At 31.0% G+C, this 129083-nt stretch overlaps 18 protein-coding genes, 1 non-coding gene and 2 pseudogenes across 22 annotated transcripts; 10 read left to right on the top strand and 11 right to left on the bottom strand.

Annotated features, from left to right (window-relative positions):
- Positions 1 to 8312: 8312 nt before the first annotated feature.
- Positions 8313 to 16094, bottom strand: LOC125829891 (cytochrome P450 CYP749A22-like). 3 transcript variants are annotated; one of them, XM_049509111.1, is made up of 6 exons: positions 12767 to 13076; positions 12167 to 12390; positions 11845 to 12077; positions 11388 to 11763; positions 10707 to 11135; positions 8313 to 8336 (listed from the first exon to the last, which is right to left on the bottom strand). In XM_049509111.1, exons 1-5 carry the CDS (start codon positions 13050 to 13052, stop codon positions 10707 to 10709), a joined length of 1548 nt encoding a protein of 515 aa, XP_049365068.1. In that variant the 5' UTR covers positions 13053 to 13076; the 3' UTR covers positions 8313 to 8336. The 3 variants fall into 3 exon arrangements, with proteins under 3 accessions (XP_049365068.1, XP_049365069.1, XP_049365067.1); XM_049509112.1 differs by lacking the exons at positions 8313 to 8336; positions 12767 to 13076 and adding an exon at positions 15898 to 16094 and having other exon boundaries at positions 10645 to 11135; XM_049509110.1 differs by lacking the exon at positions 8313 to 8336 and having other exon boundaries at positions 10645 to 11135.
- On the bottom strand, positions 8337 to 10380 carry LOC125829671 (cytochrome P450 CYP749A22-like; annotated as a pseudogene).
- Positions 13702 to 14201, bottom strand: LOC125829893 (uncharacterized). Its single transcript, XM_049509113.1, has 3 exons — positions 14061 to 14201; positions 13915 to 13983; positions 13702 to 13842 (listed from the first exon to the last, which is right to left on the bottom strand). Exons 1-3 carry the CDS (start codon positions 14199 to 14201, stop codon positions 13702 to 13704), a joined length of 351 nt encoding a protein of 116 aa, XP_049365070.1.
- Positions 15987 to 18017, bottom strand: LOC125829670 (uncharacterized). Its single transcript, XM_049508860.1, has 4 exons — positions 17019 to 18017; positions 16482 to 16601; positions 16234 to 16374; positions 15987 to 16078 (listed from the first exon to the last, which is right to left on the bottom strand). Exons 1-4 carry the CDS (start codon positions 18015 to 18017, stop codon positions 16019 to 16021), a joined length of 1320 nt encoding a protein of 439 aa, XP_049364817.1. The 3' UTR covers positions 15987 to 16018.
- A 1387-nt stretch (positions 18018 to 19404) lies between these two features.
- On the top strand, positions 19405 to 21136 carry LOC125829669 (uncharacterized). The gene is made up of 5 exons (XM_049508859.1): positions 19405 to 19699; positions 19919 to 19969; positions 20439 to 20596; positions 20772 to 20912; positions 20990 to 21136. The coding sequence occupies exons 1-5, from the start codon at positions 19405 to 19407 to the stop codon at positions 21128 to 21130; spliced, it is 786 nt and encodes a 261-aa protein (XP_049364816.1). The 3' UTR covers positions 21131 to 21136.
- A 682-nt stretch (positions 21137 to 21818) lies between these two features.
- On the top strand, positions 21819 to 23795 carry LOC125829727 (cytochrome P450 CYP749A22-like). Its single transcript, XM_049508917.1, has 5 exons — positions 21819 to 22112; positions 22193 to 22416; positions 22501 to 22733; positions 22814 to 23177; positions 23254 to 23795. Exons 1-5 carry the CDS (start codon positions 21845 to 21847, stop codon positions 23680 to 23682), a joined length of 1518 nt encoding a protein of 505 aa, XP_049364874.1. The 5' UTR covers positions 21819 to 21844; the 3' UTR covers positions 23683 to 23795.
- A 3114-nt stretch (positions 23796 to 26909) lies between these two features.
- On the bottom strand, positions 26910 to 32425 carry LOC125829746 (uncharacterized). The gene is made up of 5 exons (XM_049508937.1): positions 32358 to 32425; positions 29948 to 31186; positions 28267 to 28389; positions 27955 to 28095; positions 26910 to 27216 (listed from the first exon to the last, which is right to left on the bottom strand). The coding sequence occupies exons 2-5, from the start codon at positions 31175 to 31177 to the stop codon at positions 27076 to 27078; spliced, it is 1635 nt and encodes a 544-aa protein (XP_049364894.1). The 5' UTR covers positions 31178 to 31186; positions 32358 to 32425; the 3' UTR covers positions 26910 to 27075.
- A 5786-nt stretch (positions 32426 to 38211) lies between these two features.
- Positions 38212 to 41669, bottom strand: LOC125829747 (ACT domain-containing protein ACR4). Of its 2 annotated transcripts, none has more exons than XM_049508939.1 (8): positions 41421 to 41669; positions 40369 to 40444; positions 40225 to 40270; positions 40019 to 40133; positions 39839 to 39906; positions 39136 to 39729; positions 38913 to 39017; positions 38212 to 38786 (listed from the first exon to the last, which is right to left on the bottom strand). In XM_049508939.1, exons 1-8 carry the CDS (start codon positions 41422 to 41424, stop codon positions 38445 to 38447), a joined length of 1350 nt encoding a protein of 449 aa, XP_049364896.1. In that variant the 5' UTR covers positions 41425 to 41669; the 3' UTR covers positions 38212 to 38444. The 2 variants fall into 2 exon arrangements, with proteins under 2 accessions (XP_049364896.1, XP_049364895.1); XM_049508938.1 differs by lacking the exon at positions 41421 to 41669 and adding an exon at positions 40619 to 40643.
- A 14175-nt stretch (positions 41670 to 55844) lies between these two features.
- On the bottom strand, positions 55845 to 56834 carry LOC125829739 (cytosolic sulfotransferase 12-like). Its single transcript, XM_049508929.1, has one exon. It carries the CDS (start codon positions 56832 to 56834, stop codon positions 55845 to 55847), a length of 990 nt encoding a protein of 329 aa, XP_049364886.1.
- Positions 56835 to 60415: 3581 nt separating this feature from the next.
- LOC125829732 (cytosolic sulfotransferase 12-like) lies at positions 60416 to 61462 on the bottom strand. The gene has a single exon (XM_049508923.1). It carries the CDS (start codon positions 61460 to 61462, stop codon positions 60464 to 60466), a length of 999 nt encoding a protein of 332 aa, XP_049364880.1. The 3' UTR covers positions 60416 to 60463.
- Positions 61463 to 63704: 2242 nt separating this feature from the next.
- LOC125829668 (cytosolic sulfotransferase 11-like) lies at positions 63705 to 64712 on the bottom strand. Its single transcript, XM_049508858.1, has 2 exons — positions 64544 to 64712; positions 63705 to 64108 (listed from the first exon to the last, which is right to left on the bottom strand). The coding sequence occupies exons 1-2, from the start codon at positions 64710 to 64712 to the stop codon at positions 63705 to 63707; spliced, it is 573 nt and encodes a 190-aa protein (XP_049364815.1).
- Positions 64713 to 70774: 6062 nt separating this feature from the next.
- Positions 70775 to 71788, top strand: LOC125829787 (cytosolic sulfotransferase 12-like). The gene has a single exon (XM_049508985.1). The coding sequence runs from the start codon at positions 70775 to 70777 to the stop codon at positions 71786 to 71788; it is 1014 nt and encodes a 337-aa protein (XP_049364942.1).
- A 280-nt stretch (positions 71789 to 72068) lies between these two features.
- On the bottom strand, positions 72069 to 74812 carry LOC125829799 (suppressor of disruption of TFIIS-like). Its single transcript, XM_049508994.1, has 8 exons — positions 74751 to 74812; positions 74345 to 74410; positions 74157 to 74254; positions 74024 to 74061; positions 73547 to 73634; positions 72917 to 73198; positions 72492 to 72557; positions 72069 to 72218 (listed from the first exon to the last, which is right to left on the bottom strand). The coding sequence occupies exons 1-8, from the start codon at positions 74797 to 74799 to the stop codon at positions 72069 to 72071; spliced, it is 837 nt and encodes a 278-aa protein (XP_049364951.1). The 5' UTR covers positions 74800 to 74812.
- A 2278-nt stretch (positions 74813 to 77090) lies between these two features.
- TRNAV-UAC (transfer RNA valine (anticodon UAC)) lies at positions 77091 to 77163 on the top strand. Its single transcript has one exon. It is a non-coding gene; the product is annotated as a tRNA-Val (tRNA).
- A 3466-nt stretch (positions 77164 to 80629) lies between these two features.
- Positions 80630 to 81628, top strand: LOC125829667 (cytosolic sulfotransferase 12-like). The gene has a single exon (XM_049508857.1). It carries the CDS (start codon positions 80630 to 80632, stop codon positions 81626 to 81628), a length of 999 nt encoding a protein of 332 aa, XP_049364814.1.
- Positions 81629 to 86660: 5032 nt separating this feature from the next.
- Positions 86661 to 87668, top strand: LOC125829666 (cytosolic sulfotransferase 5-like). Its single transcript, XM_049508856.1, has 2 exons — positions 86661 to 86831; positions 87264 to 87668. Exons 1-2 carry the CDS (start codon positions 86661 to 86663, stop codon positions 87666 to 87668), a joined length of 576 nt encoding a protein of 191 aa, XP_049364813.1.
- A 4611-nt stretch (positions 87669 to 92279) lies between these two features.
- LOC125829806 (uncharacterized) lies at positions 92280 to 93060 on the bottom strand (annotated as a pseudogene).
- Positions 93061 to 100017: 6957 nt separating this feature from the next.
- LOC125829665 (probable uridine nucleosidase 1) lies at positions 100018 to 103006 on the top strand. The gene is made up of 7 exons (XM_049508854.1): positions 100018 to 100185; positions 100318 to 100377; positions 100683 to 100865; positions 100952 to 101080; positions 101371 to 101459; positions 101558 to 101674; positions 102883 to 103006. Exons 1-7 carry the CDS (start codon positions 100018 to 100020, stop codon positions 103004 to 103006), a joined length of 870 nt encoding a protein of 289 aa, XP_049364811.1.
- A 1268-nt stretch (positions 103007 to 104274) lies between these two features.
- Positions 104275 to 105370, top strand: LOC125829664 (cytosolic sulfotransferase 5-like; the record flags this gene model as incomplete). Its single annotated transcript, XM_049508853.1, has 2 exons — positions 104275 to 104418; positions 104849 to 105370. Coding segments are annotated over 2 exons (534 nt in total), but the record flags the coding sequence as incomplete, so codon positions are not given.
- Positions 105371 to 106356: 986 nt separating this feature from the next.
- Positions 106357 to 107358, top strand: LOC125829809 (cytosolic sulfotransferase 12-like). Its single transcript, XM_049509003.1, has one exon. It carries the CDS (start codon positions 106363 to 106365, stop codon positions 107356 to 107358), a length of 996 nt encoding a protein of 331 aa, XP_049364960.1. The 5' UTR covers positions 106357 to 106362.
- A 2753-nt stretch (positions 107359 to 110111) lies between these two features.
- On the top strand, positions 110112 to 111315 carry LOC125829789 (cytosolic sulfotransferase 12-like). Its single transcript, XM_049508987.1, has one exon. It carries the CDS (start codon positions 110112 to 110114, stop codon positions 111117 to 111119), a length of 1008 nt encoding a protein of 335 aa, XP_049364944.1. The 3' UTR covers positions 111120 to 111315.
- Positions 111316 to 129083: the final 17768 nt, after the last annotated feature.

Below are 129083 nucleotides of genomic sequence, written 5' to 3'. Positions count from 1 at the left end.
ATTCTGTTCTTTTTCAATTGTGGAATTACGTTGAATATGTTGTTGTTGTTGTTGTCGTAAGTAGAGTGATGGAATTTGGAAGAGGTGAATTGAAGGTAAGAGGTACAGCAGTAATGGAGAAGATGAAATCAATAGAAGATATTTTGAAGATGTTGATGGAATCCCCAGTAGGATTTATCATTTCAATTGGGTTGATTGTGATTTTGTTGTCCTTAATTTGTCGTTGCTGCTGCAGAGGAAATAATAATAGGAGAAATGTGGAGATGATGGGTCGTAGGAAATATTATTGAAGTCAGTGATCGTATGAAAAATTTAACATCTTATATATACTAGAGTTCATTTATAATCTTTCAACAAAGGCGATTCAATTGTTCCACTGGCTCCCCCCCTGATTAGAGGAGTGTACTAATGAGTATTGTGTTGGCTGCACCACCATGCCCACAGTCTGTAATTCCTTTCTTTTTGAATTTGAAGTTAGGAGGGTATTACACGAGTTTGTAAATCGAAATGAAAATCGAACGTTTCCTAGTTAAAAAGTGTGGAATTTCGTTTGAATTATCATTTGTCAGGACTCTTTCGCATAAGTTGCTTGATTTGGATATAAGGCATTTATTCTGTTATTATTTTTGTATTCTCTGTAACGGATAATAACCACATAGTAGTAGAGATTGATACAATTCAATTCAATATTTTGTTCGTTCAAATTTGATTGTGTCGTGTCGGATTAACCATTGATATTACCCAAATAGTAGTATGCAATTCATCTCATTAATTCCCACATCTTTTAATGCCTCAATTTTCCAATCGACAACAGGGGAACCGTAATAGACATTCAATAACATTAAATATATATTTATTAAATTCACCCGAAATATTTAGTGAAAAATGAAGGTATTCATATATGTCACGACAAGTGATTATTAATCTTATAAAAGTGTAAGTTTCGTCACGTAATTTGATTGTGTATTGCAGTACGCTTGAGTATTATTTTTTTTATAATTTGAAGTGTTTTGGTTTGATCATAGATTTTTGAAATATGATTACATTGTATTTTACATTGAAAAAATTTAATTTTTATGAGTAGAAATTGAAATTTGAAAATCAAAAGTGTTTTAAGATTCTTCATTATTAAGTTACCTTATTTTGTCTTTTTTCTTTTGGGTCAATTACTTTTTGGTGACAAATGACAATGTAGCAATAGCTATTTTGAATTTCTAAAAATATGACTTACTACAATCACGCTCACAATAATCTTGGGTAAATTTAATAATTTTATGAAATCTTTATGCTAAATTTTTATTTTTATACAGGTGATCTTGGTAAAGTTATTTTCTTATCAAATGTTTCATTTTCACTCTTTTTTTTTCCTTCCCATATATATATGTTTAACCTAGCTAGTCGAGTAGTAGTACATTTAGAATTTATTTGGATTGATTTATTTCAATTATGTTAATTTGAAAATATTTTTAGTACAGTATTATTTGAATAAATTAAAAAATTACTTATATAAGTACTTAATTTTAAGCTAAAATAATAAAAGTCAAAATCCAAAATCATAAATTTAAATTTCTAACCTATAAACAGAAAAACCCAATATCTAATTCAAACATATGCTTACACTTATAGTCAATTACTCTCTCGGTTCCTAATTACTTGTTCACTTTTTCTTTTTTAATTGTACCTAATTACTTGTCTATTTTGACAAATCAAGAAAAAACATTCTTTTACCTATTATACCCTCAATTCATTATTTTGAAAAAAATAGAAATTCTTGAAAATCTTAAGTTTTTAATTCATCATTTCACAAATTAATAAGGGTAAAATGGTAAACTCACTATGTCAATCATTATTTTCTTAATAGGTATATCAATTTAAAAGTGGACAAGTAATTAGGGACAAAAAAAATAGTCTTTAACTAAATAATTGTTTATTTAAAGTCTTATAAAAGTGAAAATATTACTATTATCTTTTGTACTAAAAAGAAAACTTGGGTGGAAGATGTGTCCCACATGCCATGAGACTAAAAGAAATGTAGAAGGTAAATTACTAGGAAAAAGAGACACAAAATTTTATTTTATAGGGAGATATCATTCTTTTTTACAAATATATCTTTTTCTTTCTATCAAGAGATCTAAATAGAAAAAAAATGGTTATGGAGGAAATAATGAGCTTTGTGATGGACAAATTGAAGGAAGCCATACTCATATTGATGAATTTTGGTGGTCAAGTGCTACAAAAAATGATGAATTTTATTGGCCAATTGCTAATGAAACCCGTAAACTTGGTCGGACAAGGGCTATTGTTCCTCAAAAATTTTGGCTGGCAAATACTATTGTCGCTGCTAAAAGTTTTCAGTCAAGTGCCACTTGCCCTCAAGAATTTCGGTTGGCAAGTATTATTGTCACTACAAAATGTTTTCGGACAAATGTCACTTGCCCTAAGAAATTTTGGTTGGCAAGTACTATTGTCACTGCAAAATGTTTTTGGACAAGTGTCACTTGCCCTTAAGAATTTTGGTTGGCAAGTACTATTATTGCTACAAAAAGTTTTGGGGCAAGTGACACTTACCCTGAGAAATTTTGGTTGGCAAGGAGTACTATTGTCACTGCAAAATATTTTCGGACTAGTGTCACTTGCCTTTAGGAGATTTGGTTGGCAAGTGCTACTAGTGCTTGAGAATTTTGGTGGGCAAGCGCTAGCAGCGCTTGACAATTTTACTTGGCAAGTGAAGAGTTTATATGTACAACTTATGAATTGGTTCGACGAGTTGTTTCCACCAGAGACAAGAATTGAGAAGATCAATCACTGGTTTTACGTAGCTTTACCCTATGTCATAATCGCGGTATTTCTAGGTATCTTCATATATTGTTGCTACTACCATGGCGGATTACTGCGCAATATAATGTATGATCTCAAAATAACGTTAGTTAGACTTTTTAACTACGTAAACAATCTCTATACAAGTTGGAGATCAAGCAAAATGATGAAAGCTCCAGGCAGAAATACTAGAATTCCAAGAGCTAGTTTTGAGATTGATCCTAAAAGATATTTCCGTAATCTTCGTGCTAATCCTGGTGATATGCTTGTCTAGCTAATTAGTAGTACTTAATTAGCATTTTTATTTGATGCTAATTAAATGGTCTATCTATGAGTATGAATTAACTATATAAATATTGTCTATGAATACGCCTCTACAAGAATGTAGTTTTTTTTTACAACTTTCATGTAATATGTTAAATCATAATATTATATTTGTCGTCGTTGTCCTTAATTTGTCGTTGCTGCTGCAGAGGAAATAATAATAGGAGAAATGTGGAGATGATGAAGGCTCAATGTCGTAGGAAATATTATTGAAGTTTGTAACGAAGTTAGAAATTCAAAAAGATAAATATGTCAAACGAATTCAAGATCTAAACTTGATCGTAACTTTTAATATGTTTTGAGCTTGAAAATATTGGGTTTGGATGACCTAGCCATACTAATGTGTTGGCTTCATCACCATGCCCATTGCCTGTAATTCCATCTATCAAACTTGATCGTAACTTTTATTTAACTATATTAATAATATTAATCATGTTTCAAATAATAAATGAAACAGGAAGGAGTATTATCTTTCGTACGAAAAAAGTAAAAATAAATGAAAAAGTGAACATGATTTGAGGAAAGATGTATGAGAAAATGACCAAAATGATCCTTAATAGATAGTGATTATTTTGATCTTTAATATATTTCACTTTAATTTGAAATGTTCTTTAATTTAAGATAAAAAATGTTCATTTTGATCTTTTATCTTAAATCTAACAAATTTATATATAAAAAAATTAATCATAATGAGTAAGGCTCCCTTCAATTTCTCCATCACAAAGCTTATTATTTCCTCCATAACCATTTCTATTTTTCTATCTTGAAAGAAAGAAATAGATTTTATTAATTAGTAAGAACGTATATATGATCTCTCTATAAAATATAAAATTGTGTGTCTATTTTTCCTAGTATTTTACATTCTACATTTCTTTTAAGTTAAGAAATCTTAATTTATAATTTATAATTTATACTTTATAATTTATACTTAATTTATAAAAGTACTTATAAACACTTAATTTTAAACTAAGATGATAAAAGTCAAAATTATAAATTAAGATTTCTTAACTTAAAAGAAATGTAGAATGTAAATTACTAAGAAAAATAGACACAATTTTATTTTATAGAGAGAGATCATACTTTCTTACAAATATTATTTTTTTTTTCTATCAAGAGATCTAGATGAAAAAAAATGGTTATGAAGGAAATAATGAGCTTTGTGATGGAGACAACTGCTTTTAATATAATGATCAACTAATATGGAAGGAGTACATGCGAAGATTATCATAAATTATCTCTATATAATTTTTAAAACTGAATAAATAAAATTGATTTCTTTTTTAAATACAAGTGAACAAGTAAAATTAAACCTGGAGAGTATAAATTAAATTACTATTACCAAATTGTGTATGATATGAATGTATTGATGAGTAATTCTTCCACGCTTAGTTGACTATTGACATTCCCCAAGTGTACAATTAATTAAATAGAAAAAAACTAAAATTTGCTAAATATTGAACATTAAGAAAAAACTCATCTATGTTATTTATTAATTTTTTTGTTTATTTATGTTATTTTTGTTTGAGAAAAGGTTCATACATGTCATTAATTGTTACATATGATCAATTATAATTCGGACACATCATTAATTAAATTATTCTTTTAAAAGGAAAAGGTTCAAATAAGCCATTGACGCCTTTTCTCAAACGAAAATAACTTAGATGAACCAAACTTTTAATAGATGACATAAATAAATCTTTCCCAAAGTTTGATGACATATTTAAGCCTTCTCCCTTAATTAAATTGCATATTTCCAACGTTAGATTGTTTAGTTGTCCAATGTTAAACTAGTAATCGAAATGGATCAATTTTTTTCCTATTTAAGAAGAGTCACTCTTCCACATCAACACAAAAATTAGTCAAGATGGAAAAAAACAGTGATAAAATAATATCAAAGAAAGAAGAAAAAAATACTAATAATGATGAAGAAAATAGCAAAGCTAAGGAAGTTGCTACTGAAAATGAAAGTGCTTCAATTTTTCATACTGTTGAGGAGTTTTTGGATGAAGTCTACTCAATGAATTTACTTAGTGAAATGATGAAAATAGTTGATGATAAAGACTTGTCAATGTTTGATTATGATGCAAGGGCCACTTCAAAGAAGAAGAAGATGAAAAAGATTATCAAGAAATAAATTTCTTAGTATTATTTTCTAAGTTTTATGCATTATGTCTTCAATCTTGAATTATGGTTGCCGTCTCTTTTTGTTGTGTACTTGTGTTTTAATTAAATTGTATTTTTATTACTTTCTATGTCTTATTTTGTCTGGCATTGTTTCACTTGGTATGTTGTTTAAGAAAAAAAAAAAACTACTATTGAAAAATTTGGGATCTAAAACAATTTGTACATATTTGTTTGGTTCATTAGGAGTAAAAGAGAAATTTAAAATTAAATTATTTTTAATTATAATAAAGTAACATTATTTTTGAGATGCATTAAAAAGGAAAAGATCTCGCATAAAAGTTAAGTTCAAAATCGATTTTTTTTACAGTACCAATATTTTTCCAACAGAAAAGAGAATTTTTTTTAATTACAAAAAATCAATATTAATAATTCTTTTGTGGTTGCTTATAATGTAAAAGTTAATAAGACAATCGAAAAGCTTTTTTTTTTTTTTTTATCAATCTCCAACTTAAGACATCTTAAAAGGCAAAATTTAGTACCAAGGAGGTTCGATATTCGATTCAATATTTTAAAGATTCGATTTTGATAATTCAATAATACGATAATTGGTAATCGGAAATATATATCAAATACACACCTTAAAAGAATTTGGTATAGTCAATCAAATTTCAATACAATATTTCAATAATTACAATTCAAGGGAAAAAATATTTTAACAAGATAGGTTCTTATTCAACTTTTTGACATGTTAATGTTTAGAGAAATGATATTAGATATACACTCTTAGTTCTAATTATACTATATACTTACTCAAAAAAAGGTACTAAATCTTGAAAAAGTTAATGAAGAAAAATTGAATTTAAATTTAAATTCTTAAAATAAGTGTGGTCGGGTAATTTAGGACAAAATAAGTATATGAATAATTTTATTTTTACTAATCTTTGACTATAATCATATATCATATATAAAAGAGAACCTTAGGCCCGCCTACGTGACACCATCACAAACCAGAATTCCCTTTTAATTTATTTATTTAAAAAATTAGCCTTCCCTTTCATGAAAATCATATAAGAAAAGACCATCCGATCTGTCTCTTTTTTCATCTGTCGTGAGACTCATCAATAGGTAGACTGTTGATATTCCCCAAATAGTACAATTAATTGAATTACATAATTCCAAAGTATTTTTGCCTTCAAAATTATTGAGTTCTCCAATGTAAAACTGACAATTAAAATGTACATAATTTTTCCTATATAAGGAGAGTCACTCTTTATCTATTAAAACAAAAAATAAATTAAAAAAATGGAGAAAAAAAATAGTTGTAAACATAATTTGGAGGAGATGATATAGAAAATAGTGAAGTTGAGGAAATTGAAAGTGCTTCAAGTTATGTTGTTGTTATCTCATTGAATGGTGTGTGTGAAAAAATGAAAAAGTTTGATCAACATGATTTTTCAATTTTAGAATATGATGCAAGGGCTAATTCTAACAAAAAGAAGAAGATGATGAAAAAACTTGGCAAGAAATGAAATTATTTCTCTTTTTCTTATATTGATGCATGTTGTTTAGTTACTAGCTTGTGTATTAATTAAATTATGACTCTTTTGTTAGTTCTTCTGTCTTAATTTATCTGATGTACAGTTTGATTTGACGTTGAGTTTAAGAAGAAGATTATGTATAGTCACAGATGTTTGTGTGATTATAAATTATTACTGAGTTTTATTTGCTTGAACAAATTTAAGTACAATTGTGCTTTATATACATCTTAAATCTTTCCGGTTTGAAAACATGAACATCTTCTCCCCATATTTTACGATCATGATGAACCGCTAATGGTGATATATAGAAATGCATTTTAGGTGGTAAAGTTAGCTTTCCTAGCTGAACTTTCCTTTTGATGAATGGTACTGGAGGGTACAATCTTAGAGATCCGTCAAGAATCATGTTTATCTACTATATCAGGTACGTAGCAGTCCATACCAGTAGAGAAAATACAAACTAAGTAAAACAAGAAAAGTGTGTGATAGTCTTTTAAATTTACCATATAGTTTCTTCCAAGAAAATATATGAGGTAGAATTCTTGGAAATATGTCATGTGATAAGTGATCCATGGCGTCGTTTGGAGTCTTTTCTCATTTCCTCAATCTCTTTGAAGTTTCCATGTAGGAACTTGTAAGGAGGACCTTGTATACCTTGAGATTTCATCATAAATTGTACATGAAATGGAGTCCAACATAGCTTCTTAACGATCCTAACAAGGATCACTAACAAAGAAATGAAAAGAAAACTCGCGAGAATGATTATCATCATCATCATCATATGATTTCTAATGTACTTGACTAAGGTTGAGAATATTAGCTCAAATATTGGCTTCACTAATAGCATTTCAAAACACCATTCTTGTTTTTGCTCTTGACAAAGACCTCGATGAATAGACGGTGAGGACCATGAAAGTTTAGGTAATCGACAACGACTACAATGGATAATTTCATGCCAAAATGAGAAGTTTCAATCTGTGTACATTTTTTCCTCTTAGAATAACTAATGGCAATGGGAGGAAGACATCATTTTAATATCATCTTGATTTGATATCCTTTGTCTTTATTTTATCTGTCTTTTATTACAAGGATTATAATAAAAGCCAAGATAATATGGAATCAATAATGTTACAATTGTATAATATTGGGTGCTTATGCAAGTGTGGTCCTAGCTCTTATAATAGAAATCAATAATGGCATCATTGTATATCATTTGGTGCTTATGCAAGTAAATTTAACTATATGTCAATGAAGATATACATTGTGTCTGAACTTAATAACCTTTTTAGCATGGTTTTAACAGTTATAATTTCTTAAAATTAATTGATCACTCTACTAAACGTAGTTTCTTTTTTGATACTTTGATTTATGTGAATGCTCAGAATTATAATCCCAATCACGCATAGGGGTAAAGTTTTCGTACACACTATTAAGTAATTGAAATTAAGAAGAAAAATAAGAACTCGTGAATTCAGAGGCTTTGTTTTTCATAACTTCTTATTTATTGTACATCATTTAGAGGCATTGATATACCTAAATGGATTCAAGGACAACTTTAACTCCATCTTTGGGAGTCAAAAGGAAATTATCAGATGGATAATGCACATAATTAGGTGACAGAGTGAACTTATAACGCTGCAAAATCATCGACAAGGCAATCTTTGCTTCGTTGGTTGTGAAATTTTGACCAACACAAGTACGAGGTCCCAATCCGAAGGGAAAAAATGCTGCTGCATTGTTGTTAGTTGCTTTAGCTACCCCTTCTGCAAACCTCTCTGGTTTGAAGACGTGAACGTCTTCACCCCATATTCGAGGATCATGATGCAGTGCCAGTATTGACATGAAAATTGTCATGTTAGCTGGAAGAGTCATGCTCCCTAGTCTAACTTCTCTTTTAGCCTTCCTTGTCAAAGTAATAGCTGGAGGATACAATCTCATACATTCATTAAGTATCATGTTCATCTGCAACAAACGACAAAAGAATCCGTTGAAGATATAATAAAGTAAAGTGTGATAATCTCTCTGACAATTTAAAACTTTTAGACTATGTTGCTCGGACTCTCCAAATATATATTGCTGTACCTCTGTCAGATTCTCCAAAAATGCTCTACTTTTGGAGTATCCAACATGCACTCATCGACATGTTTTGAAGAGTCTGAGCAACATAGTTTTCGATGAGGGTGTTGCTTACTGTTTTTAGTCTTGCAATTGCATCAGAAGTTGTTTTTTCGAGGCCACAGAATGCAACAACTTCCTTTCTGGCTTTTTCTTGCCATTCGGGGTGAAGTGCTAAGAGAAAAACAGACCAGCCAAGTAAGCTTGTCGTTGTAAGATGACCAGCACCATACAATGCTTTGATCTCGTCGATCATTTGATCTAACGTGATACTCTTGTTCGTATCTGGTTCGTGCAAAAGCTTCAGAAGTTGCCCCAGGTAATCAGTCCCAAAATTTTCAAACATTCCATCTTTGCTCTTTTCTCTTTTCCTTATAAGCTCAAGAATGGAGTTCTTGATCCCTCTTTCAAGTTTCTCTGCTTCAATTTCATCATCTGTTCTTATTAGAATACTGCAAAATTGAAGAAATGAATAATTAAGAACGAGGCATAAACATCCTAACAAAATTCCATTAAATAGTATGCAGACTACCTGATTCCAGGAAATCTGACAGTGTAAACATTTTTTACAGTAATTGCAGTCAATTTTGCCACCATCTCGAAAATATGTTTGCCTTCCATGTAGCTGCTTCCAAATGCTGTCCTAGAAATTACTTCAGTTGTTAACAGTCTAAAATCCTTAAGCATATTGAACTCTTTTCCTTCGTGTTCTCTCCATCTTTCTAGCATCTTTTGAACACTTTCACTCATTTCTGGCACCATACGCTGTACATAATTTCATCCGTTCATTCCAAGATCAGTACGTTAACGTTTTAAAGACAAAATAGTGATATTGTTAAGCTCTTAAGTCTTACTTTCAGGCTTTCTGCATGGAAAGTGTGGTTGGCAAGTTTTCTTACTTTTCCCCATTTTTCACCTTCATTTGTTACAAGTGATTCCCCTAGTAGTTTTTTCGCATAGCCTTCCATGTCCATTTTCGGATAAGTGTCTTCTTTGTTGGACAATATTTCTTAGATCAGCTCTGGTTCAGTTACAAATAAGTATGGTTTTGAGCCATGCCAAGTGATGAAATTCCTCCCTGTCACCAAACAAACCAAACACAATGAACAATTAAACGATCAGTTTAAGTTCTATACAATAATGATGACGTAACTACACAAATGATTTTGTGCATACCATACATCCTTGTCCATGTGTAAACATGAGGTTGAATTCTTGGAAAAATGTCATGAGAAATATCCACCATAGGTTTATCCATAGTTTGGCATCTCATTAGGGATATATCTTTGGTATTTCCATGAGGAAAGCTATAAGAAGGACCTTTAATGCCCGGAGAGCTCATTTTATTTTGTGTTTGAAGTGGCATTAACCATACTAAGTAAACGAATTTTACGAGTGTCCATAGGAGATAGACGCAAAGGGTAGTGAAGAAGAAGACTAAGATAATTTTCCCTGTATCCATCTTTAGGTAGTTAGGTTTTGAGTTGCTGATGGCCATGTGTGGAAGACATCGTTTTAATATCATCTTGATTTGATATCTATTATCTTTTATTATAATAATATGGACTCAATAATGGTATATTATATTAGGTGCTTATGCAAGTGTGGTCCTAGCTATTATAATATGAAATCAATAATGCTATAATTGTATAGTATTTGGTGCTTTTGAGTATATTTAAAAGGTGAGGTTTTATCTTCAGTACAAGTGATCGAGATTAAGAAGAAAAATAAGAACTCGTGAATTCAGAAGCTTTATTTATTGTACATCATTTAGAGACATTGATATACCTAAATGGATTCAAGGACAACTTTAACTCCATCTTTGGGAGTCAAAAGGAAAATATCAGATGGATAATGCACATAATTAGGTGACAGAGTGAACTTATAACGCTGCAAAATCATCGATAAAGTAATCTTTGCTTCGTTGGTTGTGAAGTTCAGACCAACACAAGTACGAGGTCCCGATCCAAAGGGAAAGAATGCTGCTGCATTGTTGTTAGTTGCTTTAGCTACCCCTTCTGCAAACCTCTCTGGTTTGAAGACGTGAACGTCTTCACCCCATATTCGAGGATCATGATGCAGTGCCAGAATTGGCATGAAAATTGTCATGTTAGCTGGAAGAGTCATGCTCCCTAGTCTAACTTCGCGTTCAACTTTCCTTGTCACTGTAATAACTGGAGGATACAATCTCATACATTCATTAATTATCATATTCATCTGCAAGAAACGACAAAAAGAAACTGTTGGAGATATAATTAAGTAAATAAAAGTGTGATCTCACTAAGCAGGCAGAGGCCTTGTGTTCAAGTTTCACCACCATTCATTGTTAAAAAGAACTTCCACGTGCATGGCTCATGAAGAAGGAGCAGGCCGACACTTGAAGGGGCATGTTTAAGATATAATTAAGTAGATAAAAATGTACTCTCTCTAACAACGTAAGCACAATTCAAGTCTGAGAGTGTTGCTTACTGTTCTTAGTCTTGCAATTGCATCAGAAGTTGGATTTTCAAGGCCACAGAATGCAACAACTTCCTTTCTGGCTTTTTCTTGCCATTCGGGATGAAGTGCTAAGAGAAAAACAGACCAGCCAAGTAAGCTTGTCGTTGTAAGATGACCAGCACCATACAATGTCCTGACCTCGTCGATCATTTGATCTATTGTGATACTCTTGTTCGTGTCGGATTCATTCAAAAGCTTCATAAGTTGTCCTAGGTAATCATTCCCAAACTTTTCATACATTTCATCTTTGCCCTTTTCTCTTTTACTTACTAGCTCAAGAATGGAGTTCTTGATCCCTCTTTCAAGTTTCTCTGCTTCAATTTCATCATCTGTTCTTATAAGCCAACTGCAAAATCGGAGAAAACAAATAATTAAAAACGAGGCATAAACGTCCTAACGAAATTCCATTAAATAGTATGCAGACTACCTGATTCCAGGAAATCTGACAGTGTAAACATTCTTTACAGTAATTGCAGTCAATTTTGCCACCATCTCGAAAATATGTTTGCCTTCCATGTAGCTACTTCCAAATGCTGTCCTGGAAATTACTTCAGTTGTTAACAGCCCAAAATCCTTGAACACATCAAACTCTTTTCCTTCGTGTTCTTTCCATCTTTCTAGCATTTTCTGTACACTTTCACTCATTTCTGGTACCATACGCTGTGCATATTCCATCCGTTCATACTAAGATCAGTAATTTAAAATTTTAAAGACGAAATTACTGATATCGTAGTATTCCAAGTACTTACTTTCAGGCTTTCTGCATGGAAAGTGTGGTTGGCCAGTTTTCTTACTTTTACCCATTTTTCACCTTCATTTGTTATAAGTGCTTCCCCTAGTAGTTTCTTCGCATAGCCTTCCATATCCATTTTCGGATAAGTGTCTTCTTTGTTGGATAATATTTCTTTGATCAGCTCTGGTTCAGTGACAAATAAGTATGGTTTTGAGCCATGCCAAGTGAGGAAATTCCTCCCTGTCACCAAACAAACCAAACACAACGAGCAATGAAACGATCAATTTAAGTTCTATACACTGATGATGGCGTAATTACACAATCAGGTCACTTATAAGATAATTACAAACAATTACAAAGTCAGGATTATCACTAATATATAGAAATCAAGGGGATTCAACTATGTAATATAACAAAAAAACAACTTTAACCTGATATATACAACGTAATTCTTCAACAAAGGGAGTTCAGACCCCTTTGCACCCCTCTAGCTCCATTGTTAACTACATATAAAACTAGTACTTACCTGCTATCATAGATTAAGCTACACAGACAATACAAGAAATATTTACACGGACCTATATAACTTAAACCCATAAACGATTGATTTTCTTACCGTACATCCTTGTCCATGTGTGAACATGAGGTTGAATTCTTGAAAAAATGTCATGAGAAATATCCACCATAGGTTTGTCCATAGTTTGGCTTCTCATTAGTGAGATATCTTTGGTATTTCCATGAGGAAAACTATAAGAAGGGCCTTTAATTCCCTGAGAGCTCATTTTAATTTGTGTTTGAAGTGGCATCCACCATACTAAGTAAACGAATTTTACGAGTGTCCATAGGAGATAGAAGCAAAGGGTAGTGAAAAAGAAGAGTAAGATGAGTTTCCCTATATCCATCTTTAGGTAGTTTAAGTTATGATATGAGAAATGAGTGAAATGCATCATCTCTATTTAACTTTGAGATTAATTTAAACAAAGTTTTTTTGACAATGATGTGTAGGGAATATATATGATGGATATAAAGACAGATACATGTAGATTATAGTTTTGTCATTATCATATATAGTTTAGGTTTATTTGCTTTTAATAAAGAGTTAGGCTTACCAAACATGACATTTAGTTTAATTTTAGTTATACAAGTGACCTCCTTAGTTGTGTCATTAATGGAGAGGCAATTTTAAGACAGAAACTAAGAGGCATTTTTGAACCTTTTCCGTTTAGAGTTGTCTATATGTTTGCTAGAATTCAACAGGTTGAGAACAACAGTGAATGAATGAGTGTAGTTTTGAACCTTTTCCGTTTAGAGTTGCCTCCATATTTGCAAAATTCATTCAAAAACATTTTCGAAGACCAAAGCTGAGAGGTAAAAAGCCATCAAGAACTCATTTTATATAAGATTGGAACATCCTGAGAGCCACCTGAACCCTGAGAAAAGAAAATTACAACTAAACTTGGAAATAAAAACCTTTTCTGCATTTGAGTGCAGCTGTTCACATTTTCCTAAAAATATAATTATTTTCCTGAGAATAGACTACATTTATCACTGTCATAAAGTTGGTAAGTATTTTTCCTTCATTCGAGAAATAAGCTTAAGTTTCTCCTCAGCTTCAACTTGCTGTCGTATATTAGTTCCTGAAGATCTATCTCGGTGAAATTTCAGCAATGCAATTTTGTAAGCAACCCGAATCTGAAACAAGATTTTATTCTAAGTAACACTTAACAAAGATGGAAGATATTTACAGACTGAGCGTAAACAAACCTCATGACTAGTGCCATTACCAACAGTGATTCCCAATCCGTGCAACACTGAAGCCATATTCTGTAATTCCTAAAAAAGATTCATCTGTTAAAAGGCTGCAAAAGAACTGTGAAATAGACAACAGTCACGAGGCCAAATTATCATACCTTCTTTTGAGTTTCTCTCATTTCCTCCACGCGCTGCTTTTGTCTCTTCTCCATTTCTGATAAACGCATACTTTCAGCCTTCTTTCTTTTCAGCAAACGCAACTTCTTCTCTTCTTCTTCCTGAATAGATAAAAAGCACATCAGATAACAGTACATCTTCATACATACACAAATCTTACTCTCTTTTCGCTAATTTAACATAATCTTAATCTACAGCAATTGGTCAGCCAAAGTTACCATCACCTTGAGCAGTAATCTACCGTGGAGGTTGCAACAACATATGTAGAGAGCTACAGACATCGCGAAAGTCATGAGATACGGTAAAGCTACATGAAACCAGTGATTAATCCTTTCGAACCAATTCACAAGTTCCCTACATAAATTCTTCACTTGCAAACTAAAATTGTCAAGCCCCTGTATCAGTTGCCAACTGAAATCTAACAGCTTCGATAGCAGTTCCCCACCAAAATTTACTAACTTCGATAGCAGTTCCCCACCAAAATCATCTAGGTTTAGTATCAACTGCCAACCAAAACTTACCAGCTTCGGTAGCAATTTCACACCATAATCTACCAGGTTCAATAACAGTTGCCCGCCAAAATTTACCAGGTTCAATAGCAGTTTCCCAGCAATATCTACTAGATTCAGTATCAGTTGTCCAACAAAATTTATCGAATTCAGTAGCAGTTGCAAATTCATCATCAGTAACACTTGTCCACAACAATTTACCAGTTTAAGTAGTGTATGATATGAATGCATTGAGGAGTAACTGTTCTTCCATATTTAATTGACTAATTGTATAATTCATTTTATTGCTGAATTAATTCCCATGTCTTTTTGCCTTCAAAAATTTTCAGTTTTTCAATGTAGAATTGGGAAGCCAAACATCAACATATTTACAACTGGTATTAAATACAAACATATACCATAAGTCTGTTATTTCATTTTTTCATAGAAGTTGAAAAACCAAATTGAATTATTGGATTTCCAAAAGTTAAACTAAAACCTGAACTATTTTATGTTTTACTAATAATCTCTTTATGTTATTCTGATTGATGTTCAGTGGAAGTTTTAGTAATGTTATTTGTATTAATGTCCCTGAATCGACACATAAAAAGTTTCGAGGCAACGTAATAGTCATCGATGATAATGAAAGCAATGAGAGCTGTGTAGATCAAGGAGATCTTTGAATACAAAAAGGAAGTAGAGGAAGAATTGGCGTCTAGGCAAAAAGCATTGGCGATTCAGGTCTGTCATGTGTACTTCTTCCTAATAATTTTTGTACAAATGTGGTTTTTTTCTGTTTTGTTTTCTGTTTTCATTAGTCTGTAACCTGTTGTGAATGTCTTTTGATAAAATGTTCTCTACTTTTGATTCATTGAGTCGAGACTCGAGAGTCTATCAGAAATAATCTCTCTACCTTCACAAGGTAGGAGTACGTACACACTACTTGAATTTCCCCAGGGGAATCTATATGATGGATATAAAGACAGATGCATGTAGGTAACAGTTTTGTCATTATCATATACAGTTAAGATTTTTATTAGCTTTTAATAAAGAGTTAGGTTTACCAAACATGACATTTAATTAAATTTTAGTTGTACAAGTGACCTTTTTTTTAAATTACTAAAATTTAATTAAATACCATATAGTTGTGTAGTTAATGGAGAGGCAGTTTTAAGACTGAAACTAAAATTAGGGGCATATGTGATCAAATAGATGGAACAAGGACATTTTTGAACCATTTCTAATACACTAAGTGCATTTTTGAACCTTTTCCGTTTAGATTTGTCTTTATGCTTACATCAACAAAAACACGATGAAATGACAACTAAACCTGGAAATAAAACCCTCCTCTGCATTTGAGTGCAGCTGTTCACATTGAAATGTCTATACACAAAATTTCCATCCTAAAATATAATCATTTTCCTGTCATAAAGTTGGTAAGTATTTGTCCTTCATTCGAGAAATAAGCTTAAATTTCTCCTCAGCTTCAACTTGCTGTCGTATATCACATCCTGAAGATCTATCCGGGTGAAATTTCAGCAATGCTTTTCTGTATGCAACATGCACCTGAAACAAGAATTTATTCTAAGTAACACTTAACAAAGATGGAAGATATTTAGAGACTGATGTAAACAATTATTTATTTAGAGACGGAGTGTAAGCAAACCTCATGAATAGTGCCACCACCAACAGTGATTCCCAATCCACGCAGCAGTGAAGCCATATCATGGCATGTCATTTCAAGCATACTGAGTTCCTTTCCAACTTTGTCTCGTATCCTCTCCTTCAATTTCATATTCTCAACGTCCTAAAAAGATACATCAGCTGGTTTAAACAGTAGGAAAAATTCAAATAACACAGCATGGAATAGAGACACAAAGAAATATGAGAACTGAAGAGGCCAAGTTGTCATACCTTCTTTTTAGTTTCTCTCATTTCCTCCAAACGCTGCTTCTTTCTCTTCTCGAGTTCTAATAAACGATCACTTTCAGCCTTTTCTCTTTTTTGCAACTTCACCTTCTTTGCTTCTTCTTCCTGAGTATGTAAAAAGCACATTAGATAACAATACATCTTCGTACATACACAAATTGGCAAATATAGCTTTTCCTCTGTGGTTGTACTTTTTTATCAGAAATTCTAGAACTTCAATCTTAATCTACAGCAATTGTCCAACCAAAAACAAACCAAAACTCGTAACGTAACGCTCCCCTTATATTTTCACATTTAAGAAAGACACATGACATGAAAACAACATATTAATTACTACATGCAGCACATGATGTTTACTTCTATATCCATTACATTATAGCTATTAGCTAATGAGAGGAGAATTTTTCAAGTCCGTATAAGTAAACTACCAGTCCATTCCCTAACCAATGGTAGACTCTAACCCACTCCGACACAGTAAAAACATCTACTATATAAATAATTTTACTACAAAGTTACCATCACCTTGAGCAGTAATCTTCTTTGGCAGTAGCAATAATATACGAAGAGAGATATAAACAACGCGATAGTTATAAGATAGGGTAAAGCTACGTGAAACCAGTGATTGATCCTTTCAAACCAATTCACAAGTGCTTGCCCACAAAAATCCTCCAGTATCACTAATGCTTGCCTGCTGAATCTTTTCAGCGTAACTAGCACTTGCCAACCAAAATTCTTAACCGTCAGTAGCACTTGCCAAGTGAAAATTTTGAGCCACAATAACACTAGTCCACCAAAATTTACCAGTTTCATTAGCAGTTCCCCACCAAAATTTACCAGTTCCCGGCCTAAATTTACCAGGTTCAGTATCAGTTGCCAACAAATATTTAACAGCTTTGATAGCAATTGCTCACCAAAATTTACCACCTTCGGTATCAGTTCCCACCCAAAATCAACTAGATTCATCAGCAATCGCCCCGCAAAATTGACCAAATTCAGTAGCAATTCCCAACAAAAGTTTACCAGGTTCAGTATCAATCGCCCACCAAAGTTTACCAGGTTCAGTATCAATCGCCCACCAAAATTTACCAGTTTCGGTAGCCATTCCCCACCAAAATTCACCAGGTTCAGTAGCAGTTCCCCGCCAAAATCTACCAGGTACAATACCTGTTTTCCAGCAAAATTTACCAGTTTTGGTAACTGTTCCGCAACAAAATTTAATAGTTGCCCAGCAAGATCTACCAGGTTCAGTACCAGTTTTCCAGCAACATCTACCAGGTTCAGTATCAGTTGCCCAATAAAATTTAATACCTTCGGTAGCAATTCCGCCCCAAAATTTAGCAGTTCTCCACCAAAATTTACCAGGTTCAGTATCAACCCCAAAACAAAATTTAGTAGTTCTCCACCAAAATTTACCAGGTTCAGTATCAACCCCCAAACAAAATTTATCGAATTCAGTAGCAGTTGCCCAACAAAATTTATCACTTGTCCACAACCATTTATTACAAAATTTACCGATTTCATACTAACTACGTCAGGATCAAAAACTCGACTAGTGTGGAATTTAGCCAAACAAGACAGTGGACAATGACAAGAGTAAGTTGATGATAACAAAAATAAAGCTAATAAAGAACATAAAAATTTAAATGGTTCGATCTGTGTGTATGATATGAATGCATAATTTTTCCGCGTTTAGTTGACTATTCATGTTCCCCAATTCCCACGTCTAATTTGGCCTTCAAAATTGTTCACTTTTTCAATGTAGAATTTGAAAGTGAAAGGGACTGTCAATAAAGGCCGTGGCCATAATTATAAAAAGACTAATTTAACCTTTTTTTTCTTTCAAAATAAAACCAAAATCTTTATTACTACAATTTCTTAAACGTCTAAAAATATCTGTGAACATCCATTATTTAATGGACTTTATAATATGGGACCATTACAATCTAACTTCATCTTTTTTTAATTCTTCCTAGTTCATTCTTTTTTTATTCCTCTTTTTTCATCTTTTTCTGTAGTGATTTCTCTTTTCTTTTCCATTACGTGTAAAGCTAATTCTATTATACAAATTCTAATTCTATAAGATATTTTTCGATATAGTTTATCAATTATTTTCTAATTTTGAACTTGTAAAATAACATTTATTTATTTCTATTATATACAAATCATCCAATTCTAAAATAAAGCACATAAAAAAAATATTTGTTCATATCTAACTTCATAACACAAAATTTGTTGGAGATAGTTTTCTTTATTTTAATTTCTTGATAGTATATTTAATACACTATCATCAATATTAAAAAAATATATTATTTGATTATTTTTTCTTCACTAATATTCTCATTTGAATATCATATTTTTAAAAATAAAAAAAATAATTTTTATATGATATACTTTAAAGATTATTGTTTTCAGACAATAACAGATTTTTTTTTAAAATAAAGTTTATGCTTTTATGTGAAAAATATAGAAAGATAAATTTGGAAGTCAAAGGGACTGTCAACATTTTTACAAATATATATTTCAATTATTAAATATAATAATATATAAATAAGTCATCTATTTCATTATTTTTTTTGTTAATACAATTCTTTTTTCATAGAAATTGAATTATAGGATTTCCAAAAGTAAAACTAAAACCTGAATTATTTTATGTTTTACTAATAATCTCTTATTAACTAGCAGAGGAGAGTGTTGTCTACACTTACCAAGACCATCATCTACATTAATCTCTCACTAATTAACTTCAAATATTGATCAACAAATAAATGAGAAAATAGATTGTAAAACTCATTTTTGTGATTTTTTTAATCCGTCCTAGGAGCTCCCACCTTTTTGCTTCTGACTCGAACTCACAACCTTTAGGTTGGAATTGAGGGTGCTTACCGTCCGAGCTGATACCGGAACAAAGATGTTGAGGAGGTGCAATGATGGTGAAGGAGCTGATCATGTTATTCTGATTGATGTTGAGTTGAGTGAAAGTATTATTTTTATTGATGTCCCTGAATCGACACCTAAGAAGTTTCGAGGTGACATAATCTTCATCGATGATGATGATGATGATGATGAAAGCAATGATAATTGTATTACTACTCAAAGAGAAAGGATCAAAGAGACGTCTGAATACAAAAAGGCATTAGCGGAAGAATTGGCGTCTAGGCAAAAAGCGTTGGCGATTCAGGTGTACTTTGTACTGTTAAATTTTGGTTTCCTGTTATGTTTTCGGTGTTCATTAGACTGTAACCTGTTGATAATTTGACTGTTGATGTTCTCTACTTTTGATTTATTGAGCCGAGAGTCTATTAGAAACAATCTCTCTACCTTCACAAGGTAGGGGTGCGTACACACTACTTTCCCCAAACTCCACTTGTGAGATTACATTGGATATGTTGTTGTTGTTTTCTACTTTGTTTGCCTCGTTGTAGCTTATACGCTCCAGGGGTATCGGAATTATTGCAGCCAGCTGGATGTAGAGAGTAAGAGTGTGTAAGAGATAGTTAGATCCCTTTCTTTAAGGTCAATGAAACCTTCTCTCCCTTTCATGCTCATAAATTAGAAAATCAATTTATATATATGAATGACCCTAATCTGGTTATTTATTTATTATTTGTATTTGATGCCGAGAGATCTGTTTGAGCCAACGTTTAGGACCAACAGTAGCTCCTTCAATACTCTGCAATAATGGGAATGTCCTTCTACCTTCCTCGTCTTAAATATCATACTTAGTTCGCATGGCTCAAGGCTCGAATCTGTAACTTAAGCCCCAAAAGTCATGAGGGGAGGATTGCCTAAGCACTAGTCCATTCCCGCTCTTCATGCCCAGGCCGAACTGGAGCATGGACCAGGAGCCCAAACGGGAATGAACCTGACTCTAATACCATGTAAATATATGACACATGGGCCTAATTACAGAGGAAAAGCTAAAATTAGCCAAAAGAAAGTAAGATTTACTGTTATCTGATGTGCTTTTACCTATTCAGGCAGAAGAAGCCAAGAAGTTGAAGCTGATGTTGAGAAGAAAGAAGGCTGAAAGTATGCATTTATTAGAAATTGAGAAGAGACAAATGCAGCGCGTGGAGGAAATGAGAGAAACTCAAAAGAAGGTAGAACAATTTGGCCTCTTCTGTCATCTATTTCGCGGCTTTTTGCAGCCTCTTTATCTTATATTTTTCTTTGTGTATCTCTTCCATGCCACTTATACTACCTCTGTGTTATTCTGTGTTTATACCATATTTGGATTTTTCCTACTATTTTAAACAATCTGATGAATCTCTTTAGGATGTGGAGAATACGAATTTGAAGGAACAGATACGATTTGAAGTTTGGAAGGAACTCAGTAAGCTTGAAATGACATGCCATGATATGGCTTCGGTGTTGTGTGGATTGGGAATCACTGTTGGTGATGGTACTAGTCATGAGGTTTGTTTACGCTGATCAGTCTCTAAATATCTTCCATCTTTGTTTAAGTGTTACTTAAGAGTAAGATCTTGTTTCAGGTTCGCGTTGCTTACAAAAAAGCATTGCTGAAATTTCACCCAGATAGAACTTCACGATCTGATATACGACAGCAAGTTGAAGCTGAGGAGACATTTAAGCTTATTTCTCGAATGAAGGACAAATACTTACCAACTTTATGACAATGACATTAGTTGATAGAAAATCTAATTACCCCTATCTCGTGAGGTAGATAGATTGTTTCCGATATAATGAATATGAATCTAATCCAATATAAGTGTATCTTCATAAGAGACATATTTCAAAAGTTAAATTTGCTTGCATAAGCACCAAATATTATACAAATGTAGCATTATTGATTTCATAGTATAATAGCTGGGACCAGTACACTTGCATAAGCAGCCATTATTATATACCAATTATTGATTCCATATAATCATGGCATTTATTATAATCCTTATAATAGAAGACATACATAATAAAGATAAAGGAATGACCATCAGCAATACATAAGATATGAAAAATTGATAATATTTTAAGAGAAAAACAGTACACAGATTGAGACTTGTCACTTGCAATTTCTTTTTTATAAGATGGAATTATTGTACATCATTTTAGCTTGATATGATCCATTGTAGACGTTGCCCGACACCCAAACTTTCATGGGCCACACCGTCTATTCATTGAGGTCTTTGTGAAGAGTAAAAACAAGAATGGTGGTTTGAGAATGCTATCAATGAAGCCAAAACCAATATCTGTATTTGTTTGTCTTTTAATTCAAGCTAATATTCTCAACCTTAGTCCGTACACTAGAAAAAGGCGAAAAACCATAACCCTGAACTCTCAAGTCCATTCAATATCTTGATTCAAAAAAGAAAACCGCGAACATCATTCATATGATGATGATGATAATCATTCTCGCAAGTTTTCTTTTCATTTCTTTGTTAGTTATCCTCGTTAAGAAGCTATTGTGGACTCCATTTCATGTACAATTTATGATGAGATCTCAAGGTATACAAGGTCCTTCTTACAAGTTCCTACATGGAAACTTCAAAGAGATTTTTGAAATTAAAAAAGAGTCCATAAACAAAGCCATGGATCACTCGTCACATGACATATTTCCAAGAGTTCTACCTCATATATTTTCTTGGAAGAAACTATATGGTAAATTTAAATGATTATAACACATTTTCTTGTTTTATTTAGTTTGTATTTTCTCTGTTTCTCATGTCACTTAACTATAGGGCCAAATTTTCTCTACTGGTATGGACTGCAACCTGAACTAGTAGTGACTGAACCAGAACTTCTCAAAGAAATACTGAGCAATAGAAACAACAATTATCCCAAAATGGATCTTGAAGGTTTTCCCAAGAAGCTTTTTGGAGACGGGGTTTCGTCATCTAAAGGCGAAAAATGGGTAAAAATGAGGAAACTAGCCAACCATGTTTTTCATGGAGAAAGCCTAAAAGTAAGAATTTTGTGCAGTTTTTTGGTAAGGAAGTTCCTCTGCTTCCTCTAGTGCTAATTTTTTCGATAATGTTTGTGATTGTAGAGTATGATTCCGATGATGATTATGAGTTGTGAGACAATGCTCGAACGTTGGAAGATTTATGAAGATAAAGAAATTGAAGTGTTTGAAGAGTTTAGGCTATTAACATCAGAAATCATTTCCAGGACTGCTTTTGGAAGTAGTTACTCAGAAGGAAAGAACATATTTCAGATGCTAATGAAGTTAGCTTCACTAGTTTCCGGAAATGCTAACAAAGTTAGATTTCCAGGCATCAGGTAAGTCCCTTCCTCCACGAGTTCAGCTTATCAACGACGTTTGATCAGTTAAGCCAACATACTTGTTACATCTCGTGTAGTCAAATTTGGAAAAGCTATGATGAAATAGAGTCAGAGAAACTCGAGCAGGGCATACATGACTGCATTACTCGAATAATAAAGAAAAGAGAAGAGGAAAAGATTGGTGAAGACCATAACTTTGGAAGTGATTTCCTTGGAAAACTCCTAGAGGCTTATCAAGATAACAGAATATCGATAGACGATATCATTGATGAGTGCAAGACATTTTATTTTGCTGGTCACGAGACGACAAGTATTTTGCTTGGATGGACAATCTTCTTGCTAGCTACAAACAAGAAGTGGCAAGAAAGAGCAAGAAAAGAAGTTGTTGAATCATTTGGCCACAAAGTTCCTAATGCAGATGGCCTATCAAGACTGAAAATTGTAAGCAATTGTTTATTATCGGTTTCAATACTTCTATTCAATTACGTCAGTTTTCAACATTCTTTGATCAATGTAGATGAACATGATTCTTGATGAATCTCTAAGATTGTACCCTCCAGTGCCATTCATAAAAAGGAAAGTTGACAAGAAAGTTGAGCTAGGAAAGCTAACTTTACCACCTGAAATGCATTTCTATATATCAGCATTAGCAGTTCAACATGATTGTAAAATATGGGGAGAAGACTTTCATGTTTTCAAACCAGACAGATTTGCTGAAGGAGTAGTGAAAGCTTCAAACAACAATCCAGTAGCATACTTGCCATTTGGCAATGGACCTCGAACTTGTTTAGGCTTGAACTTTGCAATGACAGAAGCAAAAATTACTCTTTCGATGATCCTACAACGTTATATGTTTACGATTTCACCAACTTATGTTCACTCTCCTGCTCATCTTTTTATGCTTCGTCCACAGCATGGAGTTAAAGTCATTCTCCACAAGATTTAAGATGTATATAAAGATGGAGTGGGATTGAGTTTAAACTGAAGTATAATTGTACTTATATTTGTCCAAGCAAATAAAACTATGCATTTATGTGAAATGTCTATTGAGTTCAACAATCTTTTATGAGCAAAAGAATCTTTTACAATAAAAATCCATTGAATATGAACTATTTAAAGATTAAAATTCAGCTACTCCATCCATTTCAATGGAAGTGTCACCTTGGTAAAAATCACGACGAATAGAAACTTGACCTTAAAATCAACTAAAGTCACATAACCAGTGACCAATGATTTTTAAAAAAAAAAATTGAAAAAATTACAGCCTTGGTTGAGCAATTCCTGAAAGCCATCTCAACAATGGAAGAACAAAATTACATTAACGAAAAACATAAAGAAATGAGCAAAACTAAACCTGGATATAAAAAACCTTTCTGCATTTTAGTCCAGTTTTCCATATGATGGGAAAAGTTCAAGCATTGAAGGCCTATACACAAAATTTCCATCCTAAAATATAATATCTTCCCTGAGAAAAAACTACATTTATGTCCTTTGTCATTTTCATAAAGTTGGTAAGTCTTTATCCTTCATTCGAGAAATGAGCTTAAATTTCTCCTCAGCTTCAACTTGCTGTTGTAAATCAGATCGTGAAGCTCTATCCGGGTGAAATTTCAGCAAGGCTTTTCTGTAAGCAACGCGCACCTGAAACAAGAATTTATTGTAAGTAATGTCTCTTGTGTTATATCCCTCAACTGTTACTAACATTTCACGAATAGTAATAGAAGAAAGAGACGGTCATACGGAGAAGATAGTAAGACAACTCCCAAAATCCTAGGTAAAAACAAGAAATGAGAAAAGTGGCTGCATGTCCTGACAACTAGCTTTCCTAAATAAGTGGGATGTTGAAATATGAGCGTGGATGTGAGAGCCGAGTCTCAACACAGGTTAACAACAGCCAGCACAATATAAGACGAGACAATATTGGGAGAGAGAAAAAAATGGGAACATAATCAAAAAGCGAACCAAAACACTAAAAAGGAATAATAGCTTGAAATGACATGCCATGATATGGCTTCGGTGTTGTTTGGATTGGGAATCACTGTTGGTGATGGTACTAGTCTTGAGGTTTGTTTACGCTCAGTCTCTAAACATCTTTCATCTTTGGTAAGTGTTACTTAAGAGTAAGATCTTGTTTCAGGTTCGCGTTGCTTACAAAAAAGCGTTGTTGAAATTTCATCCAGATAGATCTTCACAATCTGATATACGACAGCAAGTTGAAGCTGAGGAGACATTTAAGCTTATTTCTCAAATGAAGGATAAATACTTACCAACTTTATGAAAATGACATTAGGAGATAGAAAATCTAGTTACCCCTATCTTGTGAAGGTAGACATACTGATTTTGATATAATGAATCTGAATCTAATCCAATATAAGTGTATCTTCATAAGAGACATATTTTAAATGTTAAATTTACTTGCATAAACACCAAATATTATACAAATGTACCATTATTGATATCATAGTATAATAGCTAGGACCACACTTACAATAGTCGCCGCTAATACTATGTTTTACTGGCAACATTAGTCGCCGCTAACACTTATAATAGTCGCCACTAATACTGTGTTTTAGTGGCAACATTAGTGAGAGCTAATACTTATAATAGTCACCACTAATATTATGTTTTAGTGGCAACATTAATCGCCGCTAACACTTATAATAGTCGTCACTAATACTATGTTTTATTGGCAACAATAGTCGCCGCTAACACTTCTAATAGTCGCCACTAATACTATGTTTTAGTGGCAAATGTAGTCGCCGCTAGTACTTATTATAGTCGCCACTAATAATAGTTTTGGCAACATTAGTCGCTGCTAATACCTGTTACAGTCGCCACTAATACTATGTTTTAGTCGCAACATTAGTCGCCGCTAATACCTAAAATAGTCGCCACTAATACTAGTTTTAGTGGCAACAGTAGTCGCCGCTAAAACCTAAAACAGTCGCCACTAATAATATGTTTTAGTGGGAACATTAGTCGCCGCTAATACCTTAATTAGTCGCCAGTAATACTACGTTTTAGTGGCAACAGTAGTCGCCGCTAAAACGTAAAAGAGTCCCACTAATAATATTTTTTAGTGGCAACATTAGTCGCCGCTAATACCTAAAGCAGTCGCCACTATTACTATGTTTTAGTGGCAACAGTAATCGCCGCTAATACATAAAACAGTCGCCACTAATAATATGTTTTAGTTGCAACATTAGTCACCACTAATAATATGTTTTAGTGGCAACAATAGTCGCCACTAATACTATGTTTTAGTGGCAACATTAGTCATTGCTCATACCTATCAAGACTGAAAATTGTTAGCATTTGTTTATTATCAATTTCAATACTTTTATTTTATTACATAACACTTTTCAACATTTTTTGATCAATGTAGATGAACATGATTCTTGAATCTCTAAGATTGTACCCTTTGGTACCATTCATGAAAAGGAAAGTTGAGCTAGGAAAAGCTAAGTTTACCACCTGAAATGCATTTCTATATATCACCATTAGCAGTTCAACATGATCGTAAAATATGGGGAGAAGACGTTCATTTTTTCAAACTAGATAGATTTGTTGAAGGAGTTGTTAAAGCTACAAACAACAATCCAGTAGCATACTTGCCATTTGGTTATGGACCTCGAACTTGTTTAGCCTTGAACTTTGCAATGACGGAAGCAAAAATTACCGATGATTCTACAACGTTATATGTTCACGATTTCACCAACTTATGTTCACTCTCCTGCTCAGCTTTTTATGCTTCGTCCACAGCATGGAGTTAAAGTCATTCTTCACAAGATTTAAGATGTGTATAAAGATGAAGTGGGATTGATTATTGGTTTAATCTGAAGTATAATTGTACTTATATTTGTCCAAGCAAATAAAACTATGCATTTATGTGAAATGTCTATTGAGTTCAACAATCTTTTATGAGCAAAAGAATCTTTTACAATAAAAATCCATTGAAAATGAACTATTTGAAGATTAAAATTCAGCTACTCCATCCATCTCAAAATAAATGTCACCTTGGTAAAAAACACGACGAATGTAAACTTGACCTTAAAATCAACTAAAGTCACATAACCAGTGACCAAAAATTGAAAAAATTACAGCCTTCGTTGAGAAATTCCTGAAAGCCATCTCAACCATGGAAAAACAAAATTACATTAACAAAAAACAAAAAGAAATGAACAAAACTAAACCTGGATATAAAAAACCTTTCTGCATTTGAGTCCAGCTTTCCATGTGATGGGAAAAGTTCAAGCATTGAAGGCCTATACACAAAATTTCCATCCTAAAATATAATATCTTCCCTGAGAAAAAACTACATTTATGTCCTATGTCATTGTCATAAAGATGGTAAGTATTTATCCTTCATTCGAGAAATGAGCTTAAATTTCTCCTCAGCTTCAACTTGCTGTTGTAAATCAGATTGTGAAGCTCTATCCGGATGAAATTTCAGCAAGGCTTTTTTATAAGCAACGCGAACCTGAAACAAGAATTTATTGTAAGAAATGTCTCTCATGTTATTCCTCTAACTGTGACTAACACTTCACGAATAGAAATAGAAGAAAGAGACGGTCATACAGAGAAGATAGTAAGACAACTCCCAAAATCTTAGGTAAAAACAAGAAATGAGAAATGTGCTGCATGTCCTGACAACTAGCTTTCCTTAACAAGTGGCATGTTGAAATATGAGTGTGGATCTGAGAGCCGAGTCTCAACACAGGCTAACAACAGCCAATACAATATAAGATGAGACAATATTGGGGGAGAGAAAAAAATGGGAACATAATCAGAAAGCTAACCAAAACACTAAAAAGGAATAATAGCTGATCTAATACACAGATTTGAGATCTTGCATTTACAAGAATGTAAGACATACTAGCTGAGCACTTTGAAAAATGCTAATTTAGCTGAGTTTTCTGCACAAACTTAATGCAATCAGATTATCTAAGTTGCTCGTCTGTAGAAGAAGCAGATTTTTAAGGGACTTACAATCTATCATTTATGTTTCAACTAAACTTCTCTTAAACAAGACCAGAAAAAAAGGATCATATGATTGCTAAGAACAAGAGAGGTCACCAATCATAAATCAGGGCAAGAGCAAAACAAGAATGCCAATGTTTCATAAAAGTATGTTCCCTGGAATTATTTGCGTTCAGTAGAATTAGGTAATTTAAAATTAAGAAGATGGAAGATATTTAGAGACTGAGCGTAACCAAACCTCATGACTAGTGCCATTGCCAACAGTGATTCCCAATCCGTGCAACACCGAAGCCATATCATGGCATGTCATTTCAAGCTTACTGAGTTCCTTTCGAACTTCAGCTCGTATCTGTTCCTTCAAGTTCATATTCTCTACGTCCTATAAAGATTCATCTGATAGGTTAAACAGTAGAAAAATCCAAATATACTATAATCACAAATTAATACAGGGGGATCATAAGTGGCATGGAAGAGGGACACAAAGAAATACAAGATAAAGAGGCTGCAAAAAGCCACGAAATAGACAACAGAAGAGGCCAAGTTGCCATACCTTCTTTTGAGTTTCTCTCATTTCCTCCACACGCTGCTTTTGTCTCTTTTCCATTTCTAATAAACGCATACTTTCAGCCTTCTTTCTTTTCAGCAGCAGCTTCATTTTCTTGGCTTCTTGTGCCTAGATAGGAAAAAAGCACATCAAATAACAGTACATCTTCATATATGCACAAATCTTGCTCTTTTTTGGGCTAATTTAGCTCTTCCTCTGTGGTTGCCCTTTTTTATCAGAAATTCTAGAACTTCAATCTTAATCTTCAAAGTTCATGGTTTAGAACACCAACAAAACAGCAACCAATCCAATTAGATACAGATGATTTTTAGTACTAAAATAAATACATCATCAAGGAGGTACTAGAAGTGTACAAAAGTGTTTGTGGACTTAGCTCCTTTTGAGGATGTAAAGAGTCTATGAAAGTCCAATACATCGTCGATATCATTTATAGAAGTTCTACTACACTAAGATTAAATTTTTTGTTGGCATCTAAAATTTACAAAAGGTATCCATATAAGGTGTTTTCCTAAAGGTATCTCTAATTCCTTTATATCCAATCAGTCGAAGATACACATAAATAGTTATGGTTTTTCTTTCTTCATTAGTGCCTCATGTCTTCGTTAGTGCTCATCCTTTAATTACTCTTTGCACTTAAATTCCCCAAAAGAGCTTTTACCCAGATTGATATGCAGCCTAGATATAGCCCATAAGTTAGATGTAGTGAAGTACTACATTTAAGGGCTTGTGAACTCTATCTTCAAAAGGAAATACTAAATAATAGATATAGTTCGTAAAAGGATACATTAATTGTCAAAAGCATAAAGAAGAAATTGTTAGTGATTAGGAATAAGAGATTAAAGTTGAATTATAAGAACCTCTAATCGTAACAAAGTGGGCTTTTTAGTTATGGACCTATCAAAATAATAACTGAGATAGGATTCTACAGGATCTCCCCGCTTTCAAAATCGGACGTGAAGGTTCCCTTTCATCGGGCTCAAGTAGGTACACCAAATAAAGAAAGGAGCTCTCAAAACTATCTCCAAAACACATAAAGCTACATTGTTTCATCTAAATCAAGAAATTTGAAATGGTTTTTAAACTTGATTGACATTATTTACTTCATACATTTCATTTTAAGAATAGTCTTTCAGTCCTTTTTCTTCTTCTTTTTTTAAAAAATATTTAGTCTTTCAGTTCAATAGTGCCTTTCTTCGTTAAAGCTCATGCTTTAATCACGTTTTGCACTTAAAGGCCCCAAAAGACTATAATGCCTTTAGCTTTTGACTACTCTAGGCTTCAAAGATCCAACATCTATAGGAAATAGATGGGGGATTTTACGAACTCAACAGAAAGTTCATTTATATATTTCTACATTGACTGACTACTTCAAGTTTCTAACTATTATAAACACAATGGACATCCTGTTAATCTCTTGCACACTCTTACATTCTTACTCTCTACAACCTGGCTGCAATAATTGTGACACCTCTGGAGCATCTAGGCTACAAAGAAGCACACTAAGCATCAAAAGTAGAGAACGTTTGATCAATTATGGCATTGATGAGATCAAAAGACATTCAGCAGTCGAAAGATCAACAGGTTACAGACTAGTGTACACCAAAAGCATAACAGAAACAAAATCTGTACAAAAGTTATCAGGAAGAAGGAAGTACACATGACAGACCTGAATTGCCAATGCTCTTTGTCTGGACGCCAATTCTTCCTCTAGTGCCTTTTTGTATTCGGAGGTCTCCTTGAACCTTTCTCTTTCGGTGATAATACAGTTCTCAACACAGCGCTCCACATTCTCACCATCTTTTCCATTCATATCATCATGCCTTTCATCCTTGTGTTGGCTCATAGATACAGATTCCGAAAGATCCTCCTCCGACAAGGAACCACTGTTTCTAGGTTGTGTTTCATTATGGTTTGAACTTAATTCTGATGTCCTATCAGGAATCCATTTCCCATTTTCCTGATCAACACATTTTTTGCCGCTGATTTGTATGCCTGATGAAGCTCTCCTGCAAATAGAAGACTCTCTAAGACTAACGCCGCCATTAGAATAGTTGCAGTCTGATTTATCTTTAACAGATGATCCGGTAGTCCAACATCGAAATCCTCCAGGCAATAAATCCTCCTTTCCATTGAAACTACCAGTTTCATTACAATGTGATTCACATGTTGGTCTAGGAGATAGGTTTTCTTTTTCAGTAGAGGATTTAGAGTAACCAGGACAAGCCGGATGCTTTTTACTCTCACCAGGCTCGGGTTGAATTCCAACAGCGGATGCACTATTAATATCTCTAACACCAGATTGACCACTATTATCATTTTTCCTCTTTAATGAAGCTTTCTGCCACTCTTCTCGAAGCAGTCCAGAATAATCCCCCATGACCTCATCATCATCAGATGAACTACTCTCTGAATCAGACATCAAACCATATCGATTTTGGACAGGAGCTTTTCCAGAGTAAGTTCTTTTACATTTTGATAACTTCACTGGGGAAATATTTTCTCGAACAAACTGACAATCATCACCAATTTCATCTAGAGGTTCTGTAGCACTTTTCGAGCTTGAGCATGGTCTCATGCTAGGGGATGGGTCATGAAAGAAGTGGCGGTCATCTTCCAGACCAAATTTAGGATATTCATTCCCATTGCTTTCATCATCATCGATGAAGATTATGTTCCTCAAAGGAGACCGTCTTTTGTCTTTCTTTGCTGCTGTCTTACCTCGAAACTTCTTGGGGGTTGATTCAGGCACATCAATAAAAATAACATTACCAAAAGTTTCACACTCGACATCAATCAGAACAACATGATCAGCTCCTGTGCCATCATTGCACCTCCTCGATGTCTTTTTCCCAGTACGGGGTCGACCATGAGACTCACCTAGAGACACTCCACTCATTTGTCTCTGCTAAACGACAAAAAGCAATTTAAAAATGACTCAATGAGGTCATATGACCACAATAAGAAAAAAGGAAAAACAAAACTCGGGTGGAAAAAAGCACAAAAATTCAAAGAGTACTAAACAATACCTAATCACCCATTAATCATGGTCACTATTTAAAATTTGAAATAACAGAAGGAAAGAAACAAGGGCCTGTAAGGTCCTAACTAATTAGAAGTTAAGAAAATACTCCACCAACAGAAAAGGTGTTCAGTCCATCATGGGAGTTAATCAATTTCCACAGTACCCCTACTCCATGTTATTAGCTCTATTTTTTCTTCTTTTTCATTATGACATTTGTGTTTGAACCAACTTGCGTGCACCTCAACTAATCAAACATCTGGCAGCTTACCATAGCCCACAAGCATCAGGTAAGTATGCACACCGAGATTGAAGCAATGAGCTTATACAGGATGCTACAACTAAATTTGAACCTAAACTATCCAAGTTATTTGCATACTACTAGCTCTTATCAGCATGTAAACATTATTCTCACTCTTTACCACTTCTCATTATCACCTAAACCCACATCTCATGTCCCATGTCCCACTCCACCCTCCACCACTACTACATGCAAGCAGCCTTATGTTCAACCAAATATCAGAGAAGTTTTCCTTAGGTAAAGCTTTTTTTTTTCTTTTAAACAACAGATTCATCACATTTCACATTATCACAACGCTGAGCATAACTTAATCAGAGTATGCAATTTCTACAACAGTAAACACCAAAAATTAGCAAAACAGTTGAAGCAAATACACTGAGCAAAACACAAAACTCCAATAAGAATTCCTTCTAACAAACCAATCATTACACTATCATCACCATTTCAAACAACTAAGCAGAAACAAATCATGCAGCCCAATGGGTCCATAGAATATCCAATTTCTTCACTAAATACAAAAATCTACCTCAAAATCAAAAATAGAAGGATACCCAGATAAAGAAAATCCAAGAATTTCAAAACCCAAGTCAGAATTTTGAAATAAAACCCAAAAAACTGATCAATTCAACAAAACAACGAGATCATTAGAACAGTTAAAAAAATACCTAATTCCGCAATTAACGGTAAATACTCCAACTCTACGAACAAAACGAGTATTACAGAGAAATGGAAAACCGTAATTTGGTAGAAACTTACCTTGACGAAGAAACAACAAACCCTACATGGAAATTTACAGAGAAATTGCTGAAGCGATAGAAGATGAAGAGACGAAGGGAACCCAAAAAAAAAGAGTAAAAATATACACGGCGTTGAATTTAATATTTCTTATATATTCCTATTAGTCTCATGTTTCAAATTATTTATCCTATTTTGATTTAGCACGAAATTTAAAAAAATATATTTTCTTTTGATAAATTTAAAATATGTCAATTATGTCAAGATATTTTTTGATTTCATGATCGTAAACATGTTAGATGGAAAATAAAATTGAAATTATGCTTAAACAAGGAAAGATGCAATCATTTTGAAGTCGAGAAAAGAAAATCGGACAAATAAATTAAAATAGAAAGTAATAATTTTCCTATATTATACCATAAGGGCTCGTTTGGTGTGAGGGATTAGAAATAATAGTGATGGGATAAGGAAATAGTGATGGGATAAAAAAAAAATTATGTTGTTTGGTTGGCAAGTCCGGGATAACTTATCCCGGGATTAATAATTAGTACCGGGATAAGTTATCCCTCCCCATGGGTGGTATAGTAATCCCGGGATAACTTATCCCGAGATAGAATAGGTAAATGACAAATATGTCCCTTTAAATCCTTTTTATATATCATTTTTTACATTTATGTATATTTACATTTTTTTTAATACCATGTATAATAATATTTACTACTCCTTATTTTTATGATAATTATACATATTTTTCTATTAAAAAATTATACTATATAAATATAATTTTTATTTATGAATTTATTTGACTAATTCTTATGTTTATTTTATTTTGATTTCTCATAAATTTTCTTCTCTTTAATAAACTTAAGAGGAAAGTTCTATTTTTAAGCTAAATAAGAAAAAAGTTATATTTTTAAATACACATGGTACTTATCATGGGAATACATAAACAAAAATATTTAAGTTAAAAAAAATAAAAGTTTTATTTTAAAAAATGAATAACTAAAGCTCACAAAGAAAAATTTAAAAAGTTTAAATAAAGTGAAGGGTAATTTTGTAAACAAACAACTTGTTCTTAAAATTTATCAATATATATTATTTTGAATATAACAAACCAAACACTCAATAAGAAATAATCCCAGGACAACTTATCCCATCATAACTAATTCCAACATAACTTATCCCAACATAACTTATCCCATCATAACTCATATTCAAACCAAACGACCCCTAATAGATATAAAAGAAAAATTGAAAAAGTCTACTTTTATTTGGCTTAGTTGACTTTTTTTTTTCCTTTTTTTGTTTTTGGCTGATGTCAAGTGGAAAGGAGATTGAGGTTGTTGGATTTTTGAATTAATTTTTGTTATTATCTGTTGTTTTTTTTACTTAACGACAAAGGTTTGCACAATGCATATATGATGCCCAAGTTCGGATCTCGCATCTGATTTTCACTTATGAGATTTCATTAGGTATGTTATTGTTATTATATTTATTGTTTTGTATATTTCGTCTATCATACTATTTTGTTTTACTATTATGTGTTATTTTTTATATTTATTTTTTGAACGGCTTAGAACTATTTCCCTAGAGTCGTTGGTCTATTAGAAACAACATTTATGTCTTTAAGATAGGGAGTAAAAATTGTATACACATTGTCATCTACGGACCCCACTTTATGAGACTATATCCTATATGTTGTTATTGTACTTTAATGGTGTAAGAAAATATTTACACCATCAAATTATTTATAAAATATTTACATTTTGTATCTAATAACTTCTTACACGAAATATATTATCGATCATTAAAGACAAAAATTAAAGATGAGAAGAACTTCTATATGAAGGAAAATCATGCAATTAAATGAAGAAGAAGTGCAACAACTAGTGGCTAAATTTTAAATGCAATCATAAACTTTGGATATATTTTAAATAGGACCATCAAAAGTGGCTATCTCTGTCATTTTCATGTGAGGCTGTGGGCATTCAAATGGGCCAGGCCCATTGATTTTGGGCTTCAACTAATGGGTCAATAAACTTCTATTTGGACTATCCAAGATTAAATAAGGAAAAATGGTAAATATAGTAGACTTTTAATAGCACTTGCTAGCATATATTAGCCATTATATAAAAAATTACTACTCCATATTTAACTACTCTTTTGATATGAAAAAGTTTTGGACAAAAATACCCTCAACTATATGCAACAACTCCAACAAACATTGTTGAAGTTCGAAGGATTGATAAGTGTGGATCGAACCTAAGTAACGATTTATGGGGTTCAAAAATTTGTTGGAGTTGCAAACGCCATGAAATGAATCATGGGGTTCAACCTTTATATGTTCAAACCCAAGGAATGGTTCACGTGGTTCAAAATTTTGTTGGAGTTCCGAACTGTATTAATGAGGTTTAAGTCTTTATAAGTTTAAACTCAAAGAATGAATGGTTCAAACTCTTATATGTTCTTTCATGTTTAAGAAAGGATTTTTTTTAATTTAAATTTTATTTTTGCATTAAAGTCTGACTATTTCCGTGTTACTTTCTAAATTGTGGCTAAAAATTCATAGCAAGTTCGATATGATAATAGTATTTGGTATGTTAAATTTTATACAAAGTTACTTCAAAAGCTACCAAACATGATATTAATTATGCCTAAATCCCATAATCCACCTTGGGTGGATGCTAATTTTAATTGTACATAAATAATGTTCTTCCTAAATAGCTACCAAACTGTAAATATATTGTTTTGCATCATCATGATGTTAAACTAAGTTACTTCTCATACTATAGCGATTAGAAAGTAATATATAGCACAATGGTCGTACCAATAACATATTCAATGTGATTTTATTAGTGAGGCAAGATAAAGTATATATATACGATTCTTATGTTTGTATGATAAAAAAAAAACTATTTCCGATAAACAGAATGGCTATACCATAAATAAGAAAACATTATGTAGTCCAAATCTATGAAGATGCCAAATTCCTCTACTTAAATTAGCCACAAGATTCAATGTCATATAAAGTTAGTTGTAATGTTTGATGACCCAACAAATCAAAATACATCACAAGTTAATAAAGTGGTCCAAAATTCCCTCTATATAGATTGAACTTTCCCATCTAGCATTATCTGAATTGGCTAAGCCACTTGGCAACCCCCACCCACCCCCCACCCCCACGTATGAACACGATAAATTTAATTTATAAACATCAATAGTGTAGTAGTTTCATGTTCTGTTGGTCGCTGCAAATATATTTATGATCACGACTTGATTCAAGATCTCATTCCTTAAAAAGTTCTCGTTGAAGATCTTGATTCTCGTAGTTATGTTAGAAGAAGTTAGTCACCTTTATTTTCTTTTGATGATTTTAGTGTCCCCTAGGTTGGGCTTAGCCATTTTATGCATGTCAAAGTGGTGAGCCAGCCCGACCTAGTTTGGACCGTCAAATTCCAAACTTATATGAGTTGAACTAGGTAAAGTTGAGTCGACCCATCCTAACAAATATATATAATAGTTATCTAAAGGTTCTCGTTTAGGTGTTAGCACTTCATATATAATCTCTATTTTTTTCTCAACCAATTTATGTACATCTTATCTAATTCTACAGTATATATATTGTCTTCAACGTACACATTTGATAATTCTATACACCAATAACACTTCGATAGATGGAAATAAACTATCTTATTGTGAATTGGAATTTCCTCCAAAATTCCACCAAAAGGGCATTGAATTTCCTTTTCATGATTGGATAGGAAAAGACCATTCAAAAAACAAAACAAAAAAACAAAAAGATGACTACTTTTATCACTTTTTTCATCTTCTACTATTCTTTTCCCATTTTACAAGTCTTTGTTTTAATTATATGTGTATTGGTGATTCAAATGGCACCATTCCATATGGATTATTATGTGGTCAAAAAGAAATCCTATGCGATCACTTTCTAAATTGAGCTATTGACCTTTTTATCTTCTATTTTGAGGATCAGACCTTTCATATTGCCAAAAAGGTTCCAATAAAAGTGTCAAGTGGAGAAAAAAACAGTAGAATTTTCATATTGACAAATGACAAAGGTACCAATCAAGGGTAGCTTTGGAGTGGTAAGTACTCATTCATCCTTAATTAACAGTTTTTGGTTTAACTATTCCTGGGTAATGGGTCGCCTTTGATAAAGAGTGTTTTACCTCTAATGTGGGATTTTCTGGCGCGAATCTGAATTTAATCGGGCTCCTATATAAATACTAGACAACAGATGAAAAACCAAAAAAAAATAAAAAAAAATTATCCATGTATCATCCTCCCTCCGGAAAAAAAAAAGTTTTTTATATTTTTATATATTACTCTATTTTTTGAAAGATGAATAAACCACTTTCATTTCTTTTTTAGGACAGACCAATTTTCTTCATTTGAGGATTCATATAATCTTCAGACCTAAAGCAAGTCGAGGAGATTCAAGAGTTTATATATATTAAATAATTTTTTTTGTCATATTTGTATGATGCGATTTTTCAACGAAGGAATTCAATTGAACCTTATTCATTGGATGTTTCTATTGCAAACAGGTACCAAATACCTCGATCCATCAATTCATGAACTAGATTTAAAAAAATATTTATCAATATTTTCTGTCTTTATCAACTTTTGAATCTCAATTTGATATAATTTCTATCGACTTTATTAACCACTAAATCAAACACTAAAATACAAACGTAACATTGCATCCTTAAATTGAATTTCTTGTCCTTCACTCCTTTCAATTAAACTAAACCTACAAATAGTAGACCCCACCCCTAAATTTATGCATAGGATGACTAATCCATTAATGCAATTTAGCCAAATTGAGAAGCATAGCTACTAATTTGTAACCTCCAGCAAAATTATCAAAATGGATAGTAGGATGATTGGAGTACGTTTCTTTATCCTTAATCAAAGGTTTTAGGTATGCAAAAAAATATTGTTAAAGTGTTGCTCTCAGAATGGTTCCTGCAACACATTCTCTAATGCAATAGAACTTCAATGCAAATATCAGACACTGAATGAGAGAAAAAACCTCCAACAAGACTAAAGGCTCAATGTGAACAATGGACCTAATAGACAACGTGACAAATCCTTAGGTCTAAAATTCCTATCAAGCTTCCAAAAGTAGGAATAAGTTATATATATATTAATTTATAGTCAAAATGCCAAAATAGAAAAAACCACAATTTCAAGAAATAACCAATTGAGATGCTCCAATTTTTTTAACAAATCAATCCTTACAACACTAAACCATTTCCTATCATGTGTCTTCATCTTATATGGTTTTTTAGAAGAGTTTAACTCTAATATATTTATTAAATGTTAAAGAAAGTTGAATGTAATTAAGGTATGACATCTTAGAATTAGATTTATACTTGTTGAAAGTTTAGATTATCTTGAAATAAATTTATACCGTCAACCAAAGATCATATAAGTCTAATCCTAAATATAATTTTAAGATATTTTACCTTATTTCGCGTATCAAACTATTACGATTGCATGATTAATACAAGTGAGCTGACAAGCCGCCTAGATTTATTGGCCTACTAAACCAAGAAAATTGGCTAGTCAAAGTTGGATGGCTGTATATTTGAATTGAAAAAAAATGTCCTAAATATATTATGGTCTTTTCTTTTGACAAAGAAATGTTTCTAACAATATTTGACCATTCCAACTTCAAAGATTCATATTTTTCTCCAAAAAAAACTGTAGAAAACATCAAGAATCTCAAGTCAAACATAGTTCAAATGTTTGTCACAAAAAGACAAAGACAATCAACTCATTACTAGTTGACACCGATTTTTCGCAGCAAATTGCTGCATATAACAACATATTCAGTGAAATCCCAGAGTGGAGTCTGGAAACGACATGATTCTTGAATTTTCAATTTGCTTCAACTTGGTCAACATTGTGTTGAATCCAATATTACCAATGAAAAGAGCAAAATGTGATCAAGAATGTAATATTTACAGACACTTAGGTAAGTAATTAACTTGTGCTAATAAACCATACCTAAAAGGCTAAAACCTGGGAAAAGTAAATGGGAATATATACAATGGGAAAGAGGACTATTAAGTTCTGCTTTCAAGAGTAAGATCGAACCGAACCGAAATTACAAAAGGATCTGGACTTGAACAAGCCACCAAAGAGGAACCTAGTTGGAGATTCTTGTTGTACTGGATTCAACTCTTCAGGGGAGCCTTTCACTCGAAGTATCGTTTGCCCAATTGTTTGTCGAACAGATTCTATGATCTTAGTATCGACAGGGTACCCTGATGAATCGCGAACATAGAATGTATTGAGAGCTTTGCCTGCTCTTGTTGACACTTCTGCTCGAGTGACAGTAAGGCTGTTCTCACGGAAGATTCTGGTAACGTTGGACAACAGCCCTACTCGGTCCGTGGTACATAGTTCTAGCTTCAATCCCTGGAAAAACACAAAGGAAAAATGATTCGATTAGAAATGAAATCCAACGCCTACCAAAGAGAATAGGTCTAAAACCTAAACAAATCGAACTTAAAAAGATGTCAAAAAGTTAATCAAAGGGCTAACCTCGGATACTCGTCTTTCTATTGCTGCTTCAAGACATTGAATCACTCTTTGTCTTTCTGCATCTGATTTCACAGGGGATCCGTCTATATGCCTAATGCAGTATTCCTGGAAATGCAACACGAGTTTATAGTTAAGTGCACAAATACAGAGAAATCAAGATCCAGATATAGGTAAAACAATAAATGACTAAGAAATTTCGGAAATACGTAGGAAACTAAAGTACCTGGTAAGCTTCTGGTCCTTCAGTATCAACATTGCCATGGAAAACCACATACTGCATATCAGTCAAAGTGCAAATCGTATCAAACAGAAGTTTTGGTCTATCCTTGCACCGAATTGTCACTACTGAGTAGTCCTTGTCTTGCCAATTAACAACATTTACATTTGGCCTTTCTTTATCATCCGATCCATCACCCGCAGCACGTTCATAGTCCCGGTCTGCAAACATCAGCTGGTGAAGCCTTCTATCGGTATGAGTGACCCCATGAGATAACAATGTCTTAGCATCTCTTGATTTATTGCTACCTCTAAGTACATTGCATAAGAGTTTCTTGATCATAGACAACTTTTCAGCATCAGCAATTGCACCCCCGGTTTCATCATCAGTAACTTGCATTATAGCTGCTGCTCGAGTGTTATGCGTCCACACTTCGGCATTCACCACATTGCATCTAAGATTTGTGAGGACAGCACTCACTTCAGATAGTAGTCCTGGCCTATCACTTCCAATCAGCTCAATTGAGGTGTGGTCCATTCCTGTAGTAACCCCAACCGATCTTCTCATAGAAGAAGCAAAACAAGAATCTGGACCAAGAGACTGAAATCGAAACACCCACACACAAACAAAAAAAACAGTAAGTCAGTCTTACATTACATGTAAACAAAAAAGTTTCCGAATTACACACGAAGTAAATACTACAGCTCACCTTCATGATATAATCCAAGATTGGTTCTTCTGTAATCTTGTTTCCATCTTGATTGGTGACATTGAATACTGCCAACACAATACACAACTCATCATTAATTTCATCAATTCCTCTTCCAAAATCCAAATTGAAAGTAAATGTGCTAAAGATCGAACGATACGAAAAGGGAAATGTCCTTACCATCCATAAACCATCCACCATCAGAGCAAATATAAGCCTTTGTAATGATGAAGTTAAGATCAGTAAGAATTTGTACCACCTCCAGAAGTATTCCATGTTTGTTAGCACTATCCACCTGCATCAAAACACCAAAGATTCACAAAATCAGAAAAAGTTCCCATCAAAACACTACATTTCATAGCACAACAAAACAACCAAAAACATACCTGTATAACAGTGGCATTTTTGCAAGATTCATTGTCAATTACCACTCTGACAAAAAGATAAATAAAGTTGAAGTAAATGCCATGAACAAAATTAAAGTGACAGTTAAAGAAATAAAGAGGGAAAACGAACAAAATAACCAATACCTTGGTGGATTCATTCTTCTGATAAATTTCTCATACTCATCATCCATTATGTTTTGGGAATAGCTCATTGTAGCTTCTGTGTTAACAGGTAAAAATCTCAGATAAGACAGCCAATGAAAAAAAGAAAAGAACTTTAGAATAAAGAGAATCACTATTTCCCAATCACAAAGAAGATACCGGCAACCCAAGAATGAAGCAAGTATTAAGAAAATGATTAGTAGAGGAAAAATAAGAACAAAATAAAGCTCACCAATCATGAAAGATTACAAAGTATAGAATAACAAAACTAGTAATTAATCCTGTGCCTGTGTGGGTCTGCTCTTGTGGGGCTTGTGGGAACCATACTCCATCAAAGACATTGCAAAAAACACATCCAAAAATTCTTAAACATCTCAAAAATACACACACATACACAGAGAGATAAAGGAAGTGATATGTGTGGAAAAACACACACAAAACTACCAAAATCCACCAAATCCCATAACAAAAAGAAGAGCTAAAAAAGATTTGATTTTTACCACCCAAAACTCAACAAAACATAACTTAGAAACAAAAGAACAAGATAACCCACAAACCCAAAGACCACTAAGCTAAAAAAGATTTGATATTTACCACCCAAAACTCAACAAAACATGACCACAAACCCAAATACACTAAACAAGAGCTAAAAAAGATCAGTTTTTTACCACTCAAAACTCAACAAAACATTACTTAGAAACATAATAACAACATAACCTACAAACCCAAAGACACTTAGCCAAAAAGATTGGATTTTTACCACACAAAACACAACTTAGAAACACAATAACAAGATAACCACAAATCCAAAGACACTAAGCCAAAAAGATTAGATTTTTACCACCCAAAACTCAACAAAACACAACTTAAAAACAAAAAAAAACAAGATAACTCAACCCCAAAGACACTATTAACCAAAACCAACCAAGAAAAAACAGTACTTTGAACCAACCCCGTCTGAAATCATAAACTTAGGAAGAACCAAAAACCAAGAACACACCACAGAGGAACAGAAAACAAGAAATGGCACGTACCCATTACAATTTCTTGAGGATTTGTGAGTTCGGTCAGCAAATTTTTCTTGATTCTCTCAAAAAAAAAAAAACTCAGAGAGACAGAAAGAGGGGTTATGAGTTATGACTTTTCAGAGGACCTCCGACCAACGATATGGAAAGTGAATCTTGACCAGCCCCCTATATATAATACTCCTAATACTAGTAGAATCAAAAATAAAATTTATTTTACTATAAAGTATCTAAATATAAAAATACACATATAAAATTGCGTTATATGTATTTACTATTTTACCTTATAAATACAATAACACTTTAAGAATCAAAGGGTGTCTCTATGAACAAGAAACACACACACTTAAAAGGGTATGTTTGGTATGAAAAAAATATTTCCCTGTAAAATGTTTTATTTTAAAATTTAAAAATATTTATACGTAATCTAGTTGTAAGCGTCGAAGGATGGAATGGTGAAATGATGGGGTTGGGACATTACACTATGATATCATGAAACTTGTTTTTTCGTACTTCTATTAAGAGTTTTTTTTTTCATTTTTAAAAAACTTAATTATTTGAAAAGTATTATTTTTTAAAACTTTTATCCAACTATACACAAAAAATTGAAACTATTTTTATTCGTACCAAATACATTATTATTGTATTTTCGACTTTTTATATAAAATAAAATACTATGCTTTCTTTTTCTCCTTTCCTTCATATGCACTAAAAAAAAAAAATCTTTCAATTTGTGTGTGTATTTAAGAAGCTCACACTTTCTGTCTTTCTAGTTTTAGTTTTTTCTTAGAAATTCAGGATTCAGTACTTAAAAAGAAAGTTCCCTAAAAGAGTAGGATCAAAATTAGTTTGAGCGATCGAAATGAATTCAAAATTTAAATGTTATGAATTTAATTTTTAAAATTCATATTTACTATTTATTATAATCTTAATATTTTTTATATATAAATCTATATTTTGTATACTCTAACGTTTGATTAGAGATGTTAGGTGAGTTAGGGTACAGGATCGAGCTAAAATGAGCTGACACTGAAATGCTAAGTATTTTATACATTGTTGAGCAAAGGGTAAAGTCAAAAAGAAGTCTCCAAGGTTTATGGGAACCTCATAAAAATGGGAAAATAGAAAAAAAATTATTCGGTATTTTCATATTTAAGTATATTTATATTAAATTAATAAAAATATGTATATAACATGTGATTATATTATATAATTTTCTTATTTAATTAAGGTTAAATTAATATTACATGTACTTTGACTAAAATTAAGATACTCCATTTTACAAACTTTTCAATTTCGAATTCAACTTATTTCCTTTTTTATTCGCTTAAAAGATTTTTCTTTTGAAATTTTTTTAATTTTAATTTTTTATCTGACATACTTAACATTATAAAATTAAAAAGTATTTTGATATATTCTACATGTTTTTAATTTTATATCATAAACCTAATTCAATATTCTTTATTATTTTTTAGATTATGTATCAATTTAAAATTAGATAAATAAATTAAAACAAAGAAAATACTTTCTTTCTCCATTATAAATTGGTCATAAACTCAATCTTAATTTAGACGATAAATTGATTAAGTGATATGATTTCTTATTATATGATGTAATTTTAATGGGGTCACATGACCTTTGATTTTTAGCCCATCATTTTTTCTTAAATTGCACGTGACCCTTAATTTAGCATAATGATGATGAATAATGAAATTAAAGTAATATATAGTCGTGTAATATGAGATATAGTTAATTTTGTTGGATCCCAACCAAATAAGTAACAATAATTTTATTGGATTCCATAAACGTACAATGACAGAGTAATTTGAAAAATAATTATAGGCCTCAACTATACATATACACTACGTAGTTCAGAAATATTTGATCTTACTCGAGTATGAATTGTATATTAATTTTATAAATATTGAGTATAGATAGAATTTTGAATATGGATGATATAAGAAGAATTGTTTATTTTTCCCACATGTATGATAGTCGTATTTGTATTATTTTTATTTATTTGTTTGTTTGTAATTAAGATTAATTAGGTTTATGTATAGGTAACTGAGCTAATTAAACTGACCTAGAACATGCACTTTGCATGGGAGATATCCTAATTAGTATTGTTCATATGGAAATTATTTTTTTAATTTTTAACTTGTAGAAATAGTTGTGATTGTAAAATTTAAATGCATATAAAACTAAAGTGATTAGATTATTAAAACTAAGAAAATATAAATAAATTAAAATTCCAGACCTTGTTTACTTTACCCCTTAATCCTGGTAAAAGTCACCAACCACTCGTGTTTCTCCTGTTTCATTGGCACCCCTTTTGGTCTTTTTCGACGTGCGATATTTGTTTTAGAGTTATGATTAATTTAAAATTAAAATTATGTAAAATTAATTTTTTTTATCAAAAAGTAATTTAATTTTAGAGTTAAAATTTGAGATATCTAACTAAGAGTACTGGTGGGATTATTTCATATGCAGAGTTAAACTTGAAGTTTCTATGGGTTGAAATCTTATTTTATTTATTTTAGTTTAAGAATTCTAAATTAATAATATGTACATATTAAATAATTTTCAAGACAAATACAAAATTTGAATGAAAATTGTTAAGTTCAAATAGTTAATCACATAACTGACAGTCTAGTTTCACTCCATATTCTATCCGTCCCATACCACAAGTCCACAACCCTTGGTAGTTGGTGGTCCTGTAAAATTGACCTAATCACCTATAAATAACTTATGAACTATCATGAAATATGATGAGATGAATGAGACTCTCAACTCTTCATCAAAGTCTTGATTGGAGCAAGTTATGAAATGATGAAATTTTTGATAGAGAACGTTTTTTTCTTTTCTAGAGTAAGTGTGCAACGTAAATTACTCTGAAAAATAATCAAAAATAGCGATTACATAACTTGTTTAATTAAAAAAAATAATCAATATATTGAAATTTCAAAATTCATAGGGAAAATATCAAAGATAATAACTTGGAGACTGAAGTTTTACTTGTGAAATTTATAATTCTGATCAAACAATAACTACTTTCAAAGAAATATATTCAAAATGTGACTAATAAATACTATTTATATAAAATTTGAATTAGTTAGACTAACGAATATTAAATATTAATAAGTTATATAAATAAATATGTTGAATGGGTTTGAGTGCAAGCACATGGTTTAAAACAGTAGGTGAATATAATGGAAGCAAGGTAACGGCAAATAAGCATGTCTTAAGGTTCATGCTTCTTGCCCTTATTGTCTCCCCTTGCACATGCCTTTTTCTTTACCCATTCTGCCCCCACCCCACTCCACCCCCACCCCCCACCCCCCACCCCCCACCCCCCACCCCCACATTATTTTTTATATATATGTTTATTTTATTGGTATGAGTAATATAATGTACCTATAAAGTGTTCTCACCAACATGAGTTGTGGGGGTGGGGTGAGATGATTTCAGGATCTCTTCATTTTAACTCAGATATTTTGATTTCGAGCTTTTAGAAATGGAAATTTTTTTGTTAATAGCGCCGCCATCATGAATGGTCGATTCAAAATTTTCATCAGAGAAATTTAAATAGATTGTTTTTGATGAATCCTTTAATATTTTTAAAACAAATTTGTGAAAAATACAAGGATGAAAGAAGCTCAGATAAAAACATGACTCTATCTAACAATCAAAGGCGATTTTGTATCTGTCACAATTCGAACTTGGAACTTTTAATTAATATTAAAGAAATATTTATCACTTCACCACGACCTAATAACCCTAGTTGATCGATTACAATTTTTCTTTCTTAATTAGCATATTGTAGCTGACACTTTATTATTACATATATGTTGTTACATCTTTTGTGGCTAAATTAAAAATATACATGACAACAAGTGAGATTTGATTTAGATTTAATTAAGGTATCTTGTATGATGTAAGTTGTAACATAAGCTTATGCAGAGAGCCAGAGATACACGCACACAAAAGATAGTGATGACTGGCGAATAACTTGATGTACTATCTCCCTTCAATTTTTTATGCAAAATGTGATAAAAGAAAATAAAAAGAAAATTCATGAATTGACCTTATCAATAGCATGAATAATATATATATGTATAGGTGCTATAGATGTGTAAATAACAAAATTTTAAACAATTTAATTATGGAGAAAATTATATATATACATAGGATAGAACTTACACACAAGCATCTAGCGTTTCATTATCTAAATATTTAATTTTTTGAAGGTGTAGGGATGCTAGTAAATCAGAGAAGTTGTCTTATTCATTATTTGTTACATATGTATAGGTTTATTTTAAAATTGAATTAATAAGATTTTATGGTCCATGAACTACTTTTGGACAATTTTTAGCTAGCTTGAGTAGTTACTTTCAATATATATATTTTTTTAGAAAGAACAAAATCTTGGATTCTATGAATATTGATTTGTATATCAATTTTCTTCAAGTTGTTGTAGGGCAAATTCATCTATCTATATAAAACTTTTGTTTTCTTGTAGAGGGGAAAGCAATGGTTTAATCCCATTCCTTTTTTTTTTTTTTTTCTATTCAGCATCGATAGTATATTTGAAGTCAGATTAATCTGAATTGTATTAGAAAGTGTAGAATTGCTTCCCATTAAAAATGAATTTATTCATATAGCTTGAACACGAGATCTTGATCTAGTTAAGAATGAAGATTCCATTACTATTGCACTATGATGGTTTTATTAAATATTTTTACGCTATATCATTCTCTTTTCTTTAAACAAAAAAAGGTTTAAAATATCTTTAAATTATGTATAATCAAACAAAAATGTCTTTTGTCAATAGTTTGGTTCAAAAGCATCTCAAATCCCTGTAGTTCGAAAATGAAAAATAGAATTAGCATCCAATCTCTCGAAGGAGAAGCTCGACCCAAATTATTTCAAAGATAGCAACAACTAATGCATGATATTTTGCCTCTATGCTCGATCGTGTTAATTAAGTAACAACAAGGATATTTTGAATCAAACTATATTAACATATGACATTTTTGTTTAAATTCACACCGTTTAGGAACATTTTTTTTAATCCTTTTCCATTTTTCTTATTTTAATTTTTAACATTTCCCCTTGATTTTCAAATTTACACACATTTTTTTTTGTTATAGGGTCTAATAGGGCATAACAAAACAACTTCCTTATTCTTTTTTTTTTTTCTCAATTTTATTTTAAACATTAAATAGGACTTTATCATTAGAAATTTCCCCACTAGAAGCTAGACATTAGTTACTGAAAATCCTCCCTCCCAACAAAACATGTCTAGCCTACAACATATGAAGTGTAGACAAAGATTCTTCAGACAAATTAACAATTTATCCTTAAAAAGAGTTGACTTTAAAGTATTTGGAAAAAGAAAAAAAACATTTCCATTATATTGTAAAGTAGATTTGTAAAGCTCAGGATATATGTAAGACACATGAAAAATATATATACACAAAAAAAAACACCCACAATAAGTCCCACAAGAAAACATGATACTTTGCCTTCCATTCACCATTGGTATTTGAATTATTCTCCTTAATATAATGGAAGGAAATAAAACTAAAAGTGGATATATATATATGGAGAAGAGTTGTTTTCCACCTACTAGGAATAATTGTCAATAATAGAGTTGACATATATTTTATTTATTTATACCATAATGAGCACTTTAAAATGCGTGAATAGAGTTATCTGATCTCTGTTGTTGGTAGGAGGTGGTAGGTATCCCGCGAAACTAGTCGAAGAATGAACACTTTAGAATGTGCCTCTTGTGGACAAAGTTATTTGGTGGCATGTTGTTGATGGATGTGGCAGACCAGGTATCTCATGGAATTAACTGAGATATACATGCGCAAAAGCTGGCGCGAACCCGAAAGTCATAAAAAAATTAATGTGGAAATATTGCACCAATTTGTACTATTTTCATTCACAATCTCTATATGTTTTTCGCTCTCCTTAAATAAGTCGAGCCTCTTTTTTAGTCGCCCTTTACAACAATCAACAATCACTACACAAACGACAAATAAGCGATGGATAACTTCTATCGTTTATTAGCAAAAGATAATTGTTGATTATATTATTAATGACGGATTAGTAACATATTACAAAAAGACATGTTAACTACAAATTATTTTATTTAACGACAAATTTCATCGCTAATTATTTCTATATTTTTGCAGTGAGGTTGCATATGGAGAAAAATAGATTTTTTGAATGCTTTTCACTTTTAGTAAATTTAAATAAGTATTTAAGGATGCAAAGTTATGTTTTTAGTTCAAGGAGTTCTTTTTCTGGTCAGGCAATTTGTCTTTTACTTTTTATATATAATAAGATCACAACTTTCAAGTGATATTCCTAATCAACCTTGGCTTTTAGGCATGTCTAGGACATAAAAAAGAAAAAGTAGCATGACAAATTTATTTAGTTAAATATAAAGTTTTTCATGTTTGGTATTCATATTGAGGTTCGATTGAATTTGAATTCATATTGAAAAATTTTACTTTGGAAATAAAACATTCACTAACAAAGACGACTCAAACATAACTCTCATCTTAAGAATGAAAAAAATACTTACTGGTCTATTACTTCATGAAGTAATATATATAATATTTATATGAATATTTCTAACTTTTTGACATGAATTGTTGAGAAATTTGCATGACAAGACCAAGAAATGCAATATAACTTTCAAAAGGATAAGAAAAAAAAAGTAATTATATTCAACTATATAAATTAGTAGAAAAGAGACCTCTACCCTAAATTTGTCTGTTTTAGACTTAAAAAGGGTCTCTTACCAAACCAATAACCTAGAGATATTTATAATAAACTCCTAATTAAAAAGAAACTTTAATTTAAGTATTTGTCTGAGCTCCATATTGAAAAAAATAAAAGTATATTTGTCTAGCTAGGTCAAAGCCCTATTATATTATTATTAGATTAATCGAAATATAAATGAAATAAACATAAAATAAAATTACTATTATATTATATTCTTTATACTATTTTAATTGTACATTGTAAGATCTATCACCACTTAAAAGAGAAATTATACATTTTAATTCTTTATACTATTAGATTAATTTAATATTTAAAATTTATACTATAAATCATATATTTTTATATTAATATGATAAAAATATATAATATTAATTAAAATTCATATAATTTAACTATCAAAAAGTGAAATCAACAAATAAATATGATGATTTTTTTTAATAGAGCACATATAGGAAAAATACGACATATAATTTGAGATGGCGGTGCAGGAGGGAGTATATATTATTATGACAAACAATTACTCATGCTAGATCTTGAAAATCACACTAACGCACGTGACTTGTGGCAGTATTTTCAGCAGAACTTTATATTAAGTTTTCACGTTATTATATTATGGACCATTTTATTCTTTTTTCTTTAAATTAATTAATTAATTTTTTTTTCTTTGTAAATTTTTAAATTTTTGCCTATTCGTACTAGTCAAGGGACATTTTAGATTTGTCTGCCAGCTCATCATCCACGTCAGAAAGCTAAAAAATGACGTGTCTTTGTCTGTAATTTCTGACACAATCGTTTTCTCTTTTAAGAATGTTTTCCTTGCTTTAAAGGAAAGCCACAAATTATGAAATTCAAAAAATATTTTTCAAAAATATTTAAAAAAGTGTGGATCCTATTTGACTAATTTATTTTAAAATAAATTTTGGTATTATAATCATAAGTTTTATTTGATCAATGTTCTAAAAGTGTTTTTCGAGAAAAAGACATTTATTTAGTTTCTGAAAAAAATAACTTATGTTATTATAGTATTTTACTTAAAAGGGATTTTTTTATTTCTACAAATGTGATTGAACACCTCAATTATCTAAAATAAACGTTTATTTAAACAAAATTAAATATTTTTGACTTTTTAAAAATTTGATCAAACATGCTATTATATATGACTCCTAAAATAACATGTGGAGTTATTGTGAATTCTTTTTGTAACCATTTTATTCATATTTGTTCTTGTAATCCGAGTTTAAGATTATATTTTAGCTAGCTATAATTATTTTGATCGACCAATCAAATATATATCTCACCCTTTAAAGTATATAATGTTCAATCTGAGAGATGTGATTTTGTATATTGATTTCGTCCAAATTAAGTCTAGATAAATATATCATAATTTATAGCTATGATTTATTTCCTTTTCAAGAAAAGCAACTATCTAGATATGATATAAGTAAATAATTTCATGATTTATTATGGGATTATATGAGGAAACTTTTATTATAAGTTAGGCAAAGGTGTGTATCATACGTGTAATATAATTTCTAATACTTATTTTTACTATATATAATAAGTGGGAATATCTACTACTTAGCACATGACAAGTGTTGGATGATTTATGCTTAGATAGTGTTGTACATTCTTCTTTTCTGGTTGTACCTTTAAATTTTATATTATTGGACAATTTAACACCATTAATTACCTACCTCATTTGGGCCCATTTATATATATATATATATATATATATATATATATATATATTTTATTTTTTTTATTTTATTTTATTGTATTTTATTTTATTTTTTACTATATATAATAAGTGGGAATATCTACTACTTAGCACGTGACAAGTGTTGGATGATATGTGCTTAGATAGTGTTGTACATTCTTCTTTTATGGTTGTACCTTTAAAATTTATATTATTGGACAATTTAACATCATTAATTACCTACCTCATTTGTAAATATTATTATATATAATAAGTGGGAATATCTACTACTTAGCACATGACAAGTGTTGGATGATATGTGCTTAGATAGTGTTGTACATTCTTCTTTTATGGTTGTACCTTTAAAATTTATATTATCGGACAATTTAACACCATTAATTACCTACCTCATTTGGGCCCATTTTATATATATATATATAAAATAAGCCACAATGCAAAGATTTTATAGTATTTAGTTACATTGTAACTATCTTGTTAGCTTTCAACCAAAAGGAGTACTTTTTTTAAATAATAAATATGTCATTGTATGAGCTATTTATTACTCATTCCTTTTGAATTTGTTAATCTGATTTTGATCTTACACATAGTTTACGAAAGTAAATTAAATTTTGAGAAATAACATTAAGTGATACTTGAAGTTGTCCCAGATTTTCAAAAAGACACCTTAACTTTGCGTGTGTCCTATTACCCCACAAAACATTCAAAATCACAATAAATACACATTTTTTACACAATATTTCCACTTTGGACAAAAATATCCTTCGAATGTGTAATTTCTTAAAAACAAAAAGTCGGACCCATTATTGATGTATTGAAGGATGCTTTGGTAATTTCTTATGATGAATTCGTTTTGTTTGTTTCTTTTAAATTTATTTTACTATACTAAATAATTGTATAAAATATTATGAATCACGATAATTAATTACTTAAATATTTAAAAGATATAAAAATATATAAAAGATCTGATTGACTCTTCAAATTTTACCGGTGACACATAAATTGGGGAAAATGAAATAATACATATTATTTGAAAATTTCTTACAAAGTACTATAAATTACAGTAATTAACAGCTAGAAATATTTCAAAGACAAAAAAAATTGATTAAATCTCAAAAAAAATTTAGTACTACATAAATTGAGAAAGAAGAAATGACCTCTATTATTTGAAAATGGCGTAAAAGTATTACAAATCATACAATAAGAATAAACAATTTAAAATTTTAAAAGACTTTAATGCTTTATACTTATTCTATTTCCACTTTGGACAAAAATATCCTCCCAATATGCATATTTTTTTAAACAAAAAGTGGGACCCATTATTGATGTATTGAAGGATGCTTTGGTAATTTTCCTATGATGAATTCGTTTTGTTTGTTGTTTAATTTTTTAAAATAATTGTATAAAATATTATAAATCACAATAATTATTTACTTAAATATTCAAAAGATATAAAAATATGTAAAAGATCTGATTAACTCTTCAAATTTTATCGGTGACACATAAATTGGACAAATGAAATAATATATATTATTTGAAAATTACTTAGAAAGTACAATAATTTACAATAATTAACAATAGAATGTTTTAAAGACAAAAAAATTGATTGAATCTCAAAATTTTATTAGTACCACATAAATTGAGAAAGAAGAAATAACCTTTATTATTTGAAAATTGCGTAAAAGATATTACAAATCATACAACAATAATTAGCAATTTAGATAATGACAAGGGGTAAACTATCCATTGATTTCATAAAGTGCACAAGTATTGTAGGACATTCCAAAATAATATAATAGACAATAATTATTGGACGGATGGAGTAGGATTAAGTCTTTCTTTCAGTACTTTTCTCACATTAATTAATTTCTCTCAGCATTCAATTAGTGAATCTTTAGTAGAATTAATTAGAATACTTTTTACTTAATACAATAAATGTTCAAATAAGATTAACATAAAGAAAAATAAAAAAAATCCTAATTGAATTTAATGTAAAATTGATTTTTTTGGGGTTATGAATATAAAAGGTTTGAAAGTTATGAATATTATTAATACTAATTAAAAGTAGAATTTTTGAAGATGAAGAAGTGTGAGTTATGAAAATAACTTTTAAAAATAATATAATTGACAAAAATTCAAACAAGGAGAAAAAAGGAAAATGACAATGAAGGTCATAGAGAGCGCCACATCGCCGTTTAAGGTAGCTCTACTGATAATTGTGAAAAAAGCATATTAATGGATTAAAAATAAAAAAGAGGTAATTAAACCCTAAAATATTTTAAAGACCTATAAAATTTGATTGAAGCTCAAAAACTATTAGTGCCATATAAATTAGGATAAAGGAAATAACATTTATTATTTGAAATAACATGAAACGTACTACAAATCACACAATAATTAGCAACTTCAAAATTTAAAGGACATACAAAAAATTTGATCAACTCTCAAAATTCTACTAATGTCACATAGTTTGGGATATAAAAAATAACATATACGTAAAATGTAGTATAACTCATAATAATTAAATAACTTCAAAATCTAAAAGACATATACAAAATTTGCTTGACTTTCGAAATTCTATCAATGACACATAAATTGGGACAAAGAGAATATTGAAAATTACATATAAAGTATTATTAACCACAATAATCAACAACTTAAAATTTAAAGAACATACAAAAAAATTGTTTGACCGTTAAAATTTTATTAATGTCGCATAAATTAAAATTAAAAATAAAAATATATGTTGGGCCCGTGCTAGTACGAGCTACTGTAACTAGTAAATATATATATCATGATTTCCATGCACTAATAAATATTTGCATATTTCGTAAGTTTTACTTATATAATATATACTAGTCATGACGAAAAATATGTCATGTACAGTACACATGTCCGATATTTGTTTCAATTTAAAAAATCAAGAAATAATTTATTGTTGAACTATCTTCTATCTATTTTACACTTATTTTTCAACAAGTAAAATGTGAAATAATAAAATTATCGTTTTATGTGTTGCTTCTTAAGAAACACGTACATAATTAAATATGGATAAGTAAAGACGATCGGAGAGAGTAATTTCAAAGTAACAAACATATGAGTTAGGTATTGTGAGAAAGTAATAATAGAAGGAAGTACTAATTTTTGTTCCCCCTAGATTTGTATGGTTGTTACATGAATAGGAAAAGATAAACAAAATCTGAGGAGAATCCCTTTTGTGTCCCTCTAATAAATACATAACAGAATTTAATTCCTGCCAAATTTTAATAGTACTATAAAGTATGAAAAGGGAATGTGGTTGCCTTCTCCTTCTGTGGAGTATTGAGAGTGACATTCAATTAAAAGTATAAAAAATTAATTATATGTATATAATTTAGATAAATATTATAAATAGAGCGAATTAGTGTAAAGGATAGAGGAGGAGGTGCTGAGGGAGTGAAGTCGAGGGTTGGGGGTTCAAGGTGGGGACGTGAGGTGAGGGGTCGAGGTGGGGGTGAGGTGAGGGGTGCACAAGATGTTTAGAGGCGGGGTAACGATAATATATAAGTGTGAAATGCTATTTATGAAACTTTAGTTTTTTACATTCGCTAAAAAGTCATTTTTTCTAAGTTTTAAGTTAATCTTTTTTTACAGATAAAATGTTATCTATGATATTGACTAACCAGAAAAGGGAAAGTTTCCTCCATACCAAACACTTCGAAGTATACATTTATTAATCATAATTAAATAATAAAACTCTGTATCTATGTGTGAACAAAAATCATGCATAACAGTGGAGCCACAATTATTATTGAAGTAGGTTCATATAAACCGTTCATTTGAATTTCCTTAGTCAGAAAATCATGTCACATAAATTAGAGGACATAAAGCATATTTTGGTACAAGTACAAATATTTGAATCTCCTCGACACAAGGGGAATTTTCATTACAGTATTAGAGGTAGTTTACAATTGTTTACAACATTTCTGAATTACCTCATCAATTTTTTTTTATTTTACCATTGATTATATATTTATTAATTTAATATAAATATCGAGTCTGAATGGAGAACGAATGAGACTCATTTGATTGAATATATTTATTTGCCCTCCCCTTTCCCTTTTAGTCCCCACAAAATGTAAGATTCACATTCACACAACAAGAAGATCTTCACCACCTTTATTCCTCTCTTTGGAATTTTCTTTCCATATGGGATTTCACTTTCATGCCAGACACACAATAGGAAGGAAGATAATATATAATATCTTTTTCCTATATATTATCATGAATTTTTGGGAGAGAGCGACTTCTTTCGTATTCATTCGATTTTGAGGTCATCATTTAAGTTATATCCCACAATATATATAAAAAAATAGTCGTAACAATTTTAGACATGTGAGTGAAGTTACCTATGATTAAAGTTTAGGCAAAGTTCAAGCATTTTAGTCTTTTTCTAAAAAAAAAAAAACATTTAGTCATATATGAGTAAATGGAGCCATTTTACGTCTAACTTCAGACACCGCAAAGTTATTTCTTAGGTGGATAGATGTGTAAAAGAATTTCTTCAAAAATAGCTACAAATTAAATAGCAGTATCTACATAAGCTATCCCTTTTTTTGGTCATCTGATTCGGTATACAATTAGCCATTTTATACATTTCGGTATAAAATGTATAAAATGCGTTTGTGTTTGTATAAAGCGAGAGAAAATTGTATATACAAATACAAATACATATATTTTTGTTCTATACACTTATAATTATACAAATACAAATCTTATTATACAAATTACAATGTATAAATGAATTTATACAAAACTGAACAATTTGTATAAAATTGGATATATCTAGCGAATTATACAAATGAAAAGTTCCATAGAAAACATAAAATTTGCTATGGAGCGCAATTATGCAAACTATAGCTATAACATACAAATATGATTTTTATGTTTGATATATGTGAAAGTTGCTCTAGAAAATTTACGTCAAAAAGTGGTCACTAAGCGCTATTTCTACAATTTTATCTCAATGACTTTTGAAGGCCCAATGTAGAAGACGGCCCATTTAGTGTAATTGATGTACGTTTTACTCATAAATCCAACCCAATTTCTCTTTCTCTAACCAAAAAAAATGAAAAACCCTGCAGTTTCTTTAATTGATTTCATTTCAAACAAGATTTGGCTAAAAAAATTATATGTATATAGAATTTATTATGAGAAACTAGCAATTGAAAAATTTACACATATTTTTGGGCCTCCCCTTCTTGACAAATACTAAAGACCATCATATTTGAGGTAACTTTTTTATTGCTATTTCACTCTAAATCGTCTTGATCAATTATTTAAAGTTTGAGCGCTAAATTTATGATTTGTTATTTATAGCAATAATTGTGGAATTCAATAGTCTCAAATTCAAAAAGAAAACCAAATGTCTCCAACCTCATTGACACTACTATAGTACTAACAAAAACATGACTTGTTGAGTTGTTGTGACAAAATAAAGAAATATGAATTTACTACTAAATTTGCAACAAATTTGAGTAATGAACATTTAAAATAGTGCTCCCTCCGTCCCATTTTATATGTCATCCCTTTCTATAAATAGCTGGACCACAATACTTGTCATTTTATAAAATTTATGCATAGATTACCATATTTTGCCAATTATACCCTTGATAGAATAGTTAATTAATCTTGTCATTTATTAATAAAGTTGACTTAAGAAAACATTAAATAAGGGTAGAACGGTAAAATTACATCATTTCTTAATGCAAATGCAAAGTAAAAAGGTGACATATAAAATGGAACGGAGGGAATATTAATACAACAATAAAACTTTTGTTGTTTATTCTTGTTACATTACTCTCAAACACAACTATTTCAACATTAATTTCAAAATATATAATTGCATTCAATTCACACAATAACATATTAGTACTTAATCAAACATATGAAAACTTTAATCCAGATCCTTGAAACTTTTCTTCAATGATATGATTGAGTTTATCACTCATCTCTGTAGTAAAATAATTTCTCCAATCTCCAATTTCTCCTCGACGAAAGAACACTTTATTTCCCTCTCCAGTTGACAACTTTCCATTTGTATTCACCTCCAAATTTCTCAAATTCTCAAAGCTGCACATTCTTAATATTTCATTCAGCACTCCACAATTTTCTTCCTCCATAGAGAATGGACATTCCAAATATTCAGCCAAGCGTTTAAGCTGAATTTTTGGTTTCTCTTTAATCTCTTCATACATCAAGAAAAACACTTTATTAGGATTTTCTATGCTTTGTTTCCAATAATCCAACACGTGATTCCAAAAAGGACCATAAAGGCTCAACCCCTCACAAAAAAGATCAAACATTTCATGTATGGAATTGGTATCTTTGTGATGAAGTCTTAAATTGTTCGCAAAATGCCACATAGAAATAAAAGTGTCCTTAGGATTCCTACATAAGTAAATAAGTTTGGTTCTTGAATCCATGATTGATTTTGGCAATGAAGCAAAAGGCACATGAGTTGCCAAGAGTCTAGGTGAAGTGAAAGTTGAAAAATCAGGAACTTGACCATCAACATAGAGTGTATGCTCCAAGAATGGAACAAGAACATGAGGGTTATTGACAAGTAAAGGGTGATTAGGTTCAAACATAGGATGTTTCACTCGATTCATCAGAGCGAATAAAAGTGATTTTAACCAAGTAGTTCCTGATTTTGGAGTTGTAACAAGAATGACATCACTATCTTCAGCTTGAAATTGTTGTTGACATGCAATCACACCTTGAAGCAATCTTGGTGGTGTCCAACAACCTTGATAATTGTAGATATATGACCCAACCCATCCTTTTTCTTTTGGTAGTATAGAGAGCAATTTCTTACACTCTTCACTTAGGCTATCCTCTTGTAAATATTTGGGAGGAGAAGTTGTCATGATTTAGAAGATTGAGTATTTTCTTCAAGTTTGGGGTATTTTATAATAGATACGCACGAATACACTTATTATTCATGTGAACGTTTAGTCATACACTTCATGTGAGCTCAACACTTCACATTTTTCATGTCTTTCTATTAGTAATAATTACTTTGATTGACTTATTTAATTTATTAAGAGAGTGCTATTAATGTGAGTGTGTCAGAATAGTTAGCAAAATTCATGCAGTGTTTTGTCCTCTTTGTCAAATAATGATTTTAATTTCAAGATTAATTCTTTGGAGTTTATTATATCACTATTCTTTAATTTATAACCATGAAAATCTAATTTAAACAACAACAAAAAAAAAAATCTAATTTAACTATATATTTTCTCCATTTACTTTTACTTATTCCTGATAAATTTTGCACTCTTTCTAAATAAACATAAATAACGTGAATATTTTAATATAATATTCATATTAATTTATATATAGTCTTGATGGACTTTAGAATGATTTGAAAAAAATGTATTGTTAATGTCAAAAATAAAATAAAAAATTGGCAAAAATTGTCTTTCTCTAGATATGCTAAAGTAAATAAATAAAAGTAAAAATATATTTTTAATATAATAGCAAGTAAACATGAACGAAGAGAGTATATAATACTCAATTTATAGAGTTATTCAAACTTGCATGTATTTAAAGCTTCATATTTTCTACCATGCTCTATGAAAACATGCATGAATAGATATAGAGTGTTGTACCTTTTTCTTCCTAATGATTTAATTATGAGAGTTCCCTTTTTCGAAATAATTTTTTACTTTATTTGCAAACGAAAGAAAGAGTTGAGAAATGATTGTGACAATTATCAGATTCAGACTCAAAATTTGAGGGCAACGGGTGCCACTATCATCAGTACGTCAATATAAAACTCTTAAAAATGATAATGATAGTAAAGTACAAGCTTCTCTATGATCGAATAAAATTAATTTGGTATAATATAGTATAACAAAAGTACTGTCACGTCCCGAACCTACACCCTAGACGAGACTGGCACTCGAGAACCATTTCTGGCCCCAAGCGAACCCTTGGCCTGGCTTACTTACTCAACGGAAAACTTAAACATAAGAAACGTAACTCATGCAATAACTTAAGAGATAATAACTTAGCCAAACTGACAACTCAAGTCTTCAACGTATACAACTGAATTGAATAAGACTAAAGAACTATACTATCCGTCTATGAAGCCTCTAAAAGAAAGAGGGATGTCGGGACAAGACCCCTGATCATCCAAACAACTGAAAACTAGAAAGTAATGTAAAAAGGAGCCCTCCGAAAAGCAAGGAGGCTCACCAATAGACTCTGAGTGCTCAATTGGATCAACGAGGCGCTGAATGATGAGCTTAGTTACCTGTGTCTACATCATGAAACGATGCAGGCCAATTGGTATCAGTACATTAAATGTACGAGTATGCGATTGGAATGCTAAACATAACATAAGCTTGAAAAGAATCTGAAAGAAACACTTACCTTGACTTTACTCAACTCCTGAATAACTCAACTTAATATAAAGCAATAAAACATATGCAATATACAGAAAGCTTTTAAAACAGTAGAAACAACTTAGTTCGTTAAAGAAAATGCAATAACAAACTCAACTTTACTCATATATAAAGTAATATAGTTTCTGTGGGAGTTTCTCTAACCGACAACCACCATTATGAGCCTAAGTGGTGATACATCGTCTTGCCCACGCTGCCAGAACTGTCCTATACTTTGTCGTCATATAGATCGCCTTAACTAAGTAGATCCACTAGTCTATGCTAAAAAGCACTTAAGGAGTCATCTAAAAAGTATAATCATTTACTACCCATGATGACTACATGGTTTATGGAGACATGAGTTAATATGAACTCGCATACCCATATCGGTGCTCAATACTACTCCAAAAAATATACTTAGCTCATATGTTGTAAAACAAAACTTCTTTCTTTGGTTTGAGATAATTACTCGAAAACTTTAGCTTAAAAACTCTCTTAGAAATCGGTGTTTCCCTTTCTTGTTCAAATGTGAAAACATTATAAACTCTTGGGGATACTTAGTTCCCTTATAACTTTTGGAGAAATGAACTCAACTCTTTACTCTTTGCTTAACTCAAAACTTAAGTCTTAAAACAAAGTTAAAACGTTTGTGAAAGACTTTTGAAAACTTTATGAACTTCCCTTGACTTGATTCTTAACTTCTAGACTTGACTCTTAACTTTCCTTGAATTGAATTGAATTATGGATTCAAGGTTAATGATCTCATGTTTATGGATGATTTCATGATGTTTAGATGTAACTTAGAGTGTTAGAATCAACTAGAAAACATAGGTACGTTGCTAAGGAACTAGTACGAAAAGTTGGGGAAGAAATGAGAAGAACTGGTGTCTTTGGCGCTGGGCGCCAGCCCTTGAAATTCAGAGAGTGACTTGGGGCGCTCTGGTTGGCGCGGCGCCCCAGAGGTCAAAATTCAAAGGGCCTTTCTTGGGGCTCTGAGAGGGGTGACGCCCCAGGCTCCTGCCCAGGTGAACTCCGACTTTTCACCTTCGTTTTTTATCTCTAAACCCTCTATTTCAACTTAGCTCTTTCCCCAAACACTTAGAATCAACTATACCATCAATATATACAAGATTCAACTCGAAATTACACCCGAAAAAATGAATCAAATCTCAAGAAAACTTCAACAACACAACCCACAAGAATTCAAACGAATTTCATCAAGAACTCAAAGGATTTACTTTCAAATCTAATATACTTTGCTGAATTGAATCATGATTGGCACGTGGGTGAACTAACCCAACACTATGTGATCTCACATACATCGTAGGGATCACCCCTGGACGAAATCCACAAGCGAAATCCTTATGAACGATGATCTTGGCTCTTTTCTCCTCTCTTCTCCTCTTGCGTTCTTTCTCCAAAAACCCTAACTCTATTTTTCAAAAGTGTAAAATGAATCCTATCAGTTTAGACCCTAAAATAATTACCAAAAATGAATTTATTATGTTGGGTATGGAAAAGACCAAACTACCCTTCCAAAATCCTGATTGGACTTTCCTTATTCGAACAACCCAACTTCTAATGGGCATATATCACTCATACAAACTCAGAATCACGCAACCTTGACGGAATTGGAAAGATTATTCCAAGATCTTTCATACAATATCTGGAACCACACCTAACTCATCCTGAGCTAGGAGTTATGGTCGTTTGAAGTTGACCAAAACTCAACTTAACATACTTAACAAATTTTTCCAGATTTCAATTCTTTCCAAAAATGACTTTTCAAATTCTTAACTTCTTCCTAGTTATTTCAATTTGCGAGATATTACAAGTACCTCCTTTATTCATAGTTGAACTTGACACATTTTTATATTTTACAAACAATCAATAATAATGAAATCACACTAGAAGTACATTCCATTTAAATCAATACATCATTTGCAACAATTTGAGTAATAAACATTTAAAATAATATATATTAGTACTAAAATAGAGCTCTTTTTATATATGTTCTTGTTACATCACCCTCAAACACAACTACTCTTACATTGATTTTGAAAATAATAAGCTACACTCAAATCACATTATAACATATTAATGTCTAATCAAATATATGAAAATTTTAATCCAGATCCTTGAAACTTTTGTTCAATGATATGATTGAGTTTATCATTCATCTCGACAGTAAAATAATTCTTCCAATCTCCAACTTTCCCTCGGCGAAAGAAATTTTTATTTGCCACTCCAGCTGACATTTTCCCATGTGTATTCACCTCCAAATTCCTCAAATTTTCAAAGCTACACATTCTTAATATTTCATCCACAACTCCACAATTTTCTTCCTCTATGGAAAATGGACATTCCAAGAATTCAGCCAAGCGTTTAAGCTGAATTTTTGGTTGCTTTTTAATTTCTTCATACATCAAGAAAAATACTTTATCAGGATTTTCTATACTTTCTTTCCAATAATCCAACACCTGATTCCAAAATGGTCCATAAAGACTCACACCCTTACAAAAATGATCAAACATTTCTTCAATGGAATTGATATCTTTATGATTATCAAGTCTTAAATTGTTTGCAAAATTCCACATAGAAATAAAAGTGTCTCTTGGATTCCTACATAAGTAAACAAGTTTGGTTCTTGAATTCTTAACTGATTTTGGCAATGAAGCAAAGGGCACATGAGTTGCCAAGAGTCTAGGTGAAGTGAACGATGAAAAATCAGGGACTTGACCATCAGCATATAGATCAAGTTCCAAGAACAAAACGAGATCATGAGGGTTTTTTAAAAGTAAGGGGTGATCTTTTTCAAAAATAGGATGGTTATTTCGATTCACTAATGCAAATAAAAGTGATTTTAACCAAACAGTTCCTGATTTTGGAGATGTCACGAGAATGATATCACTATCTTGAGCTTGAAATTGTTGTTGACATGCAATCACACCTTGAATTGCTCTTGATGATGACCAAAAACCTTGATAATTGTAGATAGTTGATTCCATCCATCCTTTTTCTTTAGGTAGGGTAGAGAGAAATTTTTTACACTCTTCACTTTGGTCCTCTTGTAAATATTTGGGAGGAGAATTTTGAGATGTTGTCATTGGTTTGAATTGAGTGTTTTCTTCAAGTTTGAGATATATATAACATATATACACACAGATACACTCATTATTTACGTGAATATTTTAGTCATACACTACATGTGAGCTCTCTACTTCACGCTTTTCATGTCTTTCTATTAACAACTTTTAATTCACTTTTCTTATTATTCTTTATCAAGACTCAAGAGTGGTGTTATTAACGTGAGTGTCTTACAATAATTTGTGAGCCACATCACACTTCATGCTATGTTTTTGTGAGTGCAAAAAGAATTTCTCTTTAAAGAGGTGATTCGTTATCCTATGCAAATTTATAATTTGTTTTAGACTTTTTAAATTATATATATTTTTAAATTCGATATTCATTCAGACAATGTCACGTTATTAATGGAAACAAAAAGAGTAATATAATAGTGATAAGTAGCTGGTGATGTGAAAATGAAAATTGAAGAACCTTAGAAACAAGGCATTGCATCTCTTGTTATCCATTATTAAAGAAAAGGAAAGAAAGAATTTAGAGATGAGTGTGAAGATAATACAATAATACATTATTATTTATAAACCCTCGGTTCAAGTAAAACATATAAAATTAGGTATGAAAAGAAAATACATGAGTAGTGAAGAAGTTATGTTGAAACAATGGAGAAAAGGATAATATCAACAAAAATTAGTACGATAATCGAAGCAAAAGAAACAACATGTAATAATAAAATCAAAGAATAATATAGCATGAGAGTAATAATAATAATACTTTTAAAGAAAACTGGATCATATTCTCGGTAAGCTTATCCTTGACTTCCATATCCTCTTATCTATGATCATCTATGCGATAAACTTCAAGTCTGTCGTGTCTTGTCTAATCACATTTCTACAATATTTTTTTGACCTACCTTTACCTCTTTTTAGACCCACCATAGTCAAACTCTCACATCTCCTCACTAGGGCACATGTGCATCTCATCTTCACATGTTCGAACCATCTCAATCTCGATTCCCTCATCTTATTCACCACGGGGTCATTCCACTCCGTCCCGAATATCTTCATTCCTAGTTTTATCTCTCCAACAAGTATACTCATACATCCATCTCAACATCCTTATTTCCGCTACTTTCATCTTATGAATGTGTGAGTTCTTGATCGGCCAACAATCTACCCATAACAATCACTTTATAAGACTTACCTTTAAATCTTGGTGGCACATTTTTACTACACAAAAAAATCGGATGTGATCCTCCATTTAATCCACCTCGCTCCAATACCATGTATAACATCATCACCAGTCTTCACATTTTCTTTGATTATTGACCAAAATACTTGAAATTTTCTCTTTTTATAAGAATCATGAGTAGTATATTAATAATCACCTCCACATCTGCCTTGTGAGTTATGTCACTGAACTTATACTCTAAGTACTTTGCTTTTGTCCTGCTCAACATGAATTGTTGAGCCCTAGGATCTATCTTTAAACCTCCAGTCTATCATTAATCTTTTCTTATGTATCTTCGATCAATACTTCATCAGTGGCGGAGCCACATGTAGTTGAGGGGTGTCAACCGACACCCCTTCGTCGGAAAATTACACTGTGTAGCTAGAGTTAAGTTATTTTTTATGTGTATATATTACATATTGACACTCCTTGACTTCTACGCGATTTTAGTTTTTTATATTTTGACACCCTTTAGTCGAAGTTCTGGCTCCGCCACTGTACTTCATCATCTACAAATAGTAGACCATGACAACTCCCTTTAGATATTTCGAGCGTGAAGATGATGATTTCCATTATTTTATTATTATCATCACAATATATTACTATGGTAACCATCGTCACACATAGAAGCTCCTAAAATGAGTTTGTTGCTCGAATAGTCAGTCAATTATTAAAATTATATAATAAAGTCAAACATTGTTTGGGTAAAAACTCACTCTTCTATAGGTATTTCACAAGAAAAATCATTCTGATCAATTTTGTAAATTTTGAGCATTCAATTCTTGATTTGACATTTGTAGCAATAATTGTTGGACTTAAAATCAAAATAAATAAATAAAAACCAACTTCATTTTCAGTACTATAGTAGGAAGGATTTGGTGTGAAATAGTTATAAAAAAATTACTTGTCCGTGACACAATAAAAATAATATTCAACAGGTGAACTTTTAAAATAGATTAATCACAACACAACTATTTCAAAATTGACTTTCAAAATAAATAATTTCATTCAATTGTCATACAGCATATCAATGCCTAATCAAATATACAAAAAATTTAATCCAGATCCATGAAACTTTTGTTTAATTATATGATTGAGTTTCTCACTCATCTCTAAAGTAAAATAATGCTTCCAATCACCAACTTCCCCTCTACGAAAGAGCATTTTAGTTTCCTCTCCGGTTGACAATTTTCCATTTATATTCACATCCAAATTGCTCAAATTGTCAAAGCTACACATTCTTAATATTTCATCATTCACTCCACAATTTTCTTCCTCTATAGAAAATGGAAATTCCAAGAATTCAGCTAAACGTTTAAGCAGAATTGTCGGTTTCTCTTTAATTTCTTCATACATCAAGAAAATTACTTTCTTAGGCTTTTCTATGCTTTTCCCCCAATAATCCAACACATGATTCCAAAACGGACCATAAAGGCTCACACCTTTGCAAAAATGATCAAACATTTCTTCAATGGAATTGGTATCTATGTAGTCAAGTCTTAAATTATTTGTGAAATGCCACATTGAAATAAAAGTGTCCCTCGGATTCCTACATAAGTAAACAAGTTTGGTTCTTGAATCTTGGACTGATTTTGGCAATGAATCATAAGGCAAATGAGTTGACATGATTCTAGGTGGAGTGAAGGATGAAAAATCAGGGACTTGACCATCAACATAGAGTTTAAGTTCCAAGAATGGAACAAGATCATGAGGGTTCTTGACAAGTAACGGGTGATTTTGTTCAAAAATAGGATATTTTTTTCGATTCACTAGAGAAAATAAAAGTGCTTTTAACCAAGTGGTTCCTGATTTTGGAGTCGTAACAAGAATGATATCACTATTTTGAGCTTAAAATTGTTGCTGACATGCAATCACACCTTGAATTAATCTTGGTGATGTCCAAAAGCCTTGATAGTTATATATATACGATCCTATCCATCCTTTTTCTTTTGGTAGGGTAGAGAGCAATTTCTTACAATCTTCACTTACACCATCCTCTTGTAAATATTTGGGAGGAGTTGGTGAAGAGGTTTGAGATGTTATCATGGTTTTGAGGATTGTGTGTTTCCTTTTTGTTTGTATAATGAAGGCTTACTCATGAGGTATATATATAGAGGGGACTTACATTGCATACAGTAAAAGTTTTTTTTTTTTTTTTTTTTTTAATAATATCAATGAATTTTAATCAATAATAATAGGTTAATTAATCTAAATTAAGACGGAGAGAGTAATATATTTTTATACTCACATATTAACTTTTTAAAAGAGGTTAGGTCATATGTCTAATCTGTTTATATATGTATAAAAATTATACATATATATGTTTAATTATAATTTTGACTTTTTTAAAAGAGGTTAGGACTTAGGTCGTCATATGTATAATCTCTAAATAAGAAAATATTACTCACCAATATACACAAAATGTTTATATATATATAATTACAATTTTTTTTTATATATATATATTTTCATATTGCCGCTTTGATCTCTCTTTCTTTCCATGTATAGTGTGTATAAATTCAACTATGAGTTGGTGCCATGGGTTAATTAGTTAATCGGACTTTTCAAAAAATTTGTGATACTTAAATCAAATTCTTCAAAATACACTATTTTAAAAGAATTTGACATTTTTAAAAAAAGTGTTAGGTGATTGTAGTCCCTTTAATTTAATGATATGATTTGATGTGTGTTAGGTGTAATTGGATTAATGTGTGTGTAAGTGTTTGATTAATGTGTGTTAGGTGTTGGATTAATATTGCTTCACTCATGTTGGATTCAGATGCAAAATTTTCACTAAGGAGTTTAATCAAAATAAGAAATGTAATAAACACACGTAAAAATAAAAAAATATTCAAAAGCTACTAAATATATAACATAAAAAATAATATTAATCATATATAAATAATGTATATTTTGATTGAATTAGTTGGAAAATAAAAAATAGTAATATTTTAATATGAAAAAATAGGAAATGAAAATTTGTTTTCCACTATTTTGATGATAATTAATTTTCTACCATATGTTTTACCAATAAGCTGATTCAGTAAAAAATAAATGAAAAAATATGTTCTATGACATAAATTTTCCTCTCATTCGCAACGAGAAAAATCTTTATTTTAAACCGTGAGTTGAAAGTAAGTACTATATTAATTAACTTATAATAATAATAACCACAAAACATCTAACATCATTTAAATCAATATGTTACAGGAAATTTGGAATATCCCATAATCATTAATGATTATTTTTTTCTCCCAACAGCAGCTAGTAAATAAGCATGATATATAAATATATATTCTAATTTCTAAGCTATCAAACTCGATATATACGTGATTTAAGAAAGATTAATTTCCGCCCACATTATCATATAAAAACCTTACAACTTGACGTTGGCTTGACATTTTTGTGGTTATAAGTGTCTTGTCAATGATTAAAATAAAATAACGTTGAGTGATGTATCTAAAAGTGAGACGCAATGTATTGATGGGATGATTGTTGGAAAACTATATGCACAGCGGAAGCATACTGGAATCTTTCTGCTTACATGAATGATAGATAACCAATATTGTTTATGCTAGACCACATAATCATGCTAGAACACATAAACATACTGAAATTTAATTCGATAAATACCTCTTCAAGCATGAACAGATACCTTCAAGCGAATCCCCAAGTTAGACAGTCCTTCAAGTGAATCTACAAGATAGCCATGGTCTTCTACAGTGATCCCAAGTTCACATCTGAACTCTCTCAATACTTGGGTGGGCAAGTATCGAATAGAAAACTAATCAATCTAGGGCAAGAAGAATCCCTAATTATAGAGATTTCTTCATAGTCCAAAGAGGAGAACTAAACACACGTTATTTTTCTTCAACCGAAAAAATACACGCTAGTTTTCCTTTTATAAGAAAACTAACGCCTCTCCCCTTTTCCCTTTAGAATTAGGATTCTGAGTTCTAGTTAAATATGGGCACTGGAGGGACCACAGAATTAACTACTGAGGCTTCCTATTATGGAAATAATTCCAAATAATTAATTTGAATTATTCTTACCATAATAAATTACAAATCATTCCACTAGAAATTCGTAATTGCACTCCTCTATTTATATTTCGTAATTCCCCATTAAACACTTATGTAATTCCCCATGTTAAGATTTCAGGTACTAATCAATAAATTAAATTACTAACGAATTTAACTTAATGATTAATTTTCTTTAGAGCACTACTTAACTTATTTCATGTGTCGGATTCATAAATCCACTTGCAAGGTTTGACACGATGAAAACTTATAAGTTTCTCAAAAAGGCATATCAATCAATCTCTATAACGAGACATGGATTCCATCAACTAACTTATTATTTCACCAATATATATTATTATCATCCAACTTACCAGGCATATTGACCCATCTCAGAATCTCACCTTTTAATAAATCAAAACGATAATTAATATATACAGATCATAATAGTTATATCAGGATTAAGAATATAAGTACATTTAATAGTTTAGAGAATATGTTTTGTCAGTCAGTCTAAAACAACTATCTCTACTCGGTCCCGTTCAATACATACAAAATGCACTAGCACAAGAAGTTGGAACTATACCGTTCCCATAATCAAGATAAATTACCTATAATCTTGTGCTACAATCGTACCGATGGCATGTCCAATTTCCATCCTAGATTGTGAACAAAAAACTTTATACTTATAAGAACTGATGATTTAATCCTCTGTGTATAAGCTAAAACTCTACACACTAAATCATCTACTATATAAGTAAATAGACACCATAAACGAATATATGATCTATTAAAATTGAGCAAATATTTATTCTATAATAAATATTATTTCTTAACACATGGTTAATAGTATATATCCTAACAGTTGAGCAATGTATTCAAAACTGGGATGCAACGTATCGAGATGTTTTGGTATGTATGCGGATTCCATCAAATTTAAGGGATTTTAATAATTTGAAAAAAATAAAAATATGATATAATTAACTCTTAATACTATAAAATTTGTGAAAGACAAAATATATAAAATAAATAAAACCCTCTATATTTTTGCTTTTAAAAAGAAAATTTATATATAGTACCTTATTGTGATGCAGGGAAAAGTATAAAAATAACCCCTTGAGTATTAGAAAGGTCACAAGAAAATAGCCAAAGAGAAAATGAGTGGGGTATATCCAAACAAATAGATGAACTATGTACAATATATCCTAATTCAATTCTAAAAACTAGCGTTTACGACATAAAAATCGTCGAAAATTATCAAAGCTCATTTGTTTTCATGTGTGTGTAACATGCGTGAAATTAGCATAACATTAGGTAAATCAAAGATTATTTAGATATTCTGGAGGCAATAATTTGTTTTCAATTGACGTGAAACACTTAATTAACGCCCTACTAGCTCTTTAGAGAATTTCTTGAATCAAACATTTGAAGTATGAACAATATAACATAATAGGAGTTAAGCATTTGATAAAGTAATTAACAATTGGAGTATTAGGATAAGGCAAACTCAGATACGATGATAAGGAAAATTGATTAGCTTGAATCAAATTTAATTCAATTTCAAAAGATAACTCATGAAGTAAGAATTGTTCAAAATTAATATGTAAAGAGATAATATATACTTAATTTCCTTAATACTAACGTGGGACACTTGACAAGATAAAAAAAAAAAAGATTCTCGCTTGAGAAAATAACAATGTATACATAGTACGTAACTATGAATAATTGAGTGGAAAGCTACAAAATTTGTAGTAACATTCCAAGATTTGGTTTTGTGGTCATGGATGATTTGGGAGCTAGTTTTCATATATTAAGCTTGTTCTTCTTTTTTTTTCTTGTTATTTTATGCTTGGGTTTTTTGGGAATTAAATATTGTCGAATGCGATTATTCAAATCAAATCTTTGTTAAAGTGGGTGGTTTTCCACCCACTTTAACAAATAATGGATGGGACTATCTTGAACTTTCGTGTAGCCTTGTCCTCATAGAAAGCTCCCCATTTCATTTTGTTGGTTTAGCATTTTAATATTACTATTTTCATATATTAATTTGCTTTACTTTGAATTAAAAGAGTGTTAGTGGGCATTCTTACATTGCATCCGTTGGTGAGGCATATATGACATTACTCACCTATCAATGCACATAGGCATTATTGCCTATTATTTTTTGGTTACAAAAACGTTCCACTGAACGTTGGGTCAACACCTTGGGCAGTTTTGCATTTGCACGTTGGTGCATTTGTTGCCAAGACAATTACTTCTCCAAATTATTCCTCCATTACACCTTGTAACCTATGTAACTCCTAAGACCATTATCTTCACTATTTACTACACTATTATCTTCCTATTCATTGCTAGGAAGACTTCTTCTAGTATAAATAGTGGTGGTCTTCATTTGGTTTGGGACACACAACACATAAGAAAAATATAGAGTGAAAGAGTTAGTCAAAAAAGAGAGTTCTTATTAGTTGAAGGGAGGTGTTCTTTTTTATGGAGCTTTGGACTCAACTCTTGTCCAGAGTTGTTGAGTTATACTTTGTGAAGGCTGTTGTATCCTGGAGGGGACAAGTCAAAAGGACTACTGTTGGACCGGTGAAAACATTTGCTGCAGGCTGTTGTATCCTGGAGGGGACAAGTCAAAAAACTACTGTTGGACCGGTGAAAACATTTGCTGCAGTGGGCTTGAATCTTCTTAAAGAGAGCGAGATATTCGCGCCTCAGCCTGAAGAGATTTATTTTCTTCATATTTATTTTCAATTGTAATATTGTATTTTTGTTATCTTGTAAGTTTTCACTGACACATTTTACTAGTCCATATTAACTTACATGAGAAATATTTACAAATAAGCTTTGAAAATTTAATTTAATCTGAGTAGCATTGAAAGAAAATGAGTGATAAATTTATCCCAATTTGCTAAAATGAACAAATAAAATAAGTATTCAAACAATATTTTATATAACAGAAATGTTAATGTTGAATAAATGTTCTTTAATACTAATATTATTTTCCATAGAGTCATAGTGGGGACCGGGGGGCCATGTTATAACTTTAGCCTTGATCAGCATAAATAGATGTCTAACAAATTGCTTGGACTTTTTTCTAAATTTGTTTCGAAAAGTCAATTACACATTTAAATTATTGTGATGATCTATTACACATTTAATATTATTCAAAGTGATATTAATACCCCCTTAGAAGATGACATGAAACAGAAAATGTCTTCACCTTCCTTAAAGTGCATGAGAAGAAGATGACCTATATTACACATCTAATATTATTCACTTTTCATTGCATACATTTTTCAAAATCTCATGAAAGAAAATAATTTTCTATCTTTGTCTTCTTTATACTCGTCGGGACACCATCCACAACCATCACAATGTTATTTTTGTCTCAAGCCACCAAATAACATATTTGATTTTACACACAAAGAATACTAATGAAATGCTTGATTTTCATCATAATTATCAAAATTTCAAAAGAACTTTTACATATTTGAAAGTTTTTATTTGTTTCGCCGGCAACAATGGTGTTGCCCACCGCCTATCGCCGGAGCCAAAATCACTAAACTTCATAATCATTTTATTGTCTCATGTTCTCTCCTCAAATTTCTTGTTTTCCCTTCAATTTATGAATAATGAAGAAGAAAGAAGAAATTGATTTTAAGAAGAAAGAAATGTAAGGGGGAAGGAGGAAGAAAGCCTAGGTTTCTACTTTTTGCAAAAATCAAAGAAAATATTAATGAAAAATGGTTTTAAAAAATTAAAATAATCTTATTTACGTGTCAAAACGTGTGCATAGCACATTTTCACACAAAAATTGATATTGTTTTCGAAAGAGGATATTAATTTTACTTTAAACAAAATTGAGTGTGTAATACGTCGTCATGATAGTTTAATGGTAGAGAATGACACTATACACTAGTCGTTTTATTTTCTTGTGATTGCTTCGCTGGATATGAAACGCATTGCAAGTTGTGACAACTATACACTAATGTGTGTATATATATTGGCATTCATCTAGAGTAAATCTTTCATCATACAAACATAAAAAAAAAAAAAACACTCCATTATTTCACCACAACCGTAACTATGTCAATATCTCAAACTATTTCACCACAAATTCCTCCCAAGTTTTTACTTGAGGATGGACTTAGTGATGAGTGTAAGACATTGCTCTCAACTCTACGTAAACAAAGATCATGGCTTGCATCACATGATTTCTACAATTACCAAGGTTTTTGGCTAGATCCAAGACTACTAGGAGGTGTGCTTGCATGTCAACAACAATTTCATGCTCAACAGAGTGATATCATCCTCGTAACAACTCCTAAATCAGGAACGACTTGGGTAAAATCACTTTTATTTTTTCTAATGAATCGAAAGAAATATCCTATTTTTGAACAAGATCACCCTTTACTTGTTAAGAACCCTCATGATCTTGTTCCATTCTTGGAACTCAAACTCTATGTTGATGGTCAACTCCCTAATTTTTCATCTTTTACTTCACCTAGACTCTTGGCAACTCATTTGTCCTTTGGTTCATTGCCAAAATCTATCCATGAATCAAGAACCAAACTTGTTTACTTATGTAGGAATCCTAGGGACACTTTTATTTCTATGTGGCATTTTACAAACAATTTAAAACTTGATCACACTAACATCAAGTCCATTGAAGAATGTTTTGATCTTTTTTGCAAGGGGGTGAGCCCTTATGGTCCGTTTTGGAATCACGTGTTGGACTATTGGAAAGAAAGCATAGAAAAGCCTAACAAAGTACTTTTCTTGATGTATGAAGAAATTAAAGCGCAACCCAAACTTCAACTTAAACGCTTGGCTGAATTTTTGGAATGTCAATTTTTCTTGGAGGAAGAAAAATGTGGAGTAGTTGATGAAATATTAAGAATGTGTAGCTTTGATAATTTAAGTAATTTGGAGGTGAATAGAAATGGAAAATTGTCGTCTGGAGAGGAAAATAAAGTCTTTTTTCGTAGAGGGGAAGTTGGAGATTGGAAAAATTACTTCACTAAAGAGATGAGTGAGAAACTCGATCATATTATTAAACAGAAGTTTCAAGGATCTGGATTAAGTTTTTTGTACCTTTGATTAGGCATCAATATGCTATATGCCAATAAAATTAATGCAATTATTTGATATTAATTTTGGGTGTAATTTTTGTGTTGCGGAAAGTTAATTGAGGGTTAACTAGCACATGATTACACGCAAAGTAAATAGTGAAAAAAATACAATTAAAATTTAACAAAGTTCGACTAAGCAGAATTCAAGACTAATTAACTTATAACAATGACCACAAAACATCTACATCATCATTTAAATCAATTTGACAGTAAATTTGGAATATATATATATATATATATATATATATCTAAGCTATGACAGATGTCTCCACAGCAACACCAGAGTAGGTAACTTCAGCCACCTTCTCAACTTCCCAAAGTTGTGGTAATATTTCCTTTATGTTGTGGATACTTTCTAGTGCATAATCTGCACCTACAACTTTTTGGGACTTCCCAACCTGAAAATTATAACAATAATATAGCATATGAGACTCGATACGTAGTTTAAGAAAGATTAATTTTTGTCCACATATCATATAAAAACCTTACAACTTGATGCTAGCATGACTTTTTGTGGTTATAAGAGTGTCTTGTGTCAGTGGTAAAAAAAATTAAAAATGCAAAGTTAAAAGGATTTCTAGATATATAAATATATGTGTTGTTATTTATGGAACATACTAAAGAAGAAAAAATATCGTATAAAATGAAACAGAGGAAGTAGAAGTACTTACCAGAACTGTATCAAGACCTACACGCTTGCCAGCTTGAACGTTACGCACACTATCTTCAAAGAAAAGCTGGAAAATAGAATTTTTTTCAAATGAGTATATATTAATAGCCTATTCAGGCAAGATTTTGAAAAGTCAAAAGTGTATATATTTTTTTTCCTTCAAAAAGTGAGGTGTTTGACCAAACTATTGTGAAAAAATAAGTGTCTCTAGAGAGTATTCAGAAACTATTTTTCAGAAGCTAAAAAAAAAAACTCAAGTTTTTTCCCAATAGTACATCTATGGAAAACACTTTTGAGAAAAAATATCCTTAGAAACACTTTTTGTTGCTTAATAGTGCTTTTCAAATTTTATTGGTCAAACAGAAACATCGTCTCACTTTGACAACAAAATATTTTTCAAAATAAGCTGATTTTAGAAATTCTTACTGTTGTGTGTGGATTAATGATGTTGGCAAGGTCCAATGCCCTTTCAATGGCAACTTGTGAAGGTTTGCAAAGAATTGGTGTCTTTGGCAACACTGAGCCAGCCTTAGGTTGAGAAAAATGTCCAATTATGTCAAAGATCTCATGAGAGCCATTATTTGTAGTAGCATTGCTCTTGTCAATTGGATTAAGAGTCTCAAAGCATATTATCCCTTCAAAACAATCTTCCAATCCAAGTTTATTTAGAACTTTGAGAGCATGAACCTCATCAGCATTAGTAAAGATCTGTTACACAAAAAGAAAAAGTCAAAAACACACCTGAAGTATCACGTTTTTGTTAGTTTACTATCTGAACTGTCAAATGTTTGCATTTTCTATCTGAACTATCACCATTCACTAATTATTAATCAAAATGCACCTTCAAGCTAACTAGAAGCTAAAAAACGCGTGACAATCAAGTTAATTTGCCCATAAAATTTCGTTCACATGACAATTGAATTTATTAATTTTGAGGTGTATTTTGATAAAAAAGTTAATGCTAGTTCAGATAGAAAATGCAAATACGAGATAGTTCAAATAAAAAATTCACAAAAACGTAATATTTACACTTATGATTTGTGTTTATGGACTTACAACTTTGCGGATTGGTAGGCTAAGCAGAAGACTTCTTAGAATAGGGTCAGACCTCAATTTGTCATAAGGCAATCCACCATGGACAAAACTGCAAATTAAATGTCAAATGAATGTCGAGTCTAACTCAAAGAAACAAGAATTACCAAACTATATAAGAAGTTTCAAGATTTCATCCCCGTCTAATGTGGGACATTTCTTTCAACACCTCCATGCTTAGAAACTTTCTGGACTGAAGCGTATACAATCATGGATGAGGAGTATATTCACAACTTCTACACAGTCCAGAGGCCCCCACATCGTATACCATGTTAAATGAATGTGGAATCTAACTCGTGCCTTAAATAATTGCTCAAAAAGAGAAGAATTATCCAAGTCTTAAAAATTTCGTTCCGACCGATGTGGGACATTTCATTCAACATTAAATTCAATAACATAATGCAATGAGAGTTTAAAAATCAATTGAGTCCAAATACTCACCTATGATACTCATCATAGTCAAAATTGTAGCCAATTGCCTACCAAAAATAAACAAGTTGTCTCATTAAGTTATTAAAATTTGTCAAAATTAAACTTTTTACTATAATCATAATTAATGCTAAAGTAAGAATACCCTTAGGCCTGCCATTGTGGTTCCATAATTCTTGTACAATAAATTACCCAACTCAACAATTTTGCTTTGTTCTATTCCAAGCTTTTCAACCATATAATCTGTAGATGCACATTAATATCTAAATTAGAGACATAATTATATACTAATCATTATTTTAAAACTTTGAAGTACATTTCAAGTATTTATACCTTCAATGTTCTTGGTGACATCAACAGCCAGACCAATACTAAGGGGGTAAAGAGTGTCATCTAGATCTGTAAATTCCAAAATAAAAATAAGATGAAATAAAATGAAGAATCGGATTTGATATCGACTTCCATTTGGTCATAAATTTTGAAATTGAAACTTGAAAATTTGAATTTCTGAAATATGAAATTGTGTTCGGACATGCATTTTACTAAGGAAAAATATTTGAATTTTCGTGTGTGGAAGTTCCCAGAACTGGTCTAAACCAACTTTTGGGAGTTTGAAAAATATTTGAAGCTCAGATTTTCAAAATCTAATTAAGTTTCATGATCAAATAAATATTTGTAGATAAACTTTCAAAATCTGTGATCAAACGCTAATTAAATTTTAAAAAGATAACGTACGTACCAAAAAGAAGACATTCATATTTTGACCTCTGAGCATGCCCATATTCCATTTTGGCCTAGAAAAAGGAAATAAAATACATAAGAATATTTAAACGAAAATATCTTATTCATAAACTCTACCGTTCTTAAATCTTACTTTTAAGTTCTCTCTATTACTTTAAGTTCCCTCAATCTTATTAGAAAACCTATTACAATATGAACTAGGATAGACAAATTCTAACTAGACATGGATTGAAAAAAATACTAAATAACAAATCTTATAGTAAAAATTTAAGATTTCTTCTCCATCTTTAAATTATTATTCCAACAACATTTAACAAAGATAATCTAAATCCAGACAAGTCAATTTGAAAATTCAGTCTAAGTCTCAATCTACACTTCTTCATAGATGGCTTCCCAATTATTGAGTTTCACACATCAACAACTTGAATAATATATGACAATAGGGGTACTCCGACCCCAATTAAATAAATTCACTCACTCAGCTTTTAAATTTACTCAACCCTAACTCTTATCAGACTTTTTTTTTTATACTATTTAAATTTATTTTTGGTTAAAACCCTCTGAAAGTCGATTTCACGAAAATAACTTTTAATAAAATCAAACCCATAGTAGATTTTTTTGGCATAAGTAATCAAGAAAATGCAAACAAAGGTCGATTTCACAAAAATAATATTAAAAATACTTTTTAACAAAATTGACCTCCGGAGGTCGATTTTTTTAGCGCCAACAACCGCAGAAATGCAGATCGATCTCTGGAGATCGATTGTTTGTTTTTAAAAAACAATAGCAAATACCAACCTTTAGAAGTTAATTTTAATTTATTTTTTAATAAATGTCACGTGAATTTATATAATTTTTTTTGAAACATTCAACGTTGATTGTAGTCAAAAGACATAAGTGAGCTAAAATGTAATAGTCTAGAGACATGTTTGATCCTTTTCCGTAGAGAAAATGAAAAAAAAAAAAGATATAAAAACAAGTTAATCGTCAGCCAAAACTTATTTAATTGATCAAAAAATTAACACAACACACATAAAAAAGGATCAAAATAAATCCAAAAAACATACCAAGAAATCAAAATGGGGAAAAAATGAAGATACACAAGACTTTTCTTTGTAGTGAAAAGTGTTTTTGCAAGATTAGTAGCCATTCGTCTTTGGATTTATATAGGCAAAAAGCGTTACATCTTTACCCATTGGGATCCTCATAAATCCAAAGAGTTATCCTCTTCTTCTTTTTTTGGCAAAGAAGATTAATTATTTGTCCTCTCTTTTTGTTCTTCACCCCTTAAATAATAATATGGCATAATACATAAATGTATTTTTTAATTTGGTCTCAACTAGCATTTATATACCCTTTAATTTTGATGAGTACAAGTAGACATTCACAAAACAACATCATACGTATAATTCGGAGCTATAATTTTTAATAAGAGAGTTCAAAATCTGAAGACTTAAACACACGAATTAATCGAAGGGAGTTCGACATCTACTATATATACATAAAAACATAGTTTTAACCATGTATAAATAGTAATATTTTTTGTCGAAGGGATCCGGATGAACCCCAAACAGTATGTTGGATCCACCCTGCGTATAATCCCACAAGAAAGATCTGAAAGAGTAGTTATACGCAAATCTTTCATTTTTTAAGAATAGTTAAATGCATATTTAAAGAGTACTTTTTCCTCTTCTTCTTTTTTGGCAAAGAGAATTAATTGTTTGTCCTCTCTTTTTGTTCTTCACCCCTAAATACTAATAACGGCATATACATAAAAGTATTTTTTAATTTGGTCTTAATTAGCATTTATATCCTTTAATTTTTTATGTGCATAAATAGACATACAAAACAACAACATATTCAATATAATTTTACAAACGAGGTCTAAGAAAATATTGTGCATGCAAATCTACTTTCAATTTTTTTTGTGAAAAAGAAGTTAAATGCTTGTTTAGTATAATCTCCCTTCTCTCCCTAATAGTATAGAACTATGATACATTACTCTTAAATACACAAACAAACAAATACACACACACACACACACACACACATATATATATATATATATATATTTGGTTATTAAAATGTAGCAGGATCTAAATGGTTGCACCAACCCCACATGCATGATTTTAGCATATTTGGAAAATATAATTTCAACCCAAAGAATAAAGTTATGCATAAGTTAACAATATCTTAATAATATGATCCTCAGCAATTGCAACATTTTAATAATATATTTTCTTTTATTTACATCTAATAATATTATATTGTATAATTTTTATTCTTTTTCTTGTTTCTTTTATATAATAAAGTTTAAGAAAGATTTCATCGACAAGGAGTTGGTGTGGTGTAGTGGTTATCACGTCAGTCTTACACACTGAAGGTCCCCAGTTCGATCCTGGGCATCAACATTAATTTTTTGTCCCGACGGAAATGAATGTTTCCGCTATATTATTTTATATTTATTTATTTTGATTTCCCATCGGTATTCGATATTCATATTGAAGCTCGACTGAATTCACATTCATGCATTGTAGGGGTCATTTTCTGGATTGCGTTAACAAGACTTTTCTCATTTCCATATGCTTAAATAATAATGTATTTCGGTCTCGTCTTTTACTTACATGGCATTCTCGTAGAAATGCATAGTATAAAAATGTGGGCCCATTCAACTTTTCAATACATAAAGAACAAAATTAGAAGGCATAGTTATGTATTATGCCAAAGTTAATGTATTATGCGGCTAATCAAGACATCATTAACAGGCTTCAAGTTGCAACAAATTTAGGAGGCCCATAAGAATTCCCCTTCCATGTACAATTCAAAGCCCAATTTATTGGGCCCATGATAATTAAAAAAAGTGAAAATTGTACATAATGACAAACTATTAATTCAAATTAAATGGTATAATCACACTTTGATTTAATTGTGTCTTGTAGCAAACTGTTTGCCAGCGCCTCTCTCCCTCAAACTCTCGCTCGCCACTCTCCTCTCTCGCTCACTCCCTTTGTGCTTGCCTCTCTCACTTTATACAACAGAATTGTATAAATTGCGTTTATGTTTGTATAAAGCGAGAGAAAATTGTATATACACATGCAAATACATATATATTCGTCCTATACACTTATAATTATACAATAAAAATATTCCCCTGCCCAGTTCTCTTTTGCCTTTCTCTCTTTCTCGTTTTATACAACATAATTATATAAATTGCGTTTCTGTTTGTATAAAGCGCGAGAAAATTGTATATACACATGCGAATACATATATATTCGTCCTATACACTTATAATTCTACAATAAAAATATTCCCCTACACAGTTTTATGTTTGTATAATGTATAATTTATGTTTGTATAAAGCGAAAGAGAGAGTGATTTTTGATATACAAATATTTTTGTCAACGATTTATACAAACGAGAGGCTAACAACAATTTATACAAATGGCTTGCCAGCGAAATTATACAAATCTGAAGAAGAGCCAACGAATTATACAATTGCTTCTTTTTGTATATATGTATAGCGAAATAGACAACTTTCAATTGTATATGTATAGCGAATTATACATATATATGTTTGCTATGGAACGCAATTATGCAAACTTTGCTATAGCATACAAATATGATTTTTTTGTTTGCTATATGTGAAAGTTGCTCTTAAAAAAAAAGGACAAATTACTTAACTAAACTCCTTTACTTACCTTAATATTCATTTATCCCTATTTATTTCAAAAATTTCAAAAATCCCTTATTTACCTATGTATCCCGTGCACAACGCTATGTATCCCGTTATGTGGAATGTATCAAATGATATGTATCCCGTGCACAACACTATGTATCCCGCTATGTGGAATGTATCAAACCTAATGTATCCTGTGCGTAACGCTATATATCCCGCTATATGGAGTGTATCAAACCTAATGTATCCCGTGCACAACACTATGTATCCCGTAAACATCATTTTTAAGGAATTTTTGGTAAATAGAAAACTAGAAGGGATAGGATGTTAGTACTTATAATATGTGGTTCCTATAATTTATACAAAAAACAACTATGAAAATAAAATATCTTTGGGAAAATTGTATGAAATAACAAACTATTAATTCAAATTAAATGTTATAGCCATAGTTTATTTTATTTGTAATCCGCAGCAAACATTTCATTTTTTTGCCATCTGATTCGGTATACAAGTAGTCATTTTATATATTTCGGTATAAAATGCGTTTGTGTTTGTGTTTGTATAAAGCGAGAGAAAAGTGTATATACAAATACAAATACATATATTTTCGTCATTTACACTTATAATTATACAAATACAGATTTTATTATACAAATTATAATGTATAAATGAATTTATACAAAACTAGAAATTTGTATAAAATTGAATGTATATAGCGAATTATACAAATCAAAAGCTCCATAGCAAACATAAAATTTGCTATGGAGTGCAATTATGCAAACTATAGCTATAACATACAAATATGATTTTTATGTTTGCTATATGTGAAAGTTACTTAATATTTTTTGGGTTGAAAAATTCAATTATGAGAATAAATCTTTTGTTTCTTTTCTTTTAATCTCATTTTCAAACCAAATAAAGAAAGAAACTAATAGTTTTTCCAATTCAGCATTTTCTTCTCTTATATATATAATATATAAAAACCTTACCTTATATAAACGACCAACAAATAGAACATTCATAATTAAATGGTTTACCATTTAATAGTACGTTAAATTTGTGACGATTCAAACTCATAATTCATAAAGATTAGAAGTGTGCATATCAATTACATGAAGGTTAACTACGTTTAGCCATAAATAACAAATATCAAAATCAAAATTTATTGATATTTGCCCGAGAAAAGGTTTTTGGATTTTTCTGATAAAGTGTACATATAAACATATAATTAATTATACAAACTCCAAATATTTCTTTAGTCCAACCAAAATACAACTATCTAAGGTGTTTCTTAAGAAAATAACACAAAATATGAGATGAGTGATGACACTAAAATATTCAATAAAAAATAATAATGATATCAAATAAAATAAATATTGCAAAGTTATAATGACAATGATCATAATTTAAAAGTACTAAATCATGCTAAAATAAGTATAATAAGTATTAGTTACGATTAAACATTAAAGAAAAATTAAAATTCGATTATGTATTTTAAATGTCTAAACCAATGAAACTAAAGAACAAATATTCAACATTATTGTCATTCTTAGTGTGGAATTAATTTATTTTGTTAGCATTGTATTAATTTGATTTAGAATTGAGCTTTATTAGAATTACTAATATCTATGGACTATAACTTTTATTGGACCATTCAAAATTTTAAGTTTAAGAAAACTTGAAAAAAATATGTTAAAAGATAAAAATTATGAAAACGTATAAGTAATATTTAGAAATTACATCAAAGTAAATATTTTTATGTTTAATAAATTTTAAAAATTATATATATAATGTCGGGTTGGTTTGGTCTTGGATTGACTTTTTTTAGTTAAAATCAAACCAACCCAAGTATAGTTGAGTTTTTTTTTCAATACCAAACCAGGTCAAACCAAACCATTAGTCAAGTTTTTTTTTTCAATTTGATTCGATTTGCGGTTTGATTCGATTTTCGATTTTATTTTGTACACCCCTAACTGTCACACTAAGTATTGACACTCACGTTTATACACACTCTTAGTAACAACAAAAGTTCTAATAACTATAATAAAAAGGCATTAATGAGTAATTATTACTGATAGAAAGACATGAAAAATGTGAAGTGGTGAGCTCACATGAAGTGTATGAGATAATATTATAAGTGTATCCATGCCTATTTGTTATAAAAACCCCAAATTAGAAGAAAATGTTCAATTCTCAAAATTATGACAACATCTCAAACTTTTCCTCCCAAATATTTAAAAGAGGATAGCCTAAGTGAAGAGTGTAAGAAATTGCTCTCTATCCTACCAAAAGAAAAAGGATGGATTGGATCATATATCTATAATTACCAAGGTTTTTGGATATCACCAAGATTGCTTCAAGGTGTGATTGCGTGTCAACAACAATTTCAAGCTCAAGATAGTGATATCTTTCTTGTTACAAATCCGAAATCAGGAACTATTTGGTTAAAATCACTTTTATTCGCTTTGGTGAATCGAATGAAACATCCTATGTTTGAACAAAATCACCCTTTACTTAACAAGAACCCTCATGATCTTGTTCCATTCTTGGAACTTACACTCTATGTTGATGGACAAGTCCCTGATTTCTCATCCTTCACCACACCTAGACTCTTGTCAACTCATTTGCCCTTTGCTTCATTACCAAAATCTGCCCAAGATTCAGAAACCAAACTTGTTTACTTATGTAGGAATCCTAAGGACACTTTCATTTCTATGTGGCATTTTTCAAACAACTTAAGACTTCATCACAAAGATACCAATTCGATTGAAGAAATGTTTGATCTTTATTGTAAGGGGATGAGCGTTTATGGTCCATTTTGGGATCACGTGTTAGATTATTGGAAACAAAGCATAGAAAATCCTAACAAAGTACTTTTCTTGATGTATGAAGAAATTAAAGAACAACCTAAAATGCATCTTAAGCGCTTAGCTGAATTCTTGGAATGTCCATTTTCTATAAAGGAAGAAAATTGTGGAGTTGTAGATGAAATATTGAGAATGTGTAGCTTTAAAAATTTGAGCAATTTGGAGGTGAATACAACTGGGAAGTTGTCAACTGGAGAGGAAAATAAAGTGTTCTTTCGTAGAGGAGAAATTGGAGATTGGAAAAATTATTTTACTACAGAGATGAGTGAGAAATTCAATTATATCATTGAACAAAAATTTCAAGGATCTGGACTGAAATTTTCATACAATTGATTAGGGGTTATTTGTTTTGAAAATCAATGTTGGAGTATGTGTGTTTGGAATCGATGTAACAAGAACATATATATATCACAAAAGTTCTAATGTAGTAATATAATGGTACTGATTTATATATTCATGACTCAAATTATTACAAATTATGTATAAAATTCATATTACTTTATTTTCTTATGGACAAAAAGGGCACAACACACTCTCTTTGTATATATATATATATGTATACACTCATGTTTAGAGAGAGTACAGATTAGAGGACGACTTGTAACGATCCGTTCAATAATCGTTTTGACACTTATTGCATGTTTCAAGGCATCCAGATGTGTATCAGAAAAGAAAACAAAAAACTAAATGTTAGGTTTAAAAAAAATGATCAAAAAATAATATTTGAGGTAAATGGACTTGAAATAGAGGTTTGAAAGTTTTTAGAGGTTCGGATAACGATTTAAAACATAGATAGATAGTTTGAACGAGTCTCAAGAAACTCTGGAGCAATTCGAACACTTGTGTAATTAAAAAAAAATCATCACTCATGTTCTTGAAAAGACGAGTGAAATAGATGTTCAAAAAGTTTGTTCAAGTGATATTTAAGCGGATATGTTCACAAGGCATTGTCAACCTCAATATTCAAGAAGAATGCATCATTTCCGAGATATTAAGTGATATTTTAATCAAGAATAGTAAAATATGTGATGGACTATTTTCTCCCGAATCAAGATTTTATTCAATTAAACTTTTGTGATAAAAATTTTAATAAGACAACTAACAATTTTATTACTAAATAGGTGTACTTTTTTTTTTGCTTTGTCTAGTTCCCTTGCTTTGCTTTTCATTTATTAGTTGGGAAAAAGAAGTGTTTTCTAACCTGACCCCACAACAACAACATTGTTAATGTAATGTAACAATACAAGAGCTTTATTTGAGGTTTCTTGTCTAGTTCTTTCTATATATACACTTGTGAATACACCTTCATCATACAAATTAGAAGAAAACATTCAATCTTTAAAATCATGACAACATCTCTTTCCAAATACTTACAAGATCAAGAGGGTCTAAGTGAAGAGTGTAAGAATTTTTTCTCAGACTTACCAAAAGAAAAAAGATGGATGGGATCATATATTTACAACTATCAAGGTTTTTGGGCATCGCCAAGAATAATTCAAGGTGTGATTGCTTGTCAACAACAATTTCAAGCTCAAGATAGTGATATCATCCTTGTTACACCCCCTAAATCAGGAACCACTTGGTTAAAATCACTTTTATTTGTTTTAGTGAATCGAATGAAATATCCTGTTATTGAACAAAATCACCCTTTACTTGTTAAGAACCCTCATGATCTTATTCCATTCTTGGAAATTAGACTCTATGTTGATGGTCTTGTCCCTAATTTTGCATCCTTCACTTCACCTAGACTCTTGTCAACTCATATGCCCTTTGCTTCATTGCCAAAATCTGTCCAAGATTCAGAAACCAAACTTGCTTACTAGTGTAGAAATCCTAAGGACACTTTTATTTCTCTGTGGCATTTTACAAACAATTTAAGACTTCATCACATTGATATCCATTCCATTGAAGAAATATTTGAATCTTTTTGTAAGGGGGTGAGCCCTTATGGTCCGTTTTGGAATCACGTATTGGATTATTGGACACAAAGTATAGAAAAGCCTATTAAAGTACTTTTCTTAGTGTATGAAGAAATTAAAGTGCAACCTAAACTTCAGTTTAAACTCTTGGCAGAATTTTTGGAAAGTCCATTTTCCATAGAGGAAGAAAATTGTGGAGTGATGGATGAAATATTAAGAATGTGTAGCTTTGAGAATTTGAGCAAAAGTTTCAAGGATCTAGAATAAAGTTTTCATACATCTGATTAGGCATTAAGATTCTATATGTCAATTGAATGCAATTATTTGTTTTGAAAGTCAATGTTGAATTGAAGCAGTTGTATTTGAGAATAATATTGTAATAAGAACATACTACATGAGTTTTATTGTAGTACTGATACAATTATGTTCACGACTTAAATTGTTGAAAAAATATGTTTAAAATCATATATGTTTATTTGGTCGCAAACGGTGCTTTTTATTGTACGATTGTTTACCTTTTCGATTTGAGAGTGTCTAGTATTCGTATTAAAGTCGATTAATTTTGGTTAGAGTTGTGTAGAGCTTTATTCGAGAGAAAGCACTTTCTATCAAATCATTATATATATATTTTTTACTATGCTTATGTTTGTCCATACAATTTTTTCCACTTCTATTCAACAAAGAAATTTCAAAACTCCCATTTAATTATATATCAGATTGATTTTTTGAAGTTTTTATTTTATTTTTTGAAGATGAATTTCAAGTTTGAAAAAGTAGCTCTTGCTAATTTTTCTTCTTTATAAAATAAGGTATAATAAATTAAATAACTTATTGGTATTTCTCCTTCCATTTCCTTTTTTATTCTTTTTTTCAAATGATTGCAAAAGGCATATCTTGAAGGATTAGTGAAACAATAATGCATTTTAACAAATTACTAATTGACCCTAAATAAATTAAGCTAATTATGAGTACAAATCATCTTATATCAAACATCAACCAACTATATCAGCATCTACCTAGTTTTTACACTATTTTATTTCCCCCGCCCCTACCCCCCACCCCACACACCCATATATATATATATATATATATATATATATATATATATATATATATATATATATATTGCATTTAATTATTATTTTTATGGGTAGTTAATTTATTAGTTGGAGTTGTAAAATTTAAAATGGATATATATTTATTTATAGGAAAAATTACTGAAATACACGTCTTATGTTTTCCTTATTTCCAATAGCCCCTTCTATTTCTAAAAACCTCTAAAATCTCTTATTTCTTTAATGTATCCGAGCCAGTATTTAATGTATCCAAGCTACATAATATGTATCAAAGCTAGTTTTTAATGCATCTGAGCTACATATTATGTATCTGGTTTATGTTATAATATATTTGAGATACTTTTTAATGTATCCGAACTACATATTATGTATTCGGTTTGTGTTACTTTTTAAGGGATTAATGTAATTACAAACTAATGAGGGATAGATAGTAATTTCATATTAAAACTATGAGATTTATGTAAGTCTTATTTATATATATGAACAAGTTAACGCTTGAATGCTAAATGGTGGTTGCAAACACCCTTTTTTATCCGAGCGATTCAAAATCGAACACAAACCGATAATTCAAATAAAAAAAAGTTATTGGTTTAAACGTTTTATTTTTTGTATTATTGGATTATCGATTTTTAATGATTTGAGATTTTTTTTCTTAATGGGTTAATCGATAATCTAATAGTAAATTAAAAAAATTATATTTATAGGATTCAGTATATAAAATTCTTGACTTTAAATTTAGATTCATATTTTTATTTCTGACAATCACAAACTTTCGATTATTCTCCGATGTATTAGTGTTGTTTTTGAGCAAGATGCCATCTTAATCCTTACTCCAACCTAATAAAGTTTGAGAGACTATATTTATATCTGAAATGATAAGAATCATAGTCAGACAAGCCCTAGGATTGGACTCAAGCTAGCTCAATTATTGCTATCGTATGGTTGGTGATTTAGCTCTCTCTCTCTCTATAAATTCAACTATTGCTATGACACGGCTGGTGATTTAGCTCTATATATATTCAACTATTGCTATCACACGGCTGGTGATTTAACTCTATATATATTCAACTATTGCTATCACATGGCTGGTGATTTAGCTCTATATATATATAAAATACTAGATATTAGATGTTCGTGCGGACGTAATATATGTTAATTTTTAATCTCAATTTATGTGATACTTATGAAATTGGAGAGTCAACTAATTTTTTTGTATGTTTTTTCAAAAATATTTTAAGTTGTTAATTTGTTATGATTTGTAATTTTTTTTTACGTCGTTTTCGAATAATTTATGTTACTCCTTTTGTTCCAACTTATATTAGACCTACGGAATTAGGAGAGTCCACCAAATTTCTTATATGTTCTTTTAAGTATTTTCAGTTGTTAATTATAGTATTGTTTACGTAACTTTCAATAATATATATTGTTCCATCTATTTAAATTCATGTGTCACCGATAGAATTTTAAAAGTCAACTAAATTTTTTCTATTTTTTTTTAAAAATATGTTAAGTTGTTAATTAATGTGATTTATAATACTTTAACGTCATTTTAGTTATAATAGAATATTTTAAATTGTTAATTATTGTGATTTATAGAATTTTTAAACATATCTCGTATGTTTAAGAGTAGTGTTTTGTATCCTCTTATTAGATACTATAAATATTTTAAGTTGTTAATTATTGTAATTATAGCGTATGTTACGTAATTTTCAAATTTACAATAATATATTTTAAGTTTTGTTACTTATAAATATTTATAGTATCTTCAACGTAATCTTTGAATATACGATTAATTAGAAAAGAAAGTAAGACTCTTATTAGATAGTATAAATATTTAAGTGTTTAATTATTGTAATTTATAGTGTATGTTACGTAATTTTCAAATTTATAATAAAATATTTTAAGTTGTTAATTATAATAATTTATAGTATCTTCAATTTAATCTTTGAATATACGATTAATTTAATAAAAGTAAGACAAATAAATTAAAATAAAGAGGACAACAACAAAATTTGAACAAATTTAAGTAGGTAACATTTTTGTAATATACAATTTATAAATTGAGTAATTAACATTTGTGAGGCAAGAAATAAAAGAAAGGAATGGAATTGTCAAATGGAATTAACATTTTCGGCTCAGGCAAGTTAAAAAAAAATATATAAACGATTTTTTATGTCAAATGATAAAGAATGTACAACCATAAAGAAGCTGGGTATAATAATACAGAAAATACCCATATTGCCCCTGGCTATGGAAGCAGACATATTGACGAACAACTGCTTCCCTAGTCTCTTATATATAGTAGTAATATATATGAGTAAATCTTCAACCTACAAACTAAACGAAACACTCCTCTATACACTTTAAAACATGTCAAAATCTCAAACTTCTCCCCAAATTCCTCCCAAGTATTTACAAGAGGATGAACTTAGTGATGAGTATAAGAAATTGCTCTTAACTCTACCAAAAGAAAGAGGATGGTTTGTATCACATATCTACAATTACCAAGGTTTTTGGGCAATACCAAGAGTCATTCAAGGTGTGATTGCTTGTCAACAACAATTTCAAGCTCAAGATAGTGATATCATCCTTGTTACAACTTCTAAATCAGGAACCACTTGGCTAAAAGCACTTTTATTTGGTTTAGTGAATTGAGTAAAACATCCTATTTTTGAACAAAATCACCCTTTACGTATTAAGAACCCTCATGATCTTGTTCCATTCTTTGAACTTACACTCTATGTTGATGGACAAGTCCCTGATTTCTCTTCCTTCACCACACCTAGACTCTTGTCAACTCATTTGCCCTTTGCTTCATTACCAAAATCTGTCCAAGATTCAAAAACCAAACTTGTTTACTTATGAAGGAATCCTAAGGACACTTTCATTTCTATGTGGCATTTTATGAACAACTTAGGATTTCATCATAAAGATACCAATTCCATTGAAGAAATGTTTGATCTTTTTTGTAAGGGGATAAGCGCTTATGGTCCATTTTGGGATCACGTGTTAGATTATTGGAAACAAAGCATAGAAAATCCTAACAAAATACTTTTCTTGATGTATGAAGAAATTAAAGAACAACCAAAAATGCATCTTAAGCGCTTAGCTGAATTTTTGGAATGTCCATTTTCTATAAAGGAAGAAAATTGTGGAGTTGTAGATGAAATATTGACAATGTGTAGCTTTAAGAATTTGAGCAATTTGGAGGTGAATACAACTGGGAAGTTGTCAACTGGAGAGGAAAATAAAGCATTCTTTCGTAAAGGAGAAATTGGAGATTGGAAGAATTATTTTACTACAGAGATGAGTGAGAAACTCAATTATGTCATTGAACAAAAATTTCAAGGATCTGGACTAAGATTTTCATACATTTGATTAGGAGTTATTTTATTTGCTTCGAAAAATAATATTGGAGTATATGTATTCGAAAAATAAAGGTTATTTTTTCAAATGATTGCAAAAGGCATATCTTGAAGGATTAGTGAAACAATAATGCATTTTACCAAATTACTAAATTGATCCTAAATAAATTAAGCTAATGATGAGTACAAATCATCTTATATCAAACATCAACCAACTATATCAGCATTTACCTAGTTTTTACACTATTTTATTGCATTTCATTTTTTTTATGGCTAGTTAATTTATTAGTTGGAGTTGTAAAATTTAAAATGGATATATATTTATTTATATATATGAACAAGTTAGAGCTTACATGCTAAATGGTGGTTGCAAACACCCTCTTTTATCCGAGCGATTCAAAATCGAACATAAACCGATAATTCAAATAAAAAAAAAGTTATTGGTTTAAAGGTTTTATTTTTTTATTATTGAATTATCGTTTCTTAATAGTTTGAGATTTTTTTTCTTAACTTGTTAATCGATAACCTAATAGTAAATTAAAAAAATATATATTTATAAGATTCGGTATATAAAATCTTTAACTTTAAATTTAAATTTTTATTTTTATTTTTGACAGTCACAAACTTTTAATTATACTCAAATATATTAGTGTTATTTTTGAGCAAGATATTTATATCGTGAAATAAGAATCATACAAAGCCCTAGGATTGGACTCAAGCTAGCTCAATTATTGCTATCACATGGTTGGTGATTTAGCTCTATATATATTCAATTATTGCTATCACATGGCTGGTTATTTAGCTCTATATATATTCAATTATTGCTGTCACGTGGCTGGTGATTTAGCTCTCTACATATACACTAGATATTAGGTGTCCGTGCCACTACGGGCGTAATATATACTTCCTCCATTTCACAAATAATGACTTCCTTTTCTTTTTAGTCAATTTAAAAAAGAATGACCTCTTTTCTTTTTTTATAACATTTTATTTTTAGCTTTTCATGTGGCATGTTTAAGACCACAAGATTAAGGGCAATTTTATATATTTGACATAACTTTAATTTAGGACCACAAGATTCAAAAGTCTTCTTTAATTTCTTAAACTTCGTGCCGAGTCAAATTAGACCATTCTTTTTGAAACGGAGGGAGTATTAATTTTCAATCTCAATTTATGTGATACTTATAAAATTAGGAGAGTTAACTAATTTTTTGATATGTTTTTTCAAAAATATTTTAAGTTGTTAATTTGTTATGATTTGTAACTTTTTTTTTACGTCATTTTCGAATAATATATGTTACTCCTTTCGTTCCAACTTATATTAAACATACGGAATTAGGAGAGTCCACCAAATTTCTTATATGTTCTTTTAAGTATTTTCAGTTGTTAATTAATTATAGTATGGTTTACGTAACTTTCAATAATATATATTGTTCCATCAATTCAAATTCATGTGTCACCGATAGCATTTTAAGAGTCAACTAAATTTTTTCTATTTTTTTTTAAAAATATTCTAAGTTGTTAATTAATGTGATTTATAATACTTTAACGTCATTTTAATTATAATAAAATATTTTAAGTTGTTAATTATTGTGATTAACATATCTCGTATGTTTAAGAGTAGTGTTTTGTAGGCTCTTATTATATACTATAAAATTATAAATATTTTAAGTTGTTAATTATTGTAATTTATAGCGTATGTTACGCGATTTTCAAATTTACAATAAAATATTTTAAGTTGTTAATTATAATTATTTATAGTATCTTCAACGTAATTTTTGAATATACGATTAATTAAAAAAAGAAAGTAAGACTCTTATTAGATAGTATAAATATTTTTAAGTATTGTAATTTATAGCGTATGTTACGTAATTTTCAAATTTACAATAAAAATTTTAAGTTTTGTTGCTTATAATTATTTATAGTATCTTCAACGTAATCTTTGAATATACGATTAATTAAAAAAGAAAGTAAGACTCTTATTAGATAGTATAAATATTTTAAGTATTGTAATTTATAGCGTATGTTACGTAATTTTCAAATTTACAATAAAAATTTTAAGTTTTATTACTTATAATTATTTATAATATCTTCAACGTAATCTTTGAATATACGATTAATTAAAAAAGAAAGTAAGACTCTTATTAGATAGTATAAGTATTTTAAGTTGTTAATTATTGTAATTTATAGCGTATGTTACGTAATTTTCTAATTTACAATAAAATATTTTAAGTTTTGTTACTCATAATTATTTATAGTATCTTCAACGTAATCTTTGAATATACGATTAATTAAAAAAGAAAGTAAGACTCTTTTTAGATAGTATAAATATTTTAAGTTGTTAATTATTGTAATTTATAGCGTATGTTACGTAATTTTCAAATATACAATAAAATATTTTAAGTTTTGTTACTTATAATTATTTATAGTATCTTCAACGTAATCTTTGAATATACGATTAATTAAAAAAGGAAGTAAGACTCTTATTAGATAGTATAAATATTTAAGTGGTTAATTATTGTAATTTATAGCGTATGTTACGTAATTTTAAAATTTATATTAAAATATTTTAAGTTCTTAATTATAATAATTTATAGTATCTTCAATGTAATCTTTGAATATACGATTAATTAAAAAAAAAGTAAGACAAACAAATTAAAATAGAGAGGACAACAACAAAATTTGAACAAATATAAGTAGGTAACATTTTTGTAATATACAATTTATAAATTGCGTAATTAACATTTGTGAGGCAAGAAATAAAAAAAAGTAATGGAATTGCTAAGGTGGGATCCATATCTATTGACAATGAAATAAATGCAAAGCAAAATTGAAAAGGTTGGGTCAATAAACTTGTCGGCACAGACAAGTTAAAAAAAGAAAATATAAACAATTTTTTATGTCAAATGGTAAGATTTAACAACCGTAAAGAAGCTGGGTAGAATAATAAAGAAAATACCCATATTGCCCCTGATTAGGGAAGCAGACATATTGACGAACAACTGCTTCCCTAGTCTCTTATATATACTACTAGATGGGGATGGCCCGTGCTCAACATAATAAATGTGTTGACCATTGATGATAAATTTTATTGCTAAAAAATATATAAAGCACAAATTACAAGGAAACAATTTATTTAATTTATGTGTGTAATAGTAAAAAGGATGATGTAATAAGTAAGGAACAAAGTATGCTTATTGAATCTATTAATTGTACACAATAACAAATCATCTATAAAGTAGAAGAAATTAAATGTTGAGAGAAAAGGAAAGGAGAATGTTGCAGACGTTGTTGGAAACATTCTGCTTTTATCTGTCATTCAGATTCTAGTGGTTTCACAACTTCTAGACTTTCCAATGTTGCCATGAGAAACATCAACCGTACATTTCTTTTTTCCTTTTTTGATGTTGTATGTTCTTGTATGAAATGAGGGAATGAAATATTTAATTCCTATACCCTTTCTTGAACGTAGTTAATTGCCTTAATGCTATTGTGGTGGAGTCTATTTTCTCTTCTTTTGAGTATTCTCTTGTTTGGTTGAAAGCTCAATATACATTCTAATATCATATACTATATTATATTATATACTATTAGAATTATTCATAATATGTACAACAGACATCAGTATGATGTCGATTTGAATGATCTGCAAATACTAACTAATATAATACAACTAAAATAATATAGCAGATGTTTCAGTTTTGGTATATAAGATTAGCATGTCATTGTTTATCATATGTAGAGGATGCTGAAGTTCACTTCTTAGTAGCTAATCTTCTTCATTCAAAAAACCATAGCATAGGGAGACTGATTCATTTTATTCCCCCTATTAAGCAAAAGTGACAAAATGGAGTGAGGGAGTTCCTGTAATTAGACAGTTTAAAGTCTGTCAGAACTGGAAATATGGCAACAGATAGCAAAACAATTTAAATATTAGCCTCCAAACTGACACATTTTTAGTATAGTAACTGGAAAAGAGCAAATGGAATTTTGAGAAGCAAAACTTTGAAGCTAAATCTATATGCTCATTAGGTATCAAATAGAAACTCATGGAATCATGATAAAAGTGATAGATTCCCTGTTGAATCTCTTTGTGATCAGCTCTGTAATTAGTATAATGCATTTCCCTAAAAATAGAAGACATTTAAATGCTTAATAACTTGAGAAACACATAGAGATCACGGCCCAAAGAGCTGGTCCTAACTCTGAAGTAATGAAGCTGCTCAATTGTTAAAACTAAAATAATCTAATTCAGATTCTTCATTCTCCATACTTTCTTTCCTATAAAGGAATTTAATTACATTAGTAATCCAACTCAAAATGATCAAAATCCAACACAGTTAAACAAATTTGAAAGTCCAAATGAATGATAAATTTAAAGGAAGAAAAATGTAGTGGGTTGTAAATTCTTGCAGTAGTATACTTTGTGGATTTCAAAAGACTTGCACAACTTACTGATCACATTATGAACGATATTCTTCGAATACCTCAATGATTCCACCTTTAGTTTTTAAAACTGTCTTGGTTTTTTTTACCACAACTTTTTGAAATACTTCTAAATATTTGAAATTGTTAATCATTGTGACTTATAGTTTGGTGTGAAAGTCAGATGTAGACTGACCTTTTACACCTTTTTGGTTGGTGTGGGTGGTTCAAATTTCGGCGTCGCATTTGAAGAACCAGCTGTAGTAGTTGTTGCCATCACCTCCACCTCACTTATTTCCAAAGGCCTTATCTTTTTAGAATTCCTATCAGTAGTGCTCTGTGGAGTATGTTTCTTTTCCATGTAGGAAAGTATGGACAAAGTTGCATGCGTGCTATTTGAGCTGCCCCAAGATGACTTCCTTAGCTGAATTTGAAATAGTTTGTTTGACAACATCTGATGGACATGATTAAGAGACAATGATTGTCGTTGTAAATGTAAAGAGTTACAACAAACACTTTAGAACTAAGCATATATGTTAAACTGTTTCTGCTAAAGATATGCGGTATTGTGACAATATATGTGTATAAGTAGCCAGCGAGAATGAGAGATCACCTTAGCAGAAGTTATGTCAAATATGTCATCCGCTATCATGGAGAGTAATTTTTCTCCCAATCAGCAGAGATAGATGATGTGGTTGTAGCAGTACCATCAATAAGATCAATTTGAAAGATACACCTGAAATCATGACAAGTTTAAAATTTGTGTATAATATACGCAATATTTTGTACAAACTGTAAATTTACAAGTCAAAAGTATAGTACCGAGGCACTAATGTTGTTTTGCGATTGCATTTTGGACATTCAAAAGCCTTGCTATCCTTTGTGCGCTTCTTCTGTTTGCATCCTGAGCATTCAAGCACACAAAAATCTTGGAATTCATCTGATATGGCCATTTCTGCCTCAACATAGAACAGTCCCATCTATCGAAAAATATCATATACATAATACGTGTTAAATTACTCATGAGTAAATATAATTTGTTTTTATTACATATTACAACAACTGAAAACGTAAATGAAATTTTAGAAAATCTGAAAAGGAGAAATAGAAGTTGAGTGAGATATATTTTGGTATTACTGTAATACCATAATATTTAGTTTGCCTCCTTAATAAAAAAAATGAGTACAAGCACTTCAGCAAAACAACAAATTAAATTCAAAACAGGAAGAAAAACAATAAACAAATGTCAAAATAGAACAGGTAAGTATTATTACTAATTAAGGTCTTCAGCGTGTAATTTATTTAGATGTGTTTTGCTATACATAATAGGTAAAGATCTTACTTTTCCTTCATAATTCCACCGTTTGCTTTAAAATTGTGTTTGGACATACATTTTAATTTATATTTTTTAAAAAGTTTTGTGAGAGAAAGTGAAAAGTTCTTAATGAGATTTCTTTAATTTTAGTTATTTGTGGGATTCATATTTATATAATATAAAAATAATTATTATAAAAAGACTTGAAGAGAATAGAAAAGGCAGTATGTGTTTTCTTTAACAGCATACAAACACCTTTGTTGGTAGATCACTAATTTACTATATCGAAATAGATGAATATGAACCAATTACGATAGTTTTTGAGAACTGAAATTTTAATTAGCGCGAGAATGAAAATGAGGACATATTAGGCTAAAGTTTGAGAAAACTTTGCAAGACAAACTTCATGTAAAGGTGAGAGAAATAGAAAATATCAATACCACATATGAAGTCCTATTTCATTCAAGTTCATCACAAATGAAAAGCTAAGAATCCTTTCAGTTCATATGAGATTAAATGATAAATTGTTCATTAATTTGCTATTAGAACCTCTCTATTCAGTACCTAGAAAATGTAATCTGTTATTCCTGCAAATTATTGAAAAGGCCACACATGGAAAAGAGAGGGATAATATTCATATTAAATAAATATGAAGTAGAAGAAATTAGATTCTAAATAAACAAATTCAAACTTAAAAATACTCTTCCTTATTCCTGAAGAATGAGTGTCAAAGAGATTGGTCAAGAAAGATCTTCACACTACTCTTAATAGAAAGAAAAAAGATGAATGAGTACGTTTATATTGACGAAAATAGGTCAAAAAAGGGAAATAAAATTGGATCAACTCTTTGGCTACTTAATAGAAAGCAATCTTAAGATATCATGGGCATATTTTTTCTTTCTTTTTCGCTACTCTTAATAGAAAGCAATCTTAAGATGTCATGGACATACTTTTTCTTTTGTCCTGCTAAAGATTAGAACTTTAGTTTGTACTTTGTTTTACCAAGTAAAATCGTCAGCACTTGGTGCTATATAAATTACCGCCTTGGACATTGTAATTTCTAAATCTAATAAAACTATAATGAACACTTTTAGGTAAACCAAAGAAGATAATACAGAGGGATGGAGTATATGGACTCAGATTCACTCTGCCATTAATCTTTCCTCTAACATTAATAACTTGAGCGTCTCTTGACAGATAAAAGCATGTTGTAGCTTATTTTTCTCATTTCATCTAGTTTACTGATAGTCTTGATTACTGGGTACAAAAAAATAAAACTTGATCAATAATACAGATCATTTCAAGGCCAAGTGAGTAGTTTTTTTTTTTACATGTAGTTAATGTAGGATTTGAAATATGACTCAAAATGGCCTGAGCTGAAAAATTTTGGTTTTCTTTTTTATGGTAGTTGGGAAATTTAAAAATTCATTAGCTTCTTGCTGATAGCACCTAATGACTTACTCCAAGTAGAACAACTTACATCAATGCTAGAAGGGTGATAAACTTGAAATTGCTCTTATGCATACTCCTTATTTAGTAATTTTCTCAGGTAAATGTCATTTGTATTGCTCTTCAACAGCAATCACTGCATGGTTGAACTCATCTTTCTTCTTCAAATCCTACATACCAAATTAAGGTTCCCTGTTATAACTAAGCAATTCAACAAAATGGTAATCAATAGAAGGATTTACAACATGAACTGTAACTTAATACAAAGATTTAATAATCAATATTTTTCTCTAATTCATGCATAGAAAAGTTCCCTGCTATAGCCAAAAAAAAAATCATTACAAAGAATAATGAAGACTCGACACTTCAAAATAACTGCACCTTAAATATCAAGATTCATATATGAAAGAAAAACACACATCTAATTAAGATACTCCACATCAAATATAATAGTTGTACACCTTTGTTTTAGTTTGGGAAGGCTGAAATAAAGTTCAAAGAATTTCAATTATTTCTGACATCAATGAACCAACTCAAATTATTCTTAAGTTCAAATATCGAGTCAAAACAAAAAAAAATATGTTGAGCTCCTTAGGGAGTTGTCCATTGAATTCAACAAAAGAAGAAAGTGAAAACTTAAAGAACGACAATCCTTCAAGCTTCAATCTTCATAGCAAAGGTTGATGAGACTATGAATAGCTAATATTGTCTTAAATTGAAATAAACTTAGGAATAAACAGTAATCATGAACAAAGAGAGTTCACAAAATAGTTATTTTTCCTCTTCGCAGTAGAGACTGCAAATTACCAAGATCTCCAGCAACCTTATAGAAGATATGGAAACCAATTAATGTGAAGTATATGAGCACAACTTCAAATAATTCTTAGGTTATCATTATCTTGAAAATGATTCAAACAAACAGGATATTCACATGAACTTGGGGTTTTTATAATTTAAACAAACAGGACATTTCATGAACTTGTGGATTTTTATGATTCAAACAAACAATATTGCATCTTTTCCTATATTGAATAAGATTGAATTAGAAATTTTACGCCTAAGAATTTAACTTTGTTTTGTCAAATGGTTCTTGATTAGAAGAAACAATAGTTAAGCAAAGATAGATTAAGATTGACATTTCGAAGAGAGATCCGATATTGAAAGAGTGAAGGAGAGAGATCGTTAACCACCAGTAAAGATAAAGAATAAAAAGACCAGAGCAATTAAAACAAAAGACTTAGAGACTTACCAGAAGCAGATTTGAAGCAGTAAAAAAAAAAAAAGATGGAAAAGAGTTTAAAGCCGATTCGAAGTGAGAGCTAGGTTGTTGATATTCGACTTTTGAGCACACCTGAACTCAGTAAAATCACCACAAGAACCACCATAGATGCATTATGTACATCAAAGTTATATACATATTTATTTCTATTTTCAAATATGCATGGGAAAATTACATACAGTTTATGATACGCAACCTAAGAATCCAAAATAATGGAAAAAGCTACCATTATAGGTCTGGGCAGACTGGAAGAAGGGGAAAATTCTCGATGACGTTCAGCAGGAAAGAAGAGAGTAGCAATATCTTTCGAGCTAGCATAGAGCAGTATAAAACCATACAATTGTTCCATGCAATAGCATGAAATTCCTATTAAACTAAAGAAGCAGACGACTGAAAACATTCTCATATGAGTTTCTTTCATACCGTAGAAGAGAGTACATTTCATATGAATCTCATACCACAGCAAATACTGGAGAATTTCGTTCAAAACAGAAGAGTTATATATTTCTTTTAAGTAAGGTATCTGTCGAAATACATCTATATCAAACTAATTTACCTGAGAATCTGCTCCTGCAGATATAAGCACGTTGACAGAATTCAAAAAGGAAGCACACTTATTCTCTTATGATGTCCTTTGAGCTTTGTCTTTACCTACACAAAGGGATTGTACTTGATGTCAACAAATTTAAACTAAATACTGAATTAGTAATATTCCAAAAATGACAAAATAAAATAAATGTGTGAATAGCTGAACCTCACCAATTCGGGGATTATATATCTGGATGGAGGACTCATCCATTCCAATGCCAATAACATTGTATGTTGAGGAACATGCAAGTAGAAAATTTCATAATAAACTAAGAAAAAAATCAGAAAATCACCCAAGAATTGGATCCAAAATTGACAACAGATCTAGCTCTAATAAAAACGAAAATCAGGAGGAAAATGGGTGAGAAAAATACGAAAATCAAATTCTGAAAAATCTAAACAAAAGAGTGAGAAGATTAACCCATTAAATTTAGGATAACCATTTATATGAATGTAATCACATAAATCTTTATCTTGTTGAGATTTAGAATTCGTGCTAACTGAAAAATGTAAACATCAATAGAAAACAGAGGCTTAAAATGATAAAATTAATATACAACAGAGTCCCAAAATTAGCAGTATGAGAGCAAATATTTCCAAGGAAAGCTCAATCACTTCAACTTTGGTGATGTAGCTTCATTTCGACAACTTTACCAAACAAATTTCCACATTAAAGGCTTAGAGTAGTCAAATAGTCATGCATGTGCAAATCAAAAGACCAAGTTAAAAGGAACACACAGTTTAATTTTAGAATTCTTGCTAAGTTCACTGTGGACTTTTTGTGCAAATCAATACAACAAGTTTTGGAGCTATGTTCGTCCTATGTCGTCCCAGCTGTTGTTGGCTTATAAAATAGCTACCATTAGAGCTGTTTTTTTTAAGGGTTGGACATATTTAACAGTAGGAAAATTAGGGGGAGCAACTAACCGTAATACAACAGGAAGGAAGAGGAATTTGAGGGCGAAACAAATATTTAAGAGGATGGTCAGAATCGGAGAAAGAGCAAATGATGGAGCAAACATGTAAATTTACCTTAAATCATGAAGAAATACTTCGGCAGGGCATCCCAAACAAACAAAAATCTTGAGGAAACCTTCACAGAGAGATTTAAAGTGTCTAGACAAACAGAAGACAGTCAGCAACAGATGAATTCTCCATTGAAGAGTTGAGATCTACAAAGAAGAGTTCAGAAAATAGAGCAAGCTTAGCAAAGGAGGAGAGAGAAATGTATAGAGAATTGTGAGATGATAGTGCAAAACTTCTAGACAAAGTGAAGCAAAATGAGACACGTGTTTATTCATCAATGAAAAAGGGGAAAATGACTGTACAATTAGTATTACCTTTAGTACAATCAAAAGATGTAGTGTTCGTCTTTTTTAACTCCCATTTCTAAATAAGGGTAATTTCTATTATATAGAAGAGTGAAGCCAACCAGGACGATCAAGGGCAAAATAGTAAATTTTTAACCTGACAAATGCATACTCTCCATCATTCTAGAACACTCACCTTCCTCATTAGCACAAAGTAGACGCAAGATTTTCAATACAAGAATCAGTTCTTCCATTTCTCTTGCTCCAACTCCAACAACAACGAATTCCAGGTATGTTCTTCTTTCAATTTTGCAACAAATTTCTTCCAGTTCTTTTTGACCTTTTAAATTTTACCACTAAAATATAGGTTTGACGTCATTATTATTATGTCTAATTCTCTCCCCCAATTTTATAATTGATGTAAAGATTTATGTTGTCCTCACACATATATGCAATTTTATTTTATATAGTTGCAGATTTATGGATTTTTATTTCAAAATTTGTTTTCCCTTTGTTCTTGGTTATTGAAATTTAGTGTTTCTTTTTCAATTTATTAATCGCAGGTGTGAACATTTTCATTTACTTGAGAAGAGAAGTTGACAAAGCTTCATACCCAAAAACCAATATTAACTCCTCAGAGAAACGATTATACTACAGGTACACCTAGCTTAATTTGGGGAGTTCTTATAGGAATGTGGTATCTTTTCGGGAATTCAGTTTTGTGTACTTGAAGATTCTTATTTTTTGTTGTTAGAAGTGCAAAGGGAAGGGCAGATTCAATAAAGTAAAGACATCCAAGTTCCTTATTGTGTCCATTTTGATTACAATAATCAGATAGAATATAATCTCATTCATTCTGGAACTTGTGAATTTTGGGATTATTTTTTGTTGGAGATAAATAGCTGTGATTGCTCCAAAAGGGCGGGTCACAGACGGATTTCTCGGTTATCAAAAAAAAATTAGCTATACTTTTAATATATGAAAGTATGCAATTAACTTTGTATATGATCTTTTCTAATTTTGAGACTTCTTTTAGTCAAGGGATGTTTTCTTACTTCCATAAAGAAATTGAGAGATAGTACTAATACTAACACATAGGAACGTAAGAAATTATATTACCGTTTCCGACAAATTTCAGAAGGTGGTTTCTATAATTCTCTTGATTCTTCCATAACAACTATAGTAGGATTTTGGCTTGCAAACTTTGTTTATGTAGTACTCACTCTTACTTTTAACAATCTGTAACTTCACTCTGGACTGAAAACTTCGAACTTCAATAATACTGAGGAAGCTAAAGTAGCAAAGATGGTTGGCTATTATATAATAAATAAAGGACAAGATGAAATATCAATAAGAATATGATGTGAGTTCTATACTAGAGAGAGTAAGAAAGAAGTATCAAATAAATGCAACCTAGCTATGAAACCAAACCAAAATCCAACTTGAGGAGAGTCATTCTTTGATCAGAGAAATATGTCTTCGAGAAGGGAAAACACAATGCAATAGCAGGATGTTTTCCTTGAACGTCTGGTTTCCATCTGTTCTCTTCCTTGTCCCCAAAAGAGCATACTTGATGAGGTTTCCCAGATCGAGAAGTTTGAAGGAAGCTCTTAGCACTTATCTTAGCTTGGAACAATTTACCCTTTCTGTTCTGAAATCTTTTTCCCGGGAAAGCTATTTCTTTGTGAAAGAGGAAATTCCCCAGGAGCATATCTTCTGGTGACTCTTTGGCATAGAAGTTGTATTTCATTCAAGTAGAAACTAATGCACTCTTAAAAATATGATACTTGGTGACTCATCAACCAGGAAAAAGATAAAAGTATAATACGTATTGATCCTTGAAAAAATATCAAGAAATTCTTTCATTTCTGTCGTCTCAAATATGTGGGATAAATTGTGCCGGTGAATGAAAAAGAAAGACATGTATCTCTCTCATAATAGGTACTCAGGAGGCTGAGTTGTGTTTGTGTGTGTTTCCTGATGAGCTTCATGTTCGATGTGGTTCCCATTTGTCACATTGGAGCTAATTTTGTTTTCGTTGATAATAGATGACAATATGACAATACTAATGGCATTTCAGACACCAGAAGTTGAGGTCATAGGCTTGGCTACTATCTTTGGCAATGTTACTACAAAAGATGCTACACGAAATGCATTACTCTTGGTATGTTTTTTATTTTAATTTTATTTATCTAAATTTCTCTCTTTTCATCGTGTTTAAAATTTCCATCTTCTAGATATTTATGGATCAAGTTCTTGATCAATTACTTCTTTAACTTAATTTGCAAAATGATAGTGTGAAGCTGCAGGATATCCAGATGTTCCCGTGGTAGAGGGTAGGTCTGAACCTCTGAAGGTAATTTTGTTTTTATTTTTACTGTATATTTCTTCTAATAGTAACAATTTTTTCTCTTTGCAATCTCACATACTATATATTCCAAAGAGACAAGTGATTACTGCAGCATCACTTGAACATACGTAACATGAAGCTAATTTTTTAAGTTTTTTCCACCGTGTAGATAGATATTGGAATAGATTAAAGAGGAAAAACGATGGTTGGTTTTACACAAAAAAAAAAGTTCAGCTTATGCTTACTTTCCTTTCTCCCTTGTAGCTTCTCAACATACTGTCACCTAACCTAACTCTTGTTTCTTGCTATAGAGAGGGGAACCACGTGTTGCAGACTTTGTTCATGGTTCAGTTGGATTAGGCAACTTATTTTTACCTTCTCCAAATTCAAAAAAAATCGACAAGTCTCCATCTGAATTCTTGGTGGAAAAAGTTTCTGAATATCCTGGTGAAATGTCTATACTTGCATTAAGACCATTGACAAACTTGGCTTTGGTATGTCGTATCTTAAAACTTTTGATTTTTAAGTTTCCAATTTTTCCATTGCAATAACAAAAGTTTCATTGTTATCTGTTGGTTAGGCTGTAAAGAGGGACTCAACCTTTGCAAGCAAGGTGAAGAGAGTGGTTGTACTTGGTGATTCCTTCTTTGCTTTAGGAAATATTAATCCTGCCGCAGAAGCAAATGTGGGTGATTTCTTTCCCAATGGGGTATATAAATACTATAATATTTACAATGTTTTACAATTCCTTTTTAAACCTGCGTTGATATGCTTTTTTGAGCCACTGGCCTATCGGACACAACCTTTCTACTTCAAAAAGGTAAAGGTAAGGTCTGCATGCACACCACCCTTCCCAGGCCCCATTTGTGAGATTACATTTGGCATGTTGTTGTTGTTGTAATGTCTTACAATGTGCAAAGCTGAATAAACAGTCTTTGTTGTATTCACTTATCCAATTTGTTACTGTTTACTCATTTGCTTAATTTGCTGACGAAGCAGATATATGGGGACCCTGAGGCTGCTGATGTTGTGTTTACGTGGGGGGCAAATATTTATGTTGTAGGCATCAACATTACATCACAGTCAAATTGAAATGTGAATGTTCACTGCTTAAATATGTCGAATGCTTCTATATTTTGGACCTTTAATAATTTTGTTCACCTCTAAAATAAGAGTATGCTTCCCTGCTTTTAGATGCTGATCTTGAAAAACTAAAGCAATCCGAAGGAAAACACGCTAAGTTTGTGTGTGATATGTGCAAATTTTACCGTGATTGGCACGTGAAATTCAGTTGGTGTCTATGGTAATATATATGTTCTTATATTGTTTTTGGATGATTGACAATGCTTCTTAAACCACTTTCTTGCATTTATCTCGTGATCATCTCTTATCAATTAGCGATCAAACTCTTCAAAAAAGTATGTTACTATGTGTTTGATGTATAAATTGTTGGTTTTTTTTGTCGAATATTCATTTTTTCTTTTTATGGGTATGGTGATTTGTGTTATGATCACATTTTCTTTTCTCCATTCCAAATGATAATGGAGTTCTACTTCACATGCAAATGTGGAAAACAGAGTGGACATCAACACACCTCTAGAGAATGAAGAACGTATCATCGAATGCAAGAAGGTCCCAAGTTGCCGTGTCGGATGGAGGATCATGGCATGCCCCTTGGCAGCTTAGGTAATGATTTTGAAAAAATCTTGTTTACACTTCTGTGAATACTTCAAAATTTGTTAACTCATGAGATGCTATCGGGATATTGGGATAGATACCTATGAACAAGAGTCAGCTTTTTGTATCTATTCCAGTCAAATTTTAAAATTTATCACAAATTTAGTCATTGCAAGAAGTGGATTATAACATTGTAAGTCATACTATTCTCACTTCGAAGAAATGCTTAAGCATTACATTATTGGCTATAGTTTCAACAAAAACTTTATTAGTAACAGGTAAGTATTTATGATTTCAGGTTGTTTCCCTCTTCCTGCTCGAATTCAATAAATCATATTTTCCACGCCACTTGTTAGTAAAGTCGATTCTTCTTTGGTGTAACTGAATAACTTTTGATTAGTTATTTTCTGTTAATGTTTATCATGGCTGAAATAGGAAAAAAAACTTATCTTCTTAAGCATTCATGTGTTTTAGTAACTAAGCTGGTAACATTGTACTATCTAAAGATGATATCAGTTTCAACTTTGGATATATCTTATTGCCTCTTTAACAACAAAGACCCATTGAATCCATATTAAAGAAAATTTTATTTCATCATGAAAGTTTCTCTGTGACAGCCTTTTATATTAGTCGACGTAGCTAATGGAGAACATTACAAATAAAGAAGTCGTTGTAAATATAGCCTGATGTCATTTAATGATGTCTTAATCTGTTATTGCAATGATTATTATTTTGCTCTGTAAAACAGTTATGCTACAATACTTAGTTATTTACAATTTGACATTTTGTTAATTCGTTTATTAATGGCTTAAATGATTACCAACTCTCTTTCAGCTGCCAACTATGTGGCTATCTCCAAGCTTTGCAGACATCACCATCAGTTGTTGCTGCTGGATTGGTTGCTGATTATCTTATTTGTGAAATATACTTCACAACATTGTTTGCATTGTCTTCTTAAATACACACTGAGGCTACTCAATCCGTCACTGATATGTAAGCCTTGAACTTGTCTTTTACAACATGTCAATTAATAGAGTTTTTGCTTGTCAGCATTGGCTTATCAAAGAAAAAACAAGGAATTGTTAATTGGTTTATTCTTAATGATGAAAAAAATCCTATATTGGTTTGAGAAAGAATTAATTTTTTGATGTATCCTTAGATTGTAGCAATGGTTTTTGGCCTTTATTAACTCTGTGCCCTCCTCGACCGCTCTCTAAAGGAGTATAACTTGAAGTTTTGACTATTGGGTATAATACTCATAAGTAGTTTTTTTTCATTGTTCCTTGATTTGATCGAATACGTTGTCTTGCTTTCTCTCTCTCACACACACACTTGTTCTCCAAAGTAATTTTTTCTAGGTCTCACACACACATGTTCTCCATAGTAATTTTTTAAATGTGGCTATGGATTTTTATTGGTTTAGCGCTTTCTATTTTGAAATGTTTAATCTCTTTCTCTTTTTGGAATAGGAAGCAGCTCTTTGAAAAGTACAAAGCAGCGAAATATTTTGCCATGGACAATATTTTCAATATCCCTATGTGATTTATGTGTCCATGGTGCAAACTGCGAAGTACGAACACTGGTAGAAAAATGATATATTGTGTTAATTAATCATGTAGCATAGGATGGTGGATAGTGTAATGAGCCACCGACACATCCGCTTGGGTTTGATTTTGCAACTGTATTAAAGGGAGTAACAGAAATTAGTCATTTCAGTAATAGGTAAGTGCAATATATATGATTGTATGTAGGGGTGTAAAAAGAATATAAAAGATCGATTGAATTGTATCGACCTGATTTATTAAATAAATATTATCGATTTATTAAATAAATATTTAATAAAATTGTGGATTATTGTTTAAGTGTATACCGTGCCAAACAATTGGGATGACTTTTTCATTTTGTAGAAGAAAATCAAATTTCTGAATCAAACAATCTTACATGTATGTCAATATATTTATATATAAATATAAACAATATGTTATATTTTATATTTTTTTTTCTTACATTTTTAAAATATAAATACAACTTAGGTCCTAGATCTCTGGTGACAATTCAGACTAAACACAAATAAATGACATTATAATTCACGTTGTTGGGCCCGTGCATGGCACGTGCAATACTCATCTAGTAGTAATATATATGAGTAAATCTTCAACCTACAAACTAAACGAAACACTCCTCTACACACTTTAAAACGTGTCAAAATCTCAAACTTCTCCCCAAATTCCTCCCAAGTATTTACAAGAGGATGAAATCAGTGATGAGTGTAAGAAATTGCTCTTAACTCTACCAAAAGAAAGAGGATGGCTTACATCACATAGCTACAATTACCAAGGTTTTTGGGCAATACCAAGAATCATTCAAGGTGTGATGGCTTGTCAACAATAATTTCAAGCTCAAGATAGTGATATCATCCTTGTTACAACTCCTAAATCAGGAACTACTGTGCTAAAAGCACTTTTATTTGGTTTAGTGAATCGAGTTAAACATCCTATTTTTGAACAAAACCACCCTTTACTTATCAAGAACCCTCATGATCTTGTTCCATTCTTTGAACTTACACTCTATGTTGATGGACAAGCCTGATTTCTCATCCTTCACCACACCTAGACTCTTGTCAACTCATTTGCCCTTTGCTTCATTACCAAAATCTGTCCAAGATTCAAAAACCAAACTTGTTTACTTATGTAGGAATCCTAAGGACACTTTCATTTCTATGTGGCATTTTGCAAACAACTTAAGACTTCATCACAAAGAAACCAATTCCATTGAAGAATTGTTTGATCGTTTTTGTAAGGGGATAAGCGTTTATGGTCCATTTTGGGATCACGTGTTAGACTATTGGAAACAAAGCATAGAAAATCCTAACAAAGTACTTTTCTTGATGTATGAAGAAATTAAAGAACAACCAAAATTGCATCTTAAGCGTTTGGCTGAATTCTTGGAATGTCCATTTTCTATAAAGGAAGAAAATTGTGGAGTTGTAGATGAAATATTAAGAATGAGTAGCTTTAAGAATTTGAGCAATTTGGAGGTGAATACAACTGGAGCAGAAAATAAAGTGTTCTTTCGTAGAGGAGAAATTGGAGATTGGAAGAATTATTTTACTACAGAGATGAGTGAGAAACTCAATTATATCATTGAACAAAAATTTCAAGGATCTGGACTGAAATTTTCATATATTTGATTAGGGATTATTTTATTTGCTTCGAAACATAATATTGGAGTATATGTTTTTGAGATATGTGTATTTGAGATTCATGTAACAAGAACATATATATCACAAAAATTCTACTAGTAATATAATGGTACTGTTTTAGATGTTCATTAATCATTACTCAAATTATTACAAATTATGTATTAAATTCATATTACTTTGTTTTGTCATGGACAAAAAGGGAACCACACTCTATACATATACTCACGTTTAGAGAGGGCACAAATTAAAGAACGACTTGTAACGATCCATTCGATAACCGTTTTGACACTTATTTTGGGTTTGAAATGTGAATTTTGACTTGTGAGGTCGGGTGACATGAGTCTCGAGGCATCCAAATGTGTATCAGAGAAGAAAACGAAAAGCTAAATGTTAGGCCAAAAAATTGATCAAAAACAATATTTGACGTAAATGGACTTGAAATAGAGGTTTGAAAGTTCTTATAGATCCAGATAATGATTCATAACTTAGATAGATAGTTTGAATGAGTCTCTAGGAACTTTGGAGCAATTCGAACACTTATGTAATTTTAAAAAAATCATCACTCGTGTTCTTCAAAATGGGTTAAATAGATGTTCAAAAAGTTTGTTCAAGTGATCAGAATCAAGCGGATTTGTTTTCAAGGCATTATCGACCTCAATATTGAAGAAATTGATATACAAGATTAGAATGCATCATTTTCTAGATATTAAGTGATATTTTAATCAAGAATAGTAAAATATGTGATGTACTATTTTCTCCTTAATCAAGATTTTATCCAATTAAACTTTCCTTATAAAATTTTTCATGAGACAACTAACAATTATATTACTAGATGTGTCTACTTTTTTTCTTAACTAAATTTTTTACCCATGGATATGCCTAATTAAGAGCCATCTCTAGAGTGCTTTGTCTAGTTCTCTTACTTTGCTGTTCAATTATTAGATGGGAAAAAAAAGTGTTTTCTAACATGACCCCACAACCACAACATTATTAATGTCATGTAACAAAACAAGAGCTCTATTTGAAGTTTCTTGTCTAGTTCTCTCTATATATACACTTATGAGTAAACCTTCATCATACAAATTAGAAGAAAACACTCAATCTTAAAAACCATGACAACATCTCTTCCCAAATACTTACAAGATCAAGAGGGCTTAAGTGAAGAGTGTAAGAATTTTTTCTCAGTGTTACCAAAAGAAAAAGGATGGGCTGGATCGTATATTTATTACTATCAAGGTTTTTGGGCATTGCCAAGAATAATTCAAGGTACGATTGCATGTCAACAACAATTTCATGCTCAAGATAGTGATATCATCCTTGTTACATCTCCTAAATCAGGAACCACTTGGTTAAAATCTCTTTTATTTGTTTTAGTGAATCGAATGAAATATCCTGTTTTTGAACAAAATCACCCTTTACTTGTTAAGAACCCTCATGATATTATTCTATTCTTGGAAAGTAGACTCTATGGTGATGGTCTTGTCCCTAATTTTGCATCCTTCACTTCACCTAGACTCTTGTCAACTCATTTACCCTTTGCTTCATTGCCAAAATCTGTCCAAGATTCAAAAACCAAACTTGTTTACTTGTGTAGGAATCCTAAGGACACTTTTATTTCTATGTGGCATTTTATAAACAATTTAAGACTTCATCACAAAGATATACATCCCATTGAAGAAAAATTTGAATCTTTTTGTAAGGGGGTGAGCCTTTATGGTCCGTTTTGGAATCACGTATTGGATTATTGGAAACAAAGTATAGAAAAGCCTAACAAAGTACTTTTCTTGATGTATGAAGAAATTAAAGTGCAGCCCAAACTTCAGCTTAAACGCTTGGCAGAATTTTTGGAATGTCCATTTTCCATAGAGGAAGAAAATTGTGGAGTGATAGATGAAATATTAAGAATGTGTAGCTTTGAGAATTTGAGCAACTTGGAGGTGAATACAAATGGGAAATTGTCAACTGAAGAATTAGAAAATAAAGTGTTCTTTCGTAAAGGAGAAGTTGGAGATTGGAAGAATTATTTTACCACAGAAATGAGTGAAAAACTCGATCATATTATTGAACAACAGTTTCAAGGATCTAGAATAAAGTTTTCATACATCTGATTAGGCATTAAGATTCTATTTCAATTGAATGCAATTATTTGCTTTAAAAGTCAATGTTGAATTGAAGTAGTTGTATTTGAGATTAATAATGTAATAAGAACATACTGCAAGAGTTTTATTGTAGTACTGATACAATTATGTTCACAACTTAAATTGTTGAAAAAATATGTATAAAATCATATATCTTTAATTGGTCGCAAACGGTGCTTTTCATAGTACGATCGTTTTCCTTTTCGATTTTGAGAGTGTCTAGTATTTATATTGAAGTCGATTAATTTTGATTAGAGCTTTATTCGAGAGAAAGCACTTTCTATCAAATCATCATAAATATTTTTTTACTATGCTTATGTTTGTCCATATAATATTTTTCACTTCTATTCAACAAAGAAATTTCGAAACACCATTTAATTATATATTAGATTGATTTCGAAACTACGTAATAAAGTTTGAGTGACTATTTTTACATCGTGAAATGATAAGAATCATAAAGTCAGACAAGCCCTAGGATTGGACTCAATTATTAGTATTACATGGTTGGTGATTTAGCTATATAATATATATATATATATATATATTCAATTATTGCTTTCACATGGCTGGTGATTTAGCGCTCTCTCTCTATATATATATTCAATTATTGCTATCACATGGCTGGTGATTTAGCGCTCTCTCTATATATATACTAGATATTAGGTGTCCATGTCAGTACGGACGTAATATATGTTAATTTTTAATTTCAATTTATGTGATATTTATGAAATTTGGAGAGTCAACTAATTTTTTGGTATATTTTTTCAAAAATATTTTAAGTTGTTAATTTGTTAAGATTTATAAAAAAATTTTTACGTTATTTTCAAATAATATATGTTACTCATTTTGTTCCAACTTATATTACACATACGGAATTAGGAGAGTCCACCAAATTTTTTATATGTTCTTTTAAGTATTTTCAGTTGTTAATTATAGTATGGTTTACGTAACTTTCAATATTATATATTGTTTCATCTATTCAAATCCATGTGTCACAGATAGAATTTTAAGAGTCAATTAAATTTTTTCTATTTTTAAAAAAAAGAATATTTTAAGTTGTTAATTAATGTGATTTATAATACTTTAACGTCATTTTAATTATAATAGAATATTTTAAGTTGTTAATTATTGTGATTTATAGAATTTTTAAACATATCTCGTATGTTTAAGAGTAGTGTTTTGTAGTCTCTTATTAGATACTATAAATATTTTAAGTCATTAATTATTGTAATTTATAGCGTATGTTACATAATTTTCAAATTTACAATAAAATATTTTAAGTTTTGTTACTCATAATTATTTATAGTATCTTCAACGTAATCTTTGAGTATATGCTTAATTAAAAAAGAAAGTAAGACTCTTATTAGATAGTATAAATATTTAAGTGGTTAATTATTATAATTTATAGTGTATGTTACGTAATTTTCAAATTTATAATAAAATATTTTAAATTGTTAATTATAATAATAATAACTTATAGTATCTTCTATGTAATCTTTGAATATACGATTAATTAAAAAAAATAAGACAAATAAATTAAAACAGAGAGGACAACAACAAAATTTGAACAAATTTAAGTAGGTAACATTTTTGTAATATGCAATTTATAAATTGAGTAATTAACATTTGCGAGGCAAGAAATAAAAGAAAGGAATGGAATTGATAAGGTGGGGTCATATCTATTGACAATGAAATAAATGCAAAGCAAAATTGAAAAACTGGAGTCAATGAACTTTTCGGCTCAGGCAAGTTAAAAAAAGAAAATATAAACGAATTTTTATGTCAAATGATAAGAATGTACAGCCGTAAAGAAGCTGGGTATAATATTAAAGAAAATACCCATATTGCCCCTGGCTAGGGAAGCAGACATGTTGACTAGGGGTGTACATAGGTCGGTTTGATTTGATTTTTCATTAAAAAAACCTAAATCAATTATGTCGGTTTATTAAATCTAAAAAACAAACCAAACCACATAAAGTCGATTTTTTTGGTTTTTTTTTTTCGATTTTTTGGTTTTTTTACAACTATACGGTGTTTGAAAAAGAGATCAAATATATTTTCACTTACCTGTGTGATAAGCTAAACTTAAAAATGTTAAATGAATAGAAATTTTTGAAAAGACGGTAAAATTCACACGAGTACAATTTGTTTTTTTTTTAAAAATATCAACACTCATTATGTTAAATTAATAAGATTAAAGGCTACATGCAAACTGAATACAAAACAAAATATTTACTAAGTAAATTCTTAACTTTGAATTTGAAAAACTATAACAATATAATTGTAACTTCAAATCTAAATACAAAATAAAATATTTACAAATTTTACAAGCCCAAATTTGAAATAAAATATATAAACATTGAAAACTATAAACTAACTAAAATTATATTAACAAAGTAGATTATAAATAATATTTTTTTAATCTATAAATAAAATAAAATTATATATATAATATTATGTCGGTTTGATTTGTGTTCGGTTTGACTTTTTTTCTTTTAATATCAAACCAAATCAAGAGTGGTCGGTTTTTTTTTTTCAACTGCCAAACCAACCAAACCAAACCACAAATCATTTTTTTTACGATTTGACTTTATTGTTTGACTTCTACACCCCTAATGTTGACGAACAACTGCTTCCCTAGTCTCTTATATATAGTAGTAATATATATGAGTAAATCTTCAACCTACAAACTAAACGAAACACTCCTCTATACACTTTAAAACATGTCAAAATCTCAAACTTCTCCCCAAATTCCTCCCAAGTATTTACAAGAGGATGAAATCAGTGATGAGTGTAAGAAATTGCTCTTAACTCTACCAAAAGAAAGAGGATGGCTTGCATCACATATGTATAATTACCAAGGTTTTTGGGTAACACCAAGAGTCATTCAAGGTGTGATTTCTTGTCAACATCAATTTCAGGCTCAAGATAGTGATATTATCCTTGTTACAACTCCTAAATCAGGAACGACTTGGTTAAAATCTCTTTTATTTGTTTTAGTGAATCGAATGAAATATCCTGTTTTTGAACAAAATCATCCTTTACTTGTTAAGAACCCTCATGATCTTATTCCATTCTTGGAAATTAGATTCTATGGTTATGGTCTTGTCCCTAATTTTGCATCCTTCACTTCACCTAGACTCTTGTCAACTCATATGCCCTATGCTTCATTGCCAAAATCTATCCAGGATTCAAAAACCAAACTTGTTTACTTGTGTAGGAATCCTAAGGACACTTTTATTTCTCTGTGGCATTTTACAAACAATTTAAGACTTCATCACAAAGATATACATCCCATTGAAGAAAAATTTGAATCTTTTTGTAAGGGGGTGAGCCTTTATGGTCCGTTTTGGAATCACGTATTGGATTATTGGAAACAAAGTATAGAAAAGCCTAACAAAGTACTTTTCTTGATGTATGAAGAAATTAAAGTGCAGCCCAAACTTCAGCTTAAACGCTTGGCTGAATTTTTGGAATGTCCATTTTCCATAGAGGAAGAAAATTGTGGAGTGATGGATGAAATATTAAGAATGTGTAGCTTTGAGAATTTGAGCAACTTGGAGGTGAATGCAAATGGGAAATTCTCAACTGGAGAAGAAAATAAAGCGTTCTTTCGTAAAGGAGAAGTTGGAGATTGGAAGAATTATTTTACCATAGAAATGAGTGAGAAACTCAATCATATTATTGAACAAAAATTCCAAGGATCTGGAATAAAGTTTTCATACATCTAATTAGGCATTAAGATTCTATGTCAATTGAATGCAATTATTTGTTTTAAAAGTCAATGTTGAATTAAAGTAGTTGTATTTGAGATTAATAATGTAATAAGAACATACTACAAGAGTTTTATTGTAGTACTGATACAATTATGTTCACAACTTAAATTGTTGAAAAAATATGTATAAAATCATATATCTTTATTTGGTCGCAAACAGTGCTTTTCATAGTAAGATCGTTTTCCTTTTCCATTTTAAGAGTGTCTAGTATCCGTATTGAAGCCGATTAATTTTGATTAGATTTGTGTAGAGCTTTATTCGGAAGAAAGCATTTTCTATCAAATCATCATATATTTTTTTTTACTATGCTTATGTTTGTCCATACAATTTTTTCCACTTCTATTCAACAAAGAAATTTCGAAACACCATTTAATTATATATCAGATTGATTTTTTGAAGATAATTTCAAATTTGAAAAAGTCTCTCTTGCTAGTTTTTCTACTTTATAAAATAAGGTATAATAAATTAAATAACTTATTGGTATTTCTCCTTCCATTTCCTTTTTAATTCTTTCTTTCAAATGATTGCAAAAGGCATATCTTGAAGGACTAGTGAAACAATAATGCATTTTAAGAAATTACTAAATTGACCCTAAATAAATTAAGCTAATGATGAGTACAAATCATCTTGTATCAAACATCAACCAACTATATCAGCATCTACCTAGTTTTTACACTATTTTATTACCCCCCCCCCCCCCTACCTCCACACACCCATATAGAAACAATAATGCATTTTAACAAATTACTAAATTGACCCTAAATAAATTAAGCTAATGATGAGTACAAATCATCTTATATCAAACATCAACCAACTATATCAACATCTACCTAGTTTTTACTCTATTTTATTACCCCCCCACCTCCACACACCCATATATATATATCTTGCATTTAATTTTTTTTATGGGTTGTTAATTTATTAGTTGGAGTTGTAAAATTTAAAATGGATATATATTTATTTATATATATGAACAAGTTAGCGCTTAAATGCTAAATGGTGGTAACAAACGCCCTTTTTTATTCGAGCGATTCAAAATCGAACACAAACCGATAATTCAAATAAAATAAAAAAGTTATTGGTTTAAAGGTTTTTTTTTTTTTATTATTAGATTATCAATTCTTAATGATTTGAGGTTTTTTTCTTAACGGGTTAATCGATAACCTAATGGTAAATTAAAAAAATTATACTTATAGAATTTGGTATATATAAAATCCTTGATTATGAATTTAGATTCATGTTTTTATTTCTGACAATCACAAACTTTCAATTATTTTCAAACATGTTAATATTATTTTTGAGCAAGATGCAATCTCAATCCTTACTCCTACCTAATAAAGTTTGAGAGACTATTCTTATATCGTTTAAGAATCATAAAGTCAGACTGCCCTAGGATTGGACTCTAGCTAGCTCAATTATTGCTATCACATGGTCGGTGATTTAGCTCTATATAAATATATTCAATTATTGCTATCACATGGCTGGTGATTTAGCTCTATATGTACTAAATATGAAGGGCCCGTTTGGCCATGCGATATGATATCATGATATGGAATCATGAGATGAAATTGAAGGTTTGTTTGGACATGCGATATGTAACTTTTGTGTTGTATATTTTCTCATAAACATAAAAATCCCATAAGTTGTAAAATTATTAAAATAGCCCCAATTGTTAATTCAATCTTATCAAATAAACAAAAAATTATAAAATCGCATAATAAATTATTACAAAGTTATTTGTTCTCCACTTAAGTAATTGTTTCATCTAACTTTAATTTAATAAAAAAAAATTGAACATAAATTGTAGTGTACTAGTCTTTAATATAATCCTCTCACATAATACGGACAATTTCCTCACGTTGAACTTGCATTTCTCGATCATGTGACCGAGAAGACGAACCAACATTGTTACTTTGAGCCATTTGTTGGTCAATATCCTCCGCAACTATATCTTCATGTTCATAGACCATAAATATTTCATCACTACTTTGGTATTTTCGCAAATAAAATTGTAACACTACACAAGCTATGACAATTTTCACTTGTGTATCAATATCATAATGGTTCATGCCTTGTTTCAGTATTCTAAATCTATTTTTCCAAGCTCCAAAAGTCTGTTCAATCACATTGCGCAGAGATGAATGCCTATAATTAAATAGTTCTTCGGCATTTTGAGGCTCTCTTTCACTTCCTCGGTAATCTTGCAAATGATAGCGTAGTCCTTTGTATGGATCTAAAAATCCTTTTGTGTTTCGAAAACCAACATCAACAACATAATATTTATCTACCAAAAAATATTTTATAGAGAATAACTAAAAGTATATGTGACGTAAATGAGACAACTTTGTGGAAATAAATAATATTTATTCTAGGGATGTAATTTAAAGTTATCATGTGGCGGAAATGGAAATTGTGATGTTGGTTCAACAAGTGCATTCTCAAGTTCTTTACTATCATGTGCAGTACCTTCCCAACCAGCAGTGACAAAGTTAAATCGCATATCAAAATCACAAGCACATTAGACATTTTGTGATGTTCTTCCTTTGCGATTACGATATGCTTGTTGCACCGCTTTAGGAACCTTCCCTTCTATATATGTTCCATCAATCACACCAACACAATCCTACCAAATAAAAAATACATCAATATTAGTTTACTGAACATAAAATAAATTGGAAGCATTATAGAATGCACTTCATAAAAATAATGTTTGTAAGAGTAATAAAAATAGTGCTTCCAAGACAATGCAAAGTCATAAAATAAATATTATCTCTTTAAACAAAGTTGATAGGAAATATGTAACTAAATACTAATAACTTACACATAAAATATAAATGTTCACTTATTAAGGCCATAAAATAAATTTATTAATGTGATTGAATTTTACCTTAAACCAAGGCCAAAATTGAGTATTATGTCGAATTTTGGAATGTACACTAGTCATATTTTTTGGTTGTATAAATGTTCGTGACATCTTGCTAATTGCCTCGGCAACTATTTTAACATGCCGGTTAATTGTTCAAGTGAATGTTGAAAAGTTTCACAATTGTGAGGTGTGAGTTTAAGTGACTTTATGTTGGTGAGATTAATAAATTTTATATCGGTGATAATAATAAATTTTAAAAAGTAATGATGTGATTATAAATTTTATTTACATATGAAACAAATGGTTAGTAGATATAAATGTGGGGTTGTTTTAACAAAATATAAACTCATGGATCAATTATTGTATTAAAAAATCTCAAATCATGATATGGAATCACCATATAATTCCATATCATGGTTTTTGGAGAATATGGTATCACCTCTTATGATATGGAATCATGAGATGGAATCAACGTAAAATCGCATGTCCAAACGCTGATTCCATCTCACGATACCATATCGTGATATGGTATCGCATGGCCAAACGCCTACTAAGTGTACGTGTCGGTACGGGCGTAATATATATTAATTTTTAATCTCAATTTATGTGATACTTATGAAATTTGGAGAGTCAACTAAATTTTTGATATGTTTTTTCAAAAATAATTTAAGTTGTTAATTTGTTATGATTTGTAAAAAAATTTTACGTCATTTTCGAATAATTTATGTTACTCCTTTGTTTCAACTTATATTACACATACGAAATTAGGAGAGTCCACCAAATTTCTTATATGTTCTTTTAAGTATTTTCAGTTGTTAATTATAGTTTGGTTTACGCAACTTTCAATAATATATATTGTTCCATCTATTCAAATTCACGTGTAACCGATAGAATTTTAAGAGTCAACTAAATTTTTTCTATTTTTTTAAAAAATATTTTAAGTTGTTAATTATTGTGATTTATAGAATTTTTAAACATACCTCGTATGTTTAAGAGTAGTGTTTTGTAGCCTCTTATTAGATACTATAAATATTTTAAGTTGTTAATTATTTATAGCGTATGTTACGTAATTTTCAAATTTACAATAAAATATTTTAAGTTTTGTTATTCATAATTATTTATAGTATCTTCAATGTAATCTTTAAATATACGATTAATTAGAAAAGAAAGTAAGACTCTTATTAGATAGTATAGATATTTAAGTGGTTAATTATTGTAATTTATAGCGTATGTTACGTAATTTTCAAATTTATAATAAAATATTTTAAGTTGTCAATTGAATGCAATTATTTGTTTTAAAAGTCAATGTTGAATTGAAGCAGTTGTATTTGAGATTAATATTGTAATAAGAACATACTACAAGAGTTTTATGGTAGTACTGATACAATTATGTTCACAACTAAATTGTTGAAAAAATATGTATAAAATCATATATCTTTATTTGGTCGTAAACAGTGCTTTTCATAGTACGATCGTTTTCCTTTTCAATTTTAAGAGTATCTAGTATTCGTATTGAAGTCGATTGATTTTGATTAGTGCTGAGTAGAGCTTTATTCGAGAGAAAGCACTTCTTATCAAATCATCATATATATTTTTTTACTATGCTTATGTTTGTCCATACAATTTTTTTCACTTCTATTCAACAAAGAAATTTCGAAACACCATTTAATTATATATCAGATTGATTTTTTGAAATTTTTATTTTATTTTTTGAAGATGAATTTCAAGTTTGAAAAAGCCGCTCTTGCTATTTTTTCTACTTTATAAAATAAGGTATACTAAATTAAATAGCTTATTGGTATTTCTCCTTCCATTTCCTTTTTAATTCATTTTTTCAAATGATTGCAAAAGGCATATCTTGAAGGATTAGTGAAACAACAATAATGCATTTTAACAAATTACTAAATTGACCCAAAATAAATTAAGCTAATGATTAGTACAAATATCAAACATCAACCAACTATATCAGCATCTACCTAGTTTTTACACTATTTTATCTCCCCCTCACCCACCAACCCCACACACTCATATATATATATATATATATATATATATATATATATATATATATTTTCCTTGAGAGCCAGTCCCACTAGTGCTAATATCAATAGGAAGATCTCACTTCTATTTACTCAGACGCCTCTTTTTTATCGAAGGCCGGCTGGAAGAGATATTCAGAAAATTTCGACGATTGAGCTTGACTTTTATATCCAGATTGGAACTGGACTTAACGTCTTTGGATCTTGCTTAGGATCGGTTTGATATATATATATATATATATATATATATATATATATATATATATATATATATGAATCATGACTTTAGTTATTTTAGTCTTGCATTTAATTTTTATATGGGTAGTTAATTTATTATTTAAAATGGATATATATATTTATTTATTTATATATAGGAATAAGTTAGCGCTTAAATGCTAAAATATGGATAGTGGTTGTGTAATGACCCAAAATGTCATTTTTAGAAATTTTCGTGAAATTACCATTTCATCCCTTCCAATAGTTTCCCCGAGTCATTCATGATCAGTCGGTGGAGTTGGTTTGAGAATTTTGAACTATTCGTTTAACTTGAGTTAATTAATTGATGGGTAATTGTAGATAATTGACTTAACCGATAGTTAATGGACTAAAGTGATAATTTATTTAATATCTTAAATTTGATTCATTTATTAAAATAAATAGTAGGGTTTGTCACTTTTGATATATAATTAATTTAGAAAAAAAAGGATAAAGAAGAGAACCTAAAATTTCCCGTGAGAGGCGACCACCGTGAAAGCAGAAAGGTTCACATTCAGGTAATTTACTAATCTTTAATATCGTATTGCTAGATATGGAATGAGATATAAATGTTATGGTAGTTATGTTAATTAGATTGGAAAGAAAGGTTGGAATTTATGTCAAATTGATTGGAAAGAAAGGTGGGAATAGATTGTGGTGTTGCATCGTTTTTGGGGGGCAAACCTGCACTTTAATGATTGGCTAATCAATGCCAAATGATTGATGCATTAGTGTAGGTTATGGCTTTGCAACAAAAGAGAGTATATTATTGTCCTTAGAGGTTAACGTATTGGTTTCTCTTTTTCTTATCAAATAGGTCTTACAACGATGATATTATATAATTAGCCTAGATTGATATATTGGTATATAAAATTAAATATTGAGTATATTGTATTACATGAATATCGTTAGAAGTGTGATATTGGAGAAGTTGAAGCTTAACCCTAGACTTGAAATTTAGAAACTTGATTGTAAATTTGGGTGAGTTTTTGGGTCTAGGCTATACATATAGTAATATGGGTGTTGTTAGTTTCGAAATCTTATTGTGACTATGTACTTGAATAGATTGCATTGATTTGAAAGCTCAATGAAAGGGGAAAACTCAAGTCCCGGAGTAATCATTCGATTGTTTGAGGCAAGTGGATTTCTAAATCCTTGTTAAGTGTATGGAATTCATGTATTTCCTTGTAATATGTATTTAGGGTAATGAGGCTTGGTGATGGGTTGACTTGTCCACATTGATTAATTCTAATGATGAAAAAGGGATAATAAAAGGCAATGTGATCAATTGTTTGTGTGATGTGTTGAGAATTGTTTGAAAGGCTTGTTGAATCATGGTTGATGTTGTATCCTGATTGTCTTGTTGTGAATTGTGCAATGTTATGAAAATGGTCATCTCCTTATTATTTGTGTGAACATGTCATTTGCATTGTTGTGAGACATGGTTGTGACAAGTGTTATGTGCATTGAAAAAGAATAAGAAAATAAAGAGAATGTACCATTTCGAGGGACGTATCGCGCGCCGTGATGAATACTATATTTTGAGGGACGTATCGCGCGCCGCGACGGATACTATATTTTGAGGGACGTATCGCGCACCGCGACGGATACTATATTTTGAGGGACGTATCGCGCGCCACGATGGTTACCATTATCGAGGGTCGTATCGTGCGCCGCGATGGATGTATGGACAGATATGTCCCCTATGGGTCCTGGACTGAGAAACTGCGGGTGTGTATCATTAGGTCATACATGCATCACTATACTTGACATTGCATTTCATTGCATTGCACTCCTTTATTATTGGTGAACTTGATCTTGTGTGTTGCTGATCTTGTGAGTGCCTTTCTATGGAACTTGTAACTGATGAATATTGAGCTTGTTGTTGAAGATATGCAATTGTTAGAGTGTTGTTGTTAAGGATATGAAATTGTTAGAGTGTTGTGTTGAGCTATGTGCTTTGTAAATTGTGAACTGTTAGGTAGGGCTGATTTTATACAGATTGTAGTTATGAAGGTTCGGTTGGGGTGTAAGGAGTACTTGTATTCTATCCCCTTAGCTCGTGTTTAGAGGTTTACTTGTTGAGTACCGTGTGGTTTGGTACTCACCCCTTGCTACTACATTTTTTTGTAGGTTACTAGCCCGAACCTTTGTGATATATTCTTTTCTTTTTTAGGCTTCTTGGAGATTTTTGAGGTAGCTGTTTGTCAACTCAGCAGACTTTCTTACTCCTGTTTATAATCTTATTCTACTCTAGAAACAATGTCATATGAGACTTGTATTTTTCTTTTGATTCAATTGTAATACTTTAGAGGCCTGTACACGTGACAACCAGATTTTTGGGGGTATTTTTGAGTTGATTATAAAAAATTCCGCATTTTATTGTAATGGTTGAGTTTTAGGCTGACTTGTCTTGGTGGGATAAGACGAGTGCTATCACGTCCATTTTTGGGTCGTGACAGGTTGTATCGTCATTTTACTCTTCTTATTATATACTAGATAAGGGAAGCCGTGCTCTGCACGGCCCAACATGTTCCATTGATAATATATATATTTTTTGTAAGACCAACATCCATATTTTAGCGCAAAGTTTTGTTGATTTATCTACTTATATAGAGGTCATATAGTTACAAACACTACAATTCAAATATTTCCTCTAATGCAACCAAAATAGGCAAGAGACGATGCTTAAGAAGTTTGTCATTTACACATGTTATCAATACATGTATTTGATTGGACATGTGCAATTGGGGCACACACCAAAATTTCACCTATTGAATTAAACAATGGCAAAAGATGTTTGCAGTACACATGGGAAATTTATTCAGTTCCTCCGGACTCTTTGAAAGATGATGTCACGATCCGAGCCTACACCCTGGACGTGGCCGGCACTCGAAGACCATTGCTAGTTCCCAAGCGAACCCTCATCCTGGCTAACTACAAGCGGAAAACTGATTCAAGCATACAAAGCTTAAAAACTGAAATAAAAGTTCATAAAACTTAAATACAAACTTTAAGTCCAAAGAAAACTCTGTATAATAAAATATATACAACTCGCCATAAAAAGGCAACTTTAGTCTTTAAAACATTTAATAAAATAAATGATAAAGACTTCTCAATTGTACTGACTATATATGAAGCCTCTAACTGATAAAGATGGAAGTCGGGACAAGACCTGTCACGACCCGAGCCTACACCCTGGACGTGGCCGGCACTCGAAGACCATTGTTGGTCCCCAAGCGAACCCTCATCCTGGCTGACTACAAGCGGAAAACTGATTCAAGCATACAAAGCTTAAAAACTGAAATAAAAGTTCATAAAACTTAAATACAAATTTTAAGTCCAAAGAAAACTCTGTATAATAGAATATATACAACTCGCCATAAAAAGGTAACTTTAGTCTTTAAAACATTTAATAAAATAAATGATACAGACTTCTCAACTATACTGACTATCTATGAAGCCTCTAACTGATAAAGATGGAAGTCGGGACAAGACCCACGACATCCTAACAACTGATATAACTGAAAGGTAAATGAAATCCTCTGAAAGCAAGGAGGCTCACCATAGCTAACTCGAACTCTCGGATGTATCAACGAAGCTCTTGTTGATGATCCTGAATACATGTGTCTGCATCATGAAAAGATGCAGGCCAAATGGCTCAGTACGTGGAATGTACGAGCATGTAAGAGGAATTCTAAAACATAAACATAAGCTTGAAACTTGATAGAAATGAAACATACTTACCTCTTCTCAAACTTACTCAACTCAAGGAATACTCAAGGGTACTCAAAACTACTCAAATTTACTCAACTCAGAAGTACTAAAGGATAAGATACTCAACTCCGAGATTAGATACTCAACTCAAGGATATGATATTCGACTCAAAGATATGATATTCGACTCTGGATACTCAACTCTGGATACTCAACTTTGAATACTCAACTAAATATGACTGAACTCATTTCAATATAAAGCAATTTAAAACAAGTGCAATATAAAGAAACAAACTGTTTAAAAACATGCTGTCAAATCTGTGTGTATGCAAGGATACAACATAACTCTGAAATGTATATAAAAATACAATAAACTGATGTATATAAAAATACAATAACTTCTGTGGGAGTTTCTCTAACCGACAACCATCACATAAGAGTTATAGTGATGATACAGCGATCTACCTCACGCTGCCAGCGCATCCTATACCCGGCCAAAGGTATAGGACCTGAACTACTAATGGATCCACTAGTCTATGTGAAAAGGGTTCATCTAAAAAGTATGACCCTTTTCTACCCATGATGGCTACATGGTTTATGGGGGCTGTGAGTTGTGTGAACTCTCCCCCATATCGGTGCTCAATACTACTCCCAAAAATATACTAGCTCTTACGTTTTAAAAACATACTTCTTTCTGCTGATTTGAGATAATTGCTCAAAAACTTAGCTCAAAGGCTATCTTGGAAATCTCAGTTTCCCTGCTTGCTTCATTTAGAAAGCTATTACTCTTTTCTGAAAACTAGCCCGAAAGCCCTTTGGAAATCTCAGTTTCCGTTCTTATTTAAATGTGAAAACATTTATAAACTCTCTGGGAATACTTAGTCCCCATATACTTTTGAAGAAAAGGACTTCAAACTTTACTCTTTACTCTTTACTGAACTCAAAACTTAAGTCTTAAAACAAAGTTAAAACGTTTGTAAAAGACTTCTTAAAATATGGTTCACACCGAATTATGGACATGAACTACTCAATGCAAGGTTTTCAATAACCATAGATAGAACTCAAATACTTGGAACTCAAGAACTTCAATGATACTACTAATTTCAAGAATGCTCAACTCAGAGGGTTCGTGCGGAATTATAAGCATGAACGACTCAACTCAAGGATTTAAAGATACTTCTCTTCTCAAGACTGCTCGACTTATAGGATTCATGCGGAATTATGGGCATGAACAATTCAACTCAAAGACTTTATGGGTAACATGTAATAGTCCCATGCTTAGAAATATAATCTCAAAGGGGATTAGGAACTCAATACTCAAGACTTAGAACTTAAAGATACTACTCCTCTCAAAGATACTCAACTTCTGGAGTTCATGCGGAAATTATGGGCATGAACGACTTGACTCGTAGGTCTACATAACATTATGAAACTCATGTATGTGACTCTTCTCATTCTCTGACTTACTTCCTCAAAACTTAGTTCAAATCGATAGTTGATCTCAAAGGATTCACAATTGAACTCAAAGGCTTTCTTGAACTCTACTCTTAACTCTCTCTTGAATTTGAATTATGAATTATGAATTCAAGAGTTATGATTCATGATATGAAGGATCTCAATAACAATATAGCTATTCGATAATTAGGAATATAACTTTTTAAAAGAAACGTGAATTCAAGAACTCAAAATCAACTTATCTCAAGAATACTCAAATCTAGGGAAAGTATCTTAGATTACTCTTTTACTGATCTGAAAGTAGAGGTAGGGCGTGAGGACGAACTAGTCCAACACTATGATAGCCTTACATACCTAGAAGAACAAGATTCTCGAAGAATCTTGAAGAATCTTGAAGAAGAACTTGATTAGAAGCCTTGAAACCCTAGCTTGAAGGTAAACAATCAAGAAAACCTTTCTTGAGATTCTCGAGTTAGTTTCTTAAAATCTCTATAGCCAAAAATTATGATTTTCATGAGTGAAGATGAAAATATGATTGTTTTGAGCTTTTTAATTAGTCAAGAAATTCGTTGATGGTTTTCTTGGAGGTAAAAAGAGAAAAACGATTATTTTCAATATTTTCCCGTCGGCAAATTCGTAACAGCACTGTATAGGTTACTAAAATAGTCATAACTTTTTACTCAGATATTGGATTGATGTGAAACTGGTGGGGTTGGAAAGTAGATTCAATTACCTTTAATTGGATAGGTTATGGCTCACGTAACTCTTAATATTCTAAGAGATATGGTCGTTTAAAGTTGACCTAAGCAGAATCTTACTTCAAAACTTAATAAACTTCAAGAACACTTATCAAGAACTTAAATCCATAAATTTCAAGAACGAAATTACGCTGAATAAATCATGATTGGCGTGTGGGTGAAAGAACCCAACACTATGGAAGCTTACATACCTCTTAGGGCTTAATCCCATGGCGACAATCCGCAACAACTCTCAAGAATCTCGACGAACGCTTCGATCCTTTCTCTTTTCTCCTCTTTTCTCTTCTTTTTTTCTCTTCTTGAACTCTCAACTAAAACCCTAGGATAATTTTAGGATTATAAAACTGAACCTAATAGGATTAGACCCTTAAAATATTACTAAAATCGAATTAAATCTGATTGGGTAAGGAAAAGACCAAAATACCCTTCTCTATTTTCGGCTAACCTTCCTTAACTGGACAGCCTATCTTCAAAAGGTCATATCTCACTCATCCGACCTCGAAACATAGCAAACTCCACGGTGTTGGAAAGATAATTCAAAGATCTTCGCTACGGTATCTGGTAGCACACCTAATTCATCCTGAGCTAGGAGTTATGGTTGTTAGAAGTCGACCCAAAACTCATACTTAAGCATAACTTGCAAAATTTCAGATTTTGCTATTTCCAATTTAATTCTTTTTGAAACTCAAGGTGCTACATCTAGTGACCTTAACACTTAAGAAATTTTAAATTCCTTGGTAAAATCTCACTCACTACGAAGAACGGTTTGAGTCTTAGTTCAAAAATTTTCTGGGGTGTTACAAGACCCACGACATCCTAACAACTGATATAACTGAAAGGTAAATGAAATCCTCCAAAAGTAAGGAGGCTCACCATAGCTAACTCGAACTCTCGGATGTATCAACGAAGCTCCTGTTGATGATCCTGAATACCTGTGTCTGCATCATGAAAAGATGCAGGCCAAATGGCTCAGTACGTGGAATGTACGAGCATGTAAGAGAAATTCTAAAAGATAAACATAAGCTTGAAACTTGATAGAAATGAAACATACTCACCTCTTCTCAAACTTACTCAAGTCAAGGAATACTTAAAGGTACTCAAAACTACTCAAACTTACTCAACTCAGAAGTACTCAAGGATAAGATACTCAACTCAAGGTTATGATATTCGACTCAAAGATATGATATTCGACTCTGGATACTCAACTCTGAATACTCAACTAAATATGACTGAACTCATTTCAATATAAAGCAATTTAAAACAAGTGCAATATAAAGAAACAAACTGTTTAAAAACATGCTGTCAAATCTGTGTGTATGAAAGGATACAAAATAACTCTGAAATGTATATAAAAATACAATAAACTGATGTATATAAAAATACAATAACTTCTGTGGGATTTTTTCTAACCGACAACCATCACATAAGAGCAATAGTGATGATACAGCGATCTACCTCACGCTGCCAGCGCATCCTATACCCGGCCAAAGGTATAGGACCTGAACTACTAATGGATCCACTAGTCTATGTGAAAAGGTTTCATCTAAAAAGTATGACCCTTTTCTACCCATGATGGCTACATGGTTTATGGGGGCTGTGAGTTGTCTGAACTCTCCCCCATATTGGTGCTCAATACTACTCCCAAAAATATACTAGCTCTTATGTTTTAAAAACATACTTCTTTCTGCTGATTTGAGATAATTGCTCAAAAACTTAGCTCAAAGGCTATCTTGGAAATCTCAGTTTCCCTACTTGCTTCATTTAGAAAGCTATTGCTCTTTTCTGAAAACTAGCCCGAAGGCCCTTTGGAAATCTCAGTTTCTGTTCTTATTTAAATATGAAAACATTTATAAACTCTTTGGGAATACTTAGTCCACATATACTTTTGAAGAAAAGGACTTCAAACTTTACTCTTTACTCTTTACTGAACTCAAAACTTAAGTCTTAAAACAAAGTTAACACTGTTGACACCCAATTTTGACCCTCCTTTCTTCTAATTTATTGTTTTCGAGCTTCTAATTTATTGTTTTCGAGCTTCTAATTTGATAACATATAAAATAATCCTTTTTCACAACTATTTTTACTATTACAACTATTTATCTATTTAAAATTATACGTTTATTGTTGAGATGATTGTTATCACTTTCTATACCTCTTTTCTTAAATAATCAATTGTCGTCATCTTATTTCTAGTTTCGTATTTATTAAATTAATTTAAGTCAATATTTTGCACATATATTTTATATTAGCGATGTTTATTACGTAAATTATTAGTTGTCATCTTAGGGTATATTTTATATTAATTATAAAGTAAGAAGCCCAAAATAATTTAAAAGAAGAAAGGAAAAGGCTAAGAAATTCGGCCCAAAACCCCTCAAATTAGCCCAAACCATCTTTCAACCCATATAATTTCCTTCTAAATATCTCTGAAAAGCCCATTATCCCCTGGGAAATATAATTTCAAAATTTTCAACCCAGTAGTCGTGTCTTGTCTTGTCTTGTCTCTCTTCCACCTTCCATTTTTAGAAAAAACAACAAAAACTTGTCAGCCATGGACATGGCTCAACTGCTCTATTTTCATGTCAATCACGCAACGTTCAAAAATTCAAACGGGTGTCTTGACTAGAGTTTAGAAAAATCCCGCTCAAAATCGCTAACCCTATCATTTCTTCTCCTATAAATAAGCAGTCTTGACATTCATATTGGGGCAGATTTTTCAGCCTCCATGAAAGCCTTGGCAACATCCATTTTTAGAAGCCTTTTCATGTCCCCATATCACTATTTTAACTACTATTTTCTTCTCTAAAATATTGCCTTTCATCCTCTTTCGATCTCGACCGAAACTCAAGTTTCAAGCTTGTTCGAGTTTGTCATTGTTCGAATATAGACACTTGATCGCAGCAGCCCCGTTCACTGCTCTGCAACAGGTGATCTTCGTCCCTTTACTTTTACTTCTATTATTGTCTTCGTGAAAATGTTATGCCTATTGTAAGAAAACCACGCGTCAAGTATAATACTCACTTATTTTTAGCTATCATGAAAGTGATGTTTAAAAAATATGTTTCTTTTTATTTAGTTTGAGGCCTGGAGAGATTTGAGTTCATATTTCCTTCACATTTTAATTTAAAGAATGATTTTGTTTTGGAAGGGGCTGGTGATATGTAATCTGTTTTTTTTTGGGTTCAAAGTTTGGTATTTATTTGTATCTCTATGTGATAAACCGATATTGTTTTCGCTATTCTTTATATTTTAAGATTATTATGTTGTGTTGAGAATCATGTCATAGATATATCTATTTGTTTGTTTTATATGCAGAGAAATTGAATACAAACTTGCCGCATTTATTAGTAATCTTGGTATTTATAAGCTGTAGCCTTATTTATGCTTAAACTCGCCAATGAATTTTAAATTGATAAAAAGCAAAATCCTTGCGCTAAAGTGTATTGCTATATGTATTTTTTATTTTTTCTCAACAGTATGTATTAAAATATATTTTGGAAAAGAAAACTTGCTTATTGGATTTAGATTTGGTTCTAATTTGACTTGTGAATGCTACTTTATAAATATACATATAGTTCGAGCTTTAGTTTCTTCTTACATTACATATTTGAACCAAAATGTGTTATATATACATTGAACTCAATAATATTACCTAGAGTCTTTCTATAATTGATTAAATAGGCCTTAGACATTAAATAAATATATTTGTTTATATATTGCATCCATGTGAAGCTTTTCTTTCTTGTTTAATATGTTGTGATGATTGCTATCCTTTAATGAGAATGGTATTGGTTTAATTTAAAGGCTTTGAGATATTTATTCACTGTAAGCATGCTTGTAAATATTAGTTAAAGAAATTTTATTTTCTTCCTATAGAAGAATGTATAAGTTAGTTGGGCGTTACAGTTTATTTCATACTTACTATTAAGGTACTTATATTGGAATTGAATAAATAGAATGTATATTTGTTTCACCTATTAGTTACCTGCATGTATAATCCTTTCTTATTGTTGTACATGTACACTTTGGGAGGAAAAAACGGAGTTTCGATTAGGACTCTACCAATTATCGAGTCTCATAGACTCAACATTATCCTCACACTCGCACATGGAGTCTTCACTACATCTTTGACCATTCGAAATTGCAAGCAAAACAAGTGGTCCTGTCTTGGAGTCACTTATGGCTACTTACATTTTGCATTATTTGTTTACGTGTTTGTCTTTACATGTTATACTTGCTTGTGTGATTTAGATATTTCTAGTTTGGATTCATGATAGTTGACTTAATATAGGTATTTGGATTTGGGTTCCTTTAGTTAGAAACAAATCGTATTAGTTACTTTAGCTTTTACGAGCTTCATTTGGCAAACTATTTTTTTAAAAAAAAAACACTTCTTTTTGCACCACTTTAAACTCACTAATTTATTAAGTTTTGTTCACACTTTGATATGTCTTTCAAAAATAATAATAATAATATATGTTTGTTCTAAATTCTTATTTTTCTAAATCTTTTTCTAAAGGGAGCACCTTGTTAGTCAATGAGCAATTGTCTATTTTTTTTATTACTTATTTTCAGTCATGGATTTATCTAATTTGATCCAAAGAAATTACTCTTTCTTAAAATATTTTTTTTTATTGTAATACAATTGTGAAAAGAGCTTTGAAATAAACAATGTTTTACAACTTGGTTACTCAATTACTTAATCTTTAGCATTCATATCTTCTTTTTAAAATTAATTAACCTAAGTTTGGTCGGTAATCGTATTTTTAACGAATCTTAAAGGATGCCTTATCCCTTCCCTTTAGGATAAATTAGAACTCTTACCTAGAATCTTTTTAAGTTGGTAGACCTTAATTGAAGTCAATTTTGGCATTACTTAGTTGAATATTTAGGTGTCCTAATTCACCATAATTAATTAGGTGGCGACTTCTTAAATTAGTTAATAATTTTTAACTCACCAATATGTTGTACACGTTTTGACCTCGAGTTAAAATGGGGTATAACAGCTTGGCGACTTCACTGGGGACTTTAGGTTCTAAACCATAACAAACTTAGGTTAATAATTAAGTTTTTAACACCTGCTAGTTTCATTTTTGTTGTTTGTTTTATTTTAAATGCCTAAATGCTTAACTTATCATGCTTATATGATATAAATTGCTTATTTGTTACTGTTTTATATAAATTGTTTATTTGCTACTCTTCATATAAACTGTCATTCCGATCATTATTCCTCCAATTCTGGAAAACTCACACTATAACACGTACACGCGAGGTGTGTTTTGCGCACCTGCAAATTTCTTTCAAAATCCCAAATTTAGGAGAGTTGGCATATGCGCGGGGTCTCCGGATCTTTTTCCGTGTGACCGCGTAGCCTTCTCACTCGAGTTGTCCACTCGGGAACCTTGTGTCTAGTAAGCCAAATCTTAGAAAACATAAGATAGAGCTAAACCACCCCTTAATTTAAGTCATGCATGCATTCACCTTAGGTGGATCGATCCCGGGTATCGAATCCACATTTAAGAAATCTACCCTTTTTGTCGACGGGTTTCACGACCCAACGACCAATAAGCATGTTTTGCGCAACGTGATAATGATAGACAGATCCAAGCCTAATTTTGACATAATGAGTTTGGAATTTATGTGTTCATTTCATTTCAATTTGTAATGTATGATGAGTTCAGCCTCCCAAGTGCCCAAAGTTAGGATGGTCGAGGGTTTCCCGCACAAATTGAGGACATGGTGGGAAAATTTCACTCCAACTGAGAAATTAGCGATTACAAGAAGGTTGGGGTGCCTCCCTCTGCTATTCAAAATCACCCCCGACAAACACGTGATTAGAGCACTAATTCAGTTTTGGGATCCAAACCGTGTTGTGTTCGCCTTCAAAGACTTTGAACTAACCCCTACATTGGAGGAAATCCTCTATTTCACCAGTTTGAAGTATCAAAGAATGGGTCAAATTATTCCACACAGTCAATCAGGGAAGAAATTCCTTCGCTACTTAGGGTTGAAAAATGAAAAGAAACTTCGGTGCTTCGAAAATAATTGGGTTTCTTTGGACTACCTATATGAGAGGTATGGACGCTCAGATAGTTACAAGCTGTTTAGGAAAGAGTTCTCTTGTACTCAAGTTCATTGGCAAGTTAGACATCCTATTGCATTTGCTGTGGCTTTACTAGGGACTTTGGTATTCCCACGAGAACACGGATGCATTAGCACTTGCATATGTTCTGTGGCTCGAGTACTTTTTGAGGGAGTAGATGGCGAAGAACTCACTGTGGTTCCCATGATTTTAGCAGAAATATTTCGAGCTCTTGGGAAATGTAAAAGAGGGGAATCAAACTTCTTTGAAGGTTGCAATCTTCTTTTACAAATGTGGGCAATGGAACATTTTCACCAACGTAAAAACATGGATGATATATGTTTTAGCAACATAAATCATATTAACAGTTTTTACGATAGGATGAAAGAGTTTGTGTATCCTGTCACACCCCAAAACCGGATGTGATGGCACGTGCCCAAACCCCACCGGACACGTAAGCCTAACACCCAAAAACCCGACGATGCGGAATTAATAAAACAAGAATAAGATAGAAAGATAAGCGGAAGTCTTTAAATAAACTCAACATAACCCCAGAATTGGTTGTCACATGTACAAACCTCTAATACGGAATCTGAATAAAATATACAAGTCTCATAGTAAAGTTCTAGAATAGAACAGAACAATAAATATAGATAACTTAAGGGCACGTCTGGAATGAACCGCTACCTCTCAAGTAAGTCTGGAAGCTCTAATCTGAAGATAAGTAATAAGCCGGATCTGATAGAGC

The sequence above is a fragment of the Solanum verrucosum genome, unplaced genomic scaffold (genome assembly GCF_900185275.1).
Source record: "Solanum verrucosum unplaced genomic scaffold, falcon-dt-bn FXZP01000008.1, whole genome shotgun sequence".
NCBI classification, from domain to species: Eukaryota; Viridiplantae; Streptophyta; class Magnoliopsida; order Solanales; family Solanaceae; genus Solanum; species Solanum verrucosum.
Note: the sequence above shows the minus strand (reverse complement) of the source record. Positions and strands in the feature narration are given on the sequence as shown.

Excerpts from the sequence above, each read along its gene's own strand:
- LOC125829789 (XM_049508987.1), top strand. The coding sequence starts at position 110,112 with ATGTCAAAATCTCAAACTTCTCCCCAAATTCCTCCCAAGTATTTACAA.
- LOC125829809 (XM_049509003.1), top strand. The coding sequence starts at position 106,363 with ATGACAACATCTCTTCCCAAATACTTACAAGATCAAGAGGGCTTAAGT.
- LOC125829891 (XM_049509111.1), bottom strand. The coding sequence starts at position 13,052 with ATGGATATAGGGAAACTCATCTTACTCTTCTTTTTCACTACCCTTTGC. Across the intron at positions 11,764-11,844 it reads GTCAGATTTCCTGGAATCAG|TTGGCTTATAAGAACAGATG; the intron begins GTAGTCTGCATA and ends CCGATTTTGCAG. Across the intron at positions 11,136-11,387 it reads CAATTGCAAGACTAAGAACA|ATGAATATGATAATTAATGA; the intron begins GTAAGCAACACT and ends CGTTTCTTGCAG.
- LOC125829787 (XM_049508985.1), top strand. The coding sequence starts at position 70,775 with ATGTCAATATCTCAAACTATTTCACCACAAATTCCTCCCAAGTTTTTA.
- LOC125829893 (XM_049509113.1), bottom strand. The coding sequence starts at position 14,201 with ATGTGCTTTTTATCTATTCAGGAAGAAGAAGAGAAGAAGTTGCGTTTG. Across the intron at positions 13,984-14,060 it reads TGAGAGAAACTCAAAAGAAG|GAATTACAGAATATGGCTTC; the intron begins GTATGATAATTT and ends AATCTTTTTTAG. Across the intron at positions 13,843-13,914 it reads GTAATGGCACTAGTCATGAG|ATTCGGGTTGCTTACAAAAT; the intron begins GTTTGTTTACGC and ends ATCTTGTTTCAG.
- LOC125829746 (XM_049508937.1), bottom strand. The coding sequence starts at position 31,177 with ATGAGTGGAGTGTCTCTAGGTGAGTCTCATGGTCGACCCCGTACTGGG. Across the intron at positions 28,390-29,947 it reads AAAGAGCATTGGCAATTCAG|GCACAAGAAGCCAAGAAAAT; the intron begins GTCTGTCATGTG and ends TTTCCTATCTAG. Across the intron at positions 27,217-27,954 it reads GCAATGGCACTAGTCATGAG|GTTCGCGTTGCTTATAAAAA; the intron begins GTTTGGTTACGC and ends TTCTTGTTTCAG.
- LOC125829739 (XM_049508929.1), bottom strand. The coding sequence starts at position 56,834 with ATGACAACTTCTCCTCCCAAATATTTACAAGAGGATAGCCTAAGTGAA.
- LOC125829670 (XM_049508860.1), bottom strand. The coding sequence starts at position 18,017 with ATGAAATCGGTAAATTTTGTAATAAATGGTTGTGGACAAGTGATAAAT. Across the intron at positions 16,375-16,481 it reads TGAGAGAAACTAAAAAGAAG|GACGTTGAGAATATGAAATT; the intron begins GTATGACAACTT and ends GTATCTTTTTAG. Across the intron at positions 16,079-16,233 it reads GTGGTGGCACTATTCATGAG|GATGTGATATACGACAGCAA; the intron begins GTTTGCTTACAC and ends ATAGATCTTCAG.
- LOC125829668 (XM_049508858.1), bottom strand. The coding sequence starts at position 64,712 with ATGATAACATCTCAAACCTCTTCACCAACTCCTCCCAAATATTTACAA. Across the intron at positions 64,109-64,543 it reads ATCACCAAGATTAATTCAAG|GTGTGAGCCTTTATGGTCCG; the intron begins GTGTGATTGCAT and ends ATTTTTGCAAAG.
- LOC125829732 (XM_049508923.1), bottom strand. The coding sequence starts at position 61,462 with ATGACAACATCTCAAAATTCTCCTCCCAAATATTTACAAGAGGACCAA.
- LOC125829747 (XM_049508938.1), bottom strand. Across the intron at positions 40,134-40,224 it reads AAAATGCCACTGTTATACAG|GTGGATAGTGCTAACAAACA; the intron begins GTATGTTTTTGG and ends GTTTTGATGCAG. Across the intron at positions 38,787-38,912 it reads TAGAAAGACGAGTATCCGAG|GGATTGAAGCTAGAACTATG; the intron begins GTTAGCCCTTTG and ends GTGTTTTTCCAG.
- LOC125829667 (XM_049508857.1), top strand. The coding sequence starts at position 80,630 with ATGACAACATCTCAAACTTTTCCTCCCAAATATTTAAAAGAGGATAGC.
- LOC125829666 (XM_049508856.1), top strand. The coding sequence starts at position 86,661 with ATGTCAAAATCTCAAACTTCTCCCCAAATTCCTCCCAAGTATTTACAA. Across the intron at positions 86,832-87,263 it reads TACCAAGAGTCATTCAAGGT|GGGATAAGCGCTTATGGTCC; the intron begins GTGATTGCTTGT and ends CTTTTTTGTAAG.
- LOC125829669 (XM_049508859.1), top strand. The coding sequence starts at position 19,405 with ATGTTGAGGAGGTGCAATGATGGTGAAGGAGCTGATCATGTTATTCTG. Across the intron at positions 20,597-20,771 it reads TGAGAGAAACTCAAAAGAAG|GATGTGGAGAATACGAATTT; the intron begins GTAGAACAATTT and ends GAATCTCTTTAG. Across the intron at positions 20,913-20,989 it reads GTGATGGTACTAGTCATGAG|GTTCGCGTTGCTTACAAAAA; the intron begins GTTTGTTTACGC and ends ATCTTGTTTCAG.
- LOC125829727 (XM_049508917.1), top strand. The coding sequence starts at position 21,845 with ATGATGATGATGATAATCATTCTCGCAAGTTTTCTTTTCATTTCTTTG. Across the intron at positions 22,113-22,192 it reads TTCTTGGAAGAAACTATATG|GGCCAAATTTTCTCTACTGG; the intron begins GTAAATTTAAAT and ends ACTTAACTATAG. Across the intron at positions 22,417-22,500 it reads TTCATGGAGAAAGCCTAAAA|AGTATGATTCCGATGATGAT; the intron begins GTAAGAATTTTG and ends TTGTGATTGTAG.
- LOC125829665 (XM_049508854.1), top strand. The coding sequence starts at position 100,018 with ATGTGGTTCCCATTTGTCACATTGGAGCTAATTTTGTTTTCGTTGATA. Across the intron at positions 100,378-100,682 it reads GTAGGTCTGAACCTCTGAAG|AGAGGGGAACCACGTGTTGC; the intron begins GTAATTTTGTTT and ends TTCTTGCTATAG. Across the intron at positions 101,460-101,557 it reads AACATTACATCACAGTCAAA|GCTTTTAGATGCTGATCTTG; the intron begins TTGAAATGTGAA and ends GTATGCTTCCCT.
- LOC125829799 (XM_049508994.1), bottom strand. The coding sequence starts at position 74,799 with ATGGAATATGGGCATGCTCAGAGGTCAAAATATGAATGTCTTCTTTTT. Across the intron at positions 74,411-74,750 it reads ATATGAATGTCTTCTTTTTG|ATCTAGATGACACTCTTTAC; the intron begins GTACGTACGTTA and ends TGGAATTTACAG. Across the intron at positions 73,199-73,546 it reads GCCTACCAATCCGCAAAGTT|ATCTTTACTAATGCTGATGA; the intron begins GTAAGTCCATAA and ends TTTGTGTAACAG.